Source organism: Nicrophorus vespilloides, unplaced genomic scaffold, assembly GCF_001412225.1.
Source record: "Nicrophorus vespilloides isolate i.1.1-1 unplaced genomic scaffold, Nicve_v1.0, whole genome shotgun sequence".
Taxonomy (NCBI): Eukaryota; Metazoa; Arthropoda; class Insecta; order Coleoptera; family Silphidae; genus Nicrophorus; species Nicrophorus vespilloides.
Window position 1 is genome coordinate 8,488 of NW_017099680.1, and position 144,179 is coordinate 152,666.

Sequence of the window (144,179 nt, forward strand, 5' to 3'; positions counted from 1 at the left end):
TTGATTTTTTTAAAACAATTCTCGAGCAACGGATGAACTTCGTATTACTATTTATGTTCCATTCAAATTGCTTAGAATTGAAGAGAAATGTGTGTTCGTGCTCGCATTTTCTCTATTTAATCGTTTAAAAGTATTAGATTGATGATTTTACTAAATAAGTCATGATTATAAATAAAATAATTGCATAAATTAACAAGAACAAAAAACAAACTTAAGTCATGCACAATATAGACCAAAAAAATTAAAACGAAAAATATTCATGTAGCATTACAAATTGCATAACGTGAATATTAGACGTAACTTGCCAAGTAATTCACTTATATATCTTGTATATTATAAATACTATATTATTTTCAAAATTGCCTTATATGTGACGAAAACACGAATAGTCGCGAATCGTTACGAAGAATCAGCAGCAGCAAATTTGAAACTTAAGGACAGTGATTAACTGATGTGATGCGAAACTGTAATTTATAAATAATTGGATAAAAAGTTAATACTTTCGAAGATTTCTATAAGAGATGATTTAATCAGACAAATATAATATTTTTATTTAACCTTTAATCGAGAGCTATTAATCAATATTTCAATATGAATGATAACAGAATCTACGACATAATAAAGAAAAGCTAACTGTAAACACATTTTCCATAACAATAACACTTTATTCTCAATATAATACTGTTTAACATAAATAATTAATTATCGTTGATACTTACTAAAAGCACAGTAATTAATGTAAACAAAAAGTGTTGCCATAAATCATGAGCACTAATAAAGATCATCAAATTTTACAATCTGTCCAACAAACATCAAGTTATTTACTCATTATTTTCTCAGTAATTAATTGCTTTTTTAAATAGCATTTATTTATAATCTGCTTTTAAAAGAACACATTAAGAATAAATTGTTAGCAGATGTAATTATATGCTTACTTTATTATTTTAATTACAATTAAAATAAATTGATTTATGAAACTCCCGGACTTACGAACAAAATTATAATAGATCTAACTTGTTACAAGGAGATATATAGTGATAAAAAAATTAACTGTCCAAACAAAAATTGATAATTTCTTTAATAAAATATAATATTTTTGGAAGATGTACTTTATCTGTTTTACATTGAAAAGTATTTGCTAGTATTTTGTATATTTTAATCTATTTTTTCAAATTTATGCAGTCAGTAATACGGAAATTAACATATATAAAAGCAAAAACCATAATAAAGTATGGCAAAATAAGTATATTTTGAAATGTTTAAAATTCCCTTGACTTACCAACAAATTCGACTTACGAACAACCCTTTAGAACGGAACTAGTTTGGAAGTCGGGCGATATTTTTAGTACATTCTGCTAATAGATATAATTATAGTTCGAAATTACAATTTTATCAGTCTATATTATTTTTTTTTAATATTTGAATAGATTCAATAAATCAATAAAGCGGGTTCAAATCATATTTCAATTATTTTTCCTAACAATTAATACAATTTGTTGAATTGAAATGTGTTTGGTTTTTCATATAATACTGGTTCACAAGCAAATATTTCTAACTTGTTTTTTTTGTGAAGACTATATAAACTATTTCACATTCACAAAAGCCTTAAGCTCTTATTCAATTCTCTACAATGATACGTAATGCTAATATATCTTTGATTGCGCCGAGGATTGCGGCGTATCCATCTACGAATGATTATATGAAAAGTCAACCAGTTATTCTTGTAATTCTAGTGAACGGACTTTTCAAATGAATAACGAACCGCGCATAATGCAATAAAACAGAGTGTAATGCTATACGAAGTGCTATATAATAGAAAACGCATCATTGCTGGGGTATCACGCCAAGAATCGCCGTTTTGCAAATAAGAAAAGAAATTTTAATACCAGCAAAGAATTATGTTTTAACTAGATGTAATAGTTATTTTTCTATTATGTTAGGGATGAAATCCATTGCCAGTAATATATTTTATGATATCGTCTATATTCATACAATTCTATAAGGTTTTTTGGAGTTTACTTAGATAGGTTTCTAAAAATAAGTATTAATAACTTGCAGTAGATAAATAACCAGTTTTTGTTAATTTTATGTACTTATCCTTATACTCATTTTGTTTGCACTTGAATGTTAATATAAAGGTTCCATCACCTCTAATTAACACGTAAGTTTGCATTATTTATTGGCTGAAGTTTATAGACTCTCGAGAAGTAAATTAATGAAGTATTTGTAATGCAACTCGGAATCTGCTCTTAAGTGCGCCTCAGTTGCGATGAGATACTTGGTAATAAAACACAAGTTAGAGCAAACGAATGCAAAAAATACATACTTTTATTTTCAAGGAATGAGAGTGGAAATAAAATCGTTTATAATGTAAATATTATTTTACAAGAAGTTGTGCTCGGATTAATGATTAATGTTTCATAAATAAATATATAAATAAATCAAGTAATTAATAATAAAAATCAGTTAACGAGTATAATCAGTTCCAAAATTTCCGGATTTCATATATTGAAACAATTTTACCCATATAAAATCATGTAGTATACGATAATGTGTTCCATTTTGCGAGTCATTTTTCTTACAATTTATTTTGCTCGTTAAGCGAAATGCTCGTTATGCGAGGTTTCACTGTATAAATAAAAAAATAAATTAATATTAAATGTGATTTCAAACAAGACTTTTATTTACTTCTACAAAGAGAATGTTGTTCAGCAGCAAAATTGTTTCAGTTAAGTTAATTAAAACAATTAATATTAAGTTTAGCAATTAGTTGGAAAGATCCCCTGACAAAGATAATGGCACTTTGGGGCAAACGAAGACAATTTGCTATAATAATTAACTTGGTACATTTTATTTAAACAATTTAAACCAAGGTAATTTATTTGTAAATATACGTAATGTAATATTAATGAATATTGGAAATACTTTTTTATTTTCTTTTAATTTTTGTAAATCAATTTAAATTACATTGATTCCAATTCCAATAATTTTAAAAAGAAATATTTTCTAACACCAGAATTACTAAAATTAAGTTAATTATAACGATGTGTGATAAGTGTTGCACTTAGTTGGAAAAGTAACATTTGTCATCATGGGATAAATATGATATACTAGAACGATGACAATTTTCACATACATTTACACAATTCACACGGTCGAAGGAGCTCGTCGATTTTAATTATGAAGCCTTAAGGCTTAAACCAATGTAATTTGTTGATAACTATAATTAATATAATATTGCGACATTGTAAATTATATATATTTGTATAGTAAACATCTTGAATTTATATGCTTTACATTTTATTATGATAAAAAAAAATAATATTTATTATATCATTAACATATAAGAAAATAAAACTTATTATATATATACAGTTACACCACGGTTAAAGTTACCTCTAATAACGAAGTTTTGTTATAATGAAATCCGCAATTGTCCGAAAACATTTATAATTTCTGAAAAGTAGTCATTAAGATTGAATATATTAAATAGAGTTATGGTTGTAATAGAAGAATAAAATTAATTAATAAAACTTTTCTTTGATTCTAAATAAGCTTTTCATTTTCTTTATAAAAACAATGTATCTTCATTGTAGATTTATTAGGTTGGCAACTAAGTGATTGCGTATTGTAATTAAGAAAGAAAATTCAAAATTTTTTCCAAGCTGTTTTAATTTGTTTTGAATGATTGTATGCGATACATTGAGCTTCTCTGCAATCTCACGTGCTATGACGATCTGAATCGATATGGGTCTCATCAACGATATGGCCGTTTCGTATTTTTCAGTGAAAAATCACGAGAACGAAATTTGGCAAACCAATTTTGACACTGCTTTTTTTTTCAAGGCTTCATTTCCATAACTTCTTGTGTGCTTGAGATGCGTTCTTGCCTTTTAAATTGGCATAAAAACAAAACTAGATGGAAGTCCAAACAATAAGAAAATAATATGTTAGGAGCTTTGAACACGTTGATAAAACAAATGAATGTGCTAAGACCGAATGTGACAAAATCCGCAATCACTTAGTTGCAAACCCAATAATATTGTTTACCTCTGAAAAGTAAATTTAATTAAACAAAGAAATATAATGGAACGCATCTATTCGTTAAAGGAGGCAAGACTGTACATCATAACCAAATGAAATCAAGTAACTCTATTATACAAAATGCTATTTACCGCTTTTAATTTATTTAATAAAAAAAATGTTGAGAGAAATCTTTTAGCAATTACAAATATAATAATTAATTAATATATGTTTAATACTTTCAATAAATAATTACTTTTAAGTAAATTAAATCTGTAAATGCTTTTTCTTTTACGACGATCGATAAAACCTAAAAACAGTTTCGTGCCGTAATCTGAATGCAGTATTACGCATCAGGTTATGTAGCCACAGACACAAGGTCAGTCTGGCCCCTAGTAAACTTGAACCCTAGGTTGGTTGACCGGATGCATGCGTGCATTTTATATTATTATGTTTTTTTCATATACGTCTGTTTGAAAGCATTTTTCGGGGAGGCTCCCCCTATACGATTTGATCCCATATTCTTTTTTTGGCGTATGCATCTTCGATGCCAACATTTTGTCGACGAGGGGAACCTTTTTTCTCTCTCACCCTTCTTTTTTTTTTTGTTGTTGTTTAGCACCCTCCGCTGGCAATGCGCCAAGCCGGACTCGTGCGCCTCTCAGATAATCTTCCACCTTATTGTTCTCTAATGTAATCAGTAAAAAAAGGGTTCCGAAACTAGTTTATGTTTAAATTTTTATTTCATCCGAATCGATACATTTCTCACAATAAACTTATGCTTCAACAAAACACTATTAATATAACATGATTTCTTGAGAACTATTATATCGATTATACCATGACCTATGCCTGCATTCCACATTACATAATTTTAGAAGACAGAGAGCAATCGTTCTCGCATATAATTAAAGCATTTAAATAATCAAGCAATTATCATGAATGTAATTATTCATTTGTTTTTCATTGTTTATAATTATTAAATGGGGGAAAAGCCTGAGGTCATAAGTGCTTTAGCTTCTGGCATAAATTAGTCATCGATTTAAATGTTGTTTATAATTTTATAATCTTGTAATTAAGCTTTATAAACTGATAATATCGTATTAATTATAATAGTCGCATCTAGTGGATATTAAATTTCTACTAAAATTCCAAAAACAAACTAAGCTATGTCCCTATGTGCACAACCGAAAATGCAAACAAAATACACTGGAAATAATGTAAAATACGATAATGCGTTTAATGCCGAAAAAAAAGTATAATTTCGTCTCGGTTTTTAATGATTTTGCTTTATTTTTATTTATGGCTTTTTATTCGGAGACATGCAAGTTTTATTTAATTTTACATAAAACAACCACAAATAACATGTCTGAACACAAGTTTGGAAATATAATGGAACCTCGCTTAACGAGTTTAATTTGTTCTAAAATTTCCGGATTTTTACTCGTATAGTGAAACATATTCAAAAATACATATAATATTTGTACACAAGTTTTAAAAATGATGAGCAGGAACTTCTTATCGTCAATCGTTATGCGAAACGTCGCTCGTTAAGCGAGGTTCTACTTTATGTGTGATCACAAACAACACTAAGATTCAACTATTTCAACCATTCACACACGGTAAAGTAAGTTTATATTACTTGTATCAATCTGGGGTCTGGAGGTCTCTTTATACTTTTAATATTTGTTTATATACAGAAGCGTACATAGTTTGCTTACATAATCATAATACATTTTTTGTTTACTTTTACAGCAAACAATATTTCGCTATAAACAAAAATGACAAAAACAATCGAATATGGTTAATATATTCAAAAATACACACAAATGTGTACACAAGTTTTGAAAATGATGTAGCAGGCGCACAATCCGAGACTTCTCTTCTCATCACTAGTTATGCGAAACATCGCTCGTTAAGCGAGTCATTTCTCTTACAATTCATTTTGCTGTATATTATAAATACAAAAACATTATTAATAATATAGACTGGATATATTAATCTAAATAGAGGAATAAAATTAGTAAATAGTGATTTAATTAATACAATATTTTAATATGTGTTTCAGCTTATAATCGTATATATAAAAAATCTATAAACACGTCATTATTATGCAAATACCGAATACAAATTATTAAATTAGTTTCATTCAACATATTAATTATAACCAAAATTTGTTAGATTCGAATAAAGTTACGCTGCATCACATCAAGATAAATCTATAAAGGAAGTGTTTAGCTTCAATCGCAACGAAAATTTTGACAGTAATTGTTGTTAAATCTGTATTTATATTCGTCTGCAACGTCTTTATTGATATTAAATGCGACCATTTACATTTTTTGTTCCTTTTATCGGAGCGCCGTTATCAGATCAGAGGGCAAATAAAACTGTTCGGTTCGGTTTCGTATCGGATTTTGTCCAGTTTCCAAATCGCCAACCTGTTTTTTCGTCGGCCACACGTCGTTCCCAGAATATAATTTTAAAGTTTCTGATCCTAGAACCCGTTTGCTTTACGAGTTTACCCTCAGAACGCGCCGAGAAACCGGAGACGCCTTTGATACAACTTTTTTTTTTCACAAATAAATGCACTGCGGAAATCCAAGAAATAGGAAAAATAAGAGACGTGTTCGTGGTCTGATATGGGTCTAGGAGCTATGTTTTATATTTCTTTCTCCAACTTCACTATGCTTTGGTAAAGCTAATATTTATTTGTAAGATGTAATCGTAAATATTTGGTTTTCATGACAGAAATAGAAATACGAAGAAAAAAGGAACACCTCGACTGGGGTCTTTACTTTTCTAACATCGACTGCGATTACAAAATTCGTAATAAATTCATCTAAGTCAGTAGAAGTATTTAATCCGCTTTACTTTCCATTTGAACCATTTTTAATGCTCATTTAAAATACATATTTCATTAATTTATTAATGTTGACAACAATTTCAAACGCGTTACAAGTGATAGATATTATCGCAACTTTGAAATGTTGAACGAATTAGAAAAATAAATTCCTTTACTAAATACCGAGCAGCCAGTTAAAAAAGAAACATACATTTTCAGCATAATTCGATAGATATTCAACACCATAGCTTAGATATTTTTTAAAAGATTTTTCAAATTCTTATAGAATAGAACTAATAGTCAATAACTCAATCATTACTTTTATAATTAGTAATTTGTCAAAATTTTTAATTTATGAATGAAATATTGCATTTTAATTAATTGGTAATCATTAAACCTGTTTTCATACTTACACCAACTAACCAATTTCTCATTCAATACAAAAAATGTACATTTTCAGTTAAATTCTGTAGTTTTTACTTTAATCTAATATTATTTTAATTGGATGTTAAAATAACCGTGAAATTAAGTTATTTTTTATATTTTAAACAGGAAGATAATATTAATAAAATTATGTAGAAATTTTATAAGATTCATGATGATGGATATTATTAGGAGTTTTCTACTCATTAACTTTATGATTGGTTAAATAATGTAAGTCAAATATAAATATAATCAACTATGGTCGCCTGTATCACGAAAATCTGAAACGAAAGGTCATTGGTTCGATTCCCAAAAATCTACAATTTGTGGTGGCTCTTAAACCCGAAAAGGGTAGAAATAAGGCAGAAATATATATCAATAAACAAATTTTAAAAAAAAATAATATAAGTAACAAATGTATTTCTTATTATTAAAATAAACGTAAAACATCATATTTGAAGTAATAACAATAAAAAAGTTTAAAATAAATATAAACAAACTTATCAGTAAACTTAATTTACTGATAATATAAAACGTTAATAACAAAGTAAATGGAGTTATTAATACAGGCAACCAAATATACAACAATTGAGAAATTTAAATTTTGAACAGATACAAAATTATTGTTACTTACTCGTTTTTTCATTTTCTGAATGTTAAATCACTGAACTTTACTTGCCAAATGTTAAATATGTATCTTTAACGTGTATCACTTACTATATAATTACAGTGTATTCGTTAAATGCAAAATTAATGGACTTTATATGTTTTCTGCTTGTTTGTAGGTTTTGTCCTGTCATCTGCAAATGTTTATATTCTTGTTGCTTAGATCTAGCAAAATGAAACAAAAATTTACAGATGACAGAACAAAACCTAGATTAGATTTTTTTATTGCCGAAAGTGTACTTAAAATATAATAATACAAAGTTTATAGGCGTTATTATTTTGTTTAATTTAGTGTACAATATAACAAAAACGAATTACATTAATTAGTATTATCCCCGAGTATAACAGACACTTTAAGCATCGCAATATTGAGCATAAATAGTTTAAAGACTACATGTAAAAGAATAGTCTGTGGCTCGGACAATCATAAAAAAAAAATTATAATATCATAAATATAAATACAGAACATGTAATAAAAAAAGTACGTACTCCATGTATCACTTGATTCCCGCATTAAATATCATTTGAATGTCTAAAATGAATGATATATTTGAACTTTGGTTTCGCTTAAGAATAAAATTAATTTAAAAAATGTATACAAACAAAAATAATAACAACTACTACATGTAACCATTACGATTACATATATAAAATATTAATAATAATAATAAAATTGTGTCGAGTGCAAAAATAATAACAATAAATCTTCAAATAAATGCGTGGTAAAATACTTTTTCTTTTTCAATACTGATGATGAAAACATATTGGACCATGTGTGTTTGGTTGTTTTAAAATTTAAAAAATGGGTTGGGTAGAAAAAATGGAAGAAAAAAAAAGGAAGACTATTAAGGGTAATAAATTAAAGTTACGTCCACAATGCGCTTGGCATCATTCCCTCAACGGTGCTCGGACCGGGTGTTAATGTTTCGCTGCACAGGAAATTCAGTGGGAGCAGAACCAAATGACCCTGAAAAATATTATTTGAAAAAAAAAATAATAAAATTAAAAAAATAATAATAAGAACGTCGGTCTACTGAAATAAAAGAGCAATTGGAATGCGCGGATTAACAAACCTCTATTGTGTTCAACATCTGTTCGGATCTGGAGAGCTCGGACATATAAAGCGGTTGCTTTTTAATATGCTCCTTGAGCTGGCTGAAAGTCTCTACCTCATCGGTGGGAATGCAATGGAATACTTTGTCGTAGAACATGGTGTTCAGCTCGGCCGTCGCATACCAAATGTTCAAATAGAATTCGTCGCATATCGGATCCGTAATATCAATATCAATTCGCTCGTGCTCCCTTCCTAAAAGGCCAAGGTGCTCTTTAAACAAGTACTTTCTCAAGGATCCGGCGTATTTGCCGCATGGGAACGAATTGCCGTTCATCCTGCCATCATCAAAGTCTTGATCCTGCATATAAAAAAAAATACGTTACGATTATATCGATGTTGCAGCGTTTCATCTTCTGTATTTACCTCAATCCGCACTGCTATTTCGGAATCGCGCTTCCCAATTAACGAACGATCGTTTATATTAGCCGATCCGCAAATTACCAATTTGTCATCCACTATCATCAATTTCGAGTGTACGTAGATCAGCTCAGTTATTGGTTCACCGTTCAACGAGGAATGGGTTCTTAGGCCGTAAAACGATATGTACCGAATCGGGTCTTCAATTCCGGCCTTCCTCAACCGAGTCAACAGCGCATCTCTACCTCTGAACCATCAAAAAGAGAACCAATTAGTAAAAAATTGCTTTTGAACCCGGACGGAACTAGTTTAGAACCTTGAAATCGATGCGTAATTCCAGTGCGTGATGGCATGCAACGATGTTCCAGTCGACTCCCCGACTTCTCCCTCGAAACCAGGAAGAAGAGGCATGACCACGAACACACGGAACGTTGCGTTCTCGCTGGATGGATAATAAAAAGAAATGAATCGGTTAGTTACGTAACGTCTGGGTAGATGCGAATGCGGGTTTTACTTGTGGGCCCGGACGATGCGTTTGTAGATGGATTCGCCGATCAGATTCTTCGTGTCTCTATTGCTCTGCGGCATCGAGATGAAAAACTGGTTTTCGATGTAGATGTAATGCTGGGATTTGCTGATCGCCTCGATGTACGCCTCGTGGATGCTCTGCTCCACGTGGTCGGCATCCATAAAACCGCAGGACCATTGACTAGCGCTTCTTAAAACCTAATATAGAATTTCATTTTTATACCAATACAACAAAATAAATATACCAATATAAAAAAGTGTTTTTAATCTAGAATTAATAAATATTATATACCGCATTTTTCATAAACATTCTAACAAAATCATTGTTTACTTGTGTATAAAAATTTAGGTCTTTTTCGAATGATAAAATTTACTTTAAGACGTAAAAAATGTTTGCGCCTTGTCGACCGAAAAATATGTTAATTTCTTATACAAATGTACAAAAGATTAAACGTAATTGCAATAATTTCAAAATATATATATACATGTGCACAAAATTTAAAAAAATAAACTAAAAACGCACTCAATATCTATGTCTATTTTTCTACATAAAAAGATGCGCCTTAATTACAAACGAATATAAAATATATTAGAGGAAACACAGACAATTTAATTAATTCCAATGATTTGAAATTACGTATACATGTACAAAAATAATGTTTTCTATTTATCCATTTAACCAAAATATGTGTATATGTTTCTTTTGCACAAACCACATACTTGATTATATAACGTAAACGTTTTTTGGGCAATAAAAACAAATAACACAGTTTTATATCTGGCCTATTTATTTTTGGAACTTGTTCTGTGATTCTTCATGAAGCAGGTTTAAAGATTTATTGTGTATTCTTTACGAGAATGTCTATTATTGGATCAAAGAAAAAACGTAAATTATAATTGAATTATTATCAATACATACATTATTTTCAAATATCAAGTGTATTTGTATTAATAGTATGATATAATATCACTACATTGGATTATTTCGAACTGTTCAATTCATAAAATTTAGTAACAACAAATGTATCAAATTGCAATTTAATTTAGAAATGCAAATAATTTTTTACAAGAAAACATATTTGTTGAATAATAAATGTTTGATTTTGTGAAATGATGATGACATATACAAAAATACGATACCAAATAACTACAAACTATCTCGATCTAGATTACCACATGTGTGCTTGGTGCATGTAACGCAATAGTGAAAACAGTTCTATACTAAGAAAAAAAACATATAATAACATTGACGATTTTAGTCTATTTTAGACTTACTTTCTGTCTCGATAATAAAGCTTCTGTGTTAAGATTAAAATCCAGTCTGGAAAATAACAATGTGTTTCATCTTTGTGTTTTCACAATCTTTCATAGATAAATAATAATATTTTTAGTAGAAAATTAAACACGATTTATAGTGGCATCTCACGTCTGTAACGCAGTTGATTAAGAATGGGATTTTACACTAATAAGTTAAGTGACATGAATTCGTGATAAAGCAAGCCATGATGTTACATGATTGAAACGTGGCGCAATTAATACCATTTATCTATTAAACAAGACAGTCCTCTTCGTAATTGAGCATGTCTGCTCGTTTATATAATTTAAAAGTGCAATAAAACGCGATATTAAGAAATTTGTAAGTTTGCAGCACGAAACGTGCGTTACACGTGAATTCTAATTTTGGTTGCTGTAATAATTTGCAGTTTTGCAACAAGAAATGTACGCTACACGTGAATTCTAATTCTGGTTGTTATTAGATAATGACTAAAATTACTTACTTGGCAAGTGACGTTGTGCGTTTCTGGCAGATTTAGGTTCATATTTCGGACATCGGCTAGGGATTCATAAGACTTCGGCAGTAAATACGGATGGGATTTATTCAATTTAGCTTTCTCCAATTTGGTGGCATTCCATCGGGCTATAAAGTGCCTGGAGACGTCCCTCGCGGTCGCTCCTTGAACGTAAACGGCAATATCGTGCCATGGCATCCTCGGAGTCGACACCCTTCCGAGACAAGAACATTACAACTCGTTATTAAAAAAAAGAGCTGAGTTAATACCTGTCAATGAAATCTATAAACGGGGACTCTAAATCGTTGAAATCCTTAACTATAAAATTACAATAATCCTTTCCAATCCAATACTTAGCGGAGCCATTCAACTCTTCATATATCGAAACCTCTCGCTTCTCTTTCACTTCAATCTTCATATGCATTTGCTTTTCATTTTCTCCGTACACCATACTCAGCAATTCCTTTCCTTTCAGCTTCACGTTTTTCTTAATATTAGTCAAAGCATTCTTGCGCTCCATTTCGGGTGTGTTCATTTTCAATCTCTCGTCAGGTCTACTAACCATAAGCAGATTATCACCGGGTTGTAATTGTGGCAAGCTTTCCGACGATTCTGAAGAAATTGAAGCTTTGTCGATGCTCGAATCTACGATCAGTTCTGGTAAAGGTGGTTTTGGAAGCGGATGGAATATGTCTCCTCCGGGTATGGTCGAAGTCCTCTTCTTGAACGAAGACACATCCAGAGTAGCTTGTGTTATGCTACCCAAATCAGTTAACCTATGCTGATAATCGTCCCATCTTCCGTAGCACAAATCTAAACCTCCCAAAAAGGCGTAAGTCTGATCGACAACAACAATTTTCTCGTGGTGAGCCCAGAAGAAAACACCGACTTTAGCATGATCCGGGTGTCTGAGGACCTTTATATTTTCGTGCAATCCGCTTAGTTTCTGCTTGCTGTAATAGCTGTTCAATCCGAGCGCCATTTCGAATTCTTTGTAAAGCAAAACGAATATTTTGACGCCTTCTTCCTGTAAGGAAATTATTAAATAAATTATTTGTTTTCGCTGTGAATTTCGTGTAAATTATTACAGCTTTTCTCCTTAAAACTCTGTCCAATCTCCAATGCTCCCCTTCAATAGCTGGACGCTTCAAATAAATTTCTGGACTGAGCCACCAATCGGCTATGAATATTTCTTCTTGTGCTCCTTCCAAAGCGTCTGCAACGCAAGCCATGTAGCCTGCACCATCAACAAACCAACACGAAGTAATATTACTTCTAACAGGCGCAAACGAATGATGCGGATTTCCTTTTGTGAAATCTTTGGCTGCAATGAAAACTCTCTTTTATAAATATTTGTGCTATGATATTTTGCAATGTTAAAAACCTGTAGTAGAAGATACATCTTTCAAGGCCTCAATAAACGCCTTCTTCTGACCGCGCGTATTGCATTTAATTACAATTTGCCTACTTAATGTTTGAATCTGAAATCCCTTATTCATTCCTGTGCTATATAAACCCGATGCTACTTCAAAACCTTGATCGAAAAGTATCACGCATTTCACTCTCCCATCAGACGGATCTATGTATCCGAAACATGTATCCTTTACAAAAAACCACCTCGACCTCCACGTAGCGCACAAAACATCTTTACACAGATGTTTGCATCTATAAGTAATTAAAATATGGTTTATACATTTTTCTCAAAATAAAATAATTATTAATAAATAACCTTATGCAACAAAATCCGTAAAAACAACCAAAGAAATTACAACCGCTTTGACCTGGCTGCGTGCTTCCAGTGCGTTTCATAATCAAGCCTTCCTTACCTTTAACTCCAAGATCTGTTATAAAAGAGAGATGCGAAATTTCAAGGAATTCAATCTGTAAAAAAAATCAATGTAACTTATAATCCCATCTAATTTGAATGTTCTTACAGTGGCTGGGTGATATCTATATATGCAAATGGTTAAAAGATTTGTCAAGTAATCCTCCAGTTGCTTCATACGATGATCTAAGTGTTCATTGAGAACTAAAACTTCTGGTTTCCTAGGGAATCTAAAATAATAACTAATAATCTTACAATACAATTTCATTTATTTATTTTAATTGCCTTGGCAACATGATTTTCTTTTTCTTTCCAGTTTTCTCATCTGCAGTTGCTGTGTTTCTAAAGCTTTCCCTTCTCTTGCGATGAGTTTTTGTTGGGAATGGAATATTCAATGAAGTTCTGAAGAGCATAAGCTGCTGATGAAGATCAAAAAAATGCTTGAACCTCTTCTTCACCTTCCATGTGAAGTTACCATGCTCGAAGCAAATTGTGTATCTAATAGGAATTTAAATGTTTTCAAAACAATCCTAAATGGACAATGTAATAATCTTACAGGTAAGGATTAATCAGATGTGTGGTGTAATTTCTTTCATATTCATTAATGGAAACTTTGATTGGTTCTCCTTTAATAAAAACATCTCTGGACATTGATTTAAATTTCATAGGTGGTTTGTGTATATTCTTAAAAGATATTCTGCCAGATGTTGGTGCTAAAAACAACTGATTATAAACGCTCCAGTGAAATAAATACCATGCTCACCTCCATCATCAATATCCTTGGAATTCGCAATAATATCAATCAGCAGAGACTCTGGTACACCCAAATCATCATCAAACTCTCCATCCGAAGTCACATTTGGACTAGGTGGTCCATCCGGGTTGTTTGCAGTTAATTCCAATGTGCTTATACCTTCCATCATAACTAACAGTTGCGCTACTTTATCACTAGACTTTTATCACATATTTTTATTGCACCAATTATAACCTGTTTCCGTTATATTGTTTAGAATGATGTAAGCTAATTGTTACTCATGTGGCTTGAATTCTTAACTTTTTCTTAACAAAACTTTAAGGTCACACATCAATTGTCCTAATTACAGTTCATTTTTAGTTGATTCACCAGCACAGCTGTCCACCGTCCAACTAAGTAGCGCGAGCGATTGTTTTCATTGTACTACAATTTCGTAAACTTCTCCGAGTAGTGGAATATTGCCAATAATCAAATTTTTGTAAACGTAATTTGGCAAAAATCGAGCGGTCGCGTACATCTGGTTGCCTGGAGCACGTGATACTTGTAAGGATGTTGCATAGGATTGGTGGAAAATTTAAAAGTTACCAGCTTGTACTATTTTTATCCTTATCTTATCACGTATTTCATTTATGCCCATCCTATTTAAATTGTTTTTAAATATTGATAGTTTTGATAATATTGAGATACATACACTGGTTATTATCTGGAGAACCGTTATTTTTAATACGTTTTATAACTACTATTGGATTGTAATTTGTGATTCATACAAATAATATGCAATGAAATCGCTTTTGTTATTCATGTATTTCTAGTTGTAACGATAAAAAAATTACTGATTAACAACAATTTGCTATATTCTTACTTTGAATAATATAAAATATTTTAACATTCTTCTATAAATTACATAAGTATATTGAAAAAATATATAATTAATAATGTTCCGTTACTGAAATAAAATGCATTATATAATTATGAAATTAAAAGAAATTTTGTAACTAATCGTGATGGTAAATTTACGTGTTATAACTTTAACTCTTTAACTACTCTATCGTCAATGACGAAACGAAACTTTCGCGAAGTACGGCTGTTGTCAATAAACGATTTGATGAATTATGCTGAGATAAGGTTGTCGCCTATTGACCATTCTATATAGTATAGAAAGATTTCTTATCTCGGAACTTAATTATGATTACAGTATGCATATAAACATAATAATCATAAAATTTATTTTATCATCTTTTATAACGTGTTTTATGAGTATACCTATTTATCGAGCTATTTATTTTACCTAGATGCATTGACTGCATTTATTTTATCCACATTTTATTTCCGAATGTAGGTGTAGTAGTAATATTTCTTCTAGTGCTATCTACCTGCAATTTTGTTATAAAAATAATTATTGTTTTACCATATTGAAAATTATTATCGGATATGTCGTAAGACAAATTTTACAAAATAACATGGAACTGCAGAGTTCGAGAAGACATAGTATTGAAATAATTGATTGTTTAGTTTCAGTACATTTAATGGAAAGGCATATTAACTGCTGAATGGTTCATCTACTGAAAGTAGACAAAAAAGACAAATAATGCCATATATACTCAAATACTGCTCGAGGTGAAAAAAAAAACGTAAATATGTTACAACTTGGTCTCCCGGGTGTACAATAAGGACTGTTACATAATTTGTCGCACAAGAATAAATTTTTAAAAACCAGAAATAAAAAAATATTCACAATTTCGGTTTAGTTCTTCATTTAAAAATATGTTTTTGATAATAATATTGTGTTATTTACATAGTTTTGAAATGTTATGTAGTTCACAATATACATAAATATATCAAATTTGTCATTATTATTTTTCTTGTTTGTACAGCCAGTTTTGTGAATTATATCAGTATTCTGATTATAAAATTATAAAAATATTCTAGTTTATAATGTGGATAAAGAGCATACATTTATGTTCATACATGTAAAAGTAAACAACATAAAGTGTCAGCAATTTCCTACCCGGGGAAATTGCTGACCTATTCAGATATTATGATATAGGTGACCAGTGGCGGATTAACCATTAAGGCAACGAGTCGGGACTTTGTTGCCCCCGAATCAAGACATTTTCCTATAAGATGTTTTTTTTTATTATTTTTGATAATTTAAATAGAGACCTCAATTTTTCTTAATTCCCCATTGCAGATGACCATTTAATGAAGATTTCTATTATAAAATGTAATTAATAATGTCTAGACAAAAGTTATATCCACTCTAAGACATAAGAATCGGTGGTAATCGCAAGCCCGACAACCGAAATCCCGTGTATCAAAATCCCGAGTGTATCGAAATCCTGACAGTGTCTTTTATTATATAAATTTCTACAATAACATTTTTATGGTAATCGGGATTTCAGTATAGACGGAATTTTGATTGTCGGGATTTTGACATAGTCGGGATTTCAAGCGTCGGGACTTTAATACAGTCGGGATTTCGAACGTCGCGATTTCAATAGGTCTTTCGGTTGTCGGGCTTGCGATATTGACCCCTTAAGAACTAGTGTATATTAGTAAGATATTACTGGTAATTATTGTAAATCTTAAACTAAACTAAAAATACAATGTGTTGCCATATATTCGCATACCATGCCATATATTCCTTATTCTTGTTTATGTCTAATTTCACGCATTTAGGGATTTAATGGAAGTAGTAATATCCTACAGGAAAATTATTCAATAATCAAATTTCATAGTTGACTTACTAAAGAATTTAACGTGACTTGTAGAAATGTAACAATCCATATTTTATTAACATGAATCAGAAAAAAAACATTTAAATTGTACTATATTTAAATTAATGCATTAATATAAACTAGTGTAAAATTACACTTTAAACTAAAATATTGCCGACTTACTAAATTATTTGAAAAAAGGTATAATCACTCTCATTAATTTCTTAACAAACAAAACATAAATACAGCACAAATTACAATTTCAAAAATTATACTAAATATGAGTAATACGTTCAGATTACAAATAGAGAAATCTAGTAAATGGTTTAAAATGTATAATCGTTAATTCGATACAAGGATTCGAATATTACCTGTATCCGGTTTCTAGTTTAATTTAGAATTACATTTTTGACAATGTGCAATGCTATATGGTTATCGGTTCTGGGTAACTTGATGTTATTGAATTTTTCTTATTCGCTCCAGTGGCTCGTTGTAGGTTTTCCACGGAACAATGATTATTTTATTAGTTTTACCAATCAACGTAAACTCGACACGTTACGTTGTTTCAACTATCGTTAATGCGTTTTTTGGGGGGAAAATGTCTTTGTTTGTCATTTCAAATATAACAAATATACTTTAAATATAATGATTTCGTAATCGATATCCCTTTAACTCTATGAAGAGTCAAAAATTCCTAAATTTCGAAACCCAACAAATTTCTAGACAAATGAATCAGACAACTTTATAAAAATTCATCCTTAGACATACCAACCAAATTAAAGGGTAATTTCTCGAACTTTTTGTAGAAAATTGTAATAATGGCATGTTCAAAAAGTGTACCACAGCTCCTCAAAGAATAAAGTAGAAACATTAATATAACAAATAATTCTAATTAACATTCTAATATGTTACAATAAAATAATCAAATTAAATATTACAATCGTTACACAATATTACATGCACTTGCTTGAATAGATTCCAATTAATTCAGATAAGGATCAACTACCGTATTGTTTGCGATAGTGAATCTAGTTAATTACCTGTTATTCATTTAAAAAAAAAAACATAAATGTAATCTAAACAGTAATTCCCCTTGAACATCGCAATCAATTTATGTTTATTTATTTGATTTCTAATTCGATTATTTTACGTTAACATAATATTTCAATCTGATTTATTCAAATATGAGATTTGTTTAGATAAAATATATATAAATTATATTTTTTAAAAGCATTACTATTTGCTTGTAGTCACGAGCAATTGCGTTTAATAGATATTATTGTATGAATTAATATTTATATCATTAGTATTTGATTTAAAAAAATTAATTTCTTAGACGAAGGCTAAGATTCTAATTTACATTCACTTCAGGTGAAGAAGAAATGGAAGACGAAGTATGATAATCAGATACTTTTTTTTGTTATTTAATGGAACAACTTTCATTTTTAATTATTTTGTTTGATGTTGAGATACTTTGGAATTTCATCGAAACAGAATCAAATCATGTTTTAAGTGTTTACTTAATTAGTAAATTAACTAAGAAAAAATAGTCTACGGATTTCTTAATGTGGTCCTCCAAGAATCGAAAGTCCATCTTCCACTGTAATTTATAACTCTTTGATTTTACTTTAATTTCAATCCAATTTGTCAAGTATTCCAAATTCAAATTTAATAATATTTTGAGGGAAGATATATAGATTCTACAAATCAGTATTACTGCCTAAATGATTCTATTAGTTGCAGTTTCATGATTATTATATATGAATTGGTTGTTATAATTTTGCCTGTTACAAAATTATATATATATATATATATATTTTTATGTTATGTAATTTTATTTTACAATCTGTTCATCAATGTGAACATTGAGCAAATTTAAGATCGCGCTTGACATTAAATGGATAATCTTTCCCGGTGGATAGTTACCATTATGATGATTTTTTTTAATTGGCTGTTAGATTGGCTGTCGTCTTGTAGGTTAACTACAGTAGTATATTGATGCTCTGCGATTCTACTATTTTCTTTGACTGTGAATCTGCAGAGATCCTTAACACTGTCATTGTTCATCGACTTGACTGAAGGTCCATATAGTGAACCTCATTCATTTCACTGTGATGAACGATTGCTGCAAGCACCGAGAGGGCTCACAAAGGGCTTGGCTTGACCAGGATTTGAACCTGTGACCACTAGCATGTGGGTACATATATTTATTGAAATGTTTCTGTATACATCAATTTGAAATTGTTGGATTTATATAAAAATAATAATAATGAAGAATCAGGTAATGTTATTTTCCAGAAATCATAATTTTGTAGAGGATATAGAATGTTTTGTTCAAATGAGGACGGTGTTTATTTTGTATGTGATGTTAAAAAATTGGATACTATAAGAGTTTACCAAAATCTCACACATGTAGTAATCTAAAGACGAAACCTGATTTTCCGACTTAATATGCATATTTAAAGTTAGAAAAATCAAGAAGTTAATAGTTTATTTGAAGTTGGTTGTCTATAATAGTTTAGAACAGTGGTTCTCAAGCCGGTCCGCGGATCAAATGGTACCCAAGGAACATTAAATTATTTCCATTTCATTTTAACTCACTAGAATCTAGTGAGTTAATTGTTAAATCATTTTATATTCAAATTTTGGTGTAACTGTATCAAAGTCGTTCCCGCTAATTAGTATTCATTGATTATTATAGTAGTTGCGTGAATTGTCATTAAGACTAATGAAGATTTGCAAATAAATAAATAATGAAAAATTATTTAGTTTAAGCAAGGAAATACATTTTTAAATTTATTACACACCGAGAACGAATTAATATGCATGCTTGAGAGGCGAGTTTCATCGTTGCGACTTTCTAAAAGTTCCCTTAGATTCCTTAAATTTATAACATAAAGCATACTTAAACAAACATGATCGTATTAAATACCAAGATGAGTTGGTAACATATAAAAAAGGCAAATCCATTTAATTTTATTGATTATATATATATTTAGACAGAACTTCATCAAAAGTTTTTATTTGTGTTTCTTAAATGTTAAACATCTTTATCGTCCTTTCTAATAGCAATAATTACCTAACAAGCTAGCCTTTATGCTCATCAAAATCTTCGGTATTTTCTATTGAATAGTCAAATAAAATACATTTGCTATAATTTATATATGCTTTTTTTTATATAAAATTTATATTCGTAAATAATAACTATATAATATAAAGATGTTTTATTTTTACAAATTTTAATTTAGATTTATTTTGCTTTAAATTATAGAAAATACTAAATCTGTTCATGTCATCTATATTTATATACAAACACCGAGATTTATTGAATTATTATATGTAGTAAGTTCAGAATGTTGAACTTTTAAAGTTTATATTGTGAAACAAATATAAGATATATAGATGCTTAAGTTATTTTCTTATATTATTTTTAGCTTGTTGTTTAATGTAAGTTAAATCAAGAATATTTTTAATATTTCAATGTAACATATTGTTTTAGATAAGATTTTCTAAAATTTTCTAAAGTTTCTCTTTCTCGTTCCAAGTTTCAATCTTATATTAATTTGCAAATTACAGTCATACCTTGGTTAACGATTATAACAAAATTCCATATTACAAAATCCACAATTTCTAGCCCATAGTGTAAAAATACACTTTTCAAAACGCAATTGAAAGTCCTTAGAATAAACTCACTAATAAATGCTTAGCGTGAAGTTTTATTAGAAAAGGAAAATAACAACCAATAAATCAGGAATAAAGTTATATAAATGGTTCAGTTAATATGTTAAGAAAATGTCGATGAGGAGAATGGTTTTTCTGTTGAAGATTTATAACAACTTATTAGCAACAAAGACATATAAAATGAAGACGAAATTAGATTTTCAGCAGAAAAAAATGTTTACAACCAAATATTTAGGTAATAAAAGGTTAACGTTTTAACGTTATTGTTAAATGAAAGAGAAAAAAAATAAACATTCAATATTTTATAACATGATTATTACCTTGTATGTAATTTTACTTTATTTTAAATAAAACTTTACTGTGTTCGAAAAAAAAGCTTTTTATTTTCTATACGAAGAAACTATGTACGTATGTTTACCTCTGAAAACAAAGTTTTGTGTTGTTCGGAAAGTTCCTACCAATTTTTACGAAAATTTATAATCAACATTTGTACACATTGTTATATATTTTTTAATTATGTATATACCATTTTGGCCTATACACCTTTCTTCATCGTTCAAGAAACTTAAATATTAAATTCTTCTGAATATATAAGGTTTTTAGTTAGAAAAATCAGATTGTTTCATTATGTCGACTAAAAATTTAACGTTCTTGCAGTTAATTAAATTTTGCAAAACCCCGGAAAATAAGTGGTAGAAACGCTAGTGGATGGTTATTTTTTATGTTTTTAATATATCTGATAATTCTCGTGCCAAGAAGTGCAGGTTAATCTCGATCGATTTCTTAGTTATTGCTTTAGATTTTTGGCTTTCCTGTAATAGAAAAGTATTAAAGTATAAAATGAACATAGTTTTCTTCCATCTTCAAGAGTCTACTAAACTGATCCAAACCAAACTTTTTCTAAAGACGAGTGAAATTTCACCTTTCAGAATTAAGTTTATAGAGTTTGATAAATATAAACTTATTTTATAGTGCTTCGTCTTCCATAAATTTCCTAATAACATAAAGTTTGAAGTAAACTTTTTTAATGATATAATGAAATGATTGCTTCTGAAATAACTCAAAATGGAATTGGTTTAATAAAATCTCGAAAAAAAATATGTAATAGATGAGTTTTCTTTTCGTCGTTTCTACATACACATTAAATAGCGTAGAAAGTATTTATAGTAAATAAAACAAGTTATAATTTTAGTACGGATTGTTAGAATGTGTTTACGCAATAAGACGGAAGAGAGTATAATTTTTAGCGTGCATAAGTCAACAGGCGGTATTGCTTTATGCACGGCATTACGTAAAACGCGTTTAATATAGCGGCGAAGTATTCTAATCCATTGATTTTCGTACATAGCGAACATGGATCGGGGCATAGCGCAAATAGTTCATGTCCGTTCGAATTCCGAACAAAGCAGAGAATCCCAAATTTGCATATGCAAACCAGTGAAAATCATCCTGACATTTAAAATTTAATAATAAAAAACGAAATTCAATAAATATAAAGTATACATATACATTAATGATTTCTCTTTTTCTTTTCAAAATCATCATCATTTACGCATAAAATTAAATTGAATAAACAATATGCGAGTGTGTGTATATAATTTCCCGATTACCGCGAAGGATTTATCAGATTTCGTAACGCAATAATCACGGTATTTCGAAGTGTATTACGGTAATTAGTTTCGTACTTTCAGGCGAAAGACCTTAGCTCCATATCGACGGTAATGCGGTTTCTTGAATATCAATGAAGAATTTTCTATCTGGGTTAAATGAAATATCCATCTAATATTAATTACTTAATTAATGTACACTTTTATTTTTCTGTTATTTACTTGCATGATTGAAGTATGTGAAGATGTAGGAGAAGATGAGGCGGATAAAAAGCCGGAGAAAGTTATTTATGTTGCACGACGTTCGAATATACGAAACGAAATAGCTTTGTCATAATTCAATTTTATGGAATTTAATTATTTTTTTTTTGTTCACTTTTTCTTTCTAAACTTTTATTTTACCGAATTTGATGATTCTCATTTGGATTTGTGCCGTTTTCCAATCGTTGGCGAAAATAAAAGAAATTTATTTATAGAATTTATAGCGAAATCAAAAGAAATTTCGTTTTTGAATTTACAATAATCTGAACTTTGGATTTTTTTAACTGCTTTAAACCAAATGCAAAATGTTCTTTATTAATTTATTTAAATTCTGTTTGTCAAACTAAATATGCACATAAACTTTTATCAGTGGAACGAGCATTTCGCTTAACGAATAAATTTAATTGTAAGAAAAAATTTTTTTTTTTGCACACAAACATTTCAAAACTTTGTTTTAAACTACATATATTTTGATAATAATGAAGTTTAATACAATTTCTTACTTCCATTTGGAAGAACTTTTATCCATTAGTGCTTATTGGAGCCCAAGGCAAAGTATAAAAAATATCTGATTGCTACCATTGGTAAAAGTAAATGAAGAGTAAACTATTATACAACAGTTCTTAAGATCGTGATTCAAAGGAGAGCTGTCTACCTTCTACAAATAGAAAAAAGTGGAATTGTATTGCAAAACAGTAACAGTTTTTTTTTTCAATAGAAAACAAAATTGGTCAGGGTGTGCACATCCGGTGAGATAATTAATGAAATGATTTAACAAAAAATATTTCCTGTTTTGACTGATTGCATGATTACTAATAAATAGTACTAAATTTTAATTAAATTAAACAAATATTGTTTTATTCATTAAAAATGCACTTGAAAAAAGCAATTTGGAAAGAACTTTAACAAACTGTATTTTTTAATAAAAAGTAAAATTGCGTACAAAATCTTAGTTTACTGAAATTTAAAATTATAATAAATAAGTTATACCAAATCATAAGAAAGTAAAAAAATATAAGTTTAGTAAATAATATGAAGTAAAGAAGCAACTAAAAGTATAAATTTACAACTGAAATTGCGTTGAAACTATCAAAATTATAAATAATCAACAAAAAAATGTTTATTTATACATTTATAACGGAAGTATATTTTATATTTTTTGATAAATTTTTCAATTTCTATAAGTTCAAGAACACGTTTTTAAAAGTGAGAAAGTTTTATTATTATACATTAACAAAAGTGGGCAGATGTTAAACACGTGGTTAAATTCACGAATTGACCAAATACAACTTTCAAAGGCTATGAAATATATTTGGAACTTATTTTATTGATAAGTATTGAAAAAGCTTAAGTTATTAAGTTGATATGGATATTTTATATTCGATATTAATTAATTAAAAAAAGAAGTTAGTTAATAAAAGTTTTATGAACGGAAAGATCTACGGTCATATCATATAAATATGTTTGTTTTTTTTAAGTTTATGTGACTGTTGCAGTAACTATAATAATAGTATAATAAAAGTTGCAATGATCATACTGAAATGTTAAATCTCCTGAAATACAGCTAATATTAGTAATAAAGTTTTACATTTATAAAATAAAAATAAATAGTTAAAATATTTTTCTATAGCAAATGTAATTATTATATTTAAACATTATTTATGCATATTGTTTGATTGATTTTCAATATACAAAATAATTGATTATTGTAGTTGAAATGCACAACGGTTACAATGCAATTAATCGAAATAATGTATAGTTAATAACATTTGATCAGGTTTACTTGACCGAATTTCACAGTAATTATTATATAATTCAGTTCGCCAGCACTAACCTACCTCACACGCAGGATAACAGAAATGATTAAACTCGTATTAATATCGTAGTTTACCGTTGCAACATGTAATTAGCCTTGCTGTTTCCAATAATTATTGTTTCTCACAGACCTGCTGCGTACTTTCTGCTTACCCTGTCGCAGTTTTTACATTATTCCACTGCTCACGGCCTATTTTTTCAAAATACGTAAATGCCGCTTGCATAATACATATGATTTATTTAAATATGTCATGAATTGCAACTTGCTGCTTGTGCAGGACGAGTCGCCGATACCGAATTGTCCTTGTAAAATCAGCAGTTTCTGCAAAGTTTTGTTTAAATATTAATATTTGCAACGTTAACAACATGCTAATGAAAATTGAATATTATCAATTTGAATATTTAGATTTGGATAACATTTGGTATTTAGAGCGTAAAAATTTCAATATTCATAAAAAATTCTTAAAATATTTATTATTTGAAAAATTATATAATTAATGTTATATTACGCAAATAAGTACTGACTTTTGTTTTGGTTCTGCTGAATATTTGTAGATTTATTGGATTGGTTAACATTTAGAATTAGGGCGTAGAACAAAAATATTCAATATTCTAGAAACAATCATAATTCATAAAATATTTCTTGTTTGGATAAGAATAAATATATTCCATAAGTTACCTAATACTTATTGTACCATGCATATCGGCACTATTAAGGAATAATGAGTTGCTGAGTTTCACCTGAATATTTGCAGATTTATTGCTCACTTCAAAGAGAAATATTCTGAGATAGATTTGGTTGAGTAGTTTTCCCAAGAACTAAGATCAGAGTTCGGTAATCTTACATCTCACAGTAAGGCAATAACAATATTGCATTTCTTCAGTTTCCGTATTTAGAGAACAATTATTATTATCGAAAATGTATCAAATATTAATTAAGAAATACCATAGAATAAATACTTGAGACAAAAAGTATTATTTTTAAGAAATGTGAACTGAAGAAAATTTAATGTTACCATAATAAAATGCGTTAAAAGGAATAAAAATATGTAAATCGGATATGCAGGTATATAACTATAATGTTAAATGATAAAATCTGTGTCGAAAACGCCTCAAGGACTATAAGACTTTGCTGCAATATTATTTTGTAGTAGTGATAGCATCTCTATATAGTTATTTACGATATATGTATAATTTAATTAAAATTTATGGTTCTCTATTTTTATCTCGCAATGCATAAAATACTTACAAACTGCATTTCTTTCAATTGCGTCTCGCGTAATTCTGTTGTTTGCATGCATATTCAATGTACTTTTGTTTACAGTTGTCTTGCATAATCTACTTATTATGCAAAGAAATAATTCTAGCAAATGTAAGAAAAATAATAATCTTTTGATTATTTTGCCCTTTTCTCTGGAATGGATAATCAATAATTGCTATTATTACAATAATTTCATTCAAAAGATTTATGCTCTAATTAATTTAATATAATTATAGATACGTCACTAAGAGTATACTAAACAATGCATACTTTTTAGATATGCATTTTAATAAATTGTAGCGTTAATTTATTTTTGTTTAACAATCATCTTATTCTTTTGTATACATCTAAATGGGTCTATATCGCAAGCCCAAATATATCGAAATCCTGACTACCATAATCCCGACAATCAAAATCCCGACAGTGTCTTTTATTATTATAATTTCTACAATAACATTTTTAAATTATTCTACTATATTTTAATAGGTATGACGGATACTGAAAAAAATATTTTTAAGACCTAAGATTATTAATTATTGTTATTTATTCTTAATAACAATAAATAATATTAATTATTATTGTATTTTATTTTCGTTGACTTATTCATTATAAAACTTAAGAATAAGAAATATTCTATAATAAAATTAGTTTAGGTTATTAACAATAAATACCAACAATTAATAATCTTATTGAGTTTTAGATTGTCGGGATTATGGTAATCGGGATTTTGACATAGTCGGGATTTCGATATAATGGGGATTTCGAACGTTGGGATTTCGATACACTCGGGATTTTGAAAGTCGGGATTTCAATACACTCGGGATTTCGAACGTCGGGATTTCGATAGACGGGATTTCGGTTGTCGGGCTTGCGATCTAAATAGATAAATGAGTATTAGCATAATCATGGCCAAAGTAAGGTTATATGCACCTGGAACAAATTTCTAAGTCCCATTATTACTTGCGTCATTGGCGTCGCCTCCTTCTCATCCCCTTTGCTGAGCATAATTAGAGATGTCATTATACTTTTCAATCAATTTTGTAACTGACGTAACTAACAGATGATAAGATTATATAAGTACCACTCAAAATGGGGACGTGTACATTTTTTAATGAGTCGCGAAATGACAGCTGTCACCTTTTGGTCATAACCCAAAATTAACATAACATTAAGGGTAGCAAAATGACAACTGTCACCTTGTGTCAAAGCGAGGAACTGGTGAAATAATCTTAGCAATTGGGTTACTGTATAACTAAAAAATATATGTTTGGTCGCGCGGTAAAAAATTGAGAAACGATAGTTTGTATAGTATATTACTAAATATATACTTAAAATGCTAAATATAATTTGAGTATACTTAACAAACTATTAATTTTACATCAAATTACTGCTTATATGCAACTGCGAATGACATTTAAAGTTTTAATATTTGACAACTGCTGCTAATGTCTTTAGCAAGTGTACCAACTTGCAATTTATTGGATCCATCTCTGTCTTTAATGAAAATTAAAAACTTCTCAAGAAATATTTGAATTGAAATTGGACTATTTGCATGTTGTATTATCAACAAATCTTATTTTCTCTTTAAAGCATGTAGAAACAGCTGTAGCGAAATGTTCACCAACTTAAATTTATATCATCATATTTAATTCAGCTGTCACAACGTTCGAGTACGTAAATTTCTTGCCATCTGAGATTTAATGTGACTGAGATGAGCTATAAAACATAATGATGTTTTTCTTCTAGACGCACTTTGAATAAAATCAAGTGGATTGTGCAACAGTTTCTTGCAGTTGCTTCCAAATAGTAACATTTTATTATTTCCCGACTTTCCTAATCGATGAAACACATTATGCCATCTCTCGCCTGAAGCATAACGATTGGAAATCATCTTATATAATTAATAACAACGTATTTATCAGTACTTTTGATCATTGATGTTTTAATAATAGCATTTCTTTATAGTAATTTATAATTATATAATTTTAATATAGTTATAAATCTCATTTATAAAAAAAAGGCTGTAATAATGCATCATTCAATGCTACGTTTATAATTTAAACTTCCGAATATTTACTCCAACTTGATTCAACTTTGAAAAATAGAATAGGTATGCATTTTTTTATTTGTGTTGTTTTGTGGACATTGCGTATAGTGGATTCATACAAGGGTAAAATTGTATTTGAAATTCACATTGAACTTTATTTATATCTTTGTAGATTTCGAGTTAGTAAACTATTCTAAATTTTAATTAATTTTGCTTGATATTTAATGCTAATTTTACGGTAATTAATTATATATACATCAATATTATTGGTTTGAAATTGTTTTTCAAAATTAAGTCTTTGGTTTGGTAAATCATTGTTAGATTAACTATATTGATTTATATATTCTTATATTTTTTATCAATATCATAGATTTGCTACTTAATATATTTTTATTTAAACCTTTCTATAATTTGATATCTATTTATGATTTTAACACTATTCAATTGAACTTGAACTGTTTCATGATTTAAAGTCAATTAACATTCAATCTGTATTATGAATTAATGTTTTTTGTTTGAAAGACATACAGTATTTTTATATTAAATTCTTATAAGTTTCATTAGATTTTTTCAATCAAATTTATAACTTGATAAATGTTTTAAGGTCATTAATTTAAAAGTGATGCGTGTCTTCAAATGAAGTCTACATACATCTACTATTCCAGATCCTATTTATTTTCGTAAATTTCTTGATTCAGGTTACTAACCTGCACTTTTAACGTAATATTCAACCGATTTGAAGCTAACAAAATCCCGTAAATTGTCTCCTCCGCATACATACAAAACTATTGTTATTATTCATAATCATAAGCGTCGTCCGGTTCGTTAGATTCGATTCGAAACACAATGGGCTTAGCCCATAATTGCATTTATTTTACCAGTTTTGCGGTGCGTGGGTACAAGTAATTTGCGTTGGAAATTAGTGAATTCCCAATTCGACATCCTCCAGGTCTCTCCGACACCGTCGATTTCTTTCCGCATGGCCTTTCGGTCTTTCGACTTTCATTATTAGCGGCCGGCCGTCAAGTGGCTCGAATGAAATTAAAGAATACAAATAAATAATGCACGTTTTCTTCCTGCTGCTGCAGCAACAGCAGCAGCAATAGCATTAACAGCAGAGTTAGGCGGTCTGTCCCCACTACGGTCTACAAACTACAGCAGGAGACCAAAGCTCTTTTTTTTCCTTCTTCATTGGATCCCCCTCACCAAGTGGTCTCGGGCCGAGGAGAAAGGACATTGCAACCGTACAGGTTTCCAAGTGAGAGGGAACTTGATACACTTTTTATTTTTATTTTCGTGCTGTTTCCTTCATATCGCTATTGAGAAATTTTTATTGGAAATTTATTATCGGTCCCTCAGTCCATCGTCAGCCGTCACGAGGCAAGCACTCTTTTGACCACCTCCTGCAGAAAACATAAACTTCCCCAATTTCTGTGCGTGAACAATATTATTTTTTATTCTTCAATTTGGGATTACTCTGCAAACATGCGGTTAGTTACATTTTTTTTTACGTATATTTTATAATTCTTCTCGGTGATCTACTAATTCCTTAATAACATCATCATCTCACATTTCTAGCAAATTTTTTAATAACCGAAAAGGAGATTTTTTTTCCTGTATTCTACACTGATCTGTTAATTTTTTTAATAACCGAAGACAAAAGCAAAGCACAAAAAGAAATTCCGCTACAATTACATGCTGCATTACATCTGGACAATATCATCATTCCGAGATACATAGAACGAGGAGCAATTTATTAATTCCTTCGTCGCTTTGTTTCTTGTAGATGATATTTCTTTTTGTTGCAATTTATGTAATTTTATTTTTCCTCCACATCATTTCAAATAATACGAACGGTAGAAAAATAAAACGCACGAACGAGTCGATTCTAATTGCGAGAACATTTTTTCTTCTTCTTTGCAGTACTTGAAGTGGTGGACCAAAGGATTGCGGACGCGTGGATTGATTCTTCCTATTACCTCTTTTTTACGTTGGGCCTTTGTACTGAATGGTAGTTTAAGTGAGGATAGTTCCGTACATTTTTTTTTATAATAAAAAGGAAGTACACAGTGTGTGAACAATGAGGACGGCCCTGATCGTCGCGACGCTCTTCGTCGTCGCGGCTTCCATCTCGGCGCAAAGGAGACCTACGGTGAGTTGCATTGACCAAATAAAGCAATAACCTTTTTATTAACCATTTAATTAACGTTAAATATTTTTCTGATGAATTTGCATCGAAAACGACGAGAAATTCGTATGACACACTTGTACTCAATTTAAATAAATTAAGAAAGTTATTATTATTACTTTTTTTATAAACACGCTATTTGCAAACAAACGCTTGTTTAAATTATGCTACATCCTATTCATACTAAATTGAATAAATGTTGTCTCATTGCATATAACTTAAAGGATCATTATTTTAATTCATTAATGAACACTTTCCATTGCAAACATACAACTAGAACAATTTCAATACGGCGTCATACATATTGTTACTAATATTAAAATATAAAGTTATTAGAATCTTTATTGCAAAAATGGTCCAAATAATTACAATTTTTTTTATTATATCATAGTAAATTTAATTTACAATCTTATTCCTGCGAACATTAATTAAATCTAATGGCGGTAGACATTTGTTTTTTTGGTAAACTTCCCAATGGAAGTTTTTACCATTATACTTTTCTGTAATTTGTTGGTTGGCTGCCGTCTTGTGGGTTAACTTAAGTATATTGATGCTCTGCGATTCCAGTATTCCCTTAGTATATCTCCTATCCTTAACACTGTAATTACCCATCAACTTGGCTGAAGGTTTATATGCTGAACCTCTTTCATTTGACTGTTCAATCATGATAAACGATGGCCCTATTGCTGCAAGCACCAAGAGAGCTCATAAAGGGCCTGGCTTAACCAGGATTCGAATCACAGAATCATGACTTAAGCTTTCGGCTTCAAACATTTATATTAAAGTTTTGAGACTTTGACGTAAGGTTACAACTGTCATTTCGCGACCCATTAAATATTTAACGAGACACAAGGTTTAGAAACACTGCTTTATAATACAAAATCCAGATTTTTCTTCTTAATACAATAAAATGATTGATTGAATATAAATTAAAATTAGTAATATTTCATTTATATCATAAAAAATCCGTCAACATTTGAATGATAAATCATAAAATTATAATAACAAATATTTCTGCGATAAATTACAAAAAATATATGCGTGAGTGAAATTATTGTAGATTCAAGATTGTAGGAAAATAACAAGTAAATATAAGTGGAATTTGTGACGTTTCGTTGCGTGGGTTGTACAGTCTTTATTAATTGTTTCGAATAATTAATTTAGTTAAATTGTAACAAAATGATAATGATATAATAAATAAACGCAGAGTTCGATAGCCTTTTTATAACCAGAAGTCTATTCTAAAAGTTTGCAATCATTGCTTTTTTTTTTCGATAACTTACGCAATCAGTTAAGTCATTTTAAGCATTCTAATATCCTGAGTGCAGATTGCATAAGAATTAATCCGGTTACAAGTATGGATTTATATTAAGATTGTAATGATTGCAGATGTATACTTAATTTATTCAAATAGTTATTAATTCAATTATACAATTACACAAATAATCATAGACAAAAAAAAAGTAAAAATATTGTGTTCAATTCATTGTTAATTAAATTGTTGTCAATATTTAATATTTAACAACTGCAAAATATATTTATTTAACTATAAATCATTTCTTCTCTATTTCCTTGAATATAATTTTTTTTCTTACGCTGGAAAGTTATTGATCAATATAATATAATCATACACTTTCTATTTCCATAAAAAATCCATAAATATATTATTAATACCAACAATAATTTTACCACATAACGTTGCATATATAAAAACTTTTCAACTATAGATTTACTACTCAATGTAAAACAAAATTGTAAGTATTAAGGTGAATTACTTAGATTTTTGTGTGTATGCTCAGAAATATTTTTTTGATATTTTCATTTTACTAGATTAAAGTATACAAGTTATACTTACAAGTATTATTAATATCATACATTGTTTTATTGCTAATAAATATGAAGTAGATATAATTTGACGTTGCATATTTATATTAATATTTCAAAGAAATTAATTATAATGATTTCATTAATAACCGAGAACTTGAAAACTAAGAGTTTCTTCGTGATACACGAATATTTGCAACACTTTTTTTCAAGTTCTCGGTTATGAAGAGAGTACTTCGTGAGAAACCAAACCCGCGCATCTCGCAATGACAAAGTTATTGCTCTACGTGAGTTTCTACACACAAATTCAATGTCTTCAGTTCATGCGTATGTTTCAAACAATACAAAAATTATATTGCATTATCTTTATTTAAATTACATATGTTTGTCATATTATTATTTCACAATTTTATAATTAGTTTTGTAATATTTATTATTGGTACATATACAAAACATGAATTATGTATACAGCAATGTCTTGCAAGTACTACTTCGATCAGCCCGGTTTGAAAATTTTAGAACAAACTAAATTTTAATTAAAAAATTCTAAAAAAATATTTTTTTATACATAAATGATAGTTTTATACTTTATACAAGTCAAGTGTCTTTTTATGCTATGTGTTTAATTCCTCGATTAGTACGGTTTAAAACAGTTGGAATCGAGCACACGCACTATGTGAGGTTTTGCTGTAATTGCAATTTTATAATGATCGTTAGTTTTTCTTATTCATTAGAAACATATATTGAAGTTTCGATAAATAAAATGTCAAACATCTGTATTCGTTACGAGAAATCATACATTAATTATAAACTTAAATCTTTCTTGCACATATGTTTTATATAAGTTAAATTAGCTGCAATTGTTGCGTAAAGAAAGAAAAGAGAGTAAAAAAAAATAAGAAACATCTTCATCATTTCTATAGAATACAATAGATAAATAATTGTTGAAATTATTTGTTCTACAAAACTTTTACCTTGTACCAATTATGGAACTTTCGGAACTAATTGAACAACATATTGGATTAGTTTTTTTTATATTTTTTTGTATTATTAAATTATTTTCTGCTAAACGAAAATATATGAAAAAAATTGATTCAACAATAATCTAAGATATGTATACTTATTATACTTATGCAAAAAGATTAAATTGAATTCCAATATAACAAGATATTTTTTTAATATAAATAACATATATAGATGTCTAAGCGCGATTAAAACGAATTAGACACGGATCTACATTTTTTTCTCTCCTGTTCTTCATAAATAATGCAGACCTCAACATTTACTTGTACACTTTTTTTTTATAAACTTAAACTCAAAATGTAACATGAAAGACATCAACAACAACAAAATGAACAAGCCTTCATTTAGTTCAATTCTCAAACATAAATTTTACATATGAAAACCTCAATTTTTAAAGTGTAATAGTCCACAAATCCATATCCATTGTCTCATGTTCTACATTTCAAAATTAAATAAAAAATACAACTTGATGAATTCAATTACCTAAGAAAACTAAAAGAAATACCAAAGAATTGATACTTTTTAGTTACATTTTTCTAAGTTTCTTAAGTTATTATTTTAAATAAATTAAATTGAAATGTGAATTTCATAGTAGAATTAAATAGTATTATAGCGATTATTTAATAATATTTTATAGATATCCAAAAGATAGCCAAATTATGCTGCAGAATATATTATTATTTGTTTAATTTCGAGAAGATTTACTTCTATTTGCTTTAATTTATAATTTCATCTTTTTTATATTTACATATACGTCTTACTTTTTTTCACAATTTATGTTTTTTGTGTCTCTGGGTGCATTGTAACTAATATATATTAATATTATTATTATATTCACAATTAATACTATTTTCTTCAACTATCTGAAACTCTTAGAATTAGTATGAAAATTTGAAATAAATACAATATTATTTACTTAAAAAAAGTTATTCAATTTCAAACATTTTAGTGGGTTTATTCACCAACAAACTGCATTTCTTGCAAGCAGTGACACTTATTGGCAAAATGGATAAGAATAGATCGGAGAAAGTAAACATATTTGTGTTGAAGTAAGAAGGCAACGCTTTCATTCACAATATGCGGTTTTCGTATGTCAATTAACGATTTGATGTGAATTATAAAAATATTTTTTAGCAGATTATGCAAACAAAACAAAGAAAAAAACTACATTTTCAAAATGAAACAAGTTAAATAATTAATTAATAGTCGAAAAACAAGAAATAAAAATGTGACATTGAATTGGACCTTGTCGAATTTAGACCGAAATTTGCAACTGAAATGAATTATACGTTTCATTAAATTCTAACAAACTAATGCTGTTCCATATTACATAATACGAATCAATAGTTACATCTTTAAATAGGAGTAAGGCGAGTCTCTTTGTCGTACAGAGAAACCTATTTTCAGTTGTGTTGCTCTTGTAAATTAAATTACAAGTCGAACGATTATAATCTCAGCGCTTGAGCGTTTCGTAATAAACATATAATATATATATTTTAGAATTATATTAAAGCAGTGAAAGTACGCTTACTAGCGGACTTTGTTCGTTATTCACCAGGTTTTTGGTTTCTACTACGTATGTGAACGTATCACTTCTTGTTTTTGCTGTATTGAACCGAGAAACATATGTCCTGTATTCGATAGGTTTAATTGAAGAGTATCTTTTGTGTTGTTCTTATCCGGGTGGAAATGCGGAATCGTTGCGCAAGAAGACGACGATGTTTATTTTGATTTCGGTATAGTGAAACGAAAAATGTGTGTCTCTGCTGGGAAAGCTGCGATTAGGGCAATTTGAAAAGTGTGTTCTTGCACGTTGAGATAATTAGTTGGGTCAATAAAAATTATGACATCGTTCGAGCAGGCAATTTCGTGCCGAATCAATTAACCACGACACGGCCGTTGCGCAATCCACCCCAGATCCGAGCACCAATTCCGATCGACCGTATTTTGCAACCGAGAAGTGTAGTAGATAAGAATTCTTAATGCAGCCGGTACATCCGCTGAAACCCATAATCGAATGCGAAACGCACAAAAACGAGGCGAACGTTTATTATACATATTTTAATTCTATTTCCACCATCGAGTTTCACCGCAAATGTATGCACATTCATGTAATACACCACCGTTCAATTTTTATCGAGAGTTTCCTCAATTCACTGTAATTAGTCAACAGTAATTCAGCGGCGCGGATTGAGTTTTTTTTTTCGTTGTTGTTTAGTATTTTCATTTTCGTGGGATCGATTCTTCGTTGGAAAAACGGCTCGAAAAGTGAAACACTTTCGCGACACTCTCATTCAACCGGAAAATCCACTTCGCATTGTGTTCGACGTAGTTTCCCTGCACCGTGCTAACCGGATGCTAACTCTTAACTAGATCAAGTCTGCTCGTTGCGTAATCTCACTGCTGCAGGTTTGTTATTTATTATCCAAAAAAATACAGGACAAGAACAGCAAACGAGAGAAAAGACAATTCCTTTTATTATATTAATCGTGAATTTAGCATTAGGTGAATGTATGAGATTCGATGCATAGATTGTGTATGCAATGAAAGGCGAATTTTGATTCGCGAAGTGAAATCTGCGTTATTAGGAACGGTGCATTCCAAAAATATGTCCGAGGATTATGGTTTTCGAAACGAAAGTTACCATTTTTCTCTTCAATCGATTACAAATATTTGTATTTTTAACTTTGATTAATTCCATAAAACAAACATCATGAAATTATAGTCTACAACAAAGAGAAGTATTTGTCCCATTTTTCGAGTGCATTTTTTCAATGTACGTGAGCTCGAGGAAGTATTTTGAAAACGCGCCCTGAATCTACAATTGTCCGACGTTGCGTACAGTCTGTCTGCATCGTTCACGTAAATCTTACTATGTGCAATTCGTGTTTAGATCTAGTGCGATCCTTATTTTGATTAATTTTCTACATTTAATATTCTTAAATATTTAAATTTTCATTATTGCATAACATTTAATTATTGCGGAAAGACTGCGGTCAACAGACCATTGTGTACGTGTTTTAAATATGCAACAAATTAATTAAATCAATTATTTGCGTAAATACAAATTATATAGCTTTCGGCATAGTGCGGCTTCGATTAGTGCGGATTCACTATTACTGCGAAAAAATCGTACACAAAATGATTTATATATTGATTTTTCCTTTGTACAGTCAAGTCCCTTTTTGTTTTGTTTATATTTATGTAGTTTTAATGTTTTTCGGACGAGCGGCGGATATATCCGCCATATCATTTATACATACAATGCAAATTTGCATAATTGCCAAATTTCATTGTAGTAGCGCATCTAGACTTTATTAAGTATTGACGCAGACATGATTAGGAATTATAATGAAGTACATTTATTATATTTATTCAGAGTTGTTAATAGAATCGGTTATCCTTCTTAACTTTTGTACCAAATGTTTTAATGTTTATTAAATACCGAATAAATAACACGTAGTTATATTCTATGTCGCAATATACAAACATTAAGACTTAAAACTGTAGGTTGTGAAATATCTCAATTTTTCAATCAATTTTCTGCGATCGTCCTTCTCCGTAAAACCTACGCTTTCTATATTTATATTCCTGCTGTATTTAAACTAACATCCACATAGATCTTTTGCAAGAATGACCAATACTCTTTAACCTTTTCCTATTACCTCTCAATCTTCCAAATACGTGAAATTATTCGCATGTAGGAAATAAGTTGGCTGCTATTGGATGCGTTCTCTTCGCCTCCGCTTATTACATTCGAACGCTCTCACCTTTAAACTTATCGCAATTCCTGTCTTAATTTAGTTTGAATTATTTTATATTTCAATGTAATCTACAAATTCCATAAATCATACCTACATACAAATAATTGGTATATCATTTTTTCAACTACATTTGTATGTTATAACTCCACTCTTTACACTCCAAAATAACAATTTAGATTGTAGACTTGTTGCTCAATGTATGTTTTTATTATTAATTTAGTTTTATTATATATTTTTATACTCTCTCATTGTATGAAAGTTAGTTACCAATTTATATTATTTAAACATGTTAATTGCGTTTGAATGTTTATTTACATTCTGATCTCTTTTTACATATAATAATTAACAAAATTTATTGTATATCAATAAGCAAAGGTCTACTTTTCACATGTTTAAATCACTTACAGTTTATTTTCAATTTATTATAGTTTGGTGGGTATAAATCTTAATTAGCCCTACAATTTTATTATTTTGTATTATTTCTTAATGAAATGTCTATACATAATGGATCCAAAAACACTATTAAGTGGGAAGATTTATTAAAAGGAACTTATCTTAATTTGTATCTATTTGAGTTTATATTGCATAGAAATCTATTGGAATTTACTTTCTGGAAATATTTGCTAAATATTACTTGAATTTTTCATAAAATAGTATAAAGTGAGCTCGTGCTATATGCAAACTTCCGGATGATTGCTTCGTGCAGAATCTGCATAAATAGATAGATGTGAACTGGCGGCATATAATAACAATGCAATCAATGTATTTTTATCCTCGTAAATTGTCTGGAAAAAATCTTTGTAAAACGGTTTACTAAACGATACTGGAACGTGAGAAACTGGATCAGAACATTCCATACAACATATCATCTGCACGCACACTTCTCAAAGTGCATCATATGCAGGAAGTATAAAATCTGCAATATAATTTCATAGGTGTAGAAATTAATTTCTCATTGTTACTACTAATTATTATATTGTTAAGAAAAAACAATTACATTAATTAATCTAAACAAAAATAAGTAAAATATATCCTATTATTTAATTCAGTTTTGTAAGTTTTAGTCTATTTAGAGTAAAGCATTTTTTCTTTAATTAAAGTTAAATAGATAATAAAAAAAATGGTTATTGTATTGAAAAGAAAGGTTTAATTTCCTGAATGAAAGTTATGGTTTAGTTAAATTTGTTTTTATTTTGTGTATTGAATTTCTGCTTCAATTAAAGTTAATTGATAATGAGCAAAAACATGTATATATAAAATTAATAAGATGTTCATTATATTGAAAAGAGAGATTTCAAAGTGTTTATAAAAGTGGATCACCAATTTGGCACTGATCTTCCTTATGTTCTTCTAGTACTTTCACGTATCCAAATCAAAAGATATGTGGTATTATTACTATTTATTTACTTATGCCATAAAAAAAGTTTCAATGTAGGATATACAAAGTTGATGTTGTAAAAATTTAATAATTGAAGACATTAATAGTTTCAAAGTAATTCAAAAATTATGTAATTTTTGTCCGACTATTATTTTCATTCCAGCTAAAAATGTCAATAGCGAAGATTGCTTGCATTTCGAAATGATATGTTACAAATGGGCAATAACCGTTCATAACGTAAACTTCTATTCATTTCATAATTGAAATTACATTCATCGGTCGCATCGAATGTGCATAAGCACCGCACTTTATTTTTAGTTATTGCAAATTAAAAAGAAAAAAACTTACGCAACGACGGAAAATCAATGGAATTTTCGAGCGCTCGCAATCGCGTTTTGTCTCTCGTTACTTTCGCTAAGACCATTTACATTTATATAAACTGGAGGGAACTAACAGTGGAAAACACTTGAGGCCTAATTGTGCAATTAGATTTGTATATCTAACTGCGCAAAGATACGAACGGTTTCCTTAATTTGCCACTGCTCATTTAGAAACAGAAGGTAATTAAAGTAAGCGATTGAGCAAAATGCGGTAATGACATTGCCGAGGTTTTTAAACGTTGCGCAAATCTCCCAAGAATAAACGAGGAAGAGGATTATTAGTTGGAATGTGGGAAAACTTCCGATTCATTCGCGTGTCTTTAAGAATTCAAATTAAATAGTTTAGTAGTTGCTTATTCATTCACGCTTAAATCCAAACTCTCTAGAGTAAGCATTCATCGAGGAAACGGTGATCAGCGGAAGTAGGATTTCCACAGGCCTAACCCAACATCCACTCAGAGAGCGGAAGGAAATCTGCATGTTAGAATGTTTAATTAATTATCACCGTCTGATGCATCCAATGGATATGATTAATTGGGATGCGCATATTAGAACGTGCTAATTCATCGATTTAACAGTCAAACGTTTAACCTTTCGTCCAGGAACGCACTCTCAAATGCAGCACATTAAATTCATACGTAATCTGGCATCGTTCGGAGTGAAAGTAATATTAGTCTGCGAGAGTTCGTATCCGAAGACTTTTTTTTTCGAAAAGCTTGTCGTCGTCGTTTTTTTTTTTGTTAATTCCTTCGAGTTCTTTCTTTCTTCATTTCGTGTCCAATTTTATTTTTTTTGTAACCTGTAATATAATAAAACCGACCAGTTTTGCGGCCAGCAGTGACCCCGTTTAAGTTCAAAAAATATTGGACAAAAGGATTTCACTTTCGTTTCACATATCGGCGAAGGTGGCTGCGTTTCAAGAGATCGAACGTTCTGTATCTATTAGAAATTAAGGTAAAGTCGGAAATGAATATTATGCGTGAAAATATTGGAATAAACAAAAAAAAATAAGGAGCGCAGAACCTAATTGACCAGAATCGGTCGGCTAGAGTAGAAAGTGAATCTTCACTTTGGAATTTCTATTGCTCGTCGGAAAGTCAAAGTGTTATGTTTAATGCTGCGGTTTGATGTTGCTTCGGAGCGGAAGTCATGGTCTGAATCGAAGAATTTCAGATATTAGCTAATACTATTTTAATAATTTATTTATTCATGTAATTCCATAAAAAAAAACAATTAATAATTGTGTATCATTTGATACTAAATTTTATTTCAAAATAAATAATTCTAGTTTCCTATCGTTGTAAGTAAATTAGTCTTAGTTTATAGTCTTCTGAATGGAATAACCAGTTCTCTACTTTTGATATGGATTTATAATATTTTATATATAATTTAGTTCTTACTACTTAGTACGATAATATTAATTACTTAAATCGAAGCATTTTGTCTACTTAAAATTATAGGTTATTTCGTTATTTGGAAATCACTAAGATAGGGATAATTGATAAAAAATAAAACTTGATTTATACAGAAACAATATAACAATATTTTGATATACACCAAGGCTTCGGTCAGTCCAATTTTTTTTCATACAAATAAAATTTCCTCGATTGGTCCATGGTATAGACCACGTTTAGCGTTTCCTCGATTAATGCTGATTCGATTTAACGCGGTATACTAGATGTCTACTGCTATACTTTGTTGTTTCTTAAGCGCTCAGTGAGGATTTACTGTATATGTAAATATATTTTTATGTATAATAATTACTAAATTAAAGTGTAACTTTAGAAAAATAGAGTATTTTGTACTTCTTCTAAAGACCAATACTTCTAAGTAATTAAATTATTATTGTAAGCTACATACCTTCATTCATTGGTGATCGTTTGTAGTTTTCGATTCCAATAATTCCCATAACAGAATTCTGAAGAACTATAGTAGTTTGTGAATGGATTTGTAAACAAATAAATTACGCAATATATTAAGTCAATATAGTACATTTAATTTGTAACTATTTTAGATGTGTAATTAAACTAATATTTGTGAATGACATTTGACATGACAATACTAATTTTAATTATCAATAGCTAACTGTGATTACAATTGGACATGATTTGAACATTGTAAACATTTTGAAAGAATATATAAGAATTAAAAAAACGAATATATTTTTGTAATTAATACAAAAGTATAAAAATATAGTTGTAATACATATCTCACAATATTTACATTGAAAACGAATAGGTTTTTAAATATTTAACCTCAAATTAAAATGTGGACAATCCAAAAAAAAAAAATAATATAAATTGATTTCCCACATTTTTGTATGTATATTATCGATACAGTCTAATTTAAATATAGATTGATTTAATAAGATTGTTTGACGTCTAGACGTAAAGCTAATCATAATATCAAAGCTTCTGTTCCTACGTGCGCAAGTCAATTCAATTAATATTCAAGGTTTCATCTGACGATGTGATAACAAAAAAAAACTGGAAGCAATAGTTGTGATACACATTTTTAACAACAAAGAACACGTAAATAATAATATAAATACAGCAATACTTCGCATAGTGCGGGTGATTGGTTCCACCAATATTCCGGACTGTTTGAAACTGGATTAATAGAGGATCTACTTACATAGAAAAAAATAATCAACACAAAAAGAGATTTGAATGTATAGAGAAAAAAAAATTTTTTTTGCTAAATTAAAATTTAGTTTGTTTCGAAAGCTTTAAACCGTACTGATCAAAGCCGCACTATGCAAAGTATTACTGTAGATGTTCATGGATAAAATTTAGAGGCAAGAAAAAGTTACAAATATAATTATGTTTTTGATTAAAATCAGTTCATTGGAATTAATTGAATGAAATGTTATTTATAAAATAGAACAATATTAGATTCAATTTGAGAATATTTAATTGTTTAATCTATGAAAACTTCTTTTATATTAATTTATTTGAATAGATAATTTATTGTAGAAATCTTAATTAATTTAGTTAAATAATGCAAATATATTTATTTTTAATTGGCCAAAATGTATGTTAATTTTATTTGGAAATAAGTGTAGAATATTTAAAATATATTTATAAAAAAATAATCGAATCAAATAATTTGTTTTATTTAAAACTTGATTTGCCAGTTTCTATATAGTGAAATTTTTAGAATATTTGAGTCTTATTTATTACTTTTCACTTTTTTTTAAAGAAATGCAAAATTTTATCATTTTAATTTAAAATAAGCATGAAAAATGTATTGAATGTGTATCAATGAAAGAAAAAGTACATAGTTTATCAAAAATGTGACAACCATTAGATGCTTATTATTTGAGTGATAATAAAAGTTAAGCAAAATTTGTAGTGGAATGTATTTGAATGTGTAATATTTTCACACAATTTCCGCAATTGTAGAAACTTATGGTCGATGGTCATCTAGAATTAAAACTTTCTAACAATAATAGATGACTGTTAATTTTTATATTTTAATTAACATTTGTTTCACATGTGAACTGTCCACAAAACGAATGTTTATAAACGATAATACGTATTTCACGTTTGAGCTAATAATCGTGCCCAAAGAGGTTATTGCATAATACGAAATATCAAATTGTTTATTTTTTATCTCTCTCTGTTTCGTCTCAAACGATCTCCGAAGGCCGTGCACTTATCTCCATTTAATCGTGAATCGGCATACGCATTACGTTACTTTATTTTTTTAATATCTATATTCATAAATTCATTAATTGGATTTAAAAATACAGATGTCGGATCATTTTATGTTTCGTTTATTTTTTTTTATTTGATTTGGATGTTTATGAATCGAAGCGCCGATTAATTGCTTTGCGATCGCAATTAATTGACATTGAGTGCAACTGCATGACGTCGGATCCAAGTTGCCAAGAGAATAAAAATTGCGAAAGAAAATAATTATCATCAATTTACGTTCGATCCGTTACAATTTTTGCATTCAAATCGATTTTTTTTATTATTCTTTTTTGCGAATTCGAGAGATCACGCATGCATGTAAAAGTAACGAAGCCTTCGGAATTATTCCGATGTAGCAATGCGGCAATTTTTATATGTATTAAATGAACGTTGGCGTTTCGTAAGTGTATTACATATTTTGATTGGATATATTGATACAAATACGACAAAATTTATTGTTTTATAACATCCTGTCAAAAAAAAAAATAGATTATAGATCAATCAATATCATTGATACAAAACTTTTTCTAAATATTTTGATTGGTTTTTCCATTTGTTCAAAATATTAATGCAATAGATATTGTAACACGACGGTTCTTCGTGTACGAAAATACAAATCTTCAAGGCGACTTGAGGGTGAGTTCCTGACGTCAGAAGGTTCAGGGTGCCACTTCTTTTTATCGAGAGGAAGAACTCTTATAACTGCTTTCTCAGATCAGCACACTTCTTCTCCGACGGTGGGCCTTGGCTCCTCTAGAGCACCAACACCGTCCTCTTAGAGATTACAAATATATCTTAAATATCTTCTCAACTGGAGACCTCAACCATCTTCCTTCGCTGCGGTCTTCCCGAATTTTGGAAGCATAGTTGCATCGTGGAGCGTTGTCTATTTTACCACGTTACAATATATTTCATTTTATACTTATTTCTATTATTTTTTCAATTACATTTTACAGTTAATTATCTCATTCAATGTTCACAAACTATTTTTTTTTATACTCGTAGTTTTGTTTCTCCATATTATTGTTTAGGTCAAAAGTTAACAAAGATGTATTGGATGGGTGATAATTACTATTTAGAATTTTAGCGATTTAAATTATTGTCAATTTACATGGAAACTGTGTCTAAAATATTTTAATAAATTTACTACTTTTACTTTTCATTCTACTTCGTTTTAATTAATTTCATTAGATGAAAGTATACTATACACAGTTCAAAAACAACTTATATAATCGTTGATCCAATTATCTGTCTTTCTCCGCCGCCTGCTATAACAAAAAAAAATCTGTCTGAAGTCTTTTTTTACTTTTTTTTGATTTAGATTAATTATTTTGCTCTTTGGAATATATTTAAATTTAAATTTATGTATCAATTAAAATATTAACGAAATATTATAAAAAATCTAATTCATTCAATTTACTGGTAAATTTATGTTAAAGTTTGCGTTTCTATTTTACATAACAAATATAATAATTAAGATAAGTTATTTTGATTTTATACCTAAGTTATAAAATTTTGATTATTAGATAAAATATATGAAAGGAAATATTTGGTAAATTCAATTGTTTTCAAGTATAACAACTTAAATAAATGTTTGCCACTATAAGTATGCAGTAAGTATCATACTAATAATTTATAAATTTTTTTTTGCTCTTTCATAAATTCAATCTGTAAATGTCAATAAAGGTCATATATTGTAGTTTTCAGGATTATGAGTTTAATCTTTTAGTTCTATAACAATTTTGTATATTTTTTAACTGGAATCAATATATTTAAATTTGCTCATCAAATTAGTATAAATTTTTCCCTTTTTTTAACTTCTAAATACTTTTTAACTGAATCTATAGTTACTTTCAAACTTGCCTAATGTGGCATTAAATTACCTAAGTTCTGCACATATAAAGTAACCAGTTGATATTCAATCACAATCTCCAATTTTATATTTAAATAATTCAAAATGTTTCCAAAATATGTGTTTATTTCTTCCAATAAATATGGAAATGCTAAGCAAGTAATTAAATATATTTGGAGATTTTAAAAGTGAAACCTCTACGAATTACGCCTTGGAAATTTGCATAAGTATTTGGAAATTTCTTCCCGCGAAACATCGATTATCCTCTTTGAGAAGTATCCGAATGGAATCCCGGAGCTGAGTCAACGAATCAGCAAACTCCTACATTCAGCATAATCGAGAAAGAAGTAGGTGTAATAACAGCATTCTCAATGTCTTTTACAATATATTATCTTTGCGCAATCTATTATGCATTGGAATGGAATCATCTTAGAAAGGATGCACCAATCTTGACATTTGACGAAAGTTACCCAATTTGCATAACAGATTAATTAATGTGATTAATTTTTAGCTTAAATTCCTTCGAGTAACGAAATAAAAGAGTTATTTCGAATTCCTTAAATATTTCGATACGCAGATACAATAAATTAAATAAGAACTCCTTCAAGTTGAATAAAAATCTGTGTCAATATGAAATGTCAAATGGTTTATGTTTCTGCGAGGCTGTTTCAAAATACTTCCACCTTTAATCAAGGATTAAAATATATTATTCTTTTAAATTAAAGCGGATTAATTAAAAACGAGATGGTTTAGGTTGATAACAATATTGTTTGTATGTGCTGTCGCTTAAAATTATGAAAAGCTGAAGTAAAGTTCAGGGCGAGCGGGAATTTCGCATCGGGTTGAGTGACATTTTCTGCGCTGAAAAACCGTTTCGCCCCCCCGTGGCCGTTTCAAAATGTGGACAAGATCTGTTTACGTAATCGCGTTATATACGAGCGTAGTTTATAATATGGCGGATTGCTGCTCGCTGCTATTGCATTATACTTTCAAATTTCTGCAACCGAGAGCTCGAGTGTTATTAATTAATAACCGGACTCGGTGATTGTAACAATCTCGAGGAGAGTTGCGAAGAACAAAGACGAAAATCGATGGAAACCTAAATACTACCTACATTCCAATATTTCCTTACATTTTATTTCTGTTTTTTAAATACAAAAAAAAAATGTGAAACCTTGTCCTTAAAATAGTGAAAGAGTTTTTTTTTATATTACTCAAATCAATCACTTATTGAAGACTTTTGAGAAAATCGTCTTAAGTAGACTTAAGTAGATGTAAACTTAATCATTATAGTTATTTATACTCAAATTTTCTCAATATTGTAAAAAGTTTAACACCATAAATATTCTATGTATAAGACAATAATAGTAACTATCAAAATGTACTTAATACAAGATATTAACAAGAATTTCTTAATATATATAAATAATAAAAAACGTTATATAAATGTAACTCGGTAAAAATGAAAATCGATGAAAACCTAAATACAACCTACATTCCAATATTTTCTTACATTTTATTTCTTATTTTTTTATACAAAATAAAAGTGAAACCTTGTCCTTAAGATAGTGAAAGAGTTTTAATGTATTGGTCACTAAGTAGGTTATAGCATTTCAATGCAACTCGAGAATCTTCGCATCTCCAAAAAGCAGAGACCAGCATAAATTACTCGAAGTTTCCTTTTTTTATTATTTCTTCTGCTCCGGCGTTGCTTAATCATCGGCACGTTTTACAAATTCGCGGTCGTCACAAGTCATCGGGCATTACCGATTCGAACGAATTTCACCCATCTCGTTGTTTCTTTCTTCACTAGAAAACAATTCTATCTGGTCAGATGCAATTCAACTTTCTCACCTACAAAAGATATTTTCATCTGAGATTTCACTCTTTGTAATTGCTATCATCATCAGATTCGTAAATCTAGATGATCATTTGCATTGGGAAACGTGTTTCTTTCTCATCATTGCGCATCAAGAAACTTCGAAGTATAATTAGTTACAAATGGAGATGAAATTGAGGCGCCCAATTAAAAAAAAATATATATAACGTTTTGGTAAATGAGTTTTCTGCGTGTTCTTGTTGTATGTATCGAGGTCGGCTTTCGGTGGAAACCGCGAAATGCTCGACGCTCAAATCGAAGGCCTTTGAAAGTGTTGTATCCAATACTACATGCGAGTGGATTTATATCGTATTAAAGTTGAATGTGCATTAGCGCCAATAACAATTTTACAAGTGATTTATTTACATGTAAAAATAAATGAACAAATTGTCTTGTTCTTGGGAATTCAGAGCCAAATATCAACGGGTTTCGGTTTTTTGCATTCTCGTTTGCCCAATAAGAGAAACAAACAAAACATAAATAAAAACTTGCTCTGATTAACAAAATGTATCTGGTTCTTTCCTTGAAGCAAGTTTACTTGAAAAATTACAATGACAACCGAATTAGTTCGTAAATAGCATTCCAACATCAATAGTACGGAAGTAAACAGTAAATCGCATTACTTGTATAAATTCATTTCGAAATTTGTTTTAATTTGTTCACTCTCAATAAAATTTGCTGCAACAAAAATGTAGCATGTATAATTTGTTCAAGCTAAATCGACCTTGATTTATTTTGTCATTCTAACTAAATTTTTACTTGATTATAATTATTTTAAACGTTGTTCATAATTATTTAAAAGAATATTGTAAATTTAATTTAAGTTGTTATTAATTAATAATTAGTTTAAAAAATAAGTACTTTTACATTTATAATTTTGATTATAAAAATAAAGTTATTAAGATTTTCTGCAATAAGATCAACAATAAAAAAAATGAATTGTTCACGATTAAATTGTCTTCCAAAAATGTATAAATAATCGATTTAATTAGTAAAAAAATACATTAATTAATGCTAAAACAATATTTGTAGTATTATTTTTTTAATAATTTTATTTACCAATAGTTTAAAATTTAAAAAAAAAATGAGTCATAAAATATTGTAAATTGATGTTATTTTAAATTAATGTATTAATAGAAAGTTTATCTATTCTGAGTGTTTTTTTTCTGCTTCAAAATAAATAATTTTGATTACTACTGATATTATGAATAAACCAAAATATATGGCGTTCATAGATATCTACAATTTGTAAGAAAGACGTATAATTGTTTTGAATGTAATCAGTAGTAAAAACGCAAATTCTTATTACTTTATTTATGGAAATATTATTGAAAGTATCATGATTTAAACTATAGTTTCATTATTTCTATTTATAGATTAGATATGGACTCGTATAAATATTATTTTTATATGTGCAATCATTTATATTATTTATAATCATTGCGATACGCAATTGAATTCAGACATTTGTACTCGAATATTAGATGATACAAAACACAACAATTGTGTTAAATTTTACAATTTAGTCATCTTATATTATGATTTGTATAGATTTTTGATCTATTATGAACAAGGACGGATTTAGGAATGTTTTTTTATAGGATTATTTGGGTTATTTGAGCTTCCCAAACAATGCTACTCCAGAACCCCCAAGGAGTCAGTTTAAGACCACTTATGTTAACACTTCGCACCTGATTATTAATGTTAAATTTAATATTATTTTGTTATATTTAGGTATATATAAATTACATTAAATTTTGAAAAAAAAAAATGAATTAAGAATGAGGAACTTGCTCAAATTTTAACATGTCTAAGTTGCTACTAACATTGACGAGTTTGGTACAAAATTTACTGCAATATTCTTTGAAAAAAGAAAAAGAAGTTTTGGTAAATTATGTATTGAATGTGAAGACATTATTATAAAATTTTAACCAATATTAATCCGTTTTCAAATTTGTATTGTTTACATAGTTATAGAATTCCAAAAGCAAATCTCATAATTAATCGATTCATTATTACTTAAATCAATCAGTTATTGAAGTCTTTTGAGAAAATATTCTAAATACCATTGACTTAAGTAGATTTAAACTTAATCATTATAGTTATTTAAATTTTCTCAATATTGTAAAAAGTTTAACACCAAAAATGTTCTATGTATAACAATAATGTAATGTATCAAAATGTACTTAAAGAAAGACGTTAACAAGTATTTCTTAATATTTATAGATAATAAAAAAACGTTGTGTAAATGCAATGATTTTTATGTATTTACTTAATTGTTTCAAAACTACGTGACTATTACAATCTAATGTGATAATTACGATTTGTCTATGTTTGTAAAGAGAAGTAGGACTTAAATTAATGAAATGCAGTTGGAGATTTTGTAGATGCAAGTAATAATTAGTGAAGTTTCTTATGTGCCGCAGAAAACCGGGTCGGATCGTAAAAAAGTAAACCACAATTGTACAACAAGGAAATTACATGTATCCCATAGTAATGAAAGAAAGGCGGTGTATACCTAAATTGGAAACCTTATTTGGAACTTTCCTGCAGAAACAACACCGCTTCATAAACTATATTACAAACAATAGAATGTATTTCATACACAGAGTTAATAAAGCAAGATTCTGTTGAAAACACGAGTTTTTATTAGATTTAACTTTTTTTTCTATTTCCGTAAATTATTCAATTTAAGCACTTCGTATATTTTATAATAAATTTGCAATGAGTTAAATAATATTTGAGATGTCCTAAGAGTTGGTGTCAATTTTCTTATAGAAGGCATTGGAATCATAATTGTTAAAAACAAATGATTTGTATACATATTTTGAAAGGTGACATTTCAAACATCTTCAGAAAAAAGTTTGGTTATGATAAATTGTGTCAGTTTTGTACCCGCTTGAAGATGAAAGAAAATAAACTTATTTATGGAAACTGTATTGTAAACTAAATGAAATTTATACTATTGTAGGTAGTTGTAATATTAGAAAAGTTCAATTAATTGTTACAGATTAATAGGTAAGAGCTATTTACGTTTGTAACTGTATATATCTGCAACGGAATGGCGACCGTTCGAAATGCTTTGCGTCGATTACGCAACGCAATCAAGTTTTCTATGGCTTTTCGTCAATGTTTATGCAATGGAATTTTATTTATCCCAGACATCTAGATATAAATTCTAAGAATGACCTTTAAAACGTTCCTATTTTTTATATATATTTAAATTGAAGACACTATATGTTATAATGTATAGAATTTCATTAACAAGTATTATATTACGTTTGCAATATGGAAAAATCTATAAAAAATGTGAATTTATTACAATCTGATAATTATAGCTCACATCAGTTAGAATGTTGTCTAGTGAAAGTTAAGCAAAGTGCGACAAGGATAATAAATTAATTGGTGATCATACAACATATGCTTTTTCTGATTTTTTGTTTGCTTTTTTTCTTAATAATTAAAATATTTTGACAAATGAGTACTAAAATATTTTTATAACTGACATTTATAGAAGCAAACCTTGAAGAAATTCAGGAATTGTTAAAAATTAGGGAAATAAAATGAATAAATTCATACACGTTACCTTCGTTGCAAAAATAATGTCATGTCCTCTGGTTACGTTGGAAAAGAACAAAACCTACTAACAATGCACCTTGGAATATGACTTATCACATTCTAATCATGTAGTGTGAAGCGGAATACAAGTTTTGTTGGTAAACTAATAATATTTTATGAGATTTATTTATTTGTAACACATACTTGTTGTATACTTTAAGAACAAAAAAAAAATCAATTTTTATTTACATTATTTCTTACATACATTGAGTTATTATCGCTTAATTATGTAAATTATTATAATAAAAAGAAACTAATGTTTGGGTAATAGTATTATTATAGACGAAATGAAAGTTGATAGAAAAGCTATGATTCATAACATTTGCTCCAGTTTTAGTAATATTTTTACAAAGAAAAAGTACATTGGTTTAAACATGTTCGATATGTTATTTAATAAATAACAAATCATATAGACTGAATTTGGTTCAACATTATTTTGATTGAATCCCAAGGTCGAATAATAACTGACCAATATTATAGTATCGATTAAAATTATCATATATTTCTTTGAATTGAAAATTTGGGCAAATTCCACATAAACTTTGACCTTGCACAGACCTAAATTAATTAAAGTATATTAGAATAATCAAATCGTTAAATAATCTAATTCATTATTACGTATAATTTATGGTATTAAAATGACATTATATGACATTTCAGATAGTTGTAATTATTTTGTAATGTTATAAATGTCACATATTATATTTGGGTCATATTAAGAACAAATAAGATATTATCATGTGTGTCTTGAATTTAATTTCTATAAATACATTGAGAATAAATTGATGGTTATCAAATCTAACTGAAGTTATTATTTTGAAATATTATATATGTATGAAAAACAAAAGATTAACTATGAATATGTTATATTTAGGTTTATCTAATATATTACTATAAGAGTTATTTTGAATTCCTACATTAATTTCATTAGAAATAATTATATTCATAAAAATAATAATCATTAGTTCTAGGTTACATTTGAATGCATTTAATTTAATTATAAAGCTATAGAATGCAGTTTTAAAGATCAATTTAGGATAATTAATGTGTCGACCATCAGATGCCTAATTAAATGTGACCATGAAGTGTGATTTGTTTTTTTTTGTAGTTGTTGCTCTTTAGTAAAAGGGGAATAGCGTTTTCGATAAATGTTATCATTTGAGATATTAAAGTGTGTTATGTGTATTGTTCCGCAAAGCCAATCCTCTGATCCTAATACCATCGAGAGGATTGCGTAAGAACGCGGTGACCAAAAGTGGACCACTTTCATTCTCGCTCCGAACACCCGCAGCGAATGCAAACACCGTTTAAGAGTTTACAAAGAACCAGACGAACACACGAATCGGATAAATGCGTACAATCTCAAGGATCATGCACGGTCGTGATTGAAATTAAAGAACTAATTTTCTCTCTCTTTTTGTCTCTATGAATACACCGGATTTCCAAAGGCGAGTTTCCCTTTTTGTGCTCGAATGAAAAACTATCTGCGGAGCGCGCATTAACGGTTTTCCCTTTTCGTTTTTCCTTCGCAAGAAAGCCGATAATTCCGTGTACCTGTGCATTTGGATACATTAAGTGATCATTGTAATTATGGACGGGAATTAGTTGCAAAAATTCCGTCCGGCAAGGCCGAGTCGTGCACATATTGAATGCATGCATACCTCGTTTCCTTTCCAATTTCAATTCTAACGCTGAAACTCTCTGTATCAAGTTTACGAGTGACCTTAAAACTTATCTGTTCCAGAAGATCGACGCTACCGATGCTGCAGAAGTCACCCAAAGAGCTGTCAGAGGTAGAGGCAGAGCCAGATTCGTGAAGACGCCGGAATTCGCGCAAGCCGTCACCGAGCAGGAGAGAACCACTCCGAAAGTAGCCAAGAAACAGAATGCCCCCATTGCGAGAAGACTGTACGAAGTGGAGGAAGTTGTCGACGATATACCGGAAACTACCAGAAGAATAGCGAAGCCAAGAGTAATAACGGAAACGAAATTTGAAGCAACAAACGCACCGAAAACTAAGTTGTTCGAACCAGCGCCGGTAGCTGCTGAAACCGCTCCACCTGAAGAATCAATCAAACCTTTCAACGATGTCCCAGAGAAAGAGCTTCCAGAAGATGTTGATATTACCACCATGCAATTGGAGATGGATGAAGTTGAGAAGATCAGCTCCACTAGTTCATCGACAACAACCACTACTACAACCCCAGCTCCAAGCACTGAAGCGTCTTCTTCGCGCCGTGGTAGCAATTTACGCAGAGGACAAAGACCGGCTTTAACAACTGAATCTGTTCCAACGGCGGCACGTACTCGCACAAGGGTTCGCACCAACAGGAAGCAGGAAGACTCTTCGGAGTCTACAACGAGTAGCTCAAGGACGAATTTTCGCGCAGGCCGCAGACGTCCAGAAAAGGAAACGCTTAGGGGACGTGGACCATCCATCCTAGAAAACGAAGAGGAAGTTTCTGCAAAGCCAAGGAATGAAAGGCGCACTGGTTCTCAAAGAAGGAAAGTAGAAGTGAGCACAACAACGGAACAAATTGAGCCTCAGAAAACCAGATCAAGGACTTCAACATCGAGGGGAAGAAAAACCGAAACGCAAGCTGCGGCTTCGACCAGGCAACCATCTCGCAGAAGAATTAATACTCGTCCGGATAATGTTAAAGAATCAGTTAAAACGGTTGAAGCTTCGACCACTCCAAGACCGGAACGCTCTTCCAGGGGTCGTTCAAGGGCTAGATTTAACGTTGTGGATGAAACCAAACTTGAGGTCTTGCCTTTATTTGAAGCTGAACCAAAAGTTGTACCAAGAACATCGAGCAGACGAGGCAGAACTCGCGCTCCAGTCGATGAATTTGTGGCTTCGTCTACAGTAGAAAACCCCATCAGACATGCACCACCTCCCACATCTACGTCCCGTTCTGTCACTATTTCCTCTCGCCAAAATAAAATCACCACCGAAACTAAGCAAGTTACAGAGAAACCCATCACCAAGGAAACTGTTCAGAGCGAGGTCAGTGAAGTCATTTCGACAAGGAAGGTCATGCGTAGGAAAAAGGTAGAGGTTAAGAAGAAGTTGTTGGACAGGGGAACAACCAAATCCGAAGTTCAATTGACCAACGTTAAATCCAAGGATGACTCTGATGAAGTGGACGATACTGACAACTACCCGCCTCAGTTCAAGGCTTTGATCCAAGCCAAAACCAAGGAAGAAAAGGGCAAAAAGGTATTGTAAGATCTTCTTTAATCAACTGTCGTTTTTAATTTCCCTTTTGCCTTCCGCTAAGGCGTCAAGAATCGCGCATACCGAGAGGATTGTTGCGAGCGTTCCTACCGTTGCACCAAAACCCTCTTCATCATCTACAACACCAAGTAGAAAAGAACGCGTCACGCAACGTTCTACCACTGCTAGCACCACAATATCAACTACTACCACTTCCACAACCATTTCACCACCTACTAAAAAGCATACCTCTACCAAATCGCGAAAACCTTTAAGATATTCCACAGAATCTGTAATTACTCCAATCAAAACTGTTACCGCTAATTATCCTAGCGTTGTTCCTACCACTACCGGTCCACCGCCTGCCAAAAAGGCGACTACTGCTAAATTAAGAAAACCTTTAAAACATTCGAACGAATTTGAAAATATTCCAATCGGCGCTTTCAAAACAAGCACCGCAATTTATCCAAGTATCCCACCGACCCCTGTAATAACCTTTCGCTCGTCATCACAACGTTCTCAACCGCGATCATCATTGAGAACTTCGCAAAAACCTTCTTCGACAACAACTAATATACCATCAACTTCTTCAACTACTACTTCTACCACTACTACTTCTACAACTACTATACGACCGTCTACTGCTGCTGTCTTACCATCATCATCACCAATACCATTTAATGTATGTATTCGTTGTTCTTTTAATACCATAACATTAAAGGTAGTTAGTTTGTAATTTTCCGATCGCTGCATCGTTTAATGTTTTTTCACGAACTTTCACTTTGCGTCGATAGGTCGTTCCGATCTCTTGCAATTAAGCCGCCGCCACCTTTGCTCTTTATTAACATCATTTTGGACTTGTCTTAGGTGGAAGATGATGAGAACGAGTTGGTGGCAACGCCGAAAACGCCGAGACGTCGCTTCTCAACTAAGAGACGCGAATACAAACCGGATGCGCCTCTTAAGCTACGCATAGATCAACCGGAAGTAACGAGCAAGAGACCTGCAACTAGGAAAACGTCTGGACGTTACCACGCAAGATTCGTTGCGAAAAGCGAGGACAGTGTCGAGAAGACGAGCCCCAAGCCGAGCTCAAGACCGACCTTCACCAGGAAAAGCATCAAACATGAAGAACGAAAACCCATACCTCGCTCCAACAAAATCGATGGAAATACTCAACTGCCTCAGGTAAGCAGCAATTATTTTGGGTCACAGCGCATCATCGGCATTCTTTGGAGATTTCTCTTCCAGTTATGACTTAGTGAAATTCAATTGTAATCGACTTTTCTGCTCAGAAACAGAGAAGACGATAATTATTAAAATACAAAAGTCACAACTGCACATTAATCCACATTAAATAACAGTTGGAAAGTGAAACTACGCGAGCGCACGATACGCAAATTATCTTCAAAACTACAGCAGTGTTCTTAAGTCGAACAATCAATTTGCTCTGTCAATTGGAAATTTTCGGTGACATTTCGAAATAGGCAAGCAGCATTTATCGCCATTCCGAAATTCATTTCGTCGTGTCGCAATGCGTTGCAATTGTTGTGTGTTATATTATTATAAATATGCATTTGCGAAACGCTGCTTAAAGCCATTGTACGTATTCATAAATTCACTTTTTTTTCGGAATAATTATTTATTGAATAATTGTTATTTGTGTGCGGAAATCGGTAGTTGAACAGTGAAAGGCGCGGGATTTAATTATTTCAAAATTATGTCACGAATTTATTAAATCTCGTAGCTGATTAATATTGATTTAGGCTTTAGCGTAATTCCTTCTTTCAGTAATTACCGAGTTTTTGCTGCGAATCGTAATAATTGTCGTGAAAGAGAAGCAATCGCTTTATTTTATGTAATGCTCTGCGCGTGCTTTTTTTTTGCTGTTGCGTTTATTATTCTGTCAATGGTTAAATTCTCCGAGATTTAACGTATATTTTATGCTCTAATTCAGCTACGCAAATAACTTTCTTGTGGATATTTTATTATACGTTTCAATCCAAGTTTTAATGAGTCAATGTAAATACAAATCCATTATTTTTCATAATTAAGTTTACAAATTTTATTTTGATATATACATTGTTATAAAATAAAATGAATAGGAAATAGATATATGGTATAAACTTAATAGAGTATTAATTCATACAGACTAAATTAGTGCAAATCGTTATAAAGTAATTAATTATTAATATATTCACAATTGCAGAAAATAGGAAATATCTAATGGGTATAAGAAATGAACTTATTATGTAATTCATCTCAATACTTGTCTTAAAGAATAATTAAGTTTTTCTTTCTAAAAACAATTAAAAAACATGAAGCATATGTTCTACTAAAATTTTCATATTTAACTGTTATATATATTTATAATAAATTAAGTAAATATATAATACTTGAAGCAAAGTGAAACAAAAATCATCTTGCATCTTCACTTAATGTCTCCCAATTAAAAGTAAATACGTGGTGTACATTTTCTTATAAAACATACGAATGATTATTTATTGTTCCCACGTTCATTTTAATTAATTTATAAAAATAAATCACGTTTTATATCACATTGTTTTGTTCGTGATTTCAATAATGTTAAAACTTCCATCAAGATTTAGATCCATTAAAAATCTTATTGTTAGAATTAGTTGTATTTGTTGTTGCATTTACAAACCACTTTGTGGTGACATTCTTAAGTGATATTTTTGTAAAGCGAAAGTTGCTACATTTTTTTTTGCATACACATTTTGCGAAATTTCCAAGATGATTCATAAATAAATGACAGTGAATTTAATCACTTAATTAGTAATATTGTTCAACACATGATTACATACAGAGAATTGTTGAAAGTTTTACAGAAATTAATTTATAAGTTTATACTTTCTTTGGATTTGTCTTATTTAATACTAGATTATTATTGATTATTGAGGTTGTAATGTAATAATAATATGAATATATCTAAAATTATTATTTATAAGCGCTTAAATTGAATTTGATGTGTAATTTATAATGCATATTTATAAGTTTAAACTTATCTTATCTTTGAATATTAATAATTAATAATAAGTTATGCTCTTTCTGCATCGATGAACGCAATCAAATCCTTTGTTCCGGCTAATTAGATCCATCCTTCAGTTTCAATAAACTCGGTAAACTAGTTTTAGAATCTGTAAAGGTGCGCACAGTTTATGTCATTTGCCCATACATCCTTATCTAGTTCACACCATTTACGTAATCTTCCGCTCTCTCCGATACCTATTCACACTTTCCTCATTCTCACACCTGAACCTACCAATCATTCCTTGGCTCCCATTCGCACCATTCATTCGCAACTGCATTTCAATTACTTCACCCCAAACAACGTTTGCAATTCAAACTTGATTAATGCATTTCACACCCTTCCCACATGCATCATTAATTCTTTCTTCAATTTATCAAGATTATTTTACGAAAAACATCAATTAATATCTACTTTACATACATATTTGAATAATAACATCAACTTTTGCTTATACATAAAATACTTGTCTTTTATAACAACATTGCATAAGATTCTTATTTACGACAAACCATTGAACAATTTTTTTATATAAAATTATTTTTATTTCAAATATTCGACTTTTTATAGTAATTTGTTATTATACAATAAATTAACTACTTGTATATTTATATGGGAATCACGGTTCTCTTTCTGTTTCTTATATAATTTATCAACAGTTTCAACTTATATACAATTTATCAGTGATATTCAATTCTCTGTCAGCAATTTATTTTATTGCTTAGGAGTTTTCGTGTACTAACAAGTAAAGCTTTTTTTTTTAATTGCTTCATTACATGTCTTACTTTGCTTAATTTGTATTAGCCCCATTTTTACTAAATTATTTTATGAATTTAATCATTCATTTAAAATTGCTTTGTTGCTTCTGTTTTCAGGTGACGGTGAAGAAGGCCAATAGATACAGCTCGAGGTATCGTGGTGAAACCCGTTCGACTCCGGTGAGGGCTTCCACCGCGACCCCAGTTTATGTCCCCACCGTACCAACAATAACTCCATCTGGTCAGCAGGTAAGTCGTCGTCCGTTTGCTTGGATAGGTGATATTTTCGCCTGCATCCTCCGACGCACTTGCAAACAGTAAAACTATCTTTTTATATATATATTTACATACAATATCATACAGAACAAATATTTTGGGTTTATATTTCATTAACTTTATTCCAATTTGGGAATGTATACAAATTCTGAAAATACTTTGAAAAAAGAAAATAAGAAACAAAAATTGCATTCAATTTTGTAAATTGATAATCTGTATAAAATATGCACCGACATTAATAATAATTAAAAAAAAATAGTACACCTTGGATGATGAAAAAAGAAAACAAAACATTAATGATATAAATTAATAAATAATTTGCCCCCTATGTTTTTGTTTTGGCGACTGAGGCTGTCGTCAAATGATGGTAACAAAAGAAAGTTGCTTGGTTGTGTGCTGCCTCTGACTCTGAGTCTAATTGCTTTTGTCTTTGTCGAAGGATTTCGTGTGGTCCGAAATGGAACCAAACCGGTGGTCCTTCAATAAACTCGTGTGAAGGGGGTTGGACAATACGAACACACTGCTTCTTCTTCTTGTTCTTCTTCTAGTACAACCACTACTCTCCACCACTCTGCTTCACATATTGCACTCATTCACATACAAACATACAAATACGCAGGTGCAGGTAAATAAACTACAAGAAAAAAAAACAGCAAGAAAAACTTAACATTATACTAACCAAAACATAAGTATATAAATATTTTGTATATTATTAATACATTAACACCCACAATTTTATTATATTAGTACCAACTTATTATTATTATAATTGTCTATGTTTATATTTAAAGCCAATATGCAATTAGATTTTGCAGTTTCATAAGTTTACATCAATCAGAAATATATATCTTTACCACATGAATGTAATAATTATAAAATATGACAGTTATATATATATACATACAATGAAATCTTTTTTGAGTGGACAAAAGTTTTATTTTTCTTCAATTGATTCACATTCACTGCTTTTTATATCTCTAATTATTTATGTAATTATAGATATTTTTATTAATTGAGTTAAATTTGAAGTAGTCAAAAGTTTTATCAATATAAAGTTGTATTTAATCAATTGTAAATGTTACAAATATTACCACAAAAATAATCAAGGTTTTTATCAAGAGAGATTTCAAAGTATATTTTATTTTATTGAGCTTTAATTTAGTTAGAAAGTAAAAACTTACAGCATTAAAATGAAATCGGAATGTACAAAATTATTGTGATATCAAAGTTTAAATTAAAAATAAATCCCAGTATTGATTATACCAAAGTTTTTTTTATCGAAAATTAACAGTCTGCAATTAATGCTGCAAGTTGACAAAAAGAAATTCTGTATGTATTAAAAATATTTTATGTATTCTTTGTAATACTCTTATGTATTATCTAATAATTGTTTGAGGTGTACTATATTTTTTTATTATTATTATTTCTATTATTATTTTTATTATTAATATTGTTGGGAGCACAAATAAACAAAGCATATTTTGTAATGTCTGTCTGATTTTTCCGATTACGAAGTATTTGTATATATTCACCACGCTCATGCGTTTGTATATAGCCCATTATTTATTGAACTAAACAAAGAGTACGAGTTATTTATTATTATTTTTATTATTTCATTTAACATTCTTTGCAGCACAAATCTGTTTATTTATTTATTTAAAATTAAAAACAGGTAACTAAAAGAATGATTATTTATTTGCAAATTTAACCGGAATGTATGAGGATTTAGGTAAAGTACTAAAACCGTATCGAGCACAATTAATCTCGGTAGGAATGTATTCACTGTCCGAACTCTCATCCATTTTCCATCATATTCTGTTGTTGTTGTTGTTGTAATTCGAAATCAAAGAGAAGACGCACGTGCGGTTTTTGTAGGTCCGAGGTATTCAAGGAGAACTGGACGGTTTCCCGGTGATTTCGATCGACGAACCCGTGAATTCCCTTTATTCCGATAATCTGATTAGCGAAAACGCAACGAACCTGGTAAATGTAGAAACTGTAGTGTTTGGTATTTTGAGGTGTCGCGGAACTGATGTGGTATTTTTACGTTTTAAAGGTGCCCGACGGCGGTAAAAACGATCAATCAAAACCTGTATCAATAATCGAACGAATTATCAATTCGATAACGTCGATATCCACGACGACGAAACCGGGCGAGGAGAAGGACGGCGCCTCCAGCAAAGGCGTCACGGAGTCCTCGGCAATTTTAAAGATTGCCAGCAAGAAACCAACTTTAGAACAAACGACGACGAAGGTGGCGGAGGTGACCACGGAGAAGCCTACGACTATAATTGAGAGGATCTTGAGTTCTCTGTCGGCGATTCAGGCCACCGATCATGTAGGTACAACCGAGAGCATGCTAAAAGCACTATCTCCGAAACACGGTGGCACCTTGGGGCAATTGTTGAACCTTCTGAAACCTAAGCCAAAACATACGACAACCGAAGCACCGCAACCCTACAGCACTGTCGCCATCTCTTTGGCCGATTACATAGCCTCCCTTGGCTCTCCCAAATCTACGACTCTTCTTCCATCTACTTTCTACGACGTCTCCGACCTCGTCAACAGCCTCTCGATAAGCCCCGGCACGATTCCACCATCCTTCGCCAACACAGTCAGCCTCAGCGCTGACTTCAATCCATCCACTGTCTCCTCCCTCGATTTCACCGACTTTTTGGAAATTACCAATCCCACCGAGATAAACTTTGTCGATAACAGTATTAACATACCCACGACAACCGAATCCCCCATCACTACCACTAATCCACCTACAACCACCGTCCAAGCGAATCCCATCACCTCTCCAGAACCAACACCCGAAGTTACCACCAAATCCGAAATAACTACAACTGTAATGCAGAACCCAACTGAAAAGGTAACAACAGAAAGTACCAACATAATATTATCAACCGAAATCCCTATGGAATCCAGTACTGGGATGATTACCGAACAGAATACACAGCAAAACGCTGAGATTCTATCGAGATTTGCTGAAATCAAGGTCGAAGCAACAACCAACGCTCCAATGGAAACCACTATTAGCCCTACATTGAAAGCCATAGTTGATTTAACGACTGACGCTACAGTTGAATCAACCACCGAGATGAAACTCGAAGCTACGACTGAAATGAAAGCCGAATCTACAACTGAAATGAAGGTTGATGCTTCTACTGAAATTAAAGTTGAATCTACAACTGAATTGAAAGTTGAATCTATGATTGATATGAAAGTTGAATCTACGACTGAAATGAAGGTAGAATCTACAACTGAAATGAAGGTTGAGGCTTCTACTGAAATGAAGGTTGAATCTACAACTGAAATGAAGGTTGAGGCTTCGACTGAAATCAAATCTGAGACTTCTGCCGACATAATGAAAGTCGAGTCTACGACTGAAATGAGAGTAGAACCGACAACTATAGCAAAGATCGAAGCTGCAGTTGAAATGAAAATCGAGACTGCGACGGAAGTGAAAGCGGAAGCTCCAATCGAATCTAGAATTGCAGAGGAGATGAAAGTTGAAAGTACTACTGAAGCAAAGATCGAAGCTTCGACTGATTCTGTAGCGAAGGTAGAGTCTTCAACGGAAATGGGTGTTGTTGAATCGACCACCGAACAGAAACCTGAACAGACCACGGAGGTTAAATTAGAATCAAAGAAGGCAAGTGAATCCCCTGTAACCGAAATGAATCCCAGCACGACCCCCCAAGCATCGATTTCAGGAACGGAGATGCCTGAAATGACGACTATCGATTTAACCGCGAACTTGATCGAAACTGAAAAACCGACGACAGAGGCTCCTCTAACTACGGAGCAATTCAAAGTAAGTCTAAGCAGCGTGCAAATAACATCCGGCAACGAGGCTGTGTCCAACGAAGAGGAGGCCACCACGGTGACGATCCTGAATCGTGGCTCGTTTCCACAGAGAATGGGAAAACTGCTACCGGATGCGGATGTCATCCAGGAGCAGGTAACCAATGATCTGGTGTCGCCGCAACCTCAGGCACAGCCTCGACCGATCGCTGTTTCGTCGACGACGACGCCCAGATCGAGCGATTATTTCATATTCGCTGTGCTGCCTAATAACACGATCGTCAGGAAACGACCACCGATGCGACAAAGGGCGCCGTTCTTGATCGTTGGCGTTTACCCAAATAATACTATTGTCCATAAATTTCCCAACGGGACTATCGTGCCCGAAGAACCTGTCGTTCAAGTAAGTGGTTTCGATACGCGTGACCCCCTGCCCTACCAAACAGTCATAACCAATCGAGTAACTGAGCAAGGAATGGATGACGCGAGGGTATTCTATGTTATTAACTTATTTGTTTTGCCTGGTGATGGACCACATTCGCACTACGCTTCTATCTCTCATTCTCATCAACTTTATTTATATTTGTCTCGCACCACGCTTCTTGTTTATTCACTAGTCATTTGTTTCATCTGTCACCTGATTTACCTAACGAATCCGAAATTCACGGTCTCTCTCTTTCATTCACGTAAACTTTTTGTAACCAACTGAGTTTCAGAGATATTTCTGAACAGTTAAACTGTATATACAGAAGAAAAAAGGTAAGTTGAATAATTGTCATATTACGTAGAGAAACTAGTTTTATAAGACTAGTAATAATAAGACTTCAGTTATTTATGCAACGACATCGAATCATCAAATAAAATCAATTTATTACTTAATTCATACATCAATATAATTACATTGAATTAAACTGCTAAATTTTAGAGAAGACTATATTAAACTATAACAATTTTACAACTAAATATTGAATATTTAAACCATAAAATCTAATAATTTTTTCATACTATTACATAACATTTAAACTCATTTTCTTTTAGAAGATAATAATCAAAAATATATACAAAATTTCATATTAAAAAAAAAATTAGATTTATAATATATTTTAAAGAAGATATTTTTATTCAACTATAAGACTGAAATTAATTTAATTTAAAATAAAACGTGAATAAACTTTAGAACTTTCTTGATACTTTTACATAGCTTTGAAACTCATTTCGTTACACAATTTGTTCACTCGACGTATCGCGTTTTTTATATATGCATAAGTTTAATTAGTTAACGTAATAGTCGTTCTTAATCTGTGTGCTAATTAAATAATCTAAATGTTTTAATTGAATTAATAAGCACGCGAGTCCAAGTAAAAACTCTCGAACAAATATAAGAATAATTTTCGAGATGTTTAAGTTTTTGTATTTCAAATCGAGATTCTTTAATTGGACTTCGTTAACACTACATGTTTTTTGTCTACTGTTTAACAAATCAGGTGACCCATTCAAATCAATAAATAAAATCATCATCTAGATAAAATTGATTAAAACTATTAATACTTTGCAAAATCATCTCGTCTGATTTACAACAATTCTAATGAAGAAACCAACAACAACAAAAAAAAACTATTATAACTTCTCTCTTACTTTCGTTTTATTAATTTTAATATTGTTTCTTCGCTTATAATTTATGTGCTAAACGATTAATTAAAAACAAAGATATAAATGAAACAACACTTCGAAACATTTTCAACGTAGGTCAAAATCGAAATTGAATATTATTTGTGTAAACACCAGCGAATTTAAGAATATAACAAACAAATTAATGAATTAAATTTGAAGATAAGTATCTCATATTCATGGATCTAAAAGTATTAATATTTAATCAAGATTATTACGTGAAAACAAAAAAGAAAAATCAATTTTATCATAAAGGAATATTTTAACACTTGAATTTGATAAAAGGAACGCAGCTAACAACTCATTACCAGTCAGTAAAATAATGGAAATAGTTCATCATCCTTAGAAACCTACTCCAAAATCGGTATTAGAATTCCAACCCTGTTTCTAGGCTAACGATGTTGCCGCGAATCAATTGTCTTTAGACATTGGTAACAGTCTGGAAGTTCCATCTCCCATGACAACAACAACATCTACTACAACATCAACACCAACAACAACTACCGCTGCAACTACTACAACTACTACTACTACCACATCATCCCCAAGCACAACAACAACGACATTGTCACCAACGATGATGGCAATGTCCGAAATGTTAACGACGACTTTAACACCAGAAACGAGTTCGACGACTTTAACACCCACCACGACCCCAACCGAAGATCTTACGACTTTGACTGGTCTGCTGGGCGGAAAGACCGTTGAAGAATTCAAAACGATTGTAAATCAAAGCAATGCGGCCTATACTTTGGCCGTAAATAACGACACATTGGTAAGCAAATCCCGGTAACTGGACGGGTTTTAGACTAGATACAAATGTACTAAGATTCCTAATGACGGAATTCCTAATGCAGATCACTCTATTGTTATGAATTGTGTAAATGTACCTTGCAGATTGTAAGGACTAAAAACAGAAAGTTGGTCAGGAGACGGAGGCCGATTAGGAGAGAGTTTTTAGATGTAGATGATAGCGTCGTAAGTCAGAAAGATACAGAGAAAAACTTAACAGTTTTTTTTTAATCTATTTTCATAACAGAAACTGATTATATTTAACAGAAAACAATAATATGTTTTACTTAATTTACTGCAATTTAATCGACGTCATTGTTTTAAACATATCTATTTCCAGTTTTATGTTTTTGATGATCCTTTGTGTTTTCGTCTACTATCCTCCTAATGCACTAAGTGCTAACAAAGCACTGCTAACTTGTGACTAATGATGTTAATAACTTATTTAATGTATATACACCTTGGAAAGACACTTGCTTAGTTACTGACTCTAACTACTAATCTTCAGTTACTTTCCAGTAATTACATAAATCTGTCGTGGATTATAGGTCTCTTCGAGAATTAACACTGAGGATGCTGATAATGAAATAAACGCCGCTGAAGCTGCAACAACCAAAGCCGCTGAAGCTACAACCGCTACACAAGCTCCAACCACGGAGGCTGCAACAACAACCATGAAGATTATTACTACCACTGAAGCTGCAACTACTGTGAAAGCCACAGAACCAGCTCCAATTACAACGACTTATAGAACAACTACCTTCAATCCGTATACCACCACTGATTTGGCTTCGTTCATATCGCAATTCTTATCCACTCTGCGTCCAGTCTACACGCCGACTACAACTTATGTACCAACTACATTCGCTCCAACTACACCATTCGTCTCGACAACATATAACGACAACATAATAAAAGATACTGCACCTACTGTTACCATAACTGCAAGAAGTCGTACAACCGCCAGATTGACGACTCAACCTCCATCCACTACACCAATTCCAACCACTACACCGATGCCTACAACTACAACTACTCAACCACCCACTACAACTGAACTACCAACCACTACCACTATGCCTACTACGACAAGAATGATCACAACTACCACAGAAGCCCCAACAACAACTCCAATCAGAACTACAACTACGCTTCCACCCACAACCACGCACATTCCGTCAAAGAGACGTTTAGAGACTACCACTGGTGCCCCAATTAGAAGAAGATCTACTCTTCCTCCAAGTACAACCACGTATTTACCAACGACAACTTACATTTCAACAACAACTTTCGTGCCAACAACAAAACTTGGATTTAAACCAGAAGACGTGGACCTCGACGATCTAGTTAAAAAATCGAACAAAAAATTATCCGATCAGCAACTCAAAGATTTGGAAGCTCTTAAAGCGTTGGAACGCGAGCAGGCGGCTATTCTTAAACAACTCTCATTCTTAACCAACTTGGTAACATTCCGATCAATATTCTATAATTTTGTAGTCTAAGTAACAATATTAATTTCAGAACTTTGGTGGACAACAACCTAAATTGACTACTAAACAACCAAAATTGTCGACCCCAAGCAGTTTGGCAAGCAGAGTATGTGGATATAAATAATTAACGAGTTAACATAATTTGTAATTTACTTCTTTGTAGATTCTATCTTTCGCGGCTGAAAGAGATAAGGAAACTACCACGACTTTTAGGCCTCCAGTTGAAACAACCACGAATCCAGGCGTGACCATAGTTGAAGCGTTATCTACCAGCAGACAACCCAAGAGGATTGCAGCAGTGGATTCTAAAAACGAAATTGAAAGTATCATCAAGCAATTGAACGATAACGGAGTAACCAGCGTTACTAACCCAACCATCGTCTCGACGTATGGAAAGAGTCAAGAGGCTATTTTGGCAGCTATTTTGAAAGAACGCGGCATTGAACCAAGCACTCCAAAATCGCTCGGAGATCAAATTAGGCAAAATGTATTAACTATTTATACGAAAATTTAATTTGATATTAATAATTAATTACTTTCAGCACTTATTTAATGAACCCACCACTACGAGACGACCAAGAATCACGACCCAAAGACCTCCAGGAAGATTGGCGCAGGGTTTGAACTGGATTTTGAATGCGTTGGCGCCTCCACCATCAACCAGAAGGCCGAAACCAAAACCGAGACCTAGGCCTGTTGTTGTGACGACAACCGAATACGAAGAATTGATCCGCGAATCTACCGACAGTACACCCGTTTATGTGGAAACCACAACCAGAGGAAAGCGACCAGTGAACGCGCTCTCCGACGCGGAATTGGCTAATCTTATAGCGCAGCTGGAAGCTATCCAAAAGGATCCAGCCAAAGTACGTAACTTAGATTTGACACCGTTCAAGAATCTGCAAAATCCTACGGATCAGGGCACCAAAAACGTGGAGATCATCTCTTCTGGTTCTTCGGGTTCCAATAAAGTGACGAGAGCCCCAAAAGCATACAGCGGTTCCCAAAGGTAATGTTTAAAAAAAATTTAGAATAATTTTGATAATTTAATATTTTTTAAATTAGGATTAGGGCGAGTACGATAAATAGTATTGAAGAAGATCCAACTACAAGACCACCACGAGTGGTAACGACGACCCAAGAAGTGCATACAAGGCCTGTGACTCGGGGTTCAAGAATCACTTTGCCTCCAGTCTCTTTAGACCCAGTACCCGGGGTTAATGATAATAGTCCAATGGTAGGAGGAAATTTCCTCAATGCTGCCGTGAATGTTACTAGGGCCATTTCGACTTTCCTCGGATCAGCAATCCAGGTACGTTTCCAATCTGGTTCTTCCTCAAAGTTCAGATTAATATAGTTGTAAATAGCTTTTCTATTGCAGGTATTAAAAGAAAGTTATTGTTAAAAAGAGAGAAAACGTTTTGTTTGTACTTGAGTTGCTATGTTTGTTTTGTTGTTCTTTTTTTAGGTGGCTGCTAGACAAGTCGCCTCGATGATAGCGAATGGTTCGGGCAATTTCGGCGCTGCGTCTTCAAGTTCCTAGTTTAGTCCCAACACACACATACAAAGATATTTTAGCCAAACAGTTGCAAAAGTGAACAGCTTAGATAGAATATAGTCAAATATGAACTTGGTAATAAGAACTACTCTACGAACGAAAGAGAAATCATCAACCCTGTGACTAAATACTCTTACTCACATATTCTAAGCATGACTTATTTATACTATAACTGAAATTTCTCTTGACATTTATCCATTTACCTATGTATTCGTGGTACACCTAAAACATGTCTTTTTACCATGCATTTGGATTCCATATTTAATTGTACATTTTTTGTTGTTGAAAGAAACGAGTCTAACATTAATTGTCGCTTGACATAAAATAACGTATGTAATCCAAATAAAAGTGGACCACGCTTAGAAATATCTCGTTGAAAGTTTCGATCTTCGTAGCACCGACATCAGGGATAGCAGCTCTAAACCAAACTCATCTACCTATTTATATAATTTATTTTTTATATATAACATTTTCCGTTAATTTACATATTAAGGTCCATCACTATTATTATTATTTTTTATTTTGGGGGTGGTTGGTTTCATACTTGAAACAAAAACTATTTTATAATTCGTAACTAAAATCCTATCTTCTTTTAGGGAGCTGCCCAGTCTTTCCAAACAATGATAGGCTCTGGTTCCAGAGGCGTCGGAGGATACTTCGAAGGATCCAGAGGATAATACCAAGTCCAAGTTTATAACATTGACTATTATTTTATTATTATTTTTTTATACATTTACATGTTTTTAATGGAACGCACTAGACATTCCCAGCAAATCCGCAAAGACATTTCCACCTCAAATGCCTTCGCGAATTTCGCTTCCTTCGAATCGAAACTTTGGTGCGTTCCAGAAAAAAAAAAGAAAACTAAAAGAAAACATCACTTAATTCGCTTACGTTACGTTAATTGAATTATTTATTAGTTTAATCTGTTTTGAGTCAGAACAGAAGCGGGATGTGATTAGTAATCGAATCCAATCTCTTAGTCACAATATTATCCTAGTTTATTACGTAATAATAATAATTATTATTTTTTTATTTTATACATACATTATATATTTTTATTCTTATATTTAAATCGAATTTTTTTTGTTATTATGTACATATCTGAAACGTAGTCGCTTCTTTTTTTAAATTACTTCTTTTCTATACAGCTTTCTCTTTCTGTATTATGCATTGTGTTTTTTTTTTGTTTATCTTAATTCATTAATTATTATTTCTTCGTTTTTTTGTAAATAAATTTTTATCGATTGGTTTGAAATTTGTCGATGAAAAATGAAGTGAATAATTGCGAAGCATCATGGGATATTGATGTGTAACTACAGTCGCATTAACTTTGCTGCATTATTAAACCAGATTTAGTCATTCTACAGCTGATGTGCAAATCAGTAAGAATCGCACGGACTTTCGAAACTGTACTTATTTTATATATCGTTTGTAGATGTACTTTGTATATTGGGTTGCCTAGCATGTACATTAACGTATTTATTTTTTGTTAATTAAATTAAAGAAACAGTTATCTTCCTACTTTTATTTCACTAATTACCAGACCACAATTAACTACATTTACCAAGTTAAAAAAAAAAACTCATTAAAAGCATAATGTTATTAATTAATAATGTAATGTTATGTTGATAAATAATAACAGTTTGTTAAATGAAATGACATCAATTGGTTTATATATAACATTTATACTATATTTCGCAATTAATGCAAATTATTGTGAAATAAGTTCTTTTAAACAAGAAAACAAACGTATTTGAATGTATACTATTAGACACATCTGGTATGACTAATTGGGTTAAGGATATTCATAAATGCATTATATATATATTAACTGTCACTTATCACTTATTGTTTAGTATTTGATTTAATCTGTCAACATCAATGTGATAAAGATCGTTTTCTTTCAATGAAAGTAAATTTTCGTTTAATTTTAAGAATTTATTGTCGTCGCAGGAAATAAAATAATTCATGGAGCAATTATAAATATAATTGCGTTATGATTACTTTTCATACACGAACAATGAATGACATACATATATCATTCATTTACGACGCTTAATCATTCTGAATATAGTTTTTTCGATTTAATTCGAATAATTAGTTCTCGTTGAAATTGCATGTACGTCAGGAATTGCAGACGCAGGAAATTAAATGTGAAAGCTACTAATTTGCAAATTTCCTTTGGGATACGCCGAGATTTATGTATGTGCAACGTTTACAAATCTCCATTTTGTATATTACTGTATTACTATATAATTTAGTTGATGAAATTTCAAGACTTTAACACTCAAATATATTATAAGTAAAAAATAAGACCATAGAATTAAAAAATCTATAGTCAAAAGACTGAAAAAAAAACAAGAAAATTTTAACAGTCCTTCTTTATTGTTTTTCCTAGGATGATTACAAATTTTGAAAAAAAAAAAAAAAAAATTATGTAGAACAATAGAATTGCCAATTATGACAATTTCTAGATTATGAAAACTTCTGAAATTTTTACTGATTTTTTTTTATACTAAATTTATTACTGGAATCAGTTGCAACTGAAAAATACTCATAAATCTTAAATTTTAAGTGTATATATTTCTGGTGTAGTTACAAAACTTTTAAATTTTATTATTACGATTGTGACCAAAAAAAAATTCTAAGTAGTTTCACGAGTAAAATTCATATATTTTGTTTATTATATTGTCTCTAAAATGATATACAGAAAAATGTATATATTACTTAACTGGTCATAATTTTTTAATTTTTCATACATGAAGTATGAAAATGTAGCATAAGTACGTACATAGACAATTTCGCAGCAGAAAGTTTCAGGCAGATAAATTATAAGTTTAAAACGAATGGAACTGTTCAAGATATTCATAGAGAATGTTCAGGAAGACCAAGAACATCAACGAGTTTTACCAGCCAATAAAGACTACTGAAAAGTTATTGGCAAACATCCAAAACATCTGTAAGACAAATCAGTCGTGAGATTGGCATTAGCAAATCTAGTGTCCGAATGGCGTAAGGTTAATGTTAAATCATTCTATATTCATTTTTTGGTGTAACTGTATCAACGTCCCTACCCCTCAGCGGGCCGCGGTAAAATTATCAAAAAATTGACCGATCCGCGGCGATATAAAGGTTGGGGAGCACTGGCGTAAGGAACCTGATAAGTGTAGAAGAGGTCTCCCAGACGTGAGCTTATTAAGAAGAAGTTTCAATCGCATTTTAAGATGTAAATGATAGAAAACAGAAGACAATGGAAGAATTAAAAGCCGTAATTGAGCAAAAATGCGCCACAATACTAAATGAATCAATAGCGAATCGTTATCAGCAGTATATTGGCCAGAACATTAATAATTTTTAACATCAGCAGTAGAAGGTAAAGTTGAAAATTTTATGCAGATTCTTTTGTAATATAAATATTAATTATTTCTGAATATACTGAATATAATACATATATTTCTTTTTGGACACACTCTATATATAAATTGTATAAAATAATTATATAGTCCAATTAAGAATAATTAAAATTTTAGCATACAAAGAAAACTTTATTCATAACAATTTAGACTAAAGCAATCACATCAATATTTGATTACAAATTGTATCAATATTTTCAAACTTTCTTTAAAGAAATGTTGATTTATAAACTAAATGCAAGTAATTACAAAGAAAGTTACAAAAACAAAACACATTCATTTCAAGCGACATTAATTACAATTGAGACAATTATTATACATTTCGAATACAACTAAATGTAAATTAGCGTGTATTTACATATGTCGCTGTTAAATGTATACAGATATAACAATAATTCATGTATAAAACAAAATATCCCGTCGTGCAGTATTTATTATTTCATTGATTATTATAATTTAGGACTGACTTGTTTTCTTCAATGAAAAGAGGCGTGAGATCGCATTGGGAATACCAGCAATGAGAGGGTCGATCAAAGCCGGATTTGTCAGTCCTTTAAACGCCTTATTTCTATTAATCATTGCAAGTAAATTTCACAATATCAAATACATGTAATATTTCTTGATTAATTTATGGATAATTGCAATAATTTCATTGAAAATTCTTGAAAATCATTAAAATAATTTATATTCTTACTTACAAAATACAAAATGTGTCATTGGTTATATAACTAAAATTTGTATCTTCCACTGAATTTATCTCAATGAATATTTTTTTATGTCGTGTGTTTTTATTCACAATCTGTTCATCAATGTGGACATCTCTGCGATTCCACTATTTCCTCTGACTGTGAATCTGCTGCTATCCTTAACACTGTTATTGTCCATCAACTTGGCTGAAGGTCCATATGTTGAACCTTATTCATTTGACTGTCCATCTCTGACGAACGATGGCCCTATTGCTGCAAGCACCGAGGGGGCTCACAAAGGGCCTGGCTTGATCAGCTTGATCAATGAATATAGGAATAATTGTATTGATTTAATCTAAATTTCTTATTAAATAAATTAAAAATATGGATCGCTTAGTGAAAACACATAAAATACTTCTTTTTAAAAAGCATTACAGAAAAACATGTGTAAAATAAGAAACTCACATGTATAATTCCAACCGAATCAAACAGAACAAAAATAAACATATATTAGGAATACTAATGTCATGCTAATAAATAGAATATTACACTTTGTTTTAGAAGGAAACGTGTGTAAGTGTAAAGTAAAATTGAATATTTTGTTTCTAGAATACGTCAAAGTTGGAAATTTACAAAAAAAAGTTTCATATGCAAATTTAATACAAACATGACTCATTCAAAATCTCATTGGAATATGAGACAACAATAATAGTAATTTGCAGTACCGTTTATCTTCACATCTCCTTTAGAAAACAATACACGTATTGAATACAGATCTAAATTGTAGTTGAAGAATTTACGATTTTATCAAAAAAAAAAATACAATGTTTAACAGTATATAAAATCATAGTGCGAACATTCCAACTATAGATCTAACAAGGAAGAAAAGCGTTCCACTTGGATGGATGTTTTCCCTTAACCTCCGCCAAGGCCATTCAGTAAATTGCATGGAAATAAAAGTACATGCAAATGCTTTCTTGTCGTAATTATCGGAGTGCAAGAGAGGTACGGCTAAGAAATCAGAAGTGAAAGCTAGGAACTCGCCAATTTCCATTGGAAACTTTGACGGCTATAAATCGGCAATATTTTTGGTCTCACTTGAATCTACAACGATAATTATAACAATAATAATAACAACAACGCGAATGTATTTATTGAATGATTCATTTATTTATTTCAACCACTAGATCCTTCCACCATTTATATTAATCAGCGGTTATCGGTGGCGTTAAAATCGTTTCCTTCCTGCTTTTTAATAAAACGGTAAAACCTAATTAAGTAAATTGTTCATTGTAGATAAAATGTGGTTTAATTTAAAAATAGTATAAGTAAATATTCAATGTATATTAAGAACTAATGCTAATGTTCTTCTTATTTATCACTTTATTTCTTTAGTTTAAAAAAAAAACTATTTATTGAACTTAATTTTCTGTTTAAAAATAATTACATAATTCAATTAATTGTTTTTTAATTACGTAAGTTAAGTTACTTACAAAAGTTATTAATTAAGTGAAGATTTATTAGAAGTTTTTCAAGAGATATGATTCATGAATTAAACAACTTTTCTGAACATTTAATATTGGAAAATCAATATATAATTATTATTACTATTTTTTTAATCAAAAGTAATAAAATATAATGAAGCTTCTAAAACAAATGAAATTAATGTTTCCTATATATCCATATACAGGAATACCTCGCATAGTGCGGGTAATCAGTTGCACCAGGATCCCTCCCAAACTGTTTAAAAGCGGACTAATCTATGAGTTAAATTATTTTAATTAATGATGACAATAGTGGTCTTTCAATACGAACCTTTTCAAATAAATTCAGTTCATTAAAGTTATTGTAGCAGAAAAGTACAGAAATTCCTAAATTACTAGACCTAATAAATTAAAATTCATCTCTTGACATGCCAACCAAATTAAAGGGTAATTCCTCTTTCGTGGATTTATTCAAAGGATGTTACAATACGTGTTCTACCGCCCCTCAAAGAGTTATTTCAAATTATTCGCATACTAAATACACTCGGTCCTCTTTTTATGCGTTCTCTTTTTATGCGGTTTTTATTTCAAGAATCATTTTTTTTAAATAACTGTTTTAGGCCATTTTGACACGTTTTGACAAAAATTGGCAAACCATTTCATCGAAAAAGATGATAATTCTGAACGAGCAATCAAGTTTCAACGCGAGCTTCAGAATTGCATTTCTGGATATCAGGAATTGTACAAAATAATAGCAAAGCCATCGCAAAGTTTAATCACTGATTATATTGTCAAAAGGAAAACATCAACATGCAAAGTTGAGACTAATTTTACTTGTGAAGAATCATTATCTTCAGGACATAGATCTGATATGCTGACTATCTCTTCTAGTGATGAAAGTGATTTCGAACCAGTTCGCAAATTATGCTGCACACTCTCATATAGCGACGATAATTCTAAAGAAAAAAATGTGAAGAAAGATTAACTTTCATAAAAAAATTCTGTATTTTTTTTGTAAAATTTTTCCGTATAAATTTAGAAGAAATATGTTAAGATTATATTTTTCTGAAATTTAATAAACTTGTCTATGATTGTTAATGTTTATATAAAATTATGAATAAACATTTCAGAAAGAATATAATAAGACTAATTATTTTTCTGAAATTTAATAAACCCTTTTTTATGCGATTTTCGGTATATTGTAACTCATTGTTTTAGTTTTATACGGTTTTAAAAAATTCCCCAACGTATCCTTTATTTTTATACGTGCGTCTAGTCCTTTTTTGTGCGATTTATTTTTATGCGTTTCCCTGTGGCAGATTTATGTAATTTATACTCAAAAAAATAATATGTAATTAATGAAACGGAACTAACGGTTTAAATATAACAGTGTCAACAAAGTCATTTATCAATATCAATTTGCGTGGATTATTTGCAGGATACGGTCTCACCGAAAGAATGATAAGAAACAAAATTTCGCGGATGGAAAGTTCAATTAGTTTTCCAGAAAGTAGTTTGTTACTAGGAATTCGTTTTACTATGAGGAAGACTGTCTGTTGGCCAATGAATGAAACCGTAAATTAAACGGATAGGAAATGCATTTGAATGCAGCAAACATGTTATTTTCCTCTTATTGCGATTTGCATAGTGCATAGGTGACCGCAGCACATAAAACAAGCGTAATTAAATAATTGGGATTTATCCCGTGGAGAACAATAGAGATGTACGTGCGCATAATTCCATTGTAATCGGTAAAAACCACTTCGTAAAATGAAACAAGTGTTTTTATCTATTATATTTATTTATGTTTTTAATTTGAAATATTGCAGCGATAATAATTCCGAATCCTACGGGTATTACGTAAATGTGAGCTAAGTTACGCAAAAAAAGAATAATAAATGTATGAAATTAAACGATTATGGGATGCGATTTTGGTTCGTGCGATTGTCCGGTGTTCAGGCGATCGGAATGCAATTCTTCGGGAGTACCGGTAGGTAGGATACCTCTTGAGTATTGGTGAATATGTGGAGCGGAAAGGAGGTATTGCAAAATGCAGCAACAACGGCTATCCATAATTTTCCAACAATGAGACGGTTGCAGCACATTCGATACTCTATTTTATTAATAACACACATATATACACACACACTTAAGTGGATGTTAATAATTTGAATTGCTTTATGGTCACGGACATGCGAATCCGAGCGGTGGCCAGTTTCTTTCTGTGTTTTCCAGCGGATGTTGTGCACTCGATCGTTTCGAAAACATTTGCAAATTAAATCATATAAACTCGAAACACTTCTTTTTTTTCTTGTCTCTCTCTTTCGTCTCTTTCGTTTCTTTCGTTCATTCGTTGCAACATTTTCAGACGCACTGAGAGGTGCATTATTCATAGTGATTCAGCGCAATGAAATAAACATAGTGTTCAATTAATATAAATATTCAAAAGTGTATTTTCCACTTAACTTTTAAAAGTGTAAAAAAATGTATAGTAAATTATATAAAAAATCAGTAACTTTCTCATGTTCATGGTATAATAAGAAAATATAGAAGTGTAAATTAAATAGAAATATCTGAATTCAAATTTAAAAACATTGAGAAAACTAACATTTTTTTTAACTTCTGATAACAAAATCTGCAATTTCATATATAAATATGACCAGAAGTTAAATATGAGTAGAAAAAAAAATATCATCAGAAATCAAGTGATCCATATAACTCAATCAATTAGTTTTGGAAGTGTCGATGAAAAGAATATTAAGAAATGCAGAATATGTTGGTTTTTCAGTAGAACAAAGAAATTTAAGATGAAATTAATGATGTTTTTGTCAAAAAAAATGTTAAATGACATTGAAAATACCTTTTTTTCACTGAAAGTGATTCTGATTCAAGTATGGTTTAAAAGTAATAACTCTGTGTAGGTAATTGTTAAATTAAAGAAAAAAACACAAACAATTAACTTAAGTCTCAAAGTTTTTCTGAAGCAAGTAATTTCGTGGATCCCATCTTATTCGTTAATGACTTTATTTGGAATTGCATTTTTTTCATTAATTATTATAAATATAACTTGAAATCATTATTTGTTTGCTTTTTAATTTCCTGTAACATTTAACAAATTATTTATAATCTATGATCAGAACAATTAACTGTTGATTGTTTAATTTTTTGATTACAAAATGTGACTTTATGAAGTGATTTTTATGATAAATACTCTATTAATCAAATATATAAACAATCTAATTCAATAATGTTTATTTCAATGTTGACAATATTGCATCTTATGCTGAATTATATTCATTTGAGCTTTATTTATGTATTATTATGTTCAAGATTTATACTAAAATATGAAGATATAGCGTTTCATTCATTATTGTAATACAGTCACATGCTCATTGCATTGTCTATATATATTATATAAGAGAATTTCTATAAAATTTCAGCTATTGTTTTAACTATCGAATTACATTTTGTTGTTCAATGTACAAGAATAATGCAAAACAATAATCTCAATTGAATAATAATGCAACGAACCAATTATTTCAATACATACTGTTGTCTAGAAATTTGTTGGGTCTAGAAATATAGGAATTTCTGGCCCACAAAAGAGTTAGTATTGTGTCTCTAATGAGACACTTCTTCTGATAACAAAATCTGCAATTTCATATATACATATGACCAGAAGTTCGACTAGAAAAAGAAATAACGTTCAGAAATTAGTAATGAAGTTATCCATATAGCTCAATCAATTAGTTTTGGAAATATCAAATGTCGCACGTTTATAACAGTTCAATACAGTTAATATAGTTGTTACAAAGATTATAGTTGTTCTTTCTTTGACCAAACTTCCAATCATAACAACAGAAAATAATGTTAATAAATGCACAATGCGTTGGGTTTCAGTAAAACAAAGAAATTTAAGAAATAATTAAAGAATTTTTTGTGAAAAAAAAATGTGCTTATATGACATTGAAAACATTTATTTTTTACTGAAAATAATTCTAGTTCAGGTTTAAATGTATTAACTTCGTGTAGGTAATTGTTAAATTAAGAAAAACAAGCACAAACAATCAACTTTAGTCTCAAAGTTTTTCTGAAGCAAGTAATTTCGTGGATCCCATCTTATTCTTTAATGACTTTATTTGGAATTGCATTGTTTTCATTAATTATTATGAATATAACTTGAAATCATTATTTGATTGTTATTTAATTTCCAGTCATATTTACGAAATTACGAAATTACTTATAATCTATGATCAGAACAAATGACATTTGATTGATTAACTTTTTGATTACAAAATGTGACATTATGAAGTGATATTTATCAAAAATACTGTATTAATCAAATAGGCAAACAATTTCATTCAATTATGTTTATTTCAATATTGACAAGTATATATTTTATACTGAATAATATTCTTTTGAGTTTCAGCTTTATTTTATATTTTCTTGTTCAATTATTTCAATTCAATTCAACATATAGCGTTTCGTTTCATAATAAAGTCACATGCTTATTGTATATTATATATATATAATAAATTAATTATATATATATAATTAATAAAAATTTCACCTTTTGTTGTTTATTGTAGAAGAAAAATGAATTAAAAATTATCAAAAAAAAATCATTACATACTTATTTGATTTTGAATTAGCCATGTAAATCGAAGCATTAAAAAGTAAAACAAAATAAATGTATCCCATGGGTCACGATTAAACTTTTTGAAGGACAGTGGAACACGCATTGTCCCACATTTTGAAAATGCTCAGTGGAACATTATTATAATTTTCTAAAAAATGACTAGAGAAGAGGAATTATCCTATAATTTTCTTGGTATGTCAAAGGACGAATCTAGATACTATCCGCTGTTGATGATAGCATTCAGAGTTAATATTTTGTCTCTAATGACACCTGTCACCTTGCGTCAAAGCGTCAAAAAATGATATAAATAATTGTGTCGCTCGACAAAAATGTTGAGAAACGCTGTTCTATATTACAAAGCACACGACGCAGACAGTAATAATAATTATTGTAATTATTATAATTTATTTAATCCAACAATCTGTAACCGAGAACGAGAAAGTTTTGTTTTACATATTATGTCGAAAAAATAAACAAACTTTTTGAATTCCAGATTTTGTGCATTCTCATAAAATAAGTTCGTTAATGTGTGTTATTTCTTGTAAATGCACATATTAAAATATGATTTCCGCTGGATTCATAATAATTGGTAATAAAACATAGCGGACTGTGGTAAATAGACCAATAAAAAGTTATTTAAATTATCCGAACTGTATAAATTTAATGGTTTATTGGAAGGGTATGTAAATTAGAAAATCGCGCATAATAGATCATATTAAATACAGAGAAGAATTATTAACGCTAATCAATGTAATTTTTTCTAAATACAGTAATACCTCTCATATTTCGGCTTCGTATAGTCCGGATTCAATATAGAGTAGTTCGAAAATTTCAAAACAAACTAAATTTTAATTGAGCAAAATAAAAATAAATTAGTACACTGAATTATGTTTGTTTAGATACATAAACTTTTGTACAGTGAAGTCTAAGTGCATTATTATGAGGTTGTAAAGTTCTTCAAAAAATGTGGGGATATTGGCGGAACCAATAACCCGCACTATGCGAGGTATTTCTAAAATTCTATTTTTATGCATAAATCTATTTTTTGTTAACATTTAATAAATTAACTTGTGGTTGACAATAGCAAGAAAGTGCACGCTGACTATTTCCCGTAGTTACGTATTTATAATATACAATGCAGGTGTTAATCAGATCTTAACGGTAAATCCAGTGGATTTACGTGTTTGTTTCTTAAGATTTTTTAATCTAGATTTGTAGCTACTTATATTATGCATTTATTTTATAGGTTAGTTTCAATATTTTATTATACTTGTATCAGAAATATGACTATTATCTAGTTCAAAATGTATTTATTGGATGATAACAAATACTACTAATAAGGTCTTAAAATATACTTAAATGTAAGTTACCATTTTATTAGTGGTAAGATCCTAATTACAAGTAATCATAAGTAATTGATCTACAAATTTGTGTGAATTTGAAAATAAAATATAACCACATTAGAGTATAAAAATTGTGTATCTAAATACTTATAGAAAAAATTCTATCAATTTATTTGTGTTATAAATTTCAGCATGTTTCATCATCAAGTATAAAAAATATAAATAGTAGAAGATAGTTTACTAAATACAGCAACACATAATACGGCTTCAGTCAGTGCGGATTCACTATAGTACGGTTTGAAAATGTCAAAAGAAACTAATTTTAAATGAACAAAATAAAAATAATTTCTAAAAAATTAGTATACTGTTCGTTTTTTTCCTGATGTGCTGTTCATTTTTATGCAGTTTTAAAGTCCTTAACTAGTGCGGGAAATTGAATCGTTAACCCGTACTATGCGAGGTAACACATCACTTACTTATGAAGTAATTTTTACAACTTATAATATTTGTATTTTAATAGAAAGATTTTGGTTGTTAGTTCTTTGGTCGAAAGTAGAGCCAATAAAAATTAGTAAAATATTATTGTTCTATTTTTTTTACAAAGAAATATTTTACAAAATGAAACTAGTTCGCGAAATATTTCTCAAATTTTCACAAAACCGTTGAAGAAGGCTAATTTTATACATTCATAATTTGAAAAATTCCAATTATTTTATGAACTAACAACAACAAAACTCCTTTTGTTGGATAAAAATGAATAAGCGCACGAGATGTGCAGGGTATTTTTTATTTTTAATTTTTACACATTTAATCTTTTGTACCGATCTTTTATAGATATTTGTAAATCAATAAAACTTCCCAGATTTGTTGAAGCAATACTGAAAGAGATGCAAGATTAAATAATAAATTGTTAACATTTGTTTATAATTAGCTTTGTACGTAATTTAAAAAAAAACTGTAATTATTATATTTACATTCTTACTTGCGGCTGAATTGAAACCTCACCGTCTAGCCAAATAACTAACGTCATAGTTTTCGAATTCGTTGCGTCAGAGTTGGTCTTTCCTCCTGAAATAAATACCGTGCATGTGGTTTCTTAATCGCAGTTAATCGTGGGAAATGCACTTCCATTCGATCCCCTCTTCAAAGAAATTTATAATTATACATTTAATATTAATCTAAATTTACATTCAATGAAAATCTATCTATTTAGATAAAATTTTAAAAACAGATATGTAATGATAAGATGACTATTTTTTACAATGAAAAGGAGGACGAAAAACTTTAAGAATAAGTTAAACATTTTATGAATTCAAACAAATATACACTAATTATGCGTACATCCATTTTAATTACTTAATTGAACAAGTATTTTTTTTTTCATTGAATCAATATTTTTTGTCAATATATCATTATCTAACAACTTTTGGAGCAATAAATATCCTTCATATTGAACGGTAAGTTCTGCAGCTATCAACAATCAATCTTGATTTCTCACTTGTCCAAAAGTCATTACCAATTGAAAAAACTCTTTGAACTGCTGCATTAGTACAACGTAAATTCAACAAGGATACATAAATTTTCGTATGCAATGTGTTCATTTTTGAAATGGTTTAATATTTCCATCCATCTTTTATCAATTCAATTCAACATGTTGATTTTCTCATTGTTTTAATTTATCAGAATTTAAATATACATTCATTCTTCTCATTTCTTCTAACAGACAATTGTCATCGATTTTAATATCATCCATAAAATATCGAAAATGAAGACAGGTAGGAGGACACTTGGTCACCTTAGTAATAAATGAATACAGTAATATTTTGCATAGTGGGTAATACGTCAATATACCAGATTATTTGAAACCGGACCAATTGAGGACTTTAAAACCTCATAAAAATAAACCGCACAAAAAACCTTTGACTGTACAAGGAGAAGAAAAAAACCGATAATTTATTTATAAAAAAATTAATTTTATGAACTTATTTTTACTTTTTCAATTAAAATTTAGTTTGTTTTAAAAGTTATAGTAAATCCGGACTATTTGAAGCCGCACTATGCAAAGGATTTATTTTTTTTTTATTCATAATCTGTTCATCAATGTGAACATTGAGTAAATTTAAGATCGCGGTTGATATTAAATGGATAATCTTTCCCGGTGGATAGTTACCATTATGATGATTAGATTATTAATTTGTTGGTTGGCTATCGTTTTGTAGGTTAACTTCAGTAGTATATTGATGCTTTGCGATTCCACTATTTCATTTGACTGTGAATCTGCTGCTATCCTTAAGACTGTCATTGTCCATCGACTTGGCTGAAGATCCATATGCTGAACCTCAGTCATTTCACTGTCCATCTGTGTTGAACGATGGCTCTATTACTGCAAACACTGAGAGGGCTCACATAGGGCCTGGCTTGACCAAGATCTACGTGGAGCGACTTAAGCATTCGACTATTAGTCGCCATGCGAAGGATTGATGAAGTTTCTTCATACATTTGAATGAAGAAATATTTAAATATGTTGTGTATCTATATTAATATTTCAAAATTATACATTTTTAATAAAATTATTTATTTATTTAAAAAAAAGTTATCAACTTTAAGTTAATTAAATTTTTGCACTTTAAATCAGATTAATTGTATTTATGTAATTTTGTAATTTATAAATGATAATAAAGAATATAACTTATAGTAATAATACAAAATGAATGAAATATCTATACATTTATTTACTCTTTTCATATCAAGAAAACCGTGGTTTTTGTATTCAAAGTGATCACAATTTCGACGCATGCTACAGTCATGGGATCAATTAGAGGATGAACATAGGTCAACTTTCGTTATTTAATTTCTTCTAAATATATATTTTTCGTTGCATTTTTGTTCGATCTTTGTGTTTGAGCAGGTTTTTAACTAATTAACATGTTTCTTTTTGTATTCATTATTAAACACTACTTTTTTTTATCAAATGCAAACACACTTATTCTATTTTTAAATAAACGATGGTTTCTGAAAATTCCATTTTGTAAAATTTTACCAAAGAACTAACAACCATCTTTCTGCTAAAATACGAATATTAGTTGTAAAAATTACTTCATAAATAAGTGATGTAGAGTAATACCTCGCATAGTACGGGTAAATGGTTCAATATCCCGCACTGTTTAAAACCTAATCAATAACTTTAAAACTGCATAAAAATGAATAACATATCAGGAAAAATATGAACATTTTGTAAACTATTTTTTTAGAATTTATTTTTCTTTTGATCAATTAAAATTTAGTTTATTTTGAAATTCTCAAAGCGGACTATGGTGAATCTGCACTGATCGAATCCGCACTATGCAAGGTATTGCTGATCATCAAATTCAATACAAGTTATCTCGTTATTAGTAGCTAACTACGCGTTTTACAAAATTGTTGTTCTTCCATTCATATACCTAGAAAACGTTATTAAAGTTAAAGATTTTCATGTATTTTCTATAGAAAATACAGTAATACCTCGTTTAGCGCTGCCTCTATTAACGCTGATTTACTATAACGTAAATTGCTGTCTTCACAAACGCACCTAATGCGCTAAAAAAGGGTCTTACTGTATGTTGGGTACACAAATAAATAGTTTATAATATAAAAGTTAATTATTACTATTTTATCCCCGATAATTATAATTTTACATAATACATTTATTTGCATTCTATTTATAAATTAATTACAAATTATTCTATAAGTGTATAAATAAACAAAATTTAAATAATTAACAATTTAAATAAATGCTAATTACAATCTATGATGAAATTTTATTAATTATATCTTAAGAATTAATTTGCAAAGAAAGCGTTTCAATGTGACTAACGTCACGACGTTTTTCTTTCTCGAGTTACAAATTTCTTATGAAACGAATGCGTGTGTGACGTATGAACGTTATAAACGATCAACAATGCAGCGCGAAGCTTCGAAATTAGGAAACCTTACGGTAGCTTTCTAAAAAAAACTTAAAGAAATATGAATATACGCAATTCAATGAATCATATACTTAATATAAGTTCAAACATATTCAAGGAAAATTTATAATAATTGCTAAATAAAAAAAAATATGAAATTTTATTTAACAATTTAAATTGGTTCCAATTTATTAGGCAAAAAAATATGTTTAATAATAATAATATAATAATAGTATTAAATCTTCACATTTCAAAAAATATGAATAACAGTAATAATTTAATGTAATGTAAAAAATGTATTTTGCATATGCAAATAAAAAAAAGATTACTAAAAATTTATAAACATTATTTTTGAAGAGAATATTTAAATATACAAAGTTTATTAATATCAGACAAAAAAATCTTTAGATTTTAATCAAATGCTTTTGGTAAGTTTATGTACCACAACTATAGTAAGAAAAAAATGGTATTTAAAAAAAATAATGTACCATAAATTATGACATAATTCTATATATTTGTATAGGATACAGCAGTATTTCCCAAGCGATGTGCCGCACCAAAAGGACTGGAAGTGTGTCGCAAAAAAATTAACCGTACAATCCTGAATATGGGTCGAAGATACCGGAGGGATAAAGGGTATGAAACACTGTGTTAGAGTACACATTTTTTTTTAATCTTTCCCGAGCGAAAAGGCCATGATCAACAAGATGTTATTTATTTAGAATTATTGTGTTTTTTTCTTAACCTTTAACTACTCGCGCTCTGAAATTTCTATGAACTACTCGCGAGGTGTATTTTATACACCACATGTATTAATGCCAGACAAAATGCATAAATGATTGTATTACGACAAGAAAAAACTTTTTCTAGTTAACTAAGTTTTTTTTATTAGATTCATAACTATTTATGAATGGGTGCCAAATCTCGATTTACAAGATGTGAAAAAAGGGCTAAATTTGGCTAAAGAATTAGAACTTCATTTCGTTCAAACTGATCGTTCAACGGTGCGCAGCGCAAAGTTTAAACGAGAGTTAAGAAATTGCTTAGCTCCCTATAGAAAGGTTTTAGTGGAGTTAGAAAAGAAAGCTACAATCGAAAACCAATGTGAGTGATGAAGACATTTTGCACATTAAAAGAAGACGAGTTAGGCGACTCATATCTGACAACAAGGAGGAGTGTTGAATGATTACATAATTTTACAAAAGTCTTCATTGTTTTTGTTGAAAAACAGTCTTTTAGTTTAGTTTAGTTCTTGTTTCATTTTTTTTATCAATCCTTATATGAAGTCTTCAATTCAATTCAATAAAAATAATTTATAATTTATCTTGTCTTTTGTATTTATTGGTCTCCATATAACGCGGTACGAATGATGTGATTTATACTAATTCCGAGTTTCTTATAGCGCGGTTTCCATACAACGCGGTAGACGGTTTCCATAGAACGAATAGCTACGAATTAGCCTGGTTTGTACGGGTAAATCTGAATTTCTTATAGCGCGGTTTCCATATAACGCGGTACGCACTCACCACGTTTTAGGAGGGTTGACTATACATTAATATAATAATTTCTAAATCTATATAAGCGTGAGTAGTGGTATCAGCATCGTCCGCTATTACACCAACATTGCAGAAGAGCAAGAACGAACATGCACAAAACCAACTTCTTTGTGCCGCAGTCAACACAATATTGCACCGGCATTTAGTAAACACTTTGCGCATAGGTTACGTTAACTGTCAAAGATGAAGGAAAGAATATATAGATGTGGTATCATTTCTTAGAAAATTGGTGTACTTTTTACAATGATACCTCGATTAACGTATAGACTACGAAATTACTTCGTTAAGATAGACTTCGTTTTAACCGTTAAATTTCTTAAAGAAAACTAATTTTTCAGTTTGTTCAACAACAATACTTCTCCTTAAATCAGGATAATTTTCAATAAATAAGATTTCAAAATAATGTAAGCACATTTTAAATTTGTTACATGTTAACATTTTGTTAACATAATCCTCTGCATTCAAAATATTGGTTGAGTCATCTGGATTCATTATGATTCATCATAATCAACCAGATATTATTTATTTAGCATTGTTGTTTCTTTTTAATTTTTTTTTAAATAATTGTACAATTACACCTCGATTAACAAATAGCATGCGAAATTATTTCGTTAAGCGCCAAAATTCTTAAAGAAAACAAAAATATTTTTTTCGAATAAATAAAAACTTTTATTAATACAGTTTGTAACACTTCTTCTTAAATCAGAATAATTTTCAATAAATAATTGATTTCAAAATTTAAGCACCTTTTCAATTTGTTATTTGTTACCATATTTTCCGGAACTTTTATGATTTCGGCTTCATTTTCTTTGACTTCCTTAGCATTCAATATATTAACTTCATTTATAATTTCCTTGAAGTTTTGTTATTCTTTTAGTACAAAGCTTCGTTAGAAAAGGTAACGTTAACCGAGGTATGTCTGTAATTTTTTAAATTATTTACAATTTCAATAAATATATTTTTACAAGTTATTTAACTAGAATCGGCTGAGAAAAAAGATTGACGTTTCCACGATTATTAAATTGTATAAAAAGTAATTTAAAGTTAAATCAAATCGATTGGTTTCGTAAGTTTGCGTCATTCAATTGGCAAATCTAAATAATCATTCGAACCTGGAGCTATTTTGCAGAGAAAAAAAAAAGAACCGAATCCATTGTCCTTGAGAGTATTTCACCAAAATTTGCCATTCATGATATCCACAAAATCCATTGAACATTATTACGTTTATAAGTCGATTACAAAATCAGATACATTATGTGAATGCACCTTTAATTTAACCTTGTTTTCATATTCTAATTTAAGCCACAATTAAATCTCTAATGGATTTTTAAGAGAATATTACGCGCAATGAATATTACGTGTAACGCGAGCAGTCAATAATGGAAACAGTTATTATCATTGATTACGTTAATAAGCTGTAAATTAGAGTTACTCTCAATAATCACTTTTTAATCGATACTTTGATAAGTTTAAATTGCATTCTATGCAAACTGGGTTCGGTTTTAATAATAAATCAATGAGTTAATAAGTTGTTGTTACACTTGCACTTGAATTTAAAAATAGCTTTTCTTTTCTCAAGGGTGGCCTCGTTTACATTCACACGTACTCCTATTGCGAAACAGTTCGCAATAGGAGTACTCAACAGCTAACAAGTAACAAATATATAAACTATAGTCGCAAATATTACACATTTTGCGTTATAGTTCTTTAATTTAGTTCAGTTCGCTATTAAATCATATGACCTAGGTCTTGCGTAAATGCCAGTGGTTAAATAATAAATCATAACAAACGAGATCAAATGAATCGATATGGCAATTCAAAAATGGTCGAATAACGTAACTAAAATACTGATATTGGGTGTTTCAGGAAGCTGCACGATGGTCTGCGTCATTTACCGAGAACAAAGTTGCCAATTATAGAAATATCCAGAGGATTTTGTTCTTGGAAATTGGTCGTTTTTTACATATGTATTTTATAATAACGGCTATAAATAGAATTTAATAATTTTATGTTCTTTTTGTGTGTGTTTTATAATTTTGTTCTATGCATGTCAGCTAATTGACTTTATCAGATTATACAGTTATGCATTATGCAAATATAATTTGTTAATCACGATTTACTAATATTCGCTTAATTAACGTTTTTTTTATATAAATATGAATACTTTTAATAATATTGTTTCGTTAATTACTACAATTTATAAATATCAATCAATTAAGGGTCAAAGTGCGGCTTTTTTTTTATTATAAATTTAGACTCACAGTTCTCACAGTATTGGTAAATTTATTTTACTAGATCATTAAGTATGAAACGTCCAATTTTGAACTTGGTTTAATATATAACAAACAAGCAGCAATACAATTAACCAAAGTTTGAGACTAAACTATCAATACAGTTTTGCCATATTAACGGTAGCTTGTCAATGCCGGCGGCAAATAAGCATGAAAAACAAGTAGTGATAAAATCGCGAAAGGTGTTTTTTACAGCTTGCTGGGAATTAAATATTCTTCCCTGCTAAAAGTGGTCCAACGTCTAGAAACAATGGTAGTCAGTTGGTGCTAGTTCTGAGGAATACAGTGGCTAACAGAGTTTCTAAGTCTGGGTCTTACAGTTTGAGCAATGTTATTCGTACGAGTTGTAATCAACCATTGTCCTGAAAGATGATTTGCCTGTGTCTGTTCACCAATAGTGACTGCTTAATTTCAATCTCCTTTATCATTTTGTCTATTTGGTTACAGTAGATATCCGCCGTAAACGATTGACTAGATCTCATGATACTGTAATGCAAAATACCAATTCTAGACCACCAAATAGAAACCATTAGTTTTTTGTGTGGATATTCTGTTTTGGGCTATGTTTTGGCACTTCTAATAATGGTACTGAATGCAATTGTTGTTCAAAATCGTCAGATTTAAACTTTTTAGACGATGTACGATGCATTTATTAGCCACATCCTTGACACTTCGTTGATACTTCGAGTTCTTTGCACTGCATTAGTTCCATATTCAAAAATATGGCGAATTTTTGAGTTATCCATGGTTTACAAAATTTAATCTTCTAAAGACAGTTATCAAAAAAACAGAGAACATTTCATACTTAATGACTAAATAGCGATTTTAATGCTATGTGCAGTTCCCTACACTTTTTTATGAGACTAGTGGCTCTTTGCTTCAAAAAAGGTTCAATTAAGGTAAAGTTAGTTAAGTAAAATAATACAGAATAATGATTTAAAACTTTATATAAAACCGAAAAAGTAGTTTTTAAATATATTTAATGAATAAAAATATAATATGAATAATGTTGAAATATTATAGTATAAATAATAGTAATAATACCATTTATTGCAACGACCATAAATTACATAAATAAATATAAATGATATAATAAAAAATACACATGAATCATTGCAACGATATGAAAATATAATATTATAATCTGTTTAAATTAACGTCGTTGTACGATATAAAGTATACATTTGTAGTTTATAAAACAACGGCAGTAATAATTTGCATTTGTTAGAAAACGTATTGTTCGTAAGTTTTTCTACATGAAATAGTTTAAAAAAAAAACCATCAACCTACTTTAACTGTAAACCAGCGATCTTGAACCTTTTTACATCTGCGGACCTACAAATTATAAGAATTGTTTCAAAGACCGATTGACTGTTAACATAGATAATAACAAAAATACAAATTTTGAATGTTATCATTTTTTTTTTCGGAAATGTTAACCTAATTCATTTTGTCGCGGACTGGTGAGAAATTTCTGTGGACCACAGGTTGAAGAACACTGCTCTAAACGACAATATTTTTTGACTAAATATAAGTGTAAGTGTAAATTACTCATTTCTGATAACGAATCCGAATCCGAATTTTCAAGCAAAATGAGAAGAAATAAAAACGAAATAAATGAAATTCCTATCGAAAAAGTGTTTATTTAATACAACTTATCTTTTTTTTGTATAGTATGTTTACTTCTGGAAACAAAGTTTCTATCAACGAAGTATTTTCATGGAACGCACTCTATACATTAATCGAGGTATGACTAGACTAACATCAATAAAATACTAAAAACTGAGACTTGCAATACTGAATGATTGATTAAAATTAACATTTAACATTCTAAGAAAAATGAATTAAAAAAATATTGTTTATTAATTAAGAATAAATGTTTATATTATTAATTTTTGAAAGTAATTTGTTGTTGTTTTCTGTAAAAGTTTACAATAAAATTATGAGATTCATCAAATTGTGTCGAAATAAAAACTTGTACCAATTATGCGAGATTACATAATAGCAGTCAAATTTATTAGAATTGTGCAAATTAAATTGACTAAATGATTTTTTTTAAACATTATAATTTATATTATATTTAGCAATAATATATTTAAAATGAATCTTTTACTGTATAAAAATTCATTTCAATTGGATTATAAGAATGTGGCTTAAAATATTACCATAATAAAGTATTAAAATGTTTACAAAATAATTAATGTATTTTTGCAATATTTGAAAAATTATCAATTCTAAAAAGCAATATAAAAATTATTTATTAATAAAAATCATACAAAATTTAAGTTTTTTTTCAATACATTGAAATTTGTATTTTTTTCTAATTATTTATTTCATTTTATAGCTGTTACAAAAAAACGTTGTTGTTATCATTTAAGAAAAATACAAAATGTTCCTTTCTAAACTGAATTTTGCTTAATAAATAAAGTTAAATTATAATAAGAAAAGGGCATTTCCTCCAGAAAAAATAACCTATCAAAACACAAAAACTTGTGCAAGAAAGAAAATCTGGCGTAATATATAAACATAAATAAAATACATAACATTATTAATTCTTATCAACTTTTTAATGGAATTCGATTTAAATTTCAAAAATACGTAAACATCTGCATCAAAATACACACAAATTTCCAAGATTATTTTCAAATAAATATAAAATATAAGGTTATCGTCAAAGATTCAGGTTGTAAATAAATATTTGTCAGAAAAAATATTGCTAATTATAATAATATAAACAAAATTTAATGAAATAAATTTTAAAATATTGTAGTTGAAGTAATTAGGTCAGTTGTGTATTATTTACATCAGCGTTTCTCAACCTATGAATCGCGTTTCTCAACCTATGAATTTTAATGTGTCATGAAATGACAGCTGTCAATTGACCTATATTGACAGCTGTCATTTCACGATAGTGAGAAACTATTGATATTCATAAACGCTGATTTCTATATGCTGGATTTGAATAAAATAATAATAATAATGTTTATTGCATCAGTTGTACAAAAAAAACATATACAGAAATAAAAAAACAAAATAAATATAAATATAAATAATTTCAAAAAAGTCAACTGATACAAGGAACTATAGACCATAGGTCGGATTTGAATATTAACAATAAATTTTCTTGAAAAATTATAATAATACAGAGTGAGAAACTTATGTAAGTGAATTATTTAAATAATTAGGTGATAAAGTCAAATTCAAAACATAGTATAGTATACAAAATTGATTAGGATATTTTAGAAGTTTCACAAAAGACACACCTACAGCCGGTAAACGATTGACAAGATTTACAGACTAATATGATTACAAAATTTACCGATAAATTTTGATAAGAAATACCGGTAATTTTGGTATTTTTTTAAGTCGCAAATTGAGGGTGATTTTGCCAGTTATACCTAAAATTCATTAAAATACACCAATTAGATAATTAATCTGTCGGTATTAGTTTAGTTATTGTCTAAAGTTGGTACAGCTGTTTTAAATTTTAATTTAATTTTTATAAAAGACTGGATATTTCTGAATATTTCAAAAAGTGTTTTGATATATATTAAACTTATTTCTTATTTGTTATTATTAAATATTTTTTTCAATTAATGTTGCTTCTTCATTAAGTAAAAGTGTATATGTTTTTGTATGGGTAAGCCGGTTTTTACTAAAAATATTTACCTTTTTAAAGAAAAATCAGGATAAACTAGGATACCCTAGACACACCCCAATTCCAAGTTTTTAAGTATCTCAATTATGTTAAGTTTATCAAATCTAATTAAAAAAGTACCGTATTTTTTTTTATTATAATTGTTATATAATATGGTTTAAATCAAAATTGATTTTTCTCTGTAAGACGCATCTTGTCTTATGGTCCGAAAAATACGACAATGAATCATTGTTTCCTGTTAACAAATTACAATAAAACGACGCAATCAGAATGAAAAACTTGTTAATACTCATGCGGGGGGATTACGTAAACGCAAAGCGAGATGCATCGGAATTATGCGAGTGAAACTGGCCAAAGTTTTCTTTTGCGGTTTCGCGATTTTTGTGCGAAATGAACGCATTTTCCAAGATGAAATAGCTTTACGCGATCGGGGCAAAAACAACTATCACTCGGTGCGCGAGTGTAGCGCGACTTAAGTAATCGTCGAGAGCTGAGACTTCCAACAAACTAAGTAGGTTGGTTGAGAGCGCTTAGCCATTCAGTCCGAGTCGTTCAGCCCGCGAGCAACGACAACTGTTACAAATCACAAACAAAACACACGATTTCGTAACAAACAAAAATATCACCTATTTATTTATTTATTTATCTATATATATTTATACAAAACGCAACAAGGCCCACTTTTTATTTGGAAACTCACGTGCGTTTTTACATTACATTGTTCTGTGCCCTTCGATAATCATTCAAGACTGGACATGGTACTTCTGAACAGATGCAACAACGAAATGGATGAATCTGTAAGTTCATATTGCACCCTTCTTCGGCGCTAATCGAACTCTTTAACAAGTTAAATAACATAGAATAGAAATAACGCGCTTTAACAAAGATGACCTAGCTGCATCTGAAAAACCACCGTTCACTTCGTCGAAGAACCCGTACCGCATGTTTTTTCTCTTCTCTTCCTCTGCGTCAACTTTCCGAAGACTTCTTTCAAAGGGCCCAGCTTACGTAATCCAATCTTATTGTCGTTGTTGGAAAGCTTCGTTGTTTCATTAGTCTAACAGCTTTCTACACGTAGAATTTGTATTGTTAATGCGACCGGAGGAAAGTTTTTTTGTTTTCGTCGTTCTTTATTACTATTCTTCTAATAGCGTCAGGTTAATTGTTATCGCTATTATTTGCCGCAACTGCTTGGAAAATGCAATTAGGTTCGGGACGAATCCAATTGATTGGTAATATTCCGAGCTGCCATTACGCTTTCTATGCGGGATTAATTAACATTTAAAAACCGAACATCTTAATAATGTTATTAAATTAAATACCAACCTCTTAATCCGGGATATAAAGTTTTTACATAATTAACTCTTCTACTATTATATCCATTTGATCTTTCATTGAAAGCAATTACACAAAACTTTATAGCAATAATTATACTATACGATCTGTATAAAAGAAATAAAATAATTCCTTCCATCAAAAGCAAATTTTCGAATAAATATGTTAAGAAAATGGGCAAGAAATAAATAACTTAAATTATTCTAACAGTATAAATATTAAACAGCAAAAAAATAAAACACGTCATTTTTAGTCACGATCTAGACTACAATACATCATTAACTAAAGGTCTTCTGGTCGTAGTTATTAAATTTCGTTCCATGAAAATAATTCTTTACTGTATTGATCATTGTTTTGTAATTATTGCTATTGAAAAGATTTTCGTTTAAATAAATTGCATAATTAATAATTTGTGACAATAAATTTCTAAATACATACGTTTCTTTTTTCTTATTAGAGAACTTAATTATTAAACACTAGATGGCGCTCATCTTGTAATTTGACAGCTTATAGAAAAGTTAAGCAATGGATGACCGATGCTCTTTGATGATAACGATTTATTAAAAAACAAGTTTAAACACTGTATGATAATTGCTTTGAATCTAAAACAGAGCACGAACTGAAATCCGCGTCGCAAAATAAGTGAACTTATAACACGCGGTGAGGAATAAATCACATAAAAATAGATTTATGAGGCTATCAAACATCTAAATATTGCAGATTGTTTTGCAAATTGAAAATATAGAATTTTCTACATACAATTTATTACATAAGTATTGCATTCGCTCCGTGGGTTTTATGTAATTTATTATATCTTTCTAAATGGAAATTTATAACAAAAAAAAATAATAAGCTCGAACAGCACAATCTAATGATGGCAGAGTGAATAATTTAACTGTATTTCTAAAGTGTTATTATCAATTAATGCGAAATAAACGTGAGATCTAGTTACGATTTAATTGCAGAAAATAGATTTCTTGCGGTCTTCTTCAGTCGTGCTGCGGCAAAACGTTTCTTGTTTATCGACTTGATTAACAATTTAAACACGTTTCGGTAAATGTGTTGCCACGTTGCTACTTGTTGCAAGTATTGTAACACATACAAAGAGATATTATTTATTCATTTACCATTCTTCATTTACTATAATACGATTACTTTAAAACTTTTTTTTTAATACAAATGTAATTTTGATGTATTAAAGTGATTTATTTAAATTTTTATAGTTCTATTCTTGGTATACATTTATATTTATGTATTATAAATGTATGTGTTTTGAGGTTTCCTTTCTAACTGATCGTTAAGTACGTGTTAAAATACAATTGAAATTTATTTAAAAAAAAATATAATTTTAAAACAGATTACAGAATAAGTATTAACTTAAGTTCACTGATGATTAAGTATAAAAACTAAAATATTTAAACTTAAAACTTTTTTTTATCTAATAATGATTTCATCAACTTGTGGAATGTATTTATGAAAGTATATTTCGATTCTTATTGGTTCCAATCGCGAGTGAAGAGAGAAGAGACCAAGTACAAAGTTCGGAGATTGCAGTACGTGAGGATTTACATGAGTACATCAGAGACTGCAGCATCCAATAACAAATTACAAAACTGGTTTCAAATACGTAAACGTGTACGATGTAACCTGTAATTTTTTTGAAAGCAATTACATTGTTAAATGTGGATTTCTTGGAATATTTTTTTCCATCGATTTCTAGAGTATCACGTTAATGCTGCAGATTTCGATGTTGTAAATCATTAATATAAGCGATTTAAAAAAAAACAACTCAATTAATTTGTTATTTTTTTGTGATTAGTTTAATTAATCTCACTGATAATACGAGAAATTAGACGAATTTGTAAGCGATAAAAGAAAAACAAATAAGTTTTTATTCTGAATGCACTTTTTTGATAATTCATAAATACATATTAAGAATATTGATGCTAAATATGAGTAATGTTTTAATGAATTTAATTCTAATTAATTCAATTAAATCTATGAAGAGAAACAGTTTAAATTGCAAATTGAAATATTAATTTGATATTCATTGATATAAAATATGAGCAATGTTTTGATGATCATATTTGCACGGTACAAAGTATAATAATCTTCATTAATAAATAAACGATCAATGCAATTCTTTTAATTTTCTCTTATTCTTTAATTACCAAACCTAGCGAAATTCTAGGAAACCTGCAATTAGTTATACAAACACACGCGGCTATCGATAAGTAATTAGCATAAATTGATTGGATGCGCGATTTAAGCGAGGATTAGAATCCATGTGGTCGATTTCGATTCCTGTTGTGTAACCAAAGAGATTGGTAAATCGTAATGTGTGAAGGTGTCGATCGTTCCATCTCCCTCTTACATTCGCGTTAGTCATTGCTCGTTGCGAAAGAAGTTTCGGGTAAAACCCAAAGTTGAGGAGTCATTAAGTCGTCACCTTGAAGGCAGCAACAAGCAAACGATCAAGAACGAACGTACGAACGAGAAGCCAAGGCGGAAAGAGCTCTCGTGTTGCCGTAAATCAGGAGACAACAATACAAAAAAAGCAAGATGCAACAAAAGTATGAGAGGAGATTCGACTGATCTCCACAAAAAAAAAATTGATCCCAACTAGAATGCACTTTCTTCGATAAAATCGAGTCTTAACATCTTGAATTTCTCGTTAATAAATAATTTCGGCGCAGTCCACGATGAAAAGAGACGGCGAAAATAAATTTCAAAAAAAATACCTACCGATTAATTACGGCATAAATTCCAAAGTATATGACTTAGTTATTGGAACCGGTGAAAGTTTCGTGGTTTCATAATAATACGGACGAAAGGACGACAAACAACTCGGAGAGAAGAAGTGAAAAAAATAATAAAATAAATTTAAAAAAAAGTAATCGTATTTCCCTTTCATTTTTTAACGCAATTAAGATGCTTATGTAGAAGCTAATCTGCTACAATTTCTGCGCAGTGGAAAGTTTCGTACCATTTTATTATCTTATTGCGTTAAACATTTTTTTTGTTTGTCGAGTCTCTGGTAACCGCTAACCTGAGAATTGTTATGGAAACTTGCTGTTCAATTCTCTTCTTTTTTATTTCCCTCCTCTTCTTGGTCTCTCCTCAATTTCGATGAGCGATGCTCAAACAATTAATTCCGCAATTCACGATCGCACAATCCCCCCAAGGTGAACTTATAATATAATCTTTGAGGCCGTTAAACTTTACCTACGCACATGATCTATCCTAGCAGTGCCGAATTCCGCTCAGTATTGTTAACAACATCTAAGATTGAGGAGTCCGCTAAAACGACGTTTACCTTCAAGAATTTATCTGCTTTTCCTTACTCCATATGATGAATGGTAAATATTATTATAAATACGATCTTTTTTTATTTCCACAAGAAAAAGAAAACAAAGTTTATCTTAAAATTTTTGGAAAACAAATATTAATTGCTTTCACAATAATTTGCCAAATATTTCAAGAAACATTCACTAATTAGTTCAAAACTCATTTAATTTGAATAGATTAACCCTACAGACATAATTTATCTGCTTTTCCTTACTCCATAAGATGAATGGTAAATATTACAATAAATACGATCTTTTTACTATTTCAACAACAACAAAAAAAACAAAGTTTATCTTAAAATTTTTGGAAAACAAATGTTAATTGCTTTCATTGTTATAAATAATTGAGTCATTCCGAAGCAAAACGTACACAATAATTGCCAAATATTTCAAAAAACATTCACTAATTAGTTCAAAACTAATTTAATTTGAATAGATTAACCCTACAGACATAATTTATCTGTTTTTCATTTGGTTAATATTATGAAAATACTTACGATGTTTTTATTACCACCAAAACTCAATTTATCTTAAGCACTAATTTTTGAAAAACAAATGTTAATAACTTCGATAATTATAAATAATTTAGCCATTCCCAGACAAATGTACAAAATGATTGCCAAATATTACGATAAACATTCACTAATTGGTTCAAAACCAAAAAACAATTTAATTCGAATGACATAAGATTAGCCCTATAGCGAGCAATTAAATTTAATGATTGCATAATCAGAACGTTTACGGTAAACGATAAAACAAGATTACTACCGAATATTAGCATTATTTTGCATTAGTTATAAATATTTTGCACTAAGATATTTCGATATTAGCAAACATATATTTAAATGTACATAATTTACTTATAACCTATTTGGCTTTAATTAATTTTATATTTTAAATAAATAATTTCATTAATTATAATTTATTTAGTCTAATTAATTAGATATTTATTTTAGAAAGAATCCATTTACTCTACATAATTCAATATTGAAATGATTTAAAGAAATAATATTTCATTTATTTAATTCATCTAGTCTAATTATTTTAGAATTGTTTTTAGCAATTTATGATTTAAAATTTATGTTCAGTAAGAACTGAATTTAGGAAATTATTTGATGAAATATTTTGGAAGAAACTGACAAAATTGCAATAATTAATCTATTATATTAATTGATATAACTAATAACTTGTGGGTTAAGATCAAGGTTGAAGTATTACAAAAATAATCGGTCTAACGATTTTTTTTAAACATGAAATGTTATTTCAAAAATAATCAATATTGTAGATTTAAAGGATTGATTCATTGATCGTTTTGTTTTTTATTTACAATGTATATAAAGACGCACATCCAAGATCAAGATGTGCAACAAAATTGTTATGATTAGTGTGATTGCATAATATGAAATGAATAAATACGTCTTTCAGATTGTGAATCTATGATTGAAATCGATTTTAAATAATTAGCATGCACAATTAATAGATTTGTATATAAATAGTTGAGAGTCGTTTGGAAAGTAGATGTCGGCAAAAGAAGATTGAGAACAAACAATTTCAATGAATGCAACGCATAAACAAACTGTAAATATATGTTATTTCCAGTTATGCTTTATTTCTTTCCTTCTTTTACCATTCGATTCGCGTGCTCGGAATTCTTGAACCTGGCTGAAAGATAAATCATGCAAATTGCAAGTTTTTCTTTTTTTCCCCGCTCTCTTCGAAAAACTATTAATAGACCATTTAAGATCATTCTAATGACGCGGATCGCATTAATTCCTTTGCATTTGCGGTGATGAATTCGTCACGTTGGTATTTTTAGAAATGCCACCTATCGATCGGGGGGATTCATTAATTGGAATCGCGATATTAGAAAAGAAACAATGCACGGAAAGGGAGAGATGAAATCGTGTTGAGAAATCATCGAGGTATCATCGCTTCAAAAAGAGATTTCGTGGGAGAACCTGTTGCACTCTCTCGATTTGCAATACGCAATTGGAAACCTTTGTACCTTTCTTGGTGATCGTACGAAGAGAAATTGCGCTTCGCTTCGTTGTTGTTGTTGTTGTTAGGATGATAAACTCTTTTCTTTTTTTTTTGATTTATTAGTCATATCAAAATATTGTTATCATTGTTGCGCAAAAAGTTTCGAGAGCCAAAACAGTCTTCTAACAATATCAACAATTTTAGTTTTTTTAGATAACGTATTCCTCTCTTTTTTTCTCGCCGCATTATCTTCAGCATTCATTTAACCTGAAGGCCAGAAGTTATCGAGCACTCTGAGAGACATCAACCACAAAAATAAATAATAATAAGAAAAGAAATGGAGTATCTGTATGGAATATTGTGACTCAGAGATATCAAAAGTAATGCATTTGAATTAGCTTCAAATTGGATTGAGCATTGAAATTTGGAGTAAATTACGTTCTAATCTTACTCTTTTTTGATAGTGCTGATGCAATGATTTATTGATTGTGGCGAAATAAAAAGCACGACCGAAGCCTAAACATAAGTTAAGCAATTTCTTGTTAATTCTGCTATCAAATCCTTTTTGTGTAAGATGCAACGCGAAAAAAATGGTCTTCTGATAACATCAAATGATTATTGGGTTTGTGCGTCACGTCGACGTTATCTTTTGATGTTGCATAACGCCGAAAGGCCAATGTACTTATGAAGGTGAAGTTTATCATTGATTTTGTTTCTTTTTGTATTGCAGATGCCACAGATTGTCCCCTCGGCGGGATTCACACCCCCATGTGATTACAGCAACTTCGCCGACGCTTTTGATTTATCTTTGCTTCCTGATCTTCAGACGGCAGCGCAAGCGACAAAGCTGAATTACTATCCGCAGGAGAAGGCGGAACTGGATTTGGGTCCAGATTTCCAGAAGCTTTTGGCTCCATCCGAGACGCCACACTCACCAGAAAGCATTTATTTGGAAGTGCCCACCCACAAGAACTACCATCCAAACTCGCCGATCGGAGCTTTAACACCTTACTCTCCTCAGTTGCTCTCTCCAAACTTCTATCCAAATTCTCCAGAGTTATCGTTGTACACTTCATCTTCGGATGAGTACGTTCCAAATTATATTAAGAAAGAGTACAACGAGAACATCTACGGATACTTGGACAGCACCCAGATCAAGCAGGAGAGCACAGTCGACTTTACCGGATTGTACGAGGAGAAACCCAAAGACCATCAGCTACTCAGGGAAGTGCTGAGAGATACGAGCTTCCAGAAGAAATTTAACATAAAACCATTCGACTTCGCTTTCGATGTGAAGATGGAGGAGCCAGAGGAAAAAGATTTCTGCACGGAACAACTGAAACCCGTCCTCAATTTGGCCATCGAGCAAATGCGCAAAGACGTCGAAGCTACGTGCACGACTTTAGGAATCTCAACAGGTAATTATTACACACCACCTAATAAATCCGAAGGTCGTTTGCGATTGTCGCAGAAATTCCGTGCAAGTTTTTTTTTACTTCCCTCCGCTTTTCGGCTCGAAAACCACTCCCTCTCATCTCGATCAACCTTCGCATGCTCCGCAAAACAACAGAGCTTGCTTTGTTGTTTATGGAAAGCTCACAGAGAACCAATTACACTTACAAAGTATAATACATTGCAAATTGATTCATTGCGAGGCGTTGCGCAAACAGGAAAAATTTTCGTGAAAAATCTCGTGCGAAGAATTTTTCAATCCAGTTTGATTGATCTCGCATTGTAAGCTACTGGGGCATTCGTTCTAGGCGTGGCAAGGCTACTTACTTCACATCGAGCAAACATGGGTGTAACTTGGTAATTGCACCAATTACTCAATCTCGACGAGGAAGGACGAAAAACGACAAATGTAAAATGTTTGCGCGTTGTGCATAATTGAAAATCTATATAGATATGCGAGGTGGGGAGAAACGGGATAAATAAAAAGAGCTAATGGAATGATGATGTTGATAATAATAATAAAGAATCGAGCTCTGCAGAATAACTTAGTCTGCATGCAGTAAGTAGGACAGAGCACGCTAAGAACAGAGGCATTTTCTAGTTCAAATGAAATGTGTGCAAATGCGTATGGAATACAGTTCATGCTGTTTACTTTCACGGTCACTTGGAAACGTAAAACAAAAAGTCGATTTTTAAAAAGACTGGACATTTCGTATTCTACGTACGATCTATTTGCATACTCACAATCGAAACTGACTACTGACCTGAGCGGAATACTTCAGTTTGTATGAGAGCTGTTCGTAGTATTTTCATACAAAAAGACTTACACGAATACGTCATAAGTTCATTTTATAGTAAGGATCGCTTCAAATTGAATAAAATAAATTTAAATTGAAGTTATTACCACTTAAATTGTTCAAATAAATAATACAAAAAAAACACATCAATAGATAAAGCCTTGATCCGTCAAGGTAATTTCGTATAGTTGGGATTATGTTATATGTAAATTGACAAAAGTGAGTTTTTTTTTTGAGGAAGGAGCAATTAGGCGGAAGGCGAAAAAGTTGATTAAATTCCGAATGTGTGATGTCAGGTTTTCGAAATGCGAAAGTTTAATTTTAATTTTGATTGTTTGATTTTTTTTCAGATCCATCACAATGGAGTCAGTCTAACGTTCTTTCCTGGTTGGAATGGACGTCCAGACAGTTCAGCATCCCGGCTCCAATCCCAGAGAGATGGGATCTGGCTGGAGCGCCGTTCGTGAACCTCTCCGAAGAGGACTTTGTCGAGAGATCTCCACTGGTAAGCCAATTAACCCATATCTTCGCAGTAACTGTAAATCGTTTTAACCATCGTGTAAATGATGGAATGCAATTATCCGTGATACAAAACTGGGCATTAAAATTGAGTTTGTGTGTGTGTGTGGGATGTTTGGTTTCCGCGGAACGAGTGAAATAGGTAGCCGTGGGCAATGTCATCGGACGTCCTCCAAAGTGCATTCCGCAAATGTATGTAAGTCGGCGCGATGAGGCGTAGAGAGGAGGTGAGGCTTGAGGAACGGGGAAGAGGTGAAGAGGAGCTTCGACTTCTTAGGCACCAAGAGAAAGTCTTTCCAATTTGACCCACTTGCGAACGAAACCGACACGAGCGAGGAATGCGCGCCTTCGTCCAACGCAAACAACAATATTGCAAAACCATTTCGACGGCAACAAGAAATCTATTAATTTGTACTGTAACTTCGGTTCGGCTGATGTCATACCTAAAAGGCGCCTTCTATTATTTTATTTTTTACATTGTCCAACATTTTCTAAGGATTTCCTAATGAAGACGCACCAAACTTTCCGCAGACGTATTTTTATTTAACGGTTGTCGCCATATTTATTGAATTACACTCCAATTACCACAAATATTTAAACCGCACGATTTAAGCTAATTTAAATGAAAATTACAGTTTTTATCATCAATACTTGGCGGTTAACATAAGTCATAAAAAATGAAACGAAAGTTTTTATTCTTAGTCAATTCGAAAGTATTTCAAATTCATTTAATATCATAGTAAATAAGATTAAATTAAATATTATATTCATCTATATTAATGATATTAATGATATTAATGTATATTTATACATGTTTACTCATATTTAATCTTTAACTACAATAATTGTGATTTATACCAGAATATCAATATAAATCGCAGCTGCTCGTATTCAATATTTTAAATTCTAACTTTTTGATGTACTAAAATTGTTCTAGGATACATATTTTATGTTTTTATCATGAACTATAAGGAATTGAGGTATCCGGAGACTAAAATTAAAATTATTTCAAAAATAAAATGAACGTCACTAGCGTCACAAGAAGGATGCTGTTGATAATGGCTATCGTCAGAATTTAATTATAGCAATAGTTTATATAGTTTATTAAAGTAACAGGAACTTCATTAAATTCTAACATTTTTGTATTATGCTGATGTTTTTAGAATCAAGATGTTTCAAATCTTAACAAACTTAAGCAATACGTGGTCGTTGGATATGCGATTAATGTGTGATATTATAAAATTTGAATTACAGAAAACTAATGTTTGAAGAATAATTTCATTTTTTTACATTGAGAATTGATATTTGTTATAAAATATAATAAATTGATATGATAATAAATTAATATTAAATGTTTTAATGATTGCGGTATGTCAATGTACGTCATTGACGTTCATTACGTGGTAATAATAAATGAAAATAGATTTGTCGCAATTGTGGTTTAGTATGTTTAAAATCTCACCAAAGTTAAGCAATAATCGGTACTCGTATGTTAAATGAATGCTCGTCATTAACATTTATTACGTGGTTATATTTGATTATAAAAATGGTTTTGTTGCAATTGCGGTTTTGTAAAGAATCCATGACTTCATTGTTTCCGCAACGTCATAACCGGCGCCGTTCTATGAATGAATAAAAAAAATTGCAGCAAAATAAATCCAGCGTGCGAATCCGTGAATCACGTAATTATCTCTGCATTTACGTAACAATGAACACGTCGTGTTGTCAAGTAGGGAAAAGGTACTTTGAGATTAATGTGTATAGATAAGATGAGGAAGGTGAAGGATGCCTAACAGAAGGATGCTGTAACAAAAATAAAGCATCGATGGTTTCATAGAGGTAAAGTGCCGTTACTTTAACCTGTTTGATTCGCCATTTCGGTATGCGTTTGGCCTCGATCCGCGAAAGCCTCCAGAAGACGCCAGACTCAGACCTCTTCGTTATTACACCTCTGGAAATCTGTGTACCTGAGATTTGCGCAACTTCGTTTGTTTGCGTAGAAAGTAAAATCCGATCGGTGTTTGTGCAAACAATTCGCGAACGGATCCCGGGGTTTCCCACCGAAAACCCAACACAGACACTTATTTTTTTCTGTTCACTCGCAATGTTATGAGAGTGAATTAGCGGATTGTATTGAATTTCAACAGAAATAAAATGATTTCTAAAAAAATCATCAGTTGCATAACAATGATCCACTTATGGCTTTTATCTTTTCTTAACAGGGCGGTGCCATACTCTACGCTCAACTGGAAATCTGGAAGGCTGCATTCTCCGATGAAGAGTTCGGATCCATGCACTGGCTTCCTGAGACCACATCGAACGCTTCCAGCGGTGACGTTTCCGATGGTAAGAACAATGATTTCAATTCCAACGCAACAAAATCATAAATATTTTTCAAATTATATTTCTTAAAAAACAAATGTAACGGGATTTTTAATAGTTTTTTTTGTTGTTGTACGACGAAAAAAAGAGATAGAAACATTTGATTTATTTCTTGGAGGCGAAAAGTTCTTAGTCACGGTCTGCCAGATAGAGCGCATTCGAGTCCAATCTCACCTTTGATCTTTGATCGTTAATCTGGCAAAATACATTAGATAACACTCACTTCGACATGTTTTTACAGCAAGTGGTATATAAGTAAACATTGTTAATTCAATGCTTTAACATCGATTTTTCACACTAAAAGTGTAGACTAATTATTGCATGCCGTGTTCGATTGACCTTAGCGGATAAATAATACATTTGCAATCAAATTTATGCATTTCAAAGTTATTTATTAGCACGATGTTCACACTTTCCTCCTATTTATTATTCTCTTTTTACAAGATTTACAACTCTCAATAACAAAATTCCAATAGTTATTTTCTATTGTTTTCTTAGTTAAGCAACGCTTATCAAGGATATTACATGTATTGGTGATTCTTTAACAACAAAATAAGACACATTTCAAAAGCAACAATAATACAAAAAAAAACTTTATTTAACTAATTAATGCTTCAAATTGGTTATTTTTTAAATTGTTTTTGTTACATTTTCTGAACAATTTTTTTACCAAAATGTATTTAGAACAAAAATATGTTAAATATTGCATTTTTGCAAACTAAAAGACTTCATAAAAGGAAGAGATTGTTAAACTCTAAAATTGTTGTATTGAAAAATTTAGTAAAGTTCGATTTAGATGTGTGTAAATATAAGTTAAATACTTCGTGTTACGAAACTCAGGGACGGCAGAAATAAAAAAAAAAGAATAATTGGTATTTGCAATAATGTGATGTTACGGAATGGAATCGAGATTAGAATTGCAGAAATGCAATTAATGTATCGTTTATGTGTCCGATGCAATGCGAAAAGTATAATAATCGTAGCGTTGTGCACGTGGAAAGGTAATATGTAAAGTTCCTTTGTTACGTGAAGAGAAACACGAGCGCCTGAGATATTTTATATATATGTTGTGCTGTGTGTTATTTCGCATTTTTTTTTATTCCTTCTATTCTGTTTGCTCATGTTTGTTTCTTGCGTTTATTGTAAATGAAAAGTAACTAGTCGTCCTTCGGGCGTGTAGCCGTTGTTGCTGTTTCTTTGCGTTGTTCGGCGCGTTTTAAGAGCGCGCGCGATCGATTGGAAATCATAGCAATAAACACACATTAACAATAACCGCTCCGATGCTAATTTATGGCTCGAGGTGTGTCCGATCCATGCGAAATGATTTGCTGGCAAAAATTCGTATTGCATTGCTGAACGAAACTCGTAAATGGAATGGAATACATTAACTGTAAAACCTTATTTGATTGAATAGACAGAGAGACCATTAAAATAATGCCAGCCAGATCAAAGACCGTTCGATGTTTCCCATTCAGAAAGAAAGATCTCCATCTAATTCGTTCGTTATTTGAAAGTATTGTTACTTATTGCATTACTTTTTTCATAAGAAACAACAATTTTATGATAGAAATTATCAAAATTTATTTCAGATTAAATCTCGAGCGATCTTACTATTACTTATTTCTTTAGTCTCAGAAAGAAAAGACAAGTTGTAATTAACAACAAAGTAAAAAGAAAACTGGTAAGAAACCTGTTTCTACTTTTACATATATCCAAATTAGAAGAAATACAATTTACTTCTTAAGCAACGAAAATTGAAACAACATATCTTTAGCGTTAATATATTAGTTTTTCGGATGATTTTTAACTTGAAATTAACACCATTCTTAGAACTACTACAATTTATCATAATAGCATTCCAATATATTAATTTACTGGTAACTTTTAGCCAATAAATGTATGTATTTTCCTTCAATGTATCATTTATAAATTAACAGTAAATATATAAAAATTATCATCTTTCCTCGATATTATTCCAAGAGAAAACAGTTCATTAACATAAAAACAATTATAAATTGTATTCTTGTGACAAGATACACAACGTATCGGCTACTAATTTAACATTCAGGAATTCATAAATGTATTTAAATACAATTATTTATTGATGTTTTTGATAATTGTGTTAATCGTTAATTAAACTTAACACAAATACTCACTTAACGCACATTCCAAGCATACCTTCATGTTTTTTTATATGAATAATCACATGTTATATGTTTTTTTTTTATTATTTATGACTATATTATGCAAAAGTGTAATAAAATTACTACAATTTATTATCGATGAGGAAAATTTGCAATATTTAATTTACACATACAAATTCGGTCACTAAACTCTCGTGCAGTGTTTATAATGCAGTGAATTATAATCAATGAACGTTTCATTTAAATCATAAGATTGTTGTGTGACTTGAATGAGATTTGTATTCGTATATTTTGTAGAAAATTAAAGAATTAGAATGTTGACGGATTCAAGGTGACTAAAACTAATTCTTTTAAAAATTACAATATATAATACGAATATATTGCAATAAAAAATAAGGAATACTGAAAAAAAAACTTGTTCTGTTAAAAATGATTTGGTTTATAAAAAAGATAGATCAATTTAATATTTAAATTAATAAAAGGAGAATGAATAAAAAACTAAAGGCGTTTTTGGAAATTACTTTCTACTTTTTTCTTGTTTTTGATGCAAGTTTTAAAAAGAATATGTATGTTATATGGAAATTAAATAAGTTGTCTGTATTTATATTATTTTAGTAAATGTTTATGTTTACTGTATAAGTTTGATGTTGGAAAGGCCATTCGAGACGGGAAGGTTAGTCGCGTGACTTATAGTTGAAATCGAGACTATTTCGAGATCAGGTGAGATTACTCACCGATCACCTATGAAGTAATATGTCTTGCAGCTACCTTCGCCGTGCAATTATCGTGCGCAAATCGAACAACGAAACGTAGAGTGTGAGAAATATCTGCGAGAGCAATTAGATTATTTATTATATGTAACATTTCACTTTTTCCCCTTTCATGAAAGACCTTGTTCGAATCTAAACGTTTTTTTTTTCTTTGCTTGTTGCAGATGAGGATGAAGAGATGCAACCTCCCCCATCGGAACCCACCAAAGCCACAACTTCGGCTCGTCCATCTGGAGGCGGTTCTCACATTCACCTTTGGCAATTCCTGAAGGAATTGCTTTCAACGCCGGGCGCTCACGGAACCTGCATTCGTTGGTTGGATAGAAGCAAGGGTGTCTTCAAAATAGAAGATTCCGTGAAGGTAGCCCGTTTGTGGGGAAAACGCAAGAACCGACCTGCCATGAACTACGACAAGCTGAGCAGATCCATCAGGCAATATTACAAGAAGGGCATCATGAAGAAGACGGAGCGTTCGCAGCGATTGGTCTACCAATTCTGCCATCCGTACTGCCTATAAGTACAATCCTCCCAAAGGAAATCGCAATCTAAATTATACAAAAATTCCATCCCATACAAATTTTTCTATAATTTAGCCTTATTGTACATATTAATATTATTTTATATTGGGTTTCGTTTTCGTATGCTTTCACGTTTTGAAGTTATCAAAACGTGAGATTCATTCAGTTTAGGCTAAGTACGCGTCCGCAGGGTAAGCTGCGCGCCAATTTCGAAATATCACACATAATTTACAAAGCCAGTTAGGCTGTTAAGCGTAAAAGATTGGAAGGTAATTTCCACATCTTTTAGATTTTCCCTTCTGTTATTTTTTTTTTTTCGTTTTCGTTTCGTCCTCTCTTCTTAAGTTATTATCATTTTTTTTTGTTTCTTTTGTTTTGTTTTCTTTATTTTTCTTTCTATCTTTGTTTTCGTTTCTAATTTGTTAATTAATTTACCGATCAGTAGTTGAGGTTTTCGTCGAGATTCGCAGTTTGCTCAGAATTTGTAAAAAAAAATATAACAAATCCTTCGAGCTCGGAATCCGACGATCTTTCGCCAATGATTCGAAACTTCGGTGATTTTGGTCCCATATATCTATGATATATCGTCTATGTAGGTTCTATGAACGTTTGTATAAAAAAAAAGAAGTTTTAAACAAAATCATTCGAATTGTTGTTTGTAATAATTTTAATTGCTAAATAAATTGTAATTAATGTTATGACACCCAAGTTTTCATGAAGATGTTGTAATTCATATTCGTCAAGCTTTATTACAGTTTACGAAAAAAACATAAATTAATTATATATTATAGGATGAACACAGTGAGTGAACTCCTTATTTTTAATTAATTGTAACAAATATATTTATATTGTAAAGATTTATATATGTTATCGCCATATTAAAAAGTTATATCTAAGTTATATATTCTCAATAATGAAATATTTATGCTTGTTTGTAGTTTATAGTTTTGTACTGAAATACAATAAATAATAAATATATATGTGATTTAGCCTATTTACGTCATTCCCTTCGAATCCCTTTACAATTCAACAAGTTTATTTCTGATACAAACTCGGTGCGCGCGTCGCGTCCGTTGGAAGCAATCAATACTTTGTCCTAGTCCAGGATTCAGACAGTCAGGTGTATTGAATGGTGAAATCAACAATGAGTCCAAAACCGTCGAGAACTATAAAACGTCACAGCGAAGACATGAAGTCTGAAATTGTGGTGCAAGTGCACAAATCTTCCAAAAGAGAGGTGTCTTCTGATAGAGAAACGCTGAAAACTGAGGGTTCCGAAGAGAGTTCAGGCTCTAATAAGACATACGTTAAAGATGATGGAGGAGGTATTGATGCAGTCAGCAGAGAAGTCAGTGTGGATGGTGAATCTCAAATTAACTCGAAGATCATCAGTTTGATTGAAGCTGAAATGAAGCGCGACGTGAGACATGCAACATTCTCGGACTCTCGTCCTCAGAGTTTGAGTTTCTACGAAGAGGAGAAAATGCCCGAGGAATTATCTGGTAACTAGCAACAGACCTTAATCACCTACTAATAATTGTTATAAAACTGAAGGGAATCTCGAGCTTCTCAGTCCGGAAGAACGGAAACACTACAAACGCCGCAAGGATTACGGCCAGATGGACACAGATGAGAGGAACATGTACAACAGCATCCAGGACATCTACAATCGCGAAAACGACGAAATGCACGTAAGCAGTTCTCTGAAGAAATCGAAATCGCGCAAGAAGAAGCACGGAGAGTCCGAATTAGGTAAATGACGATGACGTGAAATACTTAATGACAATCTGTTAAGTTTAGGTGACAGCAGGGAGATGATGATCCCGAAGGAGAAGAGGAAGAGCAAGAAAAAGAAGCACGAGTCTTCGCCCGGAGTTTCAGGAAAGAGGAAGCACAGGAAGCGCGAAGATGAATACGAGACCAGAAACGAAGTCACAATGGCTCTGGAAGACCTTCAAGATGATGTTTTCGAAAACGGAAACGACGAATTCAACAGAAATGAGAAAGTTCGAAAGAGTCCCAAGAAAAGTGATAAACTCTACGTGCAGAAGAAAAATAAGTTTGAGTTGAGCCGAGAAGCGGAATTGATGGAAAACCATCCAATACGGCAACAGTAAATACAAAAATACAGATTATACTAAAAAAAATAACCAAATTAATTTCAGGAACATAGCTAAATCTTCCGTTCATCCTTTACAAACGGCAATTGAAGCACAAAAGATTTGGAGGAAACTGACTACGTTTTGCCACGGTCTTCTCGGTGGATTAGGATTCGCACATTTAATTTACATTAGCACTAATCGATTCTCTACCGATCCAGAAACTTTAAAGAATTACGCATCTTACAGCGAAACTTACGTGGTTTTGTTTTACATCCTCTGCATTCTGTGTCTTCTTTCAGTGTTTGATAAGTAACATAAATCATAACAAACAATTTACATTCCCTTATATCTGTGATTATTTTAGGTATGACATTGCGAATTTGGGAAAGGACAACATCAAAGATATGATCAAAAATAAGAAAAGTTGTATCGTCATTTTTCTTTACATGGCTACCTTGATAACACACCTCGTGGCAGCACCCAAAGACGATAAAATCGCCATGGTTGCTGAAGACTTTGCTTACGCTTTAAACGTAATCAACTAATAATCATATAGTTTTTGAAATATTATATCTTCTTATATTCCAGATTACCCACGAAGATCTTCAAATTTGGAACTCTCTTTCATTTTCCAGGGCTTTCTTAGCGTTTGCCTCTTGGTTCTTTGTTTCATTAACATCTCCTGAAGACTTCCTGTATCTTCACTTAAAAAGTTTAGATACTTACACCGTCGCAGATCCAGAAACAGCTTGATTTGGATCGTAAATTATATTGTTGTTTTTTTATATTTTACATATTTTTATTATTTGTTAAGAAAGCACATTTAGTGATATTATATCATATCAGAAATATAAATACAAATATTCGTTGTTGAAAGAATAAAAACTGAATTAATCAAAGTTAAATATTTGTGTAATTTATTCAGTCGGATAACGATATACATAGTTAAAATAGGACATAAAAGAACATAATTTATATTTATAACAACAGCAGACAACTCTTATCATTTACTTTTTTAAATTAAAGAATTAAGTGAATTTTTGTTTAACGTTATGAAAAATTGTATTAAATTATGTAGTTATTTAATAGAAGTGTGAGTATATTATATATATAATTAAATAATACAACTAATTGAAAAACAAAATGAAAGAATTTATGTACATTTGGTTGCATATGTTACAAATTTACTTTATCATAAATATTATTTTAAAATATATTTAGTTTGAAAGATCCTATAAACTGCTTTATTTAATAAAATATTAGATATTCTTGTAATATTTTATCAGAGGACAAGTATGTACATTTATGTTTAAACTAATTCTTACTTAATAGAAAAATAATTATAAATTTATATACATATGTAAATAAAACAGTTTAATCTCTCTAAATAGATATTGATAATGATTTAATCGATTTGTATGCAAGCTTTGTATATACACGTATAAAGAAATCTGTGGATATTTTATAAATAATATGCGGGAATATGTGGGTTAAATTTATTTTAAATAAATTATAAAAAACTTAAAGATGAACATCAGTAAAATCTTTGAGTTTACAATAAAGCGAAAACGCATAAACTATACCAAATATTTGGAGTACACATATACCTAATCCTACAGCGCTTAAAATAATTAAATGTCCTTTCATGTGATCTTCCATACGATCCAAACAACCCTATAATAATTAAATAAATCATTATCATTGCTCCACAAAAAAAAACTTCAATTTACCGAATAATTGATGTTAGATGGATGCGTCCGTTTGCCGCAATTAACAGTGATAGTTTTGCAGCACGAATCAGGCACAATATTGATACCGGATTTGTTCTCCATCCGCCATCTGCTCGATTCCCAATCCATGTAATTGCCAGCACCGCAGCAATCAAACTGAAACCAAAAACCGACATGAAGACCGATGACGAGTCCTAATGATGTAACAGTGATTTACCGAATCCTGAAGGAAATCTATGGCCGCAGTTTTGTCTTCGTTAATGCCGTAATTGGCGTTCAACGTTCCATTGAGATTCAGCACGAGTTCGTCGTGAACTTGTTCTTGGTAAATGTACGCAAGTATTCCCACCATGGCTTCAATTAAGAAAATCAGGAGAAGGCAAAATATATACTGAAACATGATCGAAATAGAATCGTAATATGTAAATATATATATAAAATGTAGGTTTATTGAGGAAATCCATAAAGGGGGGTTTAAAAATAGGGCGTTTGTTCGAAATTAGATTTAATTGCTTACCAAAAGGAGGAGAGGTCTGTTTTCTTTGGACACGGCGCAAAAGCCGATAATGGTAACAACTAAAACCAATCCTCCGGCTGCTAAAAGGAAGTAAGTAATGATTGGATAAGTGGCCGTCGTTAGTAGGGCTACGTATTTGTACTTGTCCAGGAGGACCCAAATCGCTGTACCCAACACCAAAAGACCAGCAACCTAAAACAAAATTTCATCCCAATTATTTTTATCCAAAATAGAATAATTTTCAATAACTCACCATGAAGAATACATTGTAAATGTGAAGGACGTATTTGAGGAAATTTGCACTGCAACACCCATCGTCCCTTCGTCTCGCCCTTGCTGTAGCCATAATTATACTTTAATTAATCACTGAATAAGCAAAGAACGATCATTCTGCAAGAAAAAAAATAACAACACTTAATTTTTTAAATGTTAAGTTAACAATGTAAGCGAAGAACACTCACTGAATGGTTTAATGATTATTGCTTTGATAACGTAGTATATTTCCTGTATGAAATTATGATTTTATTGCTAAATGGATACATATTTGTAGATGGTAGCTTTTCGAAAAACGTGACGCAAAAAATATTCGCACATCGCATACAAACTAACTCGCGTTTATTATTTATTGACAATAATAACTTTCTTTTTCGGCGTATGTAAATTTTGTTACGTAACGATAGTCTTCAACGATCGTTTGCAAATCTTTTCCACATATGGGATACAACTAAACTTATTTAGGAACATTGTCAATTGATATTTAACATCGCTACAATTCTATTTTGGCTATCCTATATGTTAAATAATCACTAAATATTTAAACGTAGACGGACAGACGATTCAATATGTAATAACTATTATTTTCTATTAAAATACTTTTTTTGTATCATACTTTCGTCATCTTCGCCTTTTTAAACAGAATATTACAAAAATTTATTAGGCAATATAAAATTTGGTGTAAATATCACTCATAGATCATTGGCCTTTTTATATATTCTTAATAAGAATAAGAAAGTAAGTTAAATGTAATAAACATTAAATATAGTACATTTTCGCTTTACAAATTCTTGTCAATAGACAAGTCATGTATAGAAAACATTTAGATTATGAATGTTGACAAATGACTGAGTGAGATATATATTTTGCTAAGACTGTCAATTATAAAACATAATGATGTAAATTTCGAACCAAAATCGTAGTTTGTTAGTACTGTCTTCCTAATTATACTAATGATACTTAAAAATAAACGTATAACACAAATTATACGCTGAAAACATATTCTGAAATATAGCGATCAAGTTATTGTTGTCGTGTATCTGTGATTCATGTAGATAGATTTTTGGTATTATCAACGCATTCGAAATTTAATACAATTTACTTATCTGATACAAACACAACTTCGTAAAACTCCTCGAGAAATATGTTTCATACGAAATGAACATTAGTTTATCACAGATGACTAATATCCTATCTGCTTTCATATTTTATAATGGTTTTAAAATGATATATAGTAATCATAATAAGTGTGCAGATATATGAGGTCTGATAAAAAATTTATTTAAAATGAGTGAAAAGTCATAGTTATAAGCAAATTATTTATTACATAGAATGTGTACATTTATTAAACAATTATAATCTACAGGATTGGATTGTACGATAGTTTTTACTAAATTATTTATATGTGTATAATACAGTTACAAGTATAAATATATATATGTATATATTTATAAATTATTTATTTTATACAAATAGATTAATACAAAATATATTATAGGAAATATAGTGTGTTTCTATATAGTTTAGTATGCTTAGGTAATTTCTTAAATTTTAGAATGGGAAAATTATATTCATGGAATCATTGATTAAAGCTACAGTAAACACATTTGTAAAATACCCAATATTAAAATTTACAATACAGGAAAAAAAAAAACATGTATATAATTAGATATAAATGATAAAAAACACAGCACTGTTATATAAAGTATATAAATATATACAAAAAAAAGTAAATGCTTTAATTAATAAAATATTAAACGAAAATGATGCAAGCACCCTGATTAATTTTTCCGTGTTTTTATTTGTACTAGAATTAATGTAATTCTACTAGTGCTTTCTGCAAAGTTGCAACGATGTTCTGATGGAAGGCGATTTGTTGCTCGATGTGCCTCTTAAGGGCATCCCTGAGATCAGTCTCCCTCTCGTTCTTGAAGTGGTTCAACTCTGACATCGCTGTGTACGTTAAGGTGTCGCAACGTGACTTGATTTCGTTCACGACCTGCCCGGACATGGTTTTCTCGCATTCTTTCCTCTTATTCGATGCCCCTTTGCAAACGGTGAAGATCCCCTGGAATGATGTGGTTATTCCTCGGTACAGATAGAATTTATCGCCCAAGGGATCCCAATCGTACATCGGTTGCTGCTCGTACAATTTCCCGATGTCCATGTACGCTGTGCCAATGTGCTTACAGAATTGTGCTAATTTACATGGGATAGCGGTATTATCGATTGAAGTTCCTAAGGCAAAGAAATTCTGTCCGATTTTCAGACTTTCCTTGGAATAAAGCGTTTTGTATTTCTTGCTGGCATCGGTGGTTGTAGCGAGTACTACTTTGAAAACGTTGTCGAGCCGATTGATGAACGGAAGATTTTCGCTCTCCAAATTCTCAGAAACGGACGGCAACAACGTCCTCTCCGGTGCTTCTATACATAAACAGAATGCAGCTCCTATCAGTTGGTCCTTCTCCGCTTGCCGTTTTCCTTGCTTCCATAATTTCTCTTCGGTGCACGTGAGGAAATGCTGCCATACCTCGCATCTGGATAAAATTGGATGTCTGCAGACGTAATCCACAAACTCTTGGAGTTGAGCACGACGATGTTCGATAAATTGGCCTTCGTATCGCCCGGAGATCTGTTTATCAGGCAAAGGAGGCACTGCCAGCAATGCAAACTTCTCTGACAATCTCTCGTGTAACCAATCAAAATGCTTGTATCTTCTCGACACTTGGATATTGTTGAAACTTGGAGTCAGTTGATATGCAATGTAACTTTTCAGGCCTTTCAATTTCGATTCTTTTTTGGGACTTGTCACCTGCACTGTATAATTACCATTGGCTTGCGGCCAGGCAAATGACATCTCATCCAGCTGGATGATTCGAATTTTCTGATCATCACTCACTTGCACTTTGACTTGTCCCAGCAAGTAATCCTCACCACCATTCTTAACAAAACTTGAAAATCTATTGAGACTTTTCTTCGATACTGTGCCTTTGTTATCTGGGAAATGGTGTTCGCCTCCATCATAGTTGCTGCTGAAATCATCATTCATGTAGATGTTCTCATTATTGTTTTGACCTATTTCTGAGTATGTGTCATTGTCCCAATCATCGTCCCATTCTTCTGTTTTAGTTGGAGATGTGTTTTGTGCCTCAACGATTGGACTTGCTGTTGCTGTGATCTTCTCTACGTATGCTTGAGGGAACAATCCAGATTTGCCCACACTGTTCAGACCCTCCCACCAGCCTTCTCCAACATCCACCCTTGTTATCTTCAGAATCTCTCCAGCCACAATGCTCATCTCCGCCGTATTCGGCTCTCCATCGAAATCGTACAATGCTTTCACCTCGAACGACATTTTAATTAATCTACTTAGTAAATTGATAAATCACATAAAATATTTGGTTAAACTTCACTAAACTCTTTGTTTATCTCTAATTGCTGCGAGTGTTCATTAATTTATCCTATTTCCTCGTCATCTCCCACAAAACTAAACGTCACACTGACATCTGTCAGGCCGCTTTGAGCCTTCGTCGAGAGGGGGCACCAGCTGTCACGTATTTTAAACTGGAAACAAAATGGCGCGATTTACAATATTATAAATAACATTCAAATTATATTTACATACGCATTACAATTACACTTCTATAATTAACGATGCTTTCGCCACTGAATTACTAATACTTATCTCTACTCTAGTACTTAACCTAATTATGAAAGGCATATAGAACTGGCACGCTCTCAATGCAATCAATATATTATGTAAGGTTTATCGAGACACCAGGTGATATATTTCGATGCATTTATATAATACCATATTTAGAGGCGTATTGTGCACAAAACATATAAAAATAAACTGTTTTAAAGCAGATATTAAATGTAAATTATACGTGATGGTGCATAGCCTTGATGTAAATATTAATTATCCTCGTGGCAATGGAGTTGAATAATTCATAGGAATACAGAACACGCGGCGATAACCAAAAACGCGTTTGAATAACTTCGCGATTCGAATGGAAGAGCGCTTTTAACAATATTAAACGCGAGTAACTGCGCGTAATTGTATAGTTACTTAGGGCAAAAAAAAGTAAATGAGTATTCCGTGTACATAAGATCTAGATGGTTGAATGGATTGATTGATGGATGGATGAAAGAGGAGACGCAGCCTCGGGACCTTTTTGTGCCTTCGGCGGGTCGAAAATAACATGAAACATGCGACGTGGATGTCGGCGAAAGGGCACCTTAAAGTTCATTGAATTTATTGTATGCTTTTTGCGCGTTGCGTAACTTTTATCTCTCCGGTACAGCTTTGATACTGTAAGTCCGCGCGACGCGTGCTGTAATAGCCACAAAACAAGTTTACATGTTCCGGCTAACAAATCAAGGTTGCATTTGTTAGAATGATAACAATTTGCAATGAAAAAAAAATTGTATCCGATGAGAAAAACGCACAAGGAACTCGTATTGTTTACCGTTCACAAATTCGTTCTGCTTTTCCCATTTAACGTTTTATCTCGGCCCGCTTTATGTAATCTCCGTTCTATTGCAAATACCATTTATTTTTCAATATTCATATACTTTTGCAATGTATAACAAATATTTGCTATATTATTTTTTGTTATAAATTCTTACATTCTAAATTCTTTAATCATTACTAATGATGTTTCAACGAAACTGCTTCATCAAATTATATTTGCTAATAATATCTTATTTAAAAACAATTTATATTACTTAAATATTACTAAATTAGCTAATAATTATCTTATTAAAACAAATTTCTATGTCATTTTACACTAAAATTTCATAAACATTTATAAAAATAATTTACCTAATTTTGATCCTGTAATAAATGTCTAATAAAACCATGACACAAATTGGTCAGGGTATTTTATTTATAGATAAGAAGTTACGTAATCCTTTAAATAATGCGCATAATAAACGACAATAATAAAACTGAAATTGCTTCATAAAATTATTTTCAACGATGCAGTTCACTCACTGTTTATATAAGCTTTAAATATATTATTTCTTGTTAATCACATTTTTAAGTTTGATAATGGAAAAATCTACGTATTACATAATACCAGGGCCGCAACAAGGAAATCTTGCGCCTGGGGCAAATGTATAATTTGAGCCATCATCTCAAGAAATCAATAACGCATGTAATTATTTTATTGATTAAATTTTTTTTTTTCATTACTAATTTACTGTAATTTTTGCGTAACCTATGTTGCTTAAATAATTCGGATCACTTCTTTGGACATTTAAAATACGTCCATTAACCTTTAAGAAAAATGCTTCAAATAATAGTATAAAGAAATATGCAGATAATTAAGAATTCGCTATAAAATTATCATTAGTAATGATTAAAAACCTATATATTCTTGTTTCATAAACAAGAAATTGGAATGAAATTGACAAAAAACAAGCATTATTCATAAATAAAAATATTAGACATTAAATGTATTATACAGATTTTGCACATCATGTTAAGGATCTGAAATGTAAATAAAAATTATATAACATCAATTGTACTTAATCACATACTTTTTATCTGTCTTTCTAAATAAATTACAATAAAACTATATTAAAATAATTAGATATTATAAAAAAAAAACTCTTTAGTCATATTTTTTTGCTGTTATCAAATAGATTGATTCTTGGAATGTTTATGCAGCATTTTAAAAATAATGAACATTCATTAAAAATTATAAATAATTATAATGAACGCATTGTATAGTTATTGCGTATGTTTTCTATGGAATTTTGTTGTTAATTTTCTAGTATTTTGTTGTTTACTTTAGAATTCAACGTTGACTCATACAAAAAGGTTTGTTTTGTTAGAATATTGTTATGCGCGATATGTTTTGAAGAATATGTCAGAAATACATACAAAAATTATGTACAATTACCTTAATATATAAAATATTTTATGTAAAAAAACTTAGAATTAAATGTAGCAAATACAGTCTTATACCTCTGATAACGAAGCTACCATATAAAGATGTCTACAATTTCAAGCACATTTAACATAATAAGTATTATAAAAATAGAAATTAAGTTATCAATGTGTGAATGTTGATGATGATGGTGTATGATGAATGGATGAGTGTAAGATTTAGAAAACGTTGTTAGTAATGATGACAGGAAAATAAAGACGAATTAAAGAAGTTCCTGTCGAAAAATGTAAATAACTAAAGACAGTTAATTAAAGAGATGTACGAGTTGTTGAAGACCCTATGCTAACATAGTTTAGAATTCCTGTATCACTTAATCTAAGTTTGGGTTAGTTATGTTTATTTTTTGAACTAGCGCCTTGGACACTCGTGGGTTCTTACACATTGCAGACCCTTCCTATGCAGTAGTTACGTAACTTTTTTAGACTTATATTTCTATATGTAATTTCACATTTTGAAATATCATTTAATAAAACTTTTCTTACGTACAAAATTTTCTTTCCGAAGATACATTTTACCTCAGATAATGAAATTTCACTTAACAAAGTAATTTCGAGGAACGCATTCTACTGCTTAATGGAATTATACTTGTTTTAATCATGATTCTTCAGATTATATCAATTTATAATTTCTTTCAGTTCAAACACAAATAATAATATATGAAAACAATATAAAATGTACAAATAAAATACAAAATGCATTACTTCAATTTGATATATAATAAAAATTATTGATTATTTGTGTTATTTCCTACTGAATGGAAAGCAACGAATAGTTACCCAATTTAAGTAAATTTATTGCAGATAGAAGTACGCGGCATTTTTACATAGTGCTATTATTGAACGAATAATGTACGGAGAACAGTTGCGTAGTTGGAAATTAGATTGGAAAACCTCTAGGGGATAATAGATATTAGGAAACGTATGTGAAATTTGAATAAGCATTGGATCGTTCGTTTCAGTCGGCCCCGGGATGTGTGTGTATGTTACATAAAATTACGAGTATACAGCAAGTAGGATTCAAAAACATTCCACCTACAAGAATGCTCATGGTATTCAGATTTTAAGAGTAATCGCGCTTAAATTACAACGTAAAGAAAACATTTAATTTTATAATGCGTAATTGATATATAATTTTAATTATTAGCTAAAATGTCTCATTTCTTTAGTATCTAGATTATTTTGTTATGATTATAAGATTTATTTTTCTGCTCATCTGTTATAAATATCTATGACTAAAAAAATGCGTAATAGTCTCTTTTTTTAACTGCTTGTGGTCTGTGGAAAAATGTAAACGCGTTGTTTACATTTTAGCGCATCGATATTTAAAAGAAAGAAAAATGCGTTCCAAGAACTTCGTACTTGATTCGAGTACAAATCTCTGGTTCTAATTAAAATCGAATTATATGTACACTCCGTGTGGTCTCTTATTTTGCACAGTACAAAAAACAGGGATATGTTTTACTGAGTATGAAAATAATATACAGCTATACCTCGCACAGTACGTACTCCGGACTGTTTGAAAACGGACTAATCGAGGAAATAAATAGAAGTAAATGGCATAACAAAGGCTTGACTGAATGAACAGAAAAAAACACGAAATAATTTATATTTATTATGCTAAATTAACGGATTATAGATATAATTAATTCCTCTGTACTATCAAAATATATATAGTTTATATAAGCGTTTCTAAACACCAATACGAACCAACATTTGTCTCGAAATGACAGTTGTCACCTTGTATCCTAAACTGGTACAAACTGTCACAAATGAATCGTAGTATAACTGAAAACAAATATGTTGGGTCGTGCTGAAAAAGGTTGTGAAATGCTGGTTTATTCAATGAATATGAAATTTAATAAATGTTTAATGAGAATTATTACAATTAACTGAAATATTGAAACATTTTTATTTGATAATTAAATTAATTGAGACTAATGTTCGTTCTAGTTTTATTTTTCGTCATTAATTGATAGACTTGTTTCTCAGCTCAATGGTTTTGGACTTAGATTATTAGTATGTTTTAATGGTTGTAAATCTGGAACGACGAGACAATTAATTAAAAGTAGTTAATTCCATCAAATGACGATTTCGTGATAAAGTCAACTAATGATTTCCAATAGACCATAACTAATGTCACAAACGTTTAAAATACTGTTAAAATCATTCCAAGAAACGTATGCAAGCATTATATAAAACGTTAATTTTAACAGATATATGGTTATAATAATTGAATAATACGATAATGCGTTCAATTTTGAAGTCATTTTTGTTACAATTTATGTTGCTCGTTAAGCGAATAAATTTTGTTCAGAAAGATAACGGCCGATAGAAATTTAGCCCAAATTCAATTAATGTAAACAAATATAAACAAATAACATCTCGTTAAAAGCTAGTAGTCTTTCTATCAGTGTTTACAATAACATAAATTTAATTCTATGAAGAAAATATAATTTGTTATAAAAGAAGTAATAACTTTTTGTTTTCTTTTACCACCATATGCATCCAATTTATGAATGTTCTAATTTGAATAAAATATACAATTTATTATTGTTATAAAAATGTATTATCAAATTGCAAAGCATTTTATAACTAATAGAATATTAAATATCAAAATAAATACGAAAAACAAACATGTTATTTAGTTGTAATCTAATATTTATTTGTTAACATTGAACTAATCATTGATAATGATGATTATTATTTTTGTTTCTTATTTTTTAGAAATAATTTTCTAATTTATTATTAATTTAAAAAATTAATTTATAATCATCATTTTAATTAAAAAGTACTTTTTTAGAATATTGCATAAATTAAAAACAGTAGAAAATATAGTATTTTCTTACACATGATCTGGTTTACTTTAACCAGTCAGCTAAAGTCGCGTAAATAAATCGGTTTCACGTTACACACGTAAAACGCACTGAACGTATAAACACACAAAAAAAGATCTAAAAGTTTAACATTTGTAAAAGAATATACGAACAACTTTATATTTCCATAATTTAATTTAAATTGAATCGTTAATTAAATTACTATTTCGCTTCAAAAAAAAATCATATAAATGGTTTTGCAACAACCAACAAATTACATAAATAATTATAATAAAAAAAAACTATTGAACTATTGTAAGTCCGTATCTTTTCTACCTTTATTTTATTACTAATTTAAGATTATTCCAATGGTAAATATAATATTGTAATGACGAATGGGTTAATTTCTGTTCACTGCCATAAAATAAACTTGATTTTTTTTGCAATAGTATTTTACCATGGTCAGTAGCCTTTTGTATATGTATTTTTGTGTATTCAATAAACAATAGTTATTATAATTGTATTACAAAGTATACTTGTGACATTATAAATAGTTATGTATATTAATATTGCATGTAGTTATTGTAAATTTAAATAAAATACCCTTTCCTTTTTCTAAAACACAAAAAACATATAGAATGAAAAATAAGAATAAAATAAAGGAAATGAATAAAATATGTGTATTTGTCTGACACATATTTTAGGTGTTAATGCTCAAATAAAGGAGTACTGCTTTCCTTTATTATATTCCACGAAACGAATATGCAATACAAAACTAAACTGAAGTCATCTAGTTAGTAGTATATAAAAATACCGTTAGAAATAGAAGAAATACTAGTATCTTAAGTTTAATGTCTATGCAAGCAAAAGATTTTTTATATATTAGAAAAATGGAAACAAAATAATTAATTTGCAGTCGATATACTTTAAGTTATATACAGCAATACCTCGCATAGTTCGGCTTCGATTAGGCCGGATGTAAAATATCAAAATAAACCGAATTTAAATTGAGTAAAAATAAAATCTAAAAAAATAGTACACAAAATTTTGTGTATACAAAAAATATCGTTTTTCCCATTAAAGACTTCAATTTGTCCGGTTCCAAACAGTCCGGGATATTGGTAGAACCGATTACACACATTATGCCAGGTATTTCTGTATTTGTATATATATTTTAATTACTAACGACCAAACACATTCAACCCAATGTGACGTGGGAATAAATATGTATAGTATTTATATCAATAATTATGTAATAAAATGTATTAAAATCCACTAAACAAGGAATTTTTGTTCATGACCTATCAATATAAATATTTTAATTAATTAATGTATCGTTGCAGTTGTCTGCTCATCCTCCATAATATAAACGAAGCATTTCGCTATTAATAAATTGATGACCATCCATTGAAGACAATGGACGTCGTTTATTTCAATTAGTTGGGCGCTCATGCGATTACAGGTTTTATTAAGTTAATTATTAAATCATCGATAAACGCTATGAATACAAAATGCGTTTTACCCACGGCCTCCTCTTGTTATAAAACAGTAAAAAAAAAAACAAAATCTAAAGGTTATAGTTACCATGGTAATTCTCAAAACAGGACAAAGCATGAAATAAGAATACAGTGGAACCTCGCTTAACAAATTTAATCCGTTTCAAAATTTCCGGATTTTTACTCGTATAGTGAAACATCAAAAATACAAGTACACAATTTTTAAAAATGATGTAGCAGGCCCGCAATCTAGGACTTCTCTTCTCATCATCACTCGTTATGCAAAACGTCGCTCGTTAAGCGAGTCATTTTTCTTACAATTTATTTTTCTCGTTATGTGAGGTTCCACTGTATTACAATTTGCGAACGAGTTTGCAACAAACCGATAAACATGACAGAAAGGTTATTCGTTCCGATTATTACCATTGTAATATAATATTAATCGAATCTCGCCTCCCGTTTCAACGAAACCAGGTACTTACTGCACATAATTGATTCACAAAACAAAATTAACTACGAATAACGAAGTGTTTATCTAAATTATGAAAGTAAAACCAGCTGAATTTGCGTGTTTAATGCGTTAATTAAATACGTGTTCTTGGACGCGTTTTTTTTTTAATTTATTCTGACATTAATACTGATAACTGTCACAAAAAAAAACAGGTTAGAAAATTTGAAAAAGTTTTACGTAATTTAATTAAAAGTAATTAAAAACATATCATAATGAATGTATTTAGTAGTTGAATTAATAATTAATACTAATAATATTTATTATTTTACTTACTTTTTATATTACATATGGAAATCTGTTATTACAACTTTGAAATGAGTTGAAGGTCTTACATTTGAATTAAACTTAATAAAAACAATTGATTTTATATACAATAATTTGATCCAATAATTAAATTAAAATGTGTAAAAAATATCACATTAGAAACACATCTATTGGCAATCATCTATATTCCAACCTCTAACTTTCTTGACTGAAGATAATGTATGAAGTGCTGATACTTGAAATCTTATCTAATATTTTATAGGATTAGAATAATTCAATTATCTAGATATAATCGAAGATGCACCTTTTTGACCGTTGACAAAGTATAACATGATAAAAATGAAACTTTCCAATAAGTATTTCTACTATTAAATCACGCATACCAATTAGATTGAACTCTGACCTTTACATTATACATAGTTGTATTAGTTTACCTGATTTAGGCATAGTGTAGAATCTCTCATAGATATATCAATATATGTACACATTAAGAAACATGAAACATAAAATTGAATTTAAAAACTATTAATAAAGATTCCGTTAACAAAATATTACTCCATAGTAAACGAAATAAAACGATGCTAAAGAAACTTTGTCGGCAAATAACAAAGACTATCGAATGCATTAATATTATAACTATAAACCTACTTGACAACAACTCAATAACTCAATGACTAAAACGTTTCAAACCGTTTAAAAATTTATCAAAACAAATATTATGTAATTTCTCCCAGCACTACCGCTTTCCATTAATTCTCAATCGTAGGATTTACTGAACTATCGTCAATGAACAATTATATTTAATCAACTTTAATTAATCATATCTATCTATTACATGTAAATGACTTAGAAAAATGTAATGTGTTTCCTTAAAATTTAAAGTGAAGTATGTTAATTCGGAATATAATACAAATCTCCATTTAAGACAGATTATATAACAATAAAAATATAATTAATTAATTAATTAAAAAATTATAATCTAATTAAATAATTAAGTTATTAAATCACTCAAATATATCAAAATATGTACACATTAAGAAACATGAATTAAATGAAAAAAGAATAGATTTGATTTATTTTACTACCTAATTGTCTACCTACTGTTTGTCGGAGATTCTTTATTTCGACTAAACTAAATGCTAGAAGAAATTTATGAATTATATAATTGGCAATTCCAAATAAATAAGTAAAGTGTTTCCTTACAATTTAAAGTGAACTAATTCAGAATATAATACAAATTTTAGACAGATTATGTAACAATAAAAAGTATAATCAATTAGTTAAAAACATGTAATATAATTAAATAATTGCAAGTTACTGAATGAACTTTTTCTCGAAAATTAAAAATCAAAACATACACATCTTTAATTATGTATACGTTTTGATCTCTCTTGATCTTTCATGCAACTACAATTAATATGAGTTTTTGTTAAAAAAACTTTTCTAGGTAATTATTTATGTCGTTATATCTCTGTTAATTCACGTGACGTGTAATGCGGATTATTTTCGATCTATATCTACATTTCATCACCTTTAAGGCTGAAGTCACCAGCAGTAATCTAAGAAAATCACTTTTAAGTTCTTTCAGATAAAGCAACTTCTCCGTAAACAGAATATTTCTTAATTCTTACATTAGTATTTTTTGCTTTCCAGTAATAGAAACGTATCAAAGTGTAAATTGCACTTTGTTTTCTTCCATCTTCTAGAGTCTACTAAACAGACACAAATCATTTGATCCCAACCAAAGTTGTCTAAAGACGGTTGAAATGTCATCTTTCAGAATAAGTACAAAAGTCATTTGTTTTTAACAATTCAGACATATTCAGGCATTAGCACTTGCACAATATGTAATATTACCAAACAAACCTTGAACCTTGAATTGGTTCAATTCTAACCTTGAATTGTTTAATTTATAAATTAGAATTTAGATTTTATTTAATATTATTGTCTAGTTTTCGAACTAGGTGATTAATTTACTTGAACAATGGTTTTCTAAACCATGGAAGTCAATTTATATTCTATTTGTGTTAAAGTACCGTAACGCAATTGAAATTATAAATAAAAACACTTAAGAAGTTTTGAATTGGCGTGATAATGGCTATTTAAACAGACATGTATAATAAAAGTTTCAAGTGGTGTGGGCATCATCATCAATCAGTTAAAAAAAAATAAATGTAACGTGAACCAGGAACAATTGTTTTGTACTTTTTTAATTAAACAGCAATAATCTAAGGAATGCGCTTATTTATATTCGCCTAAATTCCATTCACAAAGCCGGCTCGACCAGATTCGTTATATAGCCCAGGGTGGATGAAGTTAACATAAATAGAAGCAATACATTGTTAGCAATGCATAAATGTCGCGCATAACCGAAGCCAAAACATTTTCATCGTCGGAGCCGCAGCATTGGGGGAGTAAAACGAAAATATTTGCACGGAAAACATAACGCGTGTAAGCGAATATACGTTGCCTTATTTTTGTCTCTCTTTCATACTCTTTCTCTCTATATGCTAGCACGATGTTATAAATATAGCGCTAAGTGCTGAAAATTACGTCAGAGGCCTTGGTCGCAGATAACCTTTTCGAATAATAATTTTCGGATTATCCTTCGGGAGAGGTTTTTCATTAATTGCGCTCTGGATGTTACGTGATTCAATGATGCTAGTTTTACCGGATTCCGCAAACGTTAGATGATTATATAAAGAAAAAGATAAAAAACAAACGATTATGGAGAAAGAGAGCAATCCGAGCAAGCGGAACTTGTATTCGGTGAGTGAAAATGCCTAAAAAAGGTAGAGCCAATCCAATTTGTCTACGTTAATTGGTGGAATGGTGGCGTGGAAGAGACGCGCTTCGCAACGCATGTGTAAATATTGGTTTTTGACGAGATAGAGTTGTGTGTGTGACCTACTAATGGATGATGATGATGGTCTATTCAAAATAGTGGAGGCCGATGCGTGGAAACGCGCGTCTAGATTCTATTGGAAACAGATGGCCAATTGATACTTGGTTTGCATCGGTGGTCTTCAAACTGTTACGCACAATCTCTTCAGCAGTTCCGCATATCAAAGTAAAAAAATTTAATAAAAAACGTTGAAAATTTATTAATTTATAATATTTATGATCAATTGCAATTATTCATTTAATTTTTATTTCATACTTTTTATTAAGCTATAATTATACATGTATTTTAATAATTATATTTTATACAATAACTTGTATTAACATTTGATCTACATTGTTATTTCCATATATTATTGTGTAAAAAATACAGCAATACCTCGCATAGTCCGGGTAATACAAATAGAATTTTGTTCAATTAAAATTTACTTTGTTTTGACATTTTCAAACTGGACTATTGTGATCGAATTCCGTATTATTAGAGGTTTGCTGTATATATTTTACTTAATAGTCATGAATTGAAAATCAAAAACAGGAAGTAACATTTTATACTGAATTATATCTAAAAATATATGTATTTTGTTTTACCTTGAAATAACTGGCAATCATTGCCTTTAAATGTAGAAGTACTACTGAACTAATTTTATGATTTACAGTTGAAATAAACATTTTTTAAACGAATGTAAACATAATTACGCTTTAAAAATATATTATGAAATGTGTAAATATTATAGTATAAAATGTAATCATTCCGTCAACAAATGAAATATAATTAATGCATAAATATTTAAGTTAAGTTATCAAAATTAGTTTATCACTTCTAATATTAGATATCAAAAAACTGAATAGTTTCCTAATGAAAAATGAATGAAATTTGAAATAGTCAAAAACTTAAAATGCGAATATATTTTAAAATTATGTAGCAGCAACAACAAAATACAATAATTTAACTGAACAATACCTGTTTTCTATACTTTTTTTTTTATCAAAAATTGAACGCACCGTTTACTAAATGTTGAACAAAACAACACATAACACATTTTCTACAGCACACATGCTGATAGTTATTCAATATTTTTGATAATTTTCTTTTGACTTTTAGCAACAAAAAAAAAAATAATTCTTCGAATTAACAATATTTTGCAGAGGTAGAGATAATTATATAATTTTCATTCCATTTTTCATATAAATAATTTTGTACCGTTATCTTTCCTGATTAACGCAAAAAAACTTAATATCTCCTGGAGTTAACAAATGTTTGAAAACCACTGTTGTTATTTTAACATATTTTTTTTCTAAAATTTATCCAAAAATAATTAATATTTCCGTGTGTTGGAATAGTTTGAAAACACTGCTTTTTATAGTGATATTCTTTCATTCTGCTGTTTAAAACAGTATAAAATGATCATTTATGTAGAAAAAATAGTTTAGTCTACTATTTAATACTTTGTTTTGAAATTGTTAACCGGGCTAATCGACGTCGACGATTGCTTTTTTTTGTTTGAGTTGAGAATGTTTGAAAACCACAGGTGTATAAAATATTACATTGTAGTTGATGAGAATTAGATTATCGAGCGATCTGGATCGCATCGTTACACCCATTCGGACATCCTCATGAATGGGTCCCATGCAAATTACCATTTTCAATGACATGTAAACAAATTCATTATCGAAAGGAGCGCATGCATTAAATTGATTGGGCAAGAAACATCTAAGGTCGTGCAAGTAGAAATAAACAAACAAACAAAACAAAAAGGAAACACATGAAATGACCATGAGCAACTAACTACAACTCGATGATTTCTAACTAGTATTTACAACAATTTCTTGTATATATATATAGAGAGAGAGATTAAAATAAGTTACGAACCTATGCGGCGTTTTTATTTTGAAAATTCAAGTTTATTTAGGGACTTCGTTTAGCAATTAATTATTCAAATGTCACCATCGTCCGGCACTGCGTGGGCACGACTCTGCATATCTGAATGTTGTATTCAATTTTGAAAATGAAACGATAGGAAAAAAAAAGTGCGCGCGCTTTCGCGATTCGTTGCTGCGTTGCGTGGAGACGGTGCTCGCCACGGGACAACCTCCAGGTGGAAACTGAATGAAGCAGATCGAAAGAGCGCCAAATGGGAATAGCGGCGCGCGCGAATTCCGCGTAGGAAGTCCTCCGGCTTATTTCCCCCCCACTAGGAACAAGAGATGGATGCCATCGTGGGTTGAGGAATTTTTACATTTCTTCGGTTATTTCATTTACGATCCACTCGAAACGTATGAGTGAAATCCCCGAAGAACTTAACATCTTAACGCTCGATCATCCATTCATCCTTTTTTGGACCGAACACCTTTCCAAATCTGAATGGAAGGCGGCGCTCATCATTCACTTTATAGTACTACATTTTTATTACCATTCAAGAATTGAATTATGCAAGTTATTCAAAACCAAATAGAATGTATTTATAACTACATTTTCACGTAAAACTGTTCAGTTTTCAAATTTGTTGTAAATGCAAGATAGATGAAAAAATAATCACATTACATTTATGGTATTAATTAAATAAATAATTAAAATTGATTTATAATTATAAAATCAGATTTAACTTAATTTTATTGGGCACTTTTCCACCTAAAATTGTTAGTGTGTAAGTGAAAAATTGTATTTTCAATATATATATTTGTATCTAATTGCTACCACAAAATCACAGTCAACTTAAACACTTATAATTGAAATTGTTAACAGTTAACGATAAGTTCTACTTCGACTTTTAATGTAATTCACATTTCATTTATTAATTAAACAACTAATTAAAATATGTTTATAGTTATAAAATCATATTTAACTTAATTTTACTTAACAGTTATACAAGTAAAATTGTTAATATATAAGGGAAAAAATGTATTTATCATATATATAACCACATTGCTAACACAAAATCACAGTTAACGTATACTTGAAATTGTTAATAGTTCAAGTTTTACTTCTACTTTTTTGTAATTTACTTTACAATTATGGTGTTAATTAAATAATTAGTTAGAATATAAATAATACAAAATCATATTAAACTTAATTTTACTTTTACTTTTTCCAAGTAAAATTGTTAATATTTAATCGAAAATTCAATTTTGTTGTAACTGGTTAGAATGAACACCTAGATTAAATACATGATTTCCAATGCAAATATTTTATTTATATTATAGTAATTACAAACTTGTACGAAAATACTATACTAATCTTATAACCTGTTTGTTTTAGGCCAAGTTTTTCTTAATTATATAAATAAAGTTTATATTTATTTTCATTTTATATAGTTTTAATTAAATAATTTAAGAAGAAAATATTTATTTATTACGTAGCTTCTGCGTACTATTACAGTATAAGTGGATTGTTGAAAAAAAGAATCATATAAAATTCTAATAAATAAATGAAAAAAACATTTTCATTTTTAAGCTGAAGTTACTAAATTACATCGTTTATACTAGGTTACGTTCCATAAAGGCATAAATTGTTTTTAATTATTAATTTATATTCCTATTAGATCTCTTATTTTGGTAGATTGGAAGAAACGAATATAATTTCTATATATTTATACAATTTGTTCATTATTTACTTTTCACGAATGCATACGTATTGTATAATTTCGTTATAATTTGAAAAATCACTAGCAGGAAAACCTACGGTCAATAGTCCTTTGTAGGAGTTGACTTTTTGTTTCTTTATTATTGTATGAAAATGTTAAATTATATTTTTGGTATAGTTGCAATTAATATAATAATATTCTTGAAATAATATTTATTTTAAGCAATTAAACTAAAAGATAAAATTAAACTAAAAGATAAGTTTAAATTATGATTGTAAAATGTAAGAAATATTATTAGTTTCAATTTTTTTTTGAATAAAGAAAGTTCGAAAATGTTTAATCTGTTATTACGCAGCATTGGAGGAGTTGACAATGAATTAAACATTATTATAGAAAGATATTCACAGGCTTGCTAGATTCCAGGAATGAACTCGGTAAACATTTATAATCAAGATTCGTATAGTATACGGCAAAACTTATCGCTTACAAAACAAGAGGCTAACAATGATACAATAATTTAATAATATAACTTTCTATGTGCAAACGTTATGCTAGCAACTTAAACGCAATCTGCAATAAATCTGAAATATGTTTGTTTATTTTATTTATATATTTGTGTGTTTCGAAATGTAAATTTTGTAATAGTTGTATATTATAAAAAGTATTGTTTATTATTACAAATATAATACAATTTGTGAAAGGGATTAAATAGGATTATAGAATAAACTAGGTATTGTTTAAAAAATATTTTAATCTAGTTGAAAACAAAAATCTGTATCTAATACTTAACTTATTATTAAATATATGAAATCGTTCCTGCACAAAAAACGTACATTTTATTCCCATTTCAGAAGTCTTTTGGTTTTGAAAGATTTTAAGCAGCAGCTGCAAATGAATTGTTGCATTAGTATGTATGATAATAGAATCTACCAAAATACGGAACCTTCCGCGGCTGGTGCTTCCGTTGGAGGAGCTTCCGCTGGTGGCGCTTCAGCAGCTGGTGCAGGTTCAGCTGCTGCAGCATCTGCTGATGGAGCTGGGGCTTCTGCTGCAGGCGCCGCTCCTAAATGTATCATTCGAAAATGTAAAAAAAACCTATTTCGTCCGAAAGATTAAGTTTATACCTTCCGCTGGAGGAGCTGCGGCTGCTGTGGCATCTGCAGGTGCAGCTACAAATATAATTAATTACTATATTGAAACTGTAATTATATTAATACAAAATATTATTATACTCCAATGAATGTGAATTATAAATATTATCGAAGAATTTTTTGAATGTAGTATATGCAACCCAACCAACGAATGTAATAAGAATGTCCATTATTTATGGAATGATGTGATTTGTTATGAATTGCTTTGCAAACCTTCAGCTGCGGGTTGTGCGGCTTCAGCTGTTGCTGTACTTTCTGCTGGAGGAGCTGCTTTAAATAATTGTGTTCTTTTTATATCTTCGCTTTTGATTTTTAATATCATTTCAAACTACCTTCTGCTGGAGGTGCTGCTGCGTCTGGTGCACCTTCTGCTGCTGGGGTTGGTGGTGGTGCAGCTGGAGCTCCTTCAGCCGCTGGCGCACCTTCTGCTGGTGGAGCGCCTTCCGCTGGGGCAGCAGCTGGAGCACCTTCTGCTGGTGGGGCTCCTTCCGCTGGTGGAGCACCTTCTGCTGGTGGAGCACCTTCCGCTGGTGGGGCTCCTTCCGCTGGTGGAGCACCTTCCGCCGGTGGAGCTCCTTCAGCTGGTGGAGCTCCCTCTGCAGGAGGTGCTCCTTCTGCTGGTGGAGCTCCTTCCGCTGGTGGGGCTCCTTCTGCTGGAGGTGCGCCCTCGGCTGGAGGTGCACCTTCGGCGGGTGTAGCACCTTCTACTGGAGGTGCACCTTCTGCAGGTGGAGCGCCTTCGGCAGGTGTAGCCCCTTCTGCGGGAGGTGCGCCTTCTACTGGTGCCGCTGTTTCAGCAGTTATAGCTCCCTCAACGACAGGTGCTCCTTCCGCTGGTGGTGCACCCTCTGCAGGTGGTGCTGCTTCTTCCGGTGGAACCTCTTCAGGTGGTGGTGCTATAGAATTCAAAGGATCTCGTAACAACTCGATATATTCAGAAATAATCATTATCATTTTTCTTGAAAACTCGTTTTACCTTCTTCTTCCTAAAAGAAATCGAAAGAAAATATATATTAGCACTTCTACAATTTATAAAAATTGCTAATCACACAAAAGTTGGTTGAGATTGCTTCATTTTTAATAAATAACTTATGTATTTAACATAAATAGTAACATCTCCATTTTTTTCAGTCATGTCTAAACTAAATCCATATTCTATATAGTATCAAGTTTAGATTATATTACTAAAATTTGAAAATCAATGTAGTAATAATGCTTTAAGAATAAAAAAAAATAAAAATTGTTAAAAAATATTGCTTTATGTGTATAAAATATAGTATATTATATTTGCAACTTAAATTATGTAATTTAAACAAATTAATTAGGCTACCATAGTTTACTTGGAGATAGTAATATTTATGTGTAAAAAAATTTTTTTTTTTTGTTATATAATAGCTATTTCAAAGTTTAAGTTATTAAGCATCCTCTAAATTTTAATATTATTAAGATTTTCGTTTATAATACATTAATGAATGAAAAATATTACGTTAAATTTGAATCATCAATTTCAATCGAGCAGTGTTAAATTAAATAGTAATAAAAACTTTACTTACATACAAGGACTAAACAATGAAACCAATCCATCAACAAATGACAAAGACGTTCCAAACAAAACTCAATTAGTGTTCATAATAAGATACGAAACAGACGTTTGGGAAAGGGATATACAAATAAACAGACAGACACCTTACAGGGGTGATACGAATTTCTTTTCTCAAATTATTCTTATTTAAATTATTATCATCTCTTTACAAATATAACATTTAGTAAACAGTTTTCTCAATTCACAGTTTGTTAATAAGTTGTTGTAGGCTGTTCGGAAATCCGGTTTTTGGCCGGATGACCGAATCTTCATTCAGAAAGTGGTAATGAGTAGGAGACAAAAATTGAGTTAACAAATAATAAATATAACTTATGCACGTAATAAACTTATCAATAGAAGACTTAAGCCTCTGCTTCCTGTACCTTTTTGTCCTCCTTCTTCTGGGACCATTCAGGTTTCTTCTGCAAAATAAAACAAACAAAAATAGAAATTAGTTCATTGCTTTCGAATTGCAAATATATAAAACAAGGTTGTGCATGGAATATAACAGAGAAAACTTAAAACTGTGCTTGTATAAACTAAATGAAATAAAATTAAATTGTTGTAAAATTGTGGAAGTGCTAGAAAATGTGAATGTGCAAGATTTGAAGATGTACATAAAAAGAGCTTTGTTTGGTGATAGCGAACATTGGTTTCTTCGTTTTACTGAAGAATTTGCGAAATAGTGCTGCAGATTTAATTTTTGAGAGCTGAAGCGAAGCTACACATTCGGTACAAACATTGCTTATTGCTCACCTTTGGTAGTCCAAGATACTACTACAAAAGCTTAATATTCTTGACCATTGGGTTAAATTAGTTACAGTTCTTTTTTTAATCAGACAAAAAATGCGTTAGAAAAAGAACTAGTACAGGGAATAAAGAATGATATAGAAAGAAAAAAAGTAGGGAATATTTCAAAAAGAAGAATAGAGTAAAAAAAACAGTACATGAAGCAAAGCACTAAAAATAGTTTGCTAACAAAAATAGTTGTACGTAAAAAGTAAAAATTGTTTTTGGATTCCGTATTTTTAAGTAAATTTCTAACTGTTTTCTAGTATATATATATTTTGTTTTACATTTAATTGAAATAAATATAAATTTAAAAGTGTGTATATGTGTGTGTGTGGACCTAGTTTAGACTAGGACCGTGTTGTGTAATTAGAAGAGTTTTTTTTTGAAATAGTGTTTACTCGAAGATTTTAAAGAGTACGAAATAAAGTATTTGGCTTTTTATTTCTTCTGCGTCTGCCATTCGGCCTTTTCGGACTTCTTGGGCTGCGAAAAACATAAAGAAAACCTCTAGTTGTTGCATTTTTTCCATAGTTCGATCAAATAATTTCATTAATAAATCGATTTAATCCTCAAATTCGTTTTGCTGCGTTTATTGTTGTTGTTTTTGAAAAAATGAATTTTGATTTAACCAAACGAATTGAAGATTTCTGCTACTGGATAAGTGTTACGTGCGTAAACAATACGTTACCTCCTTGTCTTCTTCTTCAAGGGTGAACTCCTTCTTTTTGACGACCTTGAGTTGATTGCGGAAGTTGAATTCGGCGGCCTTCTTCTGCAATTTGGCGAATTTGTTCTCGTATTTGGAAACCTTCTTCAAGGTTGGCTTAACGCTGAACATCGAAAAAAAAAATATTAGTCTCTCATTAAACGAGTAAACGTATAAACTTACAATTTGCCTCTCAGATCGTTGACTTGGCTGTTGAGGTCGGAGATCTAAAAAATGTCACACAAAAAACAGTTAATAAATTGTTACCTTACCCTCCAGCATCGAAGCAAAGAACGAAGAATCGCTTTTAACAATTTATTTTTTCATCATCGATTCTTTGTTCTTCCCTTAAATAATAATTATGTTTACTGAAAAATTAGCACAAACATCTGTTATATAAGCTATATAAAAAAAAATAATAGTTAGAGATGTATAAAAGAGTAAAACGCACACAGAAACAAATGTTAGTCTTCATGAACAAATAGCTTAAATCTTTTTTTTAACAGTTTTGTTTTTAAGTTTACAGGATGTTTTAAACAAGGGAATAACTACTTGAGGATATCTAAACAAAAATGTTGTAAGGAAAAAATACACAATATACAGCCGTCGAAGAATGGTGGATACAAAAAAAAATTGGATTTGTTGCGTATAAAAACCAAAAAAAAAAACATTGTCTTACGAGGTATGTTTTTTTTTACTTGTATCGATGCGCTGGTCATAATCAGCTGTTACCTATCTACAAAAAAAAATACAAAGACAATGGCCCAAAATCCAGTCGGAATTTATGGCTCAAAAAAAACAAAACTTGTGGAGAGAGAGAGAAATAGACAGAGAGAGAGATAGAGAGAAAGAGACAAAAAGAGATTAGATGAGAAGGTTGAGGATTTGTAGATTAGATTACTCGAATCCTGATTCTTCGGGTTTTGGCTCGACAAAATGGCACAACTAGATGGTTGCTGTGTGTGAGATCATTTTTTTTTTCATCGGGATCGAAACGTTGTTCTTGTATTATTTAGTTTGAGTTTTCAGGAGAGATTTTATTTTTGATTTGATGCGAATTGTTTGTTTGTTTTTAGCATGGCACTTCTTTATTTTTTTTTATCTTTTGATCATGAATGAAATTAAAAATGAAATAAAAACATAAAAAAAAGTGATGAAATTGAAAAAAAGAAAAAGTAAAATCACGAATTTTGATTCGGTTCAACTTCATTGGCGATTTGGAACAGCAAGTTGCGATTTACGAATTAACAATTATATCTATATATTAAGAATACAATTAGAAGCATGAAGAGCCATACCGTACTTTATTTTGCGTAATGAGGTTGATGTTAGTCAAGGGATTAGGGGGTTTGGAAGCGGTTTGTATGCTTTAAACAATAAAAAAAAATATGGAATGATTGTGAAAGCATGATTTGAAGTGTTAGATTCCTAAGTTTGGATGAGCTTAGGGATTATCAATATATTTATATATATATATTTACACGCAACAAGCATTGGTAGAACGAAATTAAAAAAAAATATAGAGAAAAAAAAATATGCAAAAGGATTCAGGAGTTACGGTTTTAACACTTCATGTGCTCATAAAGTAAATTCTAAATACATCATCTCCAAAGAAAAAAAAATCACGTAACAAATTAAAAAAAATATGCGAGTGATACATTTCAGGGATTGACTACGCTTGACTTTCCTTGACAAACTCGAAGGACGCAACCGAATCTAAACCACAAATAAATAAAACCGAAAGAGTTTGTGAAGAAGAGACAAACTTTAACGATGAATAAAATATAAAAACTCGGGGTCAATGCAAGAGAAAAATTATGTATGTAAAAAAAAAACTATCATCCAAAGTTCCATCACTCTTTTTCTTTTCTTATTTTTTTTTTTTGGTTTGAGTTAAGAAGTAAATTAAAATAAAAAAAAATGATGAAACGTAATGAGAATTAAAAAAACTAATAAAATAAATAAAGATATTATTTATGGATTTATGTATTGTTTTTGTACCTCCCAATCTCTTTTTCGGACCTCGCGTTCCAAATCCCACTTCTGTTCCTCACAAATATACATGCGGTCATAATATTCCTTGCAAATCTTCTTAAGCCTGTCTATAAAATCAAAACCGTCAAGAAGAGTATTTTTTGTGACTTGTATTCATATTTTTTTTTTGTGATCATCATGATTGTTGTGATTCTTAAGGTGGGAATAATGTCGACGAAAGAGATGATGTGCATAGGGGAAAAATGTAGACGTAATACGTCCGTAGTGCAAAATCTCGAATTTGAAAGATGAATTTTTTGGAAGAATCGAAGAGATTTGTAAACGGGTTTGTGTTTGCTGGGACTGAAGGAGTTGTATCGTTGTTTTGTTTGTTTGTTTGAAAAGAATAGTAAGAATGAGAGTTTCTCCTCGGTCTGATAATGGAGATTCACATAGTTGGTCCTTGATTTGTGATATTATATAGCGGTAACAATATGTACAACATTACATTCTTTTGGGGACCATCGGCCACCAAGAGAAATAGAACAACAGAACGAAAATTAACAAAAAAAAATAAAAAGTAGAAATAAATAAAATAAAAACAAAATCAATGCCATTCCGTCTCTAATAGCGCACCTAATCAATTAATTTCAAAATTAAGAAAAGAAATAAAAAAGAAACTAAAAATAATAATAATAATAAAAAAAATAATAAAGAAAAGAAATAAAAGAAAATAAAAAAAAATAGTCAGGCATGTGTATCGTGTATTATGGTATTGTACCTCGAAAGCTTTAAGCTTTTCGATCCACTCAAGATCAAATTTATCCCCTTCAAGGTCTTTAATTCTGTTCCAATAAGTTTGACAAATAGTTTGGAGCTCAGCTAGAAGAAACAACGGAAAACGTTAACACAAACAGAGGGAAGGATTTCAACGGGGACCAAAATACATTTAAAAAATTATATATGAGTAACATATTGGATTTAGAGAAGGATCTAACCTCTCCGTATGCTGGATAATTGGTGTGTGATTGAGTAAGAGAGAGAGATAAAGATATATAGAGAGAGAGAGAATAAAGATGGTATTTTAAGTACTTGTTTAAAGAATTATTGTCGACGTTCGTTGAAGCAGAAGCATAAGCCTTAATGGAAGAAAACAATATATATTGAGTTTATCCCTCATTTCGACGTATAAATCCACGAATCGTACATTCTAAACTAGAATCGATCGACTTTTGTTCCTGTTGCAGTTGTTTTTGGGAGTGACAATTAAACTAATTCGATGCAGCCAATAATTATTTTTAGTCGTGGTGCAGAAAGCTCTACTGTTCTGGTGCAAATTTATGTGTGAGAGAAAGATAGAGAAATAGCGATTTTGCCGCAATTATTTTTCAAAAAAAAAAAATAAAAAGGAAAAACAAAAAACAAAAAGCCGCAATTGTGGCAAAATCCAACATCCACCAATCGCTACAAAAAGAAAAAAACCAAAAATTAATCCAATACAAAATAATCTATGTTTGCACGTAATTTGTTGACATCGCTTCTTTTTATTTGTTTTTGTTTCTTTGTCTCTTGCGATCGATTGGCTTCATTTGGTATCACTAATCTCGTTTGCAACTCTCTAGTTTTATGATACTTAAATCTTTTGGTTTGCTTTTAATTTGTATCGTGTGCAGTTCAATTTTTTTTTTTCTGGATTCTGTACCTGCCAATCTCTGTTCTCAACTTCCTTCTCGAGATCGAACTTAAGGCTTTCCAAGTCGCAAATGCGCTTATGATACATATTGCAGTATTGTTTAATTTGATCTAGAAATAAAAGCAGACAACCACCCCGAGGTTTCCGATGGGGGGAGGAGAAAACAGGATTATTTCCAAATTCCTTGCGTTTTCGTTCTAATGGTAACATTTTTCTAATTTTTTATAGAGGGTGGGTCGGAGGCAGCTCAATCTGCCTCCGCTGGGATTCTTTGTTTAATCATTTAATATTTAATTTATCTGCAATTATTGTGCAGCCAGTTGCATGCGCTGTTGTCAAAAAAAGAATATTAAAAAAAAAAACAATTAAAACGTGGCAGTTTAGCTTTGTCATTTTTGTTTGTTTTTTTTTTCTTTTGGGAGGGCTTTACAACGGAACGTAACACGATTTTAGGGACCTTGCGTTACGTTCCGTGCGGCAATTTGAAAGATAGAAATAGAGAGTCAGATAGTTAAAGATAGATAAAGAGATAGAGAGACAAACAAAAATTATTCGCGTCGTGCAACGTTTGCGCAGGAAAACCGCTTGTAAAATTAAAATTAAAAATAATTATTAAAAAGACACAAAAAAAAAGAAAAACAGTTGCGGCGCTGCTGCTTGTTTTGATTTGTGTTCTAACCTCCGCGTCCTTCCTCTTTACGATATATTCAACATCATACTTTACTGATTCCAGTTTGCAGATTCTTTCGTAATACGCCTTGCAGGTACTTTTAAGGCTTTCTGGTGAAATTACAAAATACAGGGCAATGACAAATACAATACTAAACAAAATCAAGATATTAATTAAATTACGGACTGAAAACAGAGTTCAAGAAAAATAGGGGCCAACTATTTACTTTTTTTGTGTTATTAAACAAGGGGCAGAGGTTGCTCAGATAAGGGGGGGTCGGGTGGTTCTATTATTATTTTTGTTGTTGTTAAATAGATGTATTTGGGTAGATAACCCTTTGGTCCTCATGGATTTGTTAATAAATAATTGATGTATTTGTGTGTTGTTTGTGTACTTGAGAGAAAATAATAATAATTATAATAATTGAAAATGGGGCGCTCAAAATGTTGGCAATTGATAAAATTCGTCAAAAAAGAAAAACGAGATTTTCCAAAAAAAGAAGGGACAGCCGTGCCCTTGGATCGGGCGCGGCCAGATTTCGATTTTGATCTTTCATATCTTTTTTTTTTCACCAGATCTATGATAAAGTTCGGGTCTTTGATGGGGCCTAACAGTGTTTCGTCTTAAACCTATTCTTCCTACCTTCATTGGCGTCGTCGATGATCTTGGGCTTTCCACAACGTTCTTCAATGATGCGCCTACGTTCAGCGGCTTTCCTTTCTTGTTCCTTCTTAAGTTCTTCAGCGGCCTTCTTTCTGAGCAACAACTGCAGATGCAAAACGAAAAATGAGTATTGATCGTCTTAATGACATCGGAATCATCGTATTTACCCTAAGTTTCTTCTTTCTTTCAGGAGTCATGAAACCCTTCTTGGCTTTCTTGGCCTTGGAGGCTTCCTCCATGCGAGCCCTTACTTCGGCCCTCTTGCGCTCAATCTCGGCCTGCTTCTTCTTCTTTTCCTAATCATAACAATACAAATATTATACTCACTTTCCTCAACAAAAAAACCTAAAGCTTTCGTTAATTGAATTTAAGAAATTAATTAATCAAAGTCCTAAATTGACGACGCCTTCAGATACCTCATCCAGCTTCTTTTTCGCCTAAAAATAGAAAAAGAAAAACGACCATTAGAATTCGCATCAAATCGAAATATAAAGCAAATAAATATATTGAGAATTTGTTAATATTATAAAACAGGAAAACTTGCACATTGAGTTACATTTGGCGACATGAAATAAGCAACTTACAACTGATCTGTTGAAGTATTAAGCGAAATCATTATTCAACCCTCAATAAGGGATTGAATTAACTAACTAAAATCTAATAAGTCCTTGCTGTGTATAGTTTTCATGACACAGTCCGTTGTATAATCCAAGTCCATTCAAAAATCAATGTTCTACTAAGAAGCTTTGGGAATGTTCAAAAAAATGCGATTCCTTAAATTCCGTTCCGTGAAGTACGTGTATATAAACCGGACGAAAGTTAAGAAATTTTAGAAGGTTCTAAAATAAAAACTAGTCTTGTGTCGTTCCAATTTTAGAACCGAAAACAGCGATCTATTTTTGAACATTCCGATTGCGTTAATCACGATCCTATTTTTTTTTCAATTTATTTACACGGTCGTATAAATAAATCTTTTAGTTCTAATTAGATCTAAAAGAGAAATTCTTTTCAAATGAAAAACTAAAAAGAAAATCGAAAAAAGAATTCTCGCGGATTTGATCATGAAAACCTACCTATATTTAAGAGACTTGAAGACCTTTGATTATTCCTCATACTAGAAGAAACAGAGAGAGAAAATTGATTAGATTAATCTAAATGCTTATGAGATTTGGGGCTACTGATCACTTACCTAACCTCATCGTCCGCCATTTTGCTGATTTATTTGTAGAACTGGAAAATGTGGAAAAAGAAGTTAATTTATTGTTACGTTTCGGGTTCGGGTTTATTTATAAGAGGTGCGCGAAAGGGTTTATTTTTGGATGCCAGTAGTTGGACTGGAGTCAAAAATAAAACTAAAGCGCAACGCCCGTATCTGTGTCTGTGTATGCGTGCGTGTATGTGTGTATGTAATCCAAGTCGCGCTTTCCAAATTTGGACACGCGATTAAATTTCGTTCAGCATATTTTGATCCAACTTAGATTCTTGGCATGCCGCACGCATATATCAATAGATGCAGTAGTATGAACAAAACATGGAGAGCAATGATTAAACGCAATAATTTAACAAGTTATTTTACAGCACTTTAAGTAGATTGTTAGATTCCTGAAGATGAAAATTCCGAGACTCACTTTCGTCTGTTCAAAAACGAATTTCTTTCTTTATTTTTCTGAAGGAATTTGATCGAATTGTAAAGTACGCACTGGGATCACTTCAAGTTGAAACACTTTCGTTTTGTAATCACTTTTATATTATTTGGGGTACATACCTGGGAGAAGTACGTGCGATGTATGACTAGTCAACAGCGACTCCTGATGCTGACTGTGGATGAAGATAGTTGTTGCTTCGTCTTCTTAGAAAAAGGTGATGGTGGTAGGGATTTCGATGGTGGGGGATGATAGGCGTCGCGACGCCGAGGTGGGGTACATCTCCCACTCTCTCGATCTCCCGATGCCTTATAGGCATAATGGGCTAGCACCTCACAAACAGAAATAGAAATCAGCCGTCTATTGAGATATGATACCTACGGCTCTCTTGTAAACATATCTTCCTGGGTCCTCTCTCTTTCTCTGTTTCTGGGTGGATGGACCATTGCTGACACACATACCCTATCCATTCATCCAAGATCACCTACATTTCTTTGCATCTCGATGGTACTTCCTTAATTTGGCTCCAGTTAAATTGGGTGAAATGATCCGAAGAGGCTTCTCCAGATATTTTTAATTTTCGCGGCGTCTCGATAGAAATCCGAGCCCATTTGCCCGTGCCGGTATGAACGAGTTTCGTGTAATAAATTTCGGATATTTACACCCAACAAAAACAATCTTGACCCAATAGCAAAAAATAAATTCACTGCAGTCCAAATAGTTACTCAATCTAGTGCAGCTTCAGAATTTGCATTCGTATAGTTATAGTTTAATTAAAATCATAATAAATTAGAGTCAAAATTAAGTCAATCATACGATATTTGCAACTATTTTCATACATTTCAATAATATAAGTTAATAAGTTAATAGTAGTTTTTACAAGAAAATAAAGTAAAATCAATTAATATATTTTATTTATAAAATTAATTATATTGAAATTGAAAAATACATAATAATATTACAAAATAAGATAATCCAAAAAAGCACTAACTAGTAGAATATAGAATATAGAACAAAAATACAAGTTTGTATAATTATTATGTGATGATCAATTCAAAATATGTTACAAATTGGTTAGACTATTATTTTCTTGCTTTTAAATTTTAAGTAATGTATTATTGATAACTGGATAATTTTAATTTATTTTTTATTAGTAAAAATATTTATATAATTATTTGTTTCAAGATATATAAAGTTTTTTTTTAATATTTTATAATACACTACTATTATTTTATTAATAAATATAATAAAAGTTAGTAACCGAAGAAGGAATATAACAAATTAATTAGATTTTATGATTCCTACAAGAATATCAAAGAAAATTGCAAACAAGATTTTAAAATAAAATTACAACAATTTAAGCCTGTATTTATATTATCGTAATTAGTTTCATAAGAAGCCGTTTAAAAGTAAAACTGGATTGGACGCAATTTCTATATTTAACTTACATAAATATTGCATTCCAAAACATTTGCATCTTTAATGCAATGTTAACATAATAGAATTTAAAATGTGATTTCTTTATTTAAATAAGATCAAATTACTGCTATATTTCTAAATTTTCTTAGGAATATACAATATAAATTGGAACCTCGCTTAACCAGTTTAATTTGTTCCCAAATTTCCCGATTTTTACTTGTATTATAAAATACTCGTATAGTGAAACATAATCAGAAATACACATAATATCTGTACACAAGTTTTAAAAATGTTGTAGCAGGCGCGCAATCTGGGAGTTCTCTTCTCATAGTCACTCGTTTTGCGAAACGTTGCTCGTTAAATAAGTCATTTTTCTTACAATTATTTTTGCTTGTTAAGCGAGATTCCACTGTATAACAATATCTTGGGTAATCGATTCCGCTATTTGTAACTAAACGAGGACTTTATAATACAAAAAGATTATAATTGTGAGTACTATTTTTGTGTTTTTATTTTCTCAATTTTTGTACCAGACTATAGAGAAAGACGCATTATGTGAGATTTTTTTTTTAATAATTACGTTGCTTTACAAAACATACATATAATTGAATTGTTTCAATTAATGCATATAAACAAAGAACATAATAAATTTTGTGTTATTAAATTTTTCATAATTCATTTACTAGAATAAATAAACTTTATATTCTTGAAAATATATTTGGCAGGTTAAAATCATTAATTATTTTAGACATATTGATCAATACACTTTACCATGTGTTATAGTTTAACTAAATATTACATTTTGTTTTAATAATTGCACAGTTTTAATTGGTTTTCTTTCATAGTGTACAATTAATTTTAAAATAGATACATTTAATTATATTCATTTTGCTAAGTTCTTTCAAAAAGTAATTCGACATTGAAAATGGGAATATATTATTCATGCAATTAGCCTTGTTATTTTTTTTGTGTGTGGATGAACGTAATACAATTATTTACATTTTCTAAAAATGTAAACGCTCGACGATCTTAATATCTGTCTATCTTTTTTGGTTTCTTATTTTTTTTTTGTTCGTAGGCTGAGAATATTTTGGTGGGTTAAAAACGTCGTATTACGTGGGTGTCGTAGGAGGCGATCGGAAAACTGGGACCCAGAGCAAAGTGTAGCAGTATATTCACGAATGCGCACGGACTACATCTATTCTTAGATTGCACAACATCTGTTACTCTTGATTTTAACGAATTATAAACTTCTCTCGACCATTAATAATAAGCGAAATATTCTTATTTTGCTTCACTCGCAAATCTCGTAAGGTTTGTTTACAACTAATCTGTCTCTCCTCAGATTGACTTAATAATTCAATATATTCATGTTGTTTCAATTTTATTTAAATGCACAAACTAGGTTATTAGCCTATTAATAACATTATTTATACATTTTCAGGACTTTCAAGAAAAAATACATTTAAAACAAATAAATCACTGAAACTGCTGCATATTTTAGTTATAACGTATTTCAGTTATCCAACGATTTTTTTTTGCGAACTGTAAACACCAGTATTTTGGGATATACCAGCTTAATGTCTGCGCAAAGTCCCACTGTTAGTTTAAAACGTACACTATAAAAAACGTTTAGATTGGAACTTTCAATTAAATCAGCAATTTTTTAATAAACATTCAAAGTTGAATTTTTCAACTTACAATTTTTATATCTCTTAATAATAATAGATTTTTTAGCTAAAAGTCAAAAGATATTAAATTACTTGTAACAAATTACTATAAATATTTATTATGACAAAGGTTTTTTTGCTGCAAATTAATGTTTTAAGTTGAAAACAAGTTACGTCTTCTATTTATTCATTGGCTGATGTATAAATCTATAATATCATGCTATAAATATAAGATTTGCACATTGCTATTATAATATTGAGATTGACAGAAGAATCAACGTTTTATTTATTTAAAGATGTTACTTTTCATGAACGCACTTTAGACCAATTGCGTCAAAAGCCAACTAAAAATAACCGAAAATAGTTTCCAAAACAAATTTAAAAGTACAGAATTAGCTATGTGTTTTTTTTACTAAATAATAAATACATATTTTTATGCTTAAACATTATATATTATTCTATAAGTAAGAAATATTTGTATACTACAATCATTACTCTAATTGTTGTAGTCAATTATCAAAGTAGAACAGGTGAACGCGAATAATAATTCTTACTTTTATTTATAATTGAAGATATTTAACTTCCTTAGAATATCAAAGGAAATTAAGTTAGCTTTTCTAGATTTTTACCAGTGGGCGCAATACTAAAATAGAACTAAAACTGGAGTATTGTTCCAGATAGATGCAACCTCTACTAGAAACACGCCTGATGAATGATATACTGTAAATAAGATAATAACTGTATACACTAAATAATATAAAACTTATGTAGATAAATGTACTACAATAGTTTGCAAAAAAAATAGTAATTATTTTATGTTATAATTAAAAATAGATTATTAAAAAGTAAAATTTCTAAAAAAAATTGAATTTTGCAAAATATTTTAGAATTTCACGTGAATGTAAGAAATTGATGTCAAATAAGATATAAAAAAAACGAACAAGATACCAAACTAATATGTTTATTTTAAGTATGTATGTAAAATTCTAAAAATAAAGCAGCTGTTGTATAGTTTGTTGTAGTATAAAAAGTAAGGTATGCAAACTGATCCACAAACCCTATATTTAATCTAAATATTCTTTAAGTGTTTACAACGCATTATTGTTAAGTAATATTTTAATTATTTTATTTAAAAATGCCGAATTAAAGAAAATTATTGAAATTATTTCATGTTCTTATATGATATTCAAACATTTATTTGCATTTTTAATATTATTTAACTCTCATAATTATTTTTAAATTATATTATTTATTTAATAAATACCAAAATTAATGATGTTTCTTTTTATAAGAAAAGTTGTATGATAATGTGGTTGATATAATAGTTATCATGTGAATGGTTCGTCGCTGAAACGATTACAGAACACTGTAAAAGTTGCCGGAGGCGTCGCGACGTCCTCCATGCAAAGCTAGCAGCCCAACGACGGGTTTGACGTCATAGCTATGTCGTCATAGCAACCACAAAGTTAAATGCGTTTACATGCATCGATATTAACGAAGCAATTTCAGGGAATTCGAAATTTTTTTTTATGAATTGTATTATTATTCAACTATGTAAAGTTCAACAATTAATATTTATTATAGAAGTATTTAAATGAAATAACTTTTAAATACAAAATATAATAGTTTGGACTATATATTTTATTAATTAACAATACATTTACAATTTATAATAATATTAGTGATTAATAGTTTTATAGAAGAGAAAAAAATGTGATAGAAGAAATAAATGTGTTGTAATAATTTTATATACAGAATAAATAATAATTAATAAGTCCTGAAACGTAACTGTTTTTTCCCAGGATTGTTTGTCGTTGATTTATAAATATTTGAAAATGTATTAGATCGATTATTTAATCAATTTATAAAGTTAGGTATTGATTAAATAATAATTTGTATATAAGCATAAATACATATAAAACTTTTCTCTTTTCACTCACTCATTTTAATATAATTTAATATTCTACAACGTTTTTTGTGCAGCGTTTTATCCTTGTTTTAAAAACAATAATACGATAATAATAAGATAAAAACTATAACATTTAATGAAGATATTATCAAACAATTTTCATCTGAGACTATTTGAAGACAATTAAAAAGCGACAGATAGCTGATGATAGCATTGGTTCAAGCCCAACCATGCTAGGCCCTTTGTTGCTTGCATCAAACAGTATTAAAGACAGCAGCAGGGAAAGAGAATAGTGGAATCACAGCTCATCATTATACTACTAAAGTTAAACGTACAAGACGACAGCAAACTAAAAAAAAAATGTAAAAAGAAGAGATAACAAATTGAACCACTTAGAATTACTTAATGTTTATAAGAAAAGATTATAAAATAAATACTAAACAAACAAAAAATGATAAGGTATTCCTGCCTTCCGATGAATATTTAGCACCAGTGCCTCAGCCAAATATCTAGTTTGCGATCATCATCATCAGTAAAACACTACTACTACTACCTATGATACATATATAGAAGGTACTTCGGTGCTTATTGGCGGTCACCAAGACCGTAAATGAAAGTACTGAGATATAAACAAATATTGAGGTTAAATAAATATATTATTAAAATATGTGGTATTTAGAACAAATTATTCAGTAATTCATAATAGTAGTCGTTTTGTGATTTCTGACTTGGTGTTATTTAATGTTTGTCAATCTGATACTACGAAAGATGGCAAAAATAAAACGGCTTTCCGGTGCAGCGTTCTTGATATGCCTGGATCTTTCCCCCTTGCTGCAGCACTATTTAACAAACAAGAAACTATAACAACAACAAAAATTGCTATCAAGTAGACCAATATAGTATCAATATTTTCAATAATACTTATTTATTGACACAACTATACGATAGCATAAAAAATGACTGATAAAATCAGACTGTAAGTATTTTTATTGTGCAACTATTTTTATTTGATTATGTATAAATTAATCCAGTGTTTCTCAAACTTTTCGGTCAGCCATCATCAATTTTTCATGCGAACTTCCAAATATTTTTCATGACCCCCACTTTGATATCACTGAGTTAAGCAATACATTTGATGAAGAACTTTTTTCAACTAAGAACATGATATGGATAAATTTGGTAAATTGAAACTTATGAAATATTTTGTAAATTCATATGTCGCGCAATATAATTAATGACGCTTTATTGAAATTGCATATTCATGTGCATGCACGCTCGTGTATTATATATAAAATAATGTTCGCGATTCATTATTTGTTTTGTCTGTGTGTGCGAGATGTTGTATTAGTGTTTTGTGTGCATGATAGGTGTGTGTATGTATGTATGTTTGTGTGCGCGAGCGGAGAGGGAATTAATGTTGTCGATCCCGCGATATTTCAGAATGAAATTGTCCCAGATTCCCGTGTGACGTCAGCACCGACGTCATAGCTGGATAAATGGGGTCGTAGTCGGCGGTCGTGGGGTGGGTTCCAATCCGCACAGAGGGATGCAGCGGGGGGTTTCGGATGCGGAGACGTGCATTCGGGCAGGCACCGTTTGCGGGCCAAAAGTAGGTTAAACTGGGTACGATGCTCTGGAATAACAGGTTCGAGGACGCGCATCCCTCACTTCTCTTTGCTCTCCGTTCATTCTGTACTGCCGGATCACGAACGGACCCAAAAGGACTTCTATCTCATCCTCACCATCTTCATCTACCATCATTCTGTAACCATCTTATATGTACATACTAGTCTTGCTCAACCGGGAATTCCCGGGAGAAATTTCCCGAGAATTTTGGAAAAAAATATAGTCAATGGAACTAAAAAAAATATCTAAAATTTGTAGAGATTCATACAGATAAAAATTGTATTAAAACGCATTAATTGATCTGGCGCATTAGAAGTTACCTCTCATTTGAAAGTAGCAGTGG

General features: G+C 30.4%; 8 protein-coding genes across 20 annotated transcripts; 3 read left to right on the plus strand and 5 right to left on the minus strand.

Annotated features, from left to right (window-relative positions):
* Positions 1-8,392: 8,392 nt before the first annotated feature.
* Positions 8,393-14,922, minus strand: LOC108565175 (phospholipase D2). Its single transcript, XM_017924490.1, has 14 exons — positions 14,332-14,922; positions 14,125-14,281; positions 13,854-14,066; positions 13,678-13,798; positions 13,473-13,624; positions 13,128-13,408; positions 12,832-13,067; positions 12,013-12,770; positions 11,732-11,957; positions 9,940-10,151; positions 9,742-9,867; positions 9,432-9,672; positions 9,028-9,366; positions 8,393-8,921 (listed from the first exon to the last, which is right to left on the minus strand). The coding sequence occupies exons 1-14, from the start codon at positions 14,489-14,491 to the stop codon at positions 8,820-8,822; spliced, it is 3,324 nt and encodes a 1,107-aa protein (XP_017779979.1). The 5' UTR covers positions 14,492-14,922; the 3' UTR covers positions 8,393-8,819.
* Positions 14,923-29,023: 14,101 nt separating this feature from the next.
* On the plus strand, positions 29,024-66,927 carry LOC108565176 (mucin-2-like). Its single transcript, XM_017924491.1, has 14 exons — positions 29,024-29,201; positions 29,635-29,863; positions 51,060-52,538; positions 52,600-53,217; positions 53,403-53,723; positions 56,460-56,591; positions 58,494-58,601; positions 58,675-58,956; positions 63,437-64,351; positions 64,410-64,484; positions 64,542-64,865; positions 64,921-65,387; positions 65,444-65,690; positions 66,533-66,927. The coding sequence occupies exons 2-14, from the start codon at positions 29,792-29,794 to the stop codon at positions 66,611-66,613; spliced, it is 5,121 nt and encodes a 1,706-aa protein (XP_017779980.1). The 5' UTR covers positions 29,024-29,201; positions 29,635-29,791; the 3' UTR covers positions 66,614-66,927.
* A 22,485-nt stretch (positions 66,928-89,412) lies between these two features.
* Positions 89,413-104,525, plus strand: LOC108565181 (DNA-binding protein D-ETS-4). Of its 3 annotated transcripts, XM_017924498.1 has the most exons (6): positions 92,548-93,470; positions 93,536-93,644; positions 96,343-97,030; positions 98,212-98,366; positions 100,603-100,726; positions 103,841-104,525. In XM_017924498.1, exons 2-6 carry the CDS (start codon positions 93,642-93,644, stop codon positions 104,191-104,193), a joined length of 1,323 nt encoding a protein of 440 aa, XP_017779987.1. In that variant the 5' UTR covers positions 92,548-93,470; positions 93,536-93,641; the 3' UTR covers positions 104,194-104,525. The 3 variants fall into 3 exon arrangements, with proteins under 3 accessions (XP_017779984.1, XP_017779987.1, XP_017779986.1); XM_017924495.1 differs by lacking the exons at positions 92,548-93,470; positions 93,536-93,644 and adding an exon at positions 89,413-89,747; XM_017924497.1 differs by having other exon boundaries at positions 92,548-93,644.
* A 777-nt stretch (positions 104,526-105,302) lies between these two features.
* On the plus strand, positions 105,303-107,136 carry LOC108565150. The gene is made up of 6 exons (XM_017924445.1): positions 105,303-105,696; positions 105,749-105,946; positions 105,995-106,307; positions 106,360-106,605; positions 106,661-106,829; positions 106,885-107,136. Exons 1-6 carry the CDS (start codon positions 105,324-105,326, stop codon positions 107,047-107,049), a joined length of 1,464 nt encoding a protein of 487 aa, XP_017779934.1. The 5' UTR covers positions 105,303-105,323; the 3' UTR covers positions 107,050-107,136.
* Positions 107,137-107,750: 614 nt separating this feature from the next.
* Positions 107,751-124,938, minus strand: LOC108565173 (CD151 antigen-like). Its single transcript, XM_017924487.1, has 6 exons — positions 124,628-124,938; positions 108,797-108,933; positions 108,544-108,735; positions 108,244-108,417; positions 108,027-108,182; positions 107,751-107,970 (listed from the first exon to the last, which is right to left on the minus strand). The coding sequence occupies exons 2-6, from the start codon at positions 108,887-108,889 to the stop codon at positions 107,818-107,820; spliced, it is 768 nt and encodes a 255-aa protein (XP_017779976.1). The 5' UTR covers positions 108,890-108,933; positions 124,628-124,938; the 3' UTR covers positions 107,751-107,817.
* LOC108565172 (sorting nexin-18) lies at positions 110,510-112,656 on the minus strand. The gene is made up of 2 exons (XM_017924486.1): positions 112,442-112,656; positions 110,510-112,380 (listed from the first exon to the last, which is right to left on the minus strand). The coding sequence occupies exon 2, from the start codon at positions 112,169-112,171 to the stop codon at positions 110,630-110,632; it is 1,542 nt and encodes a 513-aa protein (XP_017779975.1). The 5' UTR covers positions 112,172-112,380; positions 112,442-112,656; the 3' UTR covers positions 110,510-110,629.
* A 2,202-nt stretch (positions 124,939-127,140) lies between the features above and the next one.
* Positions 127,141-128,437, minus strand: LOC108565140 (skin secretory protein xP2-like). Its single transcript, XM_017924428.1, has 5 exons — positions 127,822-128,437; positions 127,703-127,759; positions 127,463-127,507; positions 127,282-127,401; positions 127,141-127,223 (listed from the first exon to the last, which is right to left on the minus strand). Exons 1-5 carry the CDS (start codon positions 128,435-128,437, stop codon positions 127,213-127,215), a joined length of 849 nt encoding a protein of 282 aa, XP_017779917.1. The 3' UTR covers positions 127,141-127,212.
* Positions 128,438-129,176: 739 nt separating this feature from the next.
* LOC108565159 (troponin I) lies at positions 129,177-137,413 on the minus strand. 11 transcript variants are annotated; one of them, XM_017924458.1, is made up of 9 exons: positions 137,335-137,413; positions 136,764-136,799; positions 135,986-136,006; positions 135,737-135,865; positions 135,549-135,672; positions 133,325-133,425; positions 130,753-130,796; positions 130,552-130,693; positions 129,177-129,493 (listed from the first exon to the last, which is right to left on the minus strand). In XM_017924458.1, exons 2-9 carry the CDS (start codon positions 136,776-136,778, stop codon positions 129,434-129,436), a joined length of 636 nt encoding a protein of 211 aa, XP_017779947.1. In that variant the 5' UTR covers positions 136,779-136,799; positions 137,335-137,413; the 3' UTR covers positions 129,177-129,433. The 11 variants fall into 11 exon arrangements, with proteins under 11 accessions (XP_017779947.1, XP_017779946.1, XP_017779953.1 ...); XM_017924457.1 differs by lacking the exon at positions 133,325-133,425 and adding an exon at positions 134,246-134,346; XM_017924456.1 differs by lacking the exon at positions 133,325-133,425 and adding an exon at positions 134,916-135,016 and having other exon boundaries at positions 129,291-129,493; positions 137,335-137,412.
* Positions 137,414-144,179: the final 6,766 nt, after the last annotated feature.

What these genes read in the sequence shown, in the direction of transcription:
- LOC108565172 (XM_017924486.1), bottom strand. Translation starts at nt 112,171, where the DNA reads ATGTCGTTCGAGGTGAAAGCATTGTACGATTTCGATGGAGAGCCGAAT.
- LOC108565175 (XM_017924490.1), bottom strand. Translation starts at nt 14,491, where the DNA reads ATGATGGAAGGTATAAGCACATTGGAATTAACTGCAAACAACCCGGAT. An exon ending in GAGTTTTAAGGAGAAAAGCT is followed by an intron (nt 12,771 to 12,831) that starts GTAATAATTTAC and finishes ATTTCCTTACAG; the next exon opens with GAAGAAGGCGTCAAAATATT. An exon ending in AATTACGCATCGATTTCAAG is followed by an intron (nt 9,673 to 9,741) that starts GTTCTAAACTAG and finishes TTGATGGTTCAG; the next exon opens with AGGTAGAGATGCGCTGTTGA.
- LOC108565140 (XM_017924428.1), bottom strand. Translation starts at nt 128,437, where the DNA reads ATGATTATTTCTGAATATATCGAGTTGTTACGAGATCCTTTGAATTCT. An exon ending in CGCACAACCCGCAGCTGAAG is followed by an intron (nt 127,508 to 127,702) that starts GTTTGCAAAGCA and finishes TTATATTTGTAG; the next exon opens with CTGCACCTGCAGATGCCACA. An exon ending in CGCAGCTCCTCCAGCGGAAG is followed by an intron (nt 127,402 to 127,462) that starts GTATAAACTTAA and finishes TGATACATTTAG; the next exon opens with GAGCGGCGCCTGCAGCAGAA.
- LOC108565181 (XM_017924495.1), top strand. Translation starts at nt 89,706, where the DNA reads ATGGTACTTCTGAACAGATGCAACAACGAAATGGATGAATCT. An exon ending in GACTTTAGGAATCTCAACAG is followed by an intron (nt 97,031 to 98,211) that starts GTAATTATTACA and finishes ATTTTTTTTCAG; the next exon opens with ATCCATCACAATGGAGTCAG. An exon ending in TTGTCGAGAGATCTCCACTG is followed by an intron (nt 98,367 to 100,602) that starts GTAAGCCAATTA and finishes TTTTCTTAACAG; the next exon opens with GGCGGTGCCATACTCTACGC.
- LOC108565150 (XM_017924445.1), top strand. Translation starts at nt 105,324, where the DNA reads ATGGTGAAATCAACAATGAGTCCAAAACCGTCGAGAACTATAAAACGT. An exon ending in AATGCCCGAGGAATTATCTG is followed by an intron (nt 105,697 to 105,748) that starts GTAACTAGCAAC and finishes ATAAAACTGAAG; the next exon opens with GGAATCTCGAGCTTCTCAGT. An exon ending in AACCATCCAATACGGCAACA is followed by an intron (nt 106,308 to 106,359) that starts GTAAATACAAAA and finishes AATTAATTTCAG; the next exon opens with GAACATAGCTAAATCTTCCG.
- LOC108565173 (XM_017924487.1), bottom strand. Translation starts at nt 108,889, where the DNA reads ATGGCTACAGCAAGGGCGAGACGAAGGGACGATGGGTGTTGCAGTGCA. An exon ending in TAGATTTCCTTCAGGATTCG is followed by an intron (nt 108,183 to 108,243) that starts GTAAATCACTGT and finishes TTTTGGTTTCAG; the next exon opens with TTTGATTGCTGCGGTGCTGG. An exon ending in CATCTAACATCAATTATTCG is followed by an intron (nt 107,971 to 108,026) that starts GTAAATTGAAGT and finishes TAATTATTATAG; the next exon opens with GGTTGTTTGGATCGTATGGA.
- LOC108565159 (XM_017924458.1), bottom strand. An exon ending in AAAGAAAGAAGAAACTTAGG is followed by an intron (nt 135,673 to 135,736) that starts GTAAATACGATG and finishes TTGCATCTGCAG; the next exon opens with TTGTTGCTCAGAAAGAAGGC. An exon ending in AAAAGCTTAAAGCTTTCGAG is followed by an intron (nt 130,797 to 133,324) that starts GTACAATACCAT and finishes GACATTTTTTAG; the next exon opens with ATCTCCGACCTCAACAGCCA.
- LOC108565176 (XM_017924491.1), top strand. Translation starts at nt 29,792, where the DNA reads ATGAGGACGGCCCTGATCGTCGCGACGCTCTTCGTCGTCGCGGCTTCC. An exon ending in TCTCATTCTTAACCAACTTG is followed by an intron (nt 64,352 to 64,409) that starts GTAACATTCCGA and finishes TATTAATTTCAG; the next exon opens with AACTTTGGTGGACAACAACC. An exon ending in GAGATCAAATTAGGCAAAAT is followed by an intron (nt 64,866 to 64,920) that starts GTATTAACTATT and finishes AATTACTTTCAG; the next exon opens with CACTTATTTAATGAACCCAC.